The sequence below is a fragment of the Hemiscyllium ocellatum genome, chromosome 6 (genome assembly GCF_020745735.1).
Source record: "Hemiscyllium ocellatum isolate sHemOce1 chromosome 6, sHemOce1.pat.X.cur, whole genome shotgun sequence".
Taxonomy (NCBI): Eukaryota; Metazoa; Chordata; class Chondrichthyes; order Orectolobiformes; family Hemiscylliidae; genus Hemiscyllium; species Hemiscyllium ocellatum.
The window spans coordinates 32,916,886-33,061,064 of NC_083406.1; the positions used below are offsets into that span (position 1 = coordinate 32,916,886).

Below are 144,179 nucleotides of genomic sequence, written 5' to 3' on the forward strand. Positions count from 1 at the left end.
CTGGGAATTGAAACGAGGATTGATTAGGGATAGTCAACATGACTTTGTGCTTGGGAAATCATGTCTCACAAAATTGATTGAGTTCTTTGAAGAAGTAACAAAGAGGATTGATGAGGGCGGAGAGGTTGAAGTGATCTCTATGGACTTCAGTAAGGCGTTCAACAAGGTTCCCTATAGGACATGGTTAGCAAGGTTAGATCTCATGGAATATAGGGAGAACTAGCCATTTGGATGCAGAACTGGGTCAAAGGTAGAAGACAGAGGGTGGTGCTGGAGGGTTGTTTTTTCAGACTGGAGGCCTGTGACCAGTGTAGTGCCACAAGGATCAGTGCTGGGTTCATACATTTCATCATTTAGATAAATGATTTTAATGTAAGCATAAGAGGTATAATTAGTAAGTTTGCAGATGACCAAATTGGAGGTGTAGTAGACAGCGAAGAAGGTTACCTCAGATTACAATGGGATTTTGAGCAGATAGGCCAATGGGCTGAGAATTGGAAGATGGAGATTAATATAGATAAATGAGGTGCTGCATTTTGGAAAAGCAAATCTTAGCAGGACGTATACACTTAATGGTAAGGTCCTGGGGAGTGTTGCTGAACAAAGAGATCTTGGAGTGCAGGTTCATAGCTCTTTGAAAGTGGAATCGCAGGTAGATAGGATAGTGAAGAAAGTGTTTGGTATGCTTTACAGGTCAGAGTATTGAGTACAGGGGTTAAGAGGTCATGCAAGGTTTGTGAAGGTTTGTAGCTCAGGTTGAGGTTTAGGGTGTAGGTTTGCTCGCTGAGCTGTAGGTTTGATATCCAGACATTTCATTACCTAGCTAGGTAACATCATCAGTGGCACCCTCCAGGTGAAGCGAAGCTGTTGTCTCTTACTTTCTATTTATATATTTGTCCTGGATGGGGTTCCTGGGGTTTGTGGTGATGTAATTTCCTGTTCATTTTCTGAGGGGTTGATAGATGGTATCTAGGTCTATGTGTTTATTTATGGTGTTGTGGTTGGAGTGCCAGGCCTCTAGGAATTCTCTGGCATGTATTTGCTTAGCCTGTTAAGAGGTCATGTTGAAGCTGTACAAGACATTGGTTCCACCACTTTTGGAATATTGCATGCAAATCTGGTCTTCCTATTGGAAGGATGTTGTGAAATTTGAAAGGGTTCAGAAAATATTTACAAGGATGTTGCCAGGGTTGGAGGATTTGAGTTATAGTGAAAGGTTGAATAGGCTGGGGCTGTTTTCCCTGGAGCATTGGAGCGTGAGGGATTACCTTATAGAGGTTTATAAAATTATGAGGGGCATGGATAGGATAAATAGACGAAGTCTTTTCCCTAGGGGTGGGGGAGTCCAGATCTAGAGGGCATAGGTTTAGGGTGAGAGGGAAAACATATACAAGAGACCTGAGGAGCAACGTTTCGTTTTCATGCAGAGGGTGCTATGTGTATGGAATGTGCTGCCAGAGGAAGTGGTGGAGTCAAGTATGATTGCAACATTTAAAAGGCACCTGGATGGGTACATGAATGGGAAGGGTTTGGAGTGATATGGGCCGGGTGCTGGCAGGTGGGATATCTGGTCCGCGTGGACAAGTTGGACCGAAGGATCTGTTTCCATGCTGTACATCTCTATGTTTCTCTGGCTACATGAGGATAGGTAGGAATTGAATGTGGTGACTGCAGTCTCATCAAGGAGGCAATAGAGAGGCCTTGGGGTGAGATGTCATCTGTTAAAAGGCTCTGGACAGATTGAGTAAGTCATGAGTATTTCTTATAGTGTATCTGACTTTGTTAAAAGGCGTTTTGACAATGTGGCGAGGGCAGAAGTCTAATTTAAGGAAGTTGTGGGAAAGATGGAAATCACACAGCAGGTTTAATTTGAAGCACTAACTATTGGAGCACTGCTCCTTCACCACCTGATGAAGGATCAATGCTCCAAAAGATTAGATTACTTACAGTGTGGAAACAGGCCCTTCGACCCAACAAGTTTCACACCGACGCGCAACCCATTCCCTGACATTTACCCCTTCGCCTAACACTCCGGGCAATTTAGCATGGCCAATCCACCTAAGCTGCACATTTTTGGACTGTGGGAGGAAACCCACGCAGTCGCGGGGAGAATGTGCAAATTCCACACAGAGAATCGCCTGAGATGGAAATTGAACCAGGGTCTCTGGCGCTGTGAGGCAGCAGTGCTACCGTGCCGCCCATTGCTAGTGCTTCCAATTAAACCTGTTGGACTATAACCTGGTGTTGTGTGACTTTTAACTTTGCGCACCCCAGTCCAACACCGGCTCCTCCAAATCGTGGGAAAGATGCATGGACATGGATTTGGGACAGTGGAAGACCAAAGAGGAGAACGGGTGAAGCAGAAAATAATCTTTCTAAAGGAGCTGGATCAGGAAGCTGAACCAAGATCATCCTTCGAAGAGAGAAAAAAAGTTTCACCCTTCTTTCGATTCAGAACTAGCAACTAACGTATGGCTTTGGTGTTTGGCTTTGGGTCGAGGGGGAGGGGATTTGGCGCTCTCCGGGGTAAACCCCACCTCAGGGCGCAATGTTTCCAGCAGGGGAAGTCCAAAGGAAACTGCCCGCCGCAGCAACATCTTCGCTTAGTCACGGAACATTTATTTCCTCGTGGGCTGGAGCTGCGCTGACGAGTCCGGGCTGAGGGGGCGTGGCCTGCGGGCGAAAAGGCGTGGCCTGCCAGGGAGTGGGCGGGGACCGTGCGGTCACGCCCCTCCCTGGTTCTGTGGGTGGAGGCGAGACGTCACAAAGGGCTGCGCCGGCTGGGTTCGCGCAGGCGCAGAGCCGCGGGGGATTTTTTTTTGTCCGTGTCTGCGGGTGGTTGATTTTCGAATCGTCCGGCCGTGGGGTGGAATAGAGCGTGTGTGACAGACAGACCGAGAGAGTGAATAGATTAGGAAGAAAAGGAAGCGGGATTAGAAAGCAGGGTTGAAGGAGGACGGAATTCGGGCGGCAGGGAAGGGATCCCGAGACCGAGTTGCGGCTAACGGACGTTTGTGAGAGGCGGGCGCCGAGGCAGCGAGAGACCGCGATGGAGGCCTGCAGCCGCTACCAAGTGGTGAGTTCACCGTCAAATGGACGCCCACGGTATGTGACAGTGCAGACGCACACCGTGGGGGAATGCAGGAACCAGCCCCGGATCCGAGCAGCCGGTTTATCCCGTGCCGCGTATCACCTTTGCTCTTTGGTGCTGTGCCAGCCTGTGTCCCCGTCAAGAGTTTATTTAACGGTCTCTCTCCTCCTGCACGTTTTAATCGGGCTGCCTTCTAATTTTTCTCCTTTTTTTTGGGTGGGTGGGGGCGAGGTCAGCCCAGCCCACTTTCCCCCTAACCCCACCTCCGCCTACCACTGTAACTGCAAGGATTGCGTCTGTGTCCATGGTGGTTTGTTTTAACGGGAGGATGTTTTACCGTTGTCTGTAATTGGTTTTCACCCGGTCGGTGCCAATCCCACTGCCCCGAGCAGTAGTGACTTGGCTGTCAGTGTTATTTGTGAAGAGTAGGCGATCCTACTGTGTGTGTGTGTGTGTGTGTTTTTAATGTGCCTCTTGAAATCCACCTCCAGACGGAGGCAGCTGGAGGTCTGTCAAAGGCAGATGACAGGTGGTGCTTGGGACTGATACCCTGCACTGACGGATCAAATTTTGTTGACCTGTCAGATTTCTGCAGTGAAGACATAATATCACAAGCTGACCTGTCACTAATATGAATTTCCTTTCCGGAGAGAAACTGCTGAAAAAAAAATGTAGATCTGTTTAACTGTGGGCCTTTTAATTTCTTTAAAGTACTGTAAAAATGAATGTGATAAGATTTTACCCTCTTTTAACTTTAGAAGTTTGTCCTAAAGGATTAGTTTTAACTATTAGCTCAGTTTGTTGCTACAATTGGAGGATTAATGAATTTCATGTGGTGATCAATGAACCACAATAATGTCATTATCAGTGATGTTCAGTTAACATTCAAAGTTGATGTAACAGAGGCTGACTGGAATTCAATATTATTTGTATCAGCAAAATTCAACTTTGAGTGTTTTAGTACGTAGTATAGGCTTTTCAGTTTATTCAAAGCTGTGTTAGGAAGCAGCAGTAAATGTCTTATTCATGGAATCTTTTTGCTTGTGTGATTGTTGAGTGCTTTTCCAAAACTGTTCTGATCTATTTCATTTTGGTTCTATTTTCCTTGTACATTTATGCTGGTATGCTATACCATTAGCTTTTGAAAACACAGACACCTCAGTTATGAGGTTGAGTTTCTCCATAGAGTGTATTTAATGGAAATAAATATTCCCAAGTGCTCATCAAATGCACAAGGAAATGGGATGCTGCACCATTGGGGAAATTTTGTCAGAATTAGTGAAACCTTGTTGAAAAGACTCAAGGTTCTGAAGGGATATGTGAGAAGTAAAGTGACAGAGCCTTTGGAGGGTATTTGAGAGAGTAGGACTGAGGTGACACATTCTTTTGCCAATGAGAAAGTACAAAGATTGGTTGAGGTCAAAGGAACATTGTGATTACAAAGTATACAGGGCTCATGAGATTGGCAGAATAGAATGGAAAGAATTAAATTATTTCAGAAGAAAATAGAGTTTAAATTTAATGGCTGGAAACTAATGTTGAGCAAGAAGGTTGAAGATTGTGAATGTGCAGGACTTGGTGCAAGTAAGCTGCAAGTGTGAAAGTATTGTACAAGTTACAATTTTAAGGAGAATCCGTTGGAGGTCAGTTAGGACACTGTTGAATCTGAAAATGTGAAAGAACTGTTGATGTTTTAGTAGTAGAGGGCACGAGATGAAAGTAAGTTTAAGACCTTGTGGAAGTGAAAGTAAGTTACCTTGCAGACTGAGAGAATATGAGGAATCAAACTCAGCTGATGGTTGAAGAAAGCAACAATGATGCAGAAGGTTTGCTCAAGAGAATAGTTCAGATTGAGGTGGAGTTGGTGACAAGCAAGGGCTGTTTTTGGTTTGCAGACATCTTCCTGACCAGCTTCAGCGTGAAACTGGTCTAGTATTGTTATTTATAGATATCTTTCTACTTCAAAGTTCTTAATACTTTATTTAAAAAAATCTGAAAACTAGCATAAAATCTGGACTTAATTTTCTAGCATTTTAATACCACTACTCACTATTTTTAAACTGAAAATTTAAATGTTTTTAGCACTTTGAGTAAACAAGCAAACATGTCATACAAAGCTCCAGCTGTAATTTAAATAAGCGTTCTACCTGCTTGAACTTGCAACAGGTCAAAGAACCAGGGTTCTGTAAACTCTTGTTAAGAGATCTCTTGGTCTTTGCTAACACAATGCATTTACCTTGTAGTGTCTTGTTAAATGCAGTTTTTCCTTCAGTGCTGTCAAACACTGGGTACAACATTGAATCTTTTATTACCTAAATTGTGTGAAGCGCAACCCACCCAGACCCATTCCCCTACATTTACCTCTTCATCTAACACTACGGGCAATTTAACTTGGCCAGTTGACCTAACCTGCACATTTTTGGACTGTGGGAGGAAACTGGAGCACCCAGAGGAAACCCATGCAGACACGGGGAGAATGTGCAAACTCCACACAGAGTCACCTGAGGCGGGAATTGAACCCGGGTCTCTGGCACTGTGAGTTCTGCCGAAGGGCCTGTTTCCACATTGTAAGTAATCTAATCTAATCTAAAGTGTGCTCAAACATGAGAACTTGGCCTATAAATCCAGATAATAGGGAATTTTGTTTAATTATTGAGTATTTCACTGTTGGAAGCTTGTCATGTTTCAAGTTAATTCACAGATTATTCATGTCAGATCTGTGGATCAATTCGAGAATTGAGAAATGTGGCCAGTGTTTTCTCTGAGCTCAGTTGTCCCTATTTTTTTTTTCAATGCCATTTGAGGTTTAGTAACTATTCACAACATTTATATCTTAGTCCAAATATTAGATCTTAGTATTTGCAAGTCATTGTGACTTGTTGGGATGGTTGGCTCATATTTGTTTGCCTCTAAACCCAATGGCCCAGATTTTACAACTGGAGTGACAGTAAAACGGATAGTTAAGGGAAAGCAAATCCGTGATGCTATCTATCTTTATTCATTGACTGTTAATTTCATCCAGGATCATCATTTGTTAAAAATGTTTTTGCCATCAATGTTGAACCGATTAGCCTAAACTTGATGCATTAATCCTTTCACTTCCACTTGAACAAGTGTGTAGTACTTGAAATTCTGTTCTCCAGCACCACATGGGAATTTTGAATATTATGAGTTGTGCTTATGTAATTCCCACACTTTTCTCAGCATATTTGGATGTATTCCGTCCCTCCTAGTGATTTATCAACTTTAAGTGCAGTTAAATTTTCTCGATAGAGGAGTAACCTCACCAACCTCCTCTTTTGCACTGTTAGTTTGACAGTATCTTCTTTGATAAATGCAGGTACAAATCAGCCCTGACCATTGCCTCCCTGCTCCACTTCATCTCTTGTTACCCTTTTATTATTTGTAACACAATAGAAGACTTTAGATTCCCATTCAAATGTGGTCTCCTTGTTATCTCCTTGCTAGTCATTTTTCTCCTCCTTTCTGAGGTTTCTACATGCAGGTTGATTCTCACTTGTATGATCAAGCTGATACCTATGAACCACACATTTTTCCATTTTAATCTTATTCTTTGTTGCTTTAGTCATCCATGGCTTTTGTTGACCTACTTTTCCTGTCCTGAAATATGTCTTGACTGTCGCTGAAGCATCTTCTTTAGGACAGCACATTTGGTCTCTCAGAATTTTGACTGTGGTCTTTGTCTGGATTTGTTTTTACTCCACTGAAATTTGTTCTACAATTAGTATTTTGACTGTGGATTACTTCTCATCATCTTATGTAGCTAAGCAGAAACTTGTGATGCTGTGATTACTGTTTCTTTGTTCTCCTGCTGTCCAACAGATATTTATTTGATTTATTCTTCCACTTGATGGAGATAGAAATACCTGTGCTGAACAAATACAGATTAGACAAAAAAATGAAGCTACTACCTGTAAATTCTTAGATTGATATGGTTTCATAATTCTGTATTGGTTATACATATTTGGTTGTACTGTTCTGCTTAATATATTGGTCAGTAAAATCTTGGCCTGGACAAACTTGTAGGATTTATGCAACACTCAGCTTGTGGGCTCATGTTATGATAGCTACAAGCCTGTCAGTTTACCATCTTCCTAGGTAAGGTTTTAGAAGCAATACTTAAAACAAAAATAAAATCATTAACCTAGGACTTCCAACAGCAACCCAAGTTGCTAAAGGAAGTGGTGATGGAGATAGCAGAGGGCTTTGCCATAATCTTCTTATCTTACCTAGGTGTGGAGCGTTGCCAAAGGATTATAGTTTGGCATTTGTGATGCACTCATTTTATGTGGGATTAGTAGGGGAGGCAATGACCTAGTGATATTGTCACTGAACTATTAAAGCAGCGGTCCAGATAAGGTTCTGCTGAGCCAGGTTCAAATCTCGCTATGGCAGATCTGCAATTTGAATTCATTAAAAATCTGGGCTTCAGAGTCTAATGGTGACCGTGAAACTGCTGCTATTGTTGGTAAAATCCATCTGATTCACTGATGTCTTTCAGGGAAGGAAATCTGCCATTTTTATCCGGTCTGGCCTTCATGTCCTTCCTGACCCACGGCAATGTAGTTTACCCTCAATTTCCAAATTACTGGCTAACAAATACTACCCTGGCCAGCCACGTCCATGTCCTGTGGTTGAATTTTAAAAACGCCTGTAAGGATAGCCCTAACAACTGCAGGCCTTCTGGTTGATTATCATTAGTGAAAGCAGAAATCAGGGAATTGGCAGCAAAAGTCAACAGGCACTTGGAAATATTTGAGTTAGTTAAGGATAGCCATTGTGGATTTGTAAATGTCACATTGTATTTGACTAATGTTTTTGATGAAGGTACACCAAAAAAATTGAAGAAAATGCGTTGGATATTTATATGGGTTTTAAGAAAGCCATTGTCAAAGTCAAGGGCTGGTAAACAAAATTGTGACTTGGAATAGAAAGATGAATGGCGACTTGGATTTAAAGAAAAAGACAGAAAGACCGTAAACAGTACATTGTGACATATGGTTGTTTCTCAGACTGGAAGACAGTATTGTTTTCTGAGGGTAATTGAATTTGAATTTGAATTTGAATTTTTTGAATTTGAATTGAAGTTATTGTCACGTTTACCGAGGCACAGTGAAAAGCTTTGTCTTGTGAGCAAAACAGGCAGATCACTTAGTTAAGGAGTATAGATAGTAAATAATAGGTAAACAGTGGCAGAAACAAAAACACAGGTACAGGCGAATGTTAAGAGTTTGAATCCGTTCAGTATTCTAACAACAGTAGGGTAGAAACTGTTGCTAAGATCATTAGTTCATGATATGACTTCTGGTTTGAATAAAATTTCAGATTTTACAATGAAATGTAAGTGATGGGGAAATATGAGTTGACTGCATCGGGCCGTAGAAAGGTTAGCAGAATAGAAAAGCAAGTGGCAGAAAGAAATTGAGAAAGAAGTGTGAGGTGATGTATTTTGACAAAGGAATAAGGAGAAGCAATATAGATTAAATGGCATAATTTCAGTGTGTACAGGAACATAAAGGTCTGACTAGACCACAGGGTGCTCTCTCATTAGAGAGATGACTAGTAGTCATTTAATCCAACTGTCACTGTGCTTCAAAGCTGTTTGCAGCCAATACACAGATAGGAGGGGTAACAGATAGCATTGAGGGACGGGGAGGCTGCAGAAGGATATAGACACGTTAGGAGAGTGGGCAAAGAAGTGGCAAATGGAGTGCAATGTGGGAATATGAGAGGTTATGCACTTAGTCCATGCCACCATTCTTCCAACTACTTTCTAAATGGGGAGAAGATTCACAAATCTGAAGTGCAAAGAGACTTGGGAATTCTAGTCCAGGATTCTCTCAAGGTAAACGTGCAGGTTGAGTCTGTAGTCAAAAAGGCAAATGCAGTGATAGCATTTATTTTGAGAGGACTTGAATATAAAAGCAGGGATGTACTTGGGAGGCTTGATAAGGCTCTGGTCAGACCACATTGGGAGTATTGTATGCAATTTTGGGCCCCACATTGCTGGAAAGGTGTACTGGACCTGGAGTGTGTTCAGAGGAGGTTCATGAGAATAGTCGCAGGAATGTAAAGCTTAATATGTGAAGAACATTTTGGGGTCTCTGGGTCTATATTCGGTAGGAGTTTAGAAGGATGAGGGGGATCTAATTGAAACTTAGAAATTACTGAATGTCCTGGACAGAATGGATGTTGAGGAGATGTTTCCTTTGATAGGAGAGACTCCGGACCCGAGGGCACAGCCTTTAGAGTAAAGGGAAGACCTTTTAGAACATAGCTAAGGAGAAACGTCTTCAGCCAGAGCATGGTGAATGTATGGAATTCATTGCCACAGTAGGCTGTGGAGGTGAGGTCATTCCGTGTATTTAAGACTGAGATAGCTAGGTACTTGATTGTCAAGGCGATCAAGGATTATGGGGACAAAGTAGGAGAATGGTGTTAAGAAACTTATCTGGGGGAGAAATTGAGCACTTATCAGCCATGATCGAATGTCAGAGCAGACTCAATAAGCTGAATGGCCTAACTTCTGCTCCTATGTCGTAGGGTTTTAGGGGACGAGGTTGAGAAAGTGAGTGCTTCATGGTAACCTCCAGTTGGCAGCCAGTAATGCTGCATCATAAATCATCTGTCCAGCCAGCTGAGCTGATGGACACTTCCTTCTGGAGGTACACGTGCAAAAGTCTGTGAAACTGGCAGGACATGTTGAGTAAGCTGTGTTGAAAGCAGATTAGATGTTGGGCTTATAAGTTGTAGTATTGAATACAAAAACAGGGAGGTTATGCTGAACATGTATAAATCTCTGGTTGGGCCACAGCTAGAGTATAGTGTCCACATCTGGACACTATGCAGGTACATAAAAAGGTGCAGAACAGATGTATCTGAATTGATCTCCCAGACAAAGGAGTTTAGCTCAAAAGATAGGTTGGTGAAGCAGGATTTGTTTTCATTAGAGTTCAGTAGATTGAAAGAGACATTTGATAGACATGTACAAGATAATGGGATTTGGTTAAATCAGTTGATTGAATGGTTGGTTTGCAATGCAGACTGACAACTGTACAAGTTCATTTTCCACACCAGTTGAAGATCAACCTGCCAGCCTTTGAGATAAAGACCTGACCTGCTTCCTTGGGTATATGTATAAGATCCCATTGTACTGTTTTGAAGATCAAGGGCATTAACCCCAATATCCTGCTAAGATGTATTCCTTGATCAATATGAGAAAAAAATAGATTAACTGATGATTATCATGTTGCTGTTTTTGTGGCAGCTTGCCATGCGAAAATGGGATGCTACGTCTGCTGTATTAAAGTGCTTTGTGAAATTGAGGTCATAAGTGCCAATCTTAACATCAAAAAGTAGGATTTGAAAGCAAAGTATCATCTATAAACAACCCCAAGCTTGAAGTTCCTCTTTCAGACTAATTTTAAGGCCAATTACAAAATGTGGGCATATCTCTGATATTTATTTCCCAATTGACGTGTTCAAGGTGGGTATGAGTGAATTGGAAGTGATGTACTTGCTTAGAGCGACCGAGTCACATTTCTGTGGTATAGACATAGGATTCCCATGCACCTCCGATTCTAGCTGAGAAATAGCTGTATCCTCTCAACTTTGAGGAAGAGTGAATAAGCAGTGTCATATGGAGTATAGTAAGCCAGAAGCCGGATAACATTAAGTACAGAAATTAGAGACTTGAAAATGTTTGCTTTGAAAATTTGCAACATTATGTGAATTGCTGAAACAGTAGTGACCACACTGTGGATGTTTTTTTTTAAATGAAACCTAGATGACAATCACACTTTTCAAACACAAGTTTTTTTTTAATTGTAAGCAGCAAAATCTTTTCCAAATTAATGTGACTCCATGACATGTGAAAATCTGTCGTGTTGTGCTTGATGGTAAATGTCTATCTGTATAATATTAGATTAAAAATCTGTTGTCCATGTCTATTTCCTGTTAAGAGAAAAGTACCTACTTTCATTGTAAAGCTTTTCTCCAACCAGGTTTCTTATTTCCACATTAATACTGTTAACTGTATTTGTAAATTTGTCATGCTTTAATTATGCTCTTCAATTGGCATTTGTATCAACACTTTGCGATTTCTTATAAGAACCACAGGAAGCACACACACTGAAATAATGGCTGAATTATGTCTTTGTATTCTGTTCCGCTCTTCTGCATTCTCCCATCCCATTTCACCTGGAGACTATATTCAGGAATTGATCCAGTGTTTTCCTCCTTCTGATGTTGTGAATATTAGCAAATTTGTGTATTTTTGCATATCTGGACAAATGAGAGATGATCAACTTTGAAAGATGAAATTCAGGTGCAAATTGTACAATCAATGGCAGAAGTCTTCGAAGCATTGATATCCAGAGGGATCCGGGTGTACAGGTTAACAAATCCCCGTGGATCCCAGCTTGGAAACAGACCCATTGATCCAACTTGTCCATGTCAATCAAATATCCTAAATTAATCTAGTCCCATTTGCTAGCATATGGCTAGCAAACCCTTGCTATTCATATACTCATCCACCTGCCTTTTTAAATGTTGTAATTGTACCAGCATCCTACACTTTCTCTAGCAGCTCATTCCATACATGCACTACCCTCTGCATGAAAAGGTTGCCCATTAGGTCCCATTTAAACCTTTTCACTCTCATCTTAATCCTATCCCCTCTAGTTTTGGACTCCCCTATCCGCTGCTCCTTGGGAAAATAGTGTCAGCCTATTCAGCCTCACCCTGTAGCTCAAACTCTTCTACCCTGGCAACATCCTGGTAAATCTTTTCTGAAGCCTTTCAAGTTTAACGACAACATCCCTATCAGAGGCAGATCAGAATTGAATGCAGTATTTCAAAAGTGGCTTAACCAATGTCTTGAACACCTGCAACATGACCTCCCAACTCCTGTAATGAATGACCCCTGGTTAATCATGCCGACAGTTATCTCTCCCGAGAGAGCAGCCCTGTGATTCTTTGGGACTGTGTTGACTTTTCCTTTTCAAAATATCATTACATTCTGTACTTTTGGGCAAGTCCATGTTATGTTAGAAACTGTATAATGTACAACTCTAGGTTTAATGCTATTTTCTTTCTTTCAAACTTGTATTTTCGATTAAATCCATGTTAAAAATTGTAAATCCAAATCATGTAAACTCTTGAGTGCATTTCATGCTGGACATCACTAATAAAGCACAGAGGGGTACCTATGAATTGTCTTCCAGAAGGAGTACAATAAGGTTCCACAATGAGTGAGCAAAATTGGGAGCACATGAAATTTTTGACAGCCTCTAACATGGAATTGAGCGTATATGCACTTTGGTGTGTTGTCTCTGCCCAGTGGGGCTTGCCGGAAGTGTCTGGAGTCTCAAACTTTTATTAAATTGACAATAATCTCCAAGGATAAATAGGAAACTGCGTATCCAAATCTGGAGATGCCACTAAGTTAGGAGTAACAATGGATAGTGCATGTGGGAGCAGGCAGTTGCAGAGGGCATTTGCAAATTGAGAATGGGGAAAACATGACAGATGGAGTTAAATCTTGGCAAATGTGAGGTTTGTTCACTTTGGATTAAAAAAAATCACCAAGTATTTTATCAATTGCAAGAACTTAGATACTGCAGAGCAGCAAAGACATTTGGAATTTTAATTACGGAAGCGATATGATGCTAGTGGTCATGTATGATAAAGGAGACGGTTGACCATTATCTGAAATAGTCTGAAGACAATGGTGAGGCAGTTGTTGAGTGTCTGACCAAGTCAGACTCTCGATTTAATTTCTATCCCTTGTGAAGAATGGAACATGAAAATAGCTGAACATATTGATCATTGGAGAAGTGCAGTGCAGATTTACCAAGACTATACTAGGTAGAAGTTAAATTCTGGGTATAGGTACATAAGTTCGTAACCTTGAGTGCAGAGGATCGAATGAACATCTGTTCAAGATGTTAAATGTACTTGATAGATTAAATGCAGAGAAACCATAACAATGGAATCAAGATGAACTGGGCATAATTTAAAAAAAATATAGCTGGGCCATTTGGGAATGAAATCAGGAAGCCTTTTTTTTCCACACTATGCATTACAAAAGGGAAATTATCTCCTAAAATGTAGGCGATGCCAGACATTTTCCAAACTAAGGGAATTATTTTGGGAGGTGTGCCATACCATGAGTAAATAGAGTTAGGGTTCAAATCGGTCATGATCTAATTGCTTGGCAGAGCAAGCTTGATGGGAACAAGCTTGATTTAACTGCAAATGAAAAGACACCGAAATGTTGAAATTGGCTATGTGTTTAATAGATCCAGTTCCCAAATAAATTATTTGAAGTGCAAATGAAGGAGCAATTCTTAATTTAACACAACAGAAATGTGTGACCCCCTTGGTTTATTTTCACACATTCGATTTAAAAATAGCAAGACACTACCCTTGAGATTAAGGTTCAGTTAAGTGTCAGTTGCACTTGTACTCTGTTTAACTGTCATCACTTGGTTTGCTGTTCTGATTAGTCATCTTACTTGGCATTTCATCACGCTTACATTGGAACTGATGAAGCCAGTACACTAAAGCCGCAGTAGTTCAATGAGTTTGCTCATGGGCTTACCGAAAACGGAAAGACAAAATGTTTCTCTGTTTTCAGAATTTAGTTGTTTAGAAACAACATCATCATTATGCTTTATGGCAAAGATTTTGGACAAAAAGTTTCGGCAAACCTTTTTCCTATCATTACGAAAGTTTTAACTTTTTTATTCAATTGTAAATGATTAAATAAGCACCAGAGTTTGGTGCTGCTCAAACTTGCTTATCGAAATACATCATTCTTTTGAAATGTTATAACATTTCCACTCAAAATGTTTTCTGGGTTGGCAGTTTCTCCTCCTTTGTAGTTCTATCCATGGCCACCAATTTAATCTTTTTTTATACTCGTGGTAAAATGTACTTTTTAAATATATTGTTCACTAAATTGTGTTGCTGCATTCTTTATATTTGGAATAATTTACATAGGAGTTCCTTGTAAATTTTGTGAATTTATCATCTGTAGCTGGGAGATTAAATGGTCCAGTATATTGCATATTTTAGAGTAGCAGAATATGTTGAAGATGGAAATAGCTGTTATGTTTAAATTCATAGCTCAACATTGTTCCATTGAACTGGAAGAAGTTCTTTTAAAATGACACTATTGCAAAGGCTTTGTCCACTGGCATTATTGGAAATATCATCGTTTACAGTTTACTCTGCAAAACAAGCCATCTTAGTTTATCTTCAGCCTCACAGGAAGTGGTTTTTGCAGCTCTTGCTCAACAAGTCCAGAATATTCTAGAACAAGCCCTATTGTACTTAAGATCTATTTCGGTGAGTCCTCATCAGTAGTGTTTAGACGCTACCATACCATTTCTCACATGTAATTTGTACATTGTGACTGAACTGTGATATAGTCTAAAAAAAATCCATTTATTAAAATGATAATTTGAATCTTCTCCGGGTGAGGGCAAGAGCAACTAATTTGAATCCGTGTCAGCCAAGAAGTAGCATTGTACTCTTTGAAGTTTTTGCTAGATTAAGTATATTAATTGCATTATCTTGATGCTCAGTTTTTATTTGTTAAAAAGCATTCTCTGTTGAGGTGTATAAGTATTGTCAACATTGTTGCTTGATTAAGAACCACATCAACCACATTCATATGTTTAATTTTTGGTAAAGCTGTGTTCCCAGGCTATAATATGTAAATGAGAATGAGCTGTATTAAACTGCATTGCTACCTTTGATAAGATCTGATTATCTTTATGCATATGAATCATTGTTTCCATTACGCAGCACTTTGTTGGACTTGCCCTCTCTTTCACTGTGATGAGGAGTTATTAGTTTTAAACTTTCCGAAAAGTATTATTGGGCCTTTAATAAAGCTAGTTTTTAGTGCTTACACCACTTACTTTATCTGCTGTGGATTTTTCAGCTTTTTGGATCAGCTCCCAAACTGCTCAAAATTCCAAAAGATAAAGTTAAGGCAGCTTCCAGCTTCACTCAGTAACTTAAAGGGTTTCCAGACAGCACCTAGAAGGACAAGGGCCAATTATTGATGGTCACTGGGTCAAAATCCTGTTACTTCCTTAGAATTGTTTTTGTTGTTTTGTATCTGTTCTCATCAATTTGTTATAATCCCTTGACACTTGCCCTCTTCCTGATATCCATATTATTGCTAATTTTAGTTGGTAGTTCCATTTCTTGGCTGTGAAATCTTAGAAATTTAAAGTGGACAACAGGAAATCAACTCTGAATTTTGAAATTTCCCGTTTTAAATGTAAGCTTTATTTTAGCCTCAGTTCCTTTCATAGACTATCTGTATAAGCCTTTGTTACTTCATTAATTCTTGTGTGCAATATTTAGTTTCTCCATGAAGCATTTGTCCACAGTGTGAATAAAACATTTAAATCAATAAATTTTAAACTTACTAAAAAACAAAACATGCTTTTGAAAATAGTTATCTTGCACCCATCAGGAACAATGTAAGAAAACACATTAAAAAGAGAAGAATAATTTTACATTGCATGAAAAACGGGATGCTGATTTGTTGATTGGTAGACTTTGGATGGAGCATTGTCATGGCAATGTTCCAGAGAACAGTGATAATAGTACTTTGGTGAATTGAAAGAGTTCAATGAATGGCCAAAATACCATTTGTCTGTTGACTGGACCCTGTGTTTGAATACATGTAGCTTCAAGCGTGTGAACCATACCGGAAACCTACCAGCTCATCTTAAATGAGTTGTTTTTATCACTGTTGGCACTCTATGGGTTCTTCATTAAATGAGATAATTGCAGAATAATTATTAACCCTAGATGCTGTTTTTTCTTAAAAATGTTGAGGCTGCTTTCATATGGCTCATTCTGACCAAAAGGTTGTCCTTTCTAATACAGTCCACTAGATATGCTCACATATAGTATCACCGAAGTAGAAATTCATGAACCTAATTTGTGTGGTAGCTCAAAATTTGTTTGACTTGACAACAGTATCTTGTTCATGGAAAGTACATAGTAGCAGCATGAAAGATTCACCTTCCCTTGTTCTCAAATGTTTGTTAATTCATGCTTACTGGAGTAATTTAAGTTAGATTGATCATCTTTCAAGGCCAAAAGTGCAGATGGTTATGCAGCCTGGTCTTCTCTAAGAATATTCGGACACTAACTTTAGTTTTGGAGACCTGGACCTGATATTCTATAACTAACTAGATAGCTACCCTATTCTTGTAGTATTTTTGGGCAGGTTATCCCTTCCTCCATCCCTGACAGTGTCCAGCCTTCTCACTCCCACCCCACCACCACAAACTCTCAGAAGCAAATAGAAATCTTTAAATATTTGAAATAGATTAGAATGCAAGTCACAACAAACTTAAAAATTCTGCTTGTAAGCTGCAATCATGGTGGTCTTGAGTGGAGTTACTTGAGCTAGTAACATTCAAAGCAGGCATGTACTTATACCTTCTCCTCAACAGCCTTGCTTCAAGACAGGAAGTTCTGATTGGAAAGTAAAACGAGATGCACATTTTCCTTTGAGGTCAGAGGCAACTGCCATGTCATTTGCTGACTGAATGATCCAAATCAACATTATCTAATGTAGGGTGGGATACGGCCATCTCCATGAGAAAGCTGTCGATTAAGTTCTCTTCACTGAGCTTTTAAGTGGATTATGTATTGATTTTGTATTGCACTTTTTGGTGTATCGTGTCCAAATTATTTGTCTACTTTGTAGTTTTGGTACAAGCAGACATGCAAGGTACACGAGTCAGCAGGTTAGCCCTGCGCCACCATTTGATTTAAGATCATGGCTCATTATGGCCTCACCTTGACTTTTCTTTCTGCATTTGTCAATCAACAATTCAGCATTAAAAACACTCGGTCACTCTACCTCAACTGCCCTTGGGCGAAGAGACTTTCAAAGATTTGTAACCCTCTGAGAAAAAAATAAATCTTCCTCCTCCTCCTCTGCCTTAAATGGAAGACACCTTATTGCGAGCCCTGGTTCTAGACTCCTCCATAAGGAGAAATTTCCTTTCACTATCTACCGGCTGCAAGATCTTATGTTTAAATGAGATCATGAGTCTTTCTTCTATAATCCAATGGGTGCAGACTCAAGCTGTCCAACCTCTCCTCCCAAGATAAATGTTTTATTCCAGTAATTAGTTGAGTGAACTTTTTAATAAGATTATACTCTTAAGAAGACTCAAACTGTACACAGTGTTGTCAACATTCTCTCACCAATGCTTCATCCAACTCTAGCCAAACTTCACTTTTTGTGTTCCATTTCCTTCTCAATAAACACCTTTCTATTTGTTTTTTCTGATAATTTCCTGTGTCAGCATGCTACCTTGTTTGATTCATGTATAAATAAATCTGTCTCCTTCTGCATCACATACTTCAGAAATCTCATCATTGATGTTTTCACAAATTGTACTCCATCTTGCAAACGTTTGCCCACTCGCTTCACCCATCTATATCCCTTTGCTGACTCCTTATGTACTCTTTGTAACTTAATTTTCTACCTATTTTGGTATCATCAACAAATTTAGCACAATTCATTTCATTTGGTCCATTAATTCAAATAATTGCTATCAACTGTCATTGGTTAAGGCCGCAGTCCTGATCCCTGTGACGCAGAGTGCTTGTTACAGCTTGCCAATCCAAAAATAGCACATTAATCTCAACTCTCAGCTTCCAGTTATTGAGCCAATCCTCTATCCTAAATGTCCATGTCACCCCTACACCATGGGCATTTAGTTTGTGTACTTTAGGGATTGCCCCTTATTAAATGCTTTGTTGGAAATCCATGCAAGTTTTCCTTTTATCCACGTTGCTTGTTGCTTTCTCAAACAATGTTAATGAATTACTTGAACATAATTTCTCATACACTGGATAAATTCCCATGTTGACTCAGCCTGATGGCCTTTAGAAAATCTTTATGCACATCTGTAGCCTCCTCAGTGATAGATTTCTAGCATTTAATAATGGCAATTGTTAGCCAATTGACCTGTAATTTCCTGTTTTCTATCTACCTCTTTCCTTGAACAAAGCAGGTGCATTCACTAACTTCTAACATCATGGAAGCTTTCTAGAATCTTGGAAAATTAAAGCCAGTGCATCCATTATCTCAGCAGCCGTTTCTTGTTAGGTCTTAGAATGAAGTACATAGATCCTGAGAACTTGTCAGCCTTTAAGTTTTAATAATTTTCTCTGTACTCTTTACCTGATGATTATTGTTTATATTACTTCTGACCTTTCCCCTCTTGATTTTAGAAGTATTTGTAATATTTTAGTTTTATCTTCTACAGTGAAGGCAGATATACAATCTGTCAATATTTATTTTATTTCCTTATTTTCCATTGTGAAGTTCTCAAACTCATTCTAGAACACCAACATTCAGTTTAGTTACTCATTGTTTTTGAAAAGTGACAGAAAGTTTTGCTATCTGTTCTTGTACGTTTTCAGCTAGATTCTTCTCGAACTCTAATTCTTTCCTCATTATATTTTAATGATCCTTTGCTGGTTTTTAAATTCTGTCTATTTGGTACTGTTCTTAACTTCCCCAGTTAGTGCATCATTCTGAAAGAGTCTTTATTTGCTCACTGGAATGTTTGAATATTAGTTATTAAATGCATTTTCAAATAAATAGATGTTCAATATCATAGGTGACCCTCTAGTCAGAGGCAGAGACTGATGTTTCTGCGGTTGACACAACAAGAAATCAAAGTGGTGTGTTACCTCCCTGGTGCCAGGATCAAGGTTATGTTGGAGAGCGTGCAGAATATTCTCAAAGGGTAGTTGGACCATCAGGTGGTCTTCGTGCACTTTGGATCTAATGACCAAGGAAAATTAATGAAAGTCTGAAGGGCAAATACAGGAAGTTAGGCAGGAATTTAAAAAGGAAGTCCTTGAGGGTAGTGATATCTGGAATTCTTCTGCGCCATGAGCTAGTGAGTGTAGAAATAAGAGGATAGAGCAGATGAATGTGTGGCTAAGGAGCTGGTGTAGGGGAGAAGGGTTCAGATTTTTGTAGCATTGGAATCTCTTGGGTAGAAGTGACCTATATAAGAAGGATAGATTGTACCTGAATTGGAAGGGGACTAATATAATGACGGGGAGATTTGCTCGAGCTGCTCGGGAAAATTTAAACAAGTAATCTGGGGGTTAGGATGCAGGGAGATAGTGAGAAAAGAGATCAGTATGAGACTGGTACAGTTGGGAAAAGAAGCAGTCAAACAGTCATGGCAGGCAGGAACACAGCAGAGAATGAGGCAGGACTGATAAATTAAACTGCACTTAAGGATTGAAGGGTAACTAGGGAGAGAATAGTACTTAAAGATCAGCAAGGCAACCTATGTGCAGAACCACAAGAGACAGGGTGAGATACTAAATGAGTATTTTGTATTAGTATTTACTGTGGAAAGAAATGGGGAAGATATAGAATGTAGGAAAATAGGTGGTGACATCCTGAAAAATGTCCATATTGTAGAGGAGGTGGTGCTGGATGCCTTTATATATATATAATGTGCTGACCATCCCTAATCAGCCCTTGCCTATTCAAATACATGTAAATGCTGTCCCTCAAGATTCCCTTCAATAACATGTCCATCACTGACGTTTTATATATATATATAAAATATGTGTGTGTACACACACACACACATACATACATACATACATACATATACACACACACACACATATACACATATATATACACACACACACACATACACATATATATACACACACACACATATACACATATATATACACACATATATAGGTGTATATATAGGTGTGTGTATGTATATGTATATATAGGTGTGTGTGTATAGATAGATATAGATATATATATATAGATGTGTGTGTGTGTATATATGTGTATATATAGGTGTGTGTGTATATAGGTATATATAGATAGATAGCTAAATCTCCAGGACCTGATAGCTGGACCCCTTGCTGAGATATTTATATCATCAATAGTCACAGGTGAGGTGCCAGAAGACTGGAGGTTGGCTAATGTGCCACTATTTAAGAAAGGTGGTAAAGAAAAGCCAGGGAACTGTAGACTGGTAAGCCTGACGTCAGTGATGGACATGTTATTGAAGGGAATCTTGAGGGACAGCATTTACATGTATTTGAATAGGCAAGGGCTGATTAGGGATGGTCAGCATGGCTTTGTGTGTGGGAAATCATGTCTTATGAACTGAGTTTTTTTTTGAATAAGTAACAGAGGATTGATGAGGGCAGAATGGCGGACGTCACCTACGTGGACTTCAGTGAGGCATTCAACAAGATTCCTCATCGTAGACTGGTCAGTAAGATCTCATCGAATACAGGGAGAGCTAGTCACTTGGATACAGAACTGGCTCAAAGGTAGAAGACAGAGGGTGGTAGTGGAGACATGTGACCAGTGGGATGCCACAAGGATTGGTGCTGGGTCCACAGCTTTTTTGTCATTTATATTAATGATTTGGATGTGAAGAAATGAGTTATAGTTAATTTGCAGATGATACCAAAATTGGAGGTGTAGTGGACAGTGAAGGAGGTTATTTCAGAGTACAACAGGATTATGATCAAATGAACCAATGGGCGGAGCAGTGGCAGATGGAGTTTAATTTAGATAAGTTTGAGATTCTGCATTATTGGAAAGGTAAATCAGATAATACACTTAATGGTAAGGTCCTGGGTATTGTTGCTGAACAAAGAGACCTTGGAATGCAGATTCAAAGTTCCTTGAAAGTGGCAAGTGGACGCAATATTGAAGCAAGTGTGTGATCTGCTTTCCTCTATTGGTCAGAGCATTGACTATACGAGTTGAGATGTCATGTTGCGGCTGTACAGGGCATTGGTTAGGCTACTTTTGGAAAATTGTGTGCAATTCTGGTCTCCCTCCTATCAGAACCATGTTGTGAAACTTCAACAGGTTCAGAAAAGATTTACAAGGATGTTGCCAGGGTTGGAGAGTTTGAGATATAGGGAGAGGCTGAACAGGCTGGGCCTGTTTTCTCTGGAATGTCGGAGGCTGAGGGGTGACCTTATAGAGTTTAATAAAATCATGAGGGGCATGGATAGGAGAAATAGACAAGGTCTTTTCCCTGGGGTGGGGGGAGTCTAGAACTAGAGGGCATTGGTATAGGGTGAGAGGAGAAAGATATAGAAGAGACCTATTGGGCAACTTTTTCATGCGAAGGGTGGTGTGTGTATGGAATGAGCTGCGAGAAGTAATGCTGGTATAATTACAGCATTTAAAAGGCATGTGGATGGGTATATGAATAGGAAGGTTTAAAGGGTTATGGTCAAATGCTGGCAAATAGGACTAGATTAATTTAGGATATTTGGTTGACATGGACGGGTTGGACTAAAGGATCTGTTTCCATGCTGTACGTCACTATGACTCTATCTCACAATTAAATACCTTTAAATTTTTGCTACTATGTCTCTGCTGTCCTATGTTTAACTTTATCTCTCGGTTCATTTTAGTTGCCTCGTTTCTCCACAATCTTGTAATTGCCTTTATTTACCTGTAAAACTACCGATCTTAAATCCATACTACTTACCCTTAATTGCACAATTGACTTTTGCATTCAAACTTCAATCTGCACCCTCTTCCCTTGTTTCTAGAAATAATTATTGCCTTTGTAAGTTTGGTTTCTTGTATTTTTAATCCTAATGGATGCAAGATAGCAAGCTTTGACTTTGTCTCTTTGTAGCAATGTATTAAGTTCCATACTGTCAAGCAATTATTTGCTTACCTGAGGCCAAGATTCTACAAATGCCAGACTGCAACATAGTTAGACTCTCTAAAAAGTTAAGATCTAGAAAACCATCCATTTAAATGTCTCTGAAGGTGTACTAAAACCCAAGGTCTTGCCAGTGATAATTTCTCAACACATTTACAAAGTTAAAGTGAGGCCCTGTCATAGCATGCTTTAATGCAAGATGAGAGAGAACACGTTTGTGGCAGGGTTACCAATACATGTCACGGTCTAAATTATGGTTGGTGAGAAAAATATAGATTTCTTTCGTTGATCATTTTGATCCGTTTGCGTTGCCATCTTGTCCCGGTAAGTGGTATGGCATAAACAATATCCACTTGAAACATGCCTACCCTATAAACTTTGTTAAAAGCAGCAATTTGCAGCACAAATAATGATTGCAGCATATATGTGATAAGTCACTCTGAGCATGTGTTCTTGTGTAAACAAAGAGTTTATTTTCAATCATGGTTTCAACTTTGTGCCTTCATTCCACCTTCATGAAGGAGAGATAATTGCTCAATTTGAATACCTTTGTAACCATTTCATTCTTCAAAAACTAGCAGTCAGCAAGTCTGGTGAGGCACTGAAAGTGCTTTGAGCAGTCATGGAACATGTCTGTTGTGGAACATGTAATGACTTGGCAAATTTTCATGTGAATTGCAAATGTCTGGTAACTTTGTATAAACTCAAACCTAACTTTAACATTCATACGGAAAGGGACTCGAGTAATTCTACCTAACAGCAAAATGTAGATTATGCTTAATAGTTGCAAATTCATATCTATAAGACTTGTTTGTACATATGACTGCACAGCCTCTCTCTAGGGCATTGTGCTGAGGCATTTATTGGAGTTCCTCTGGAGCGTCAACCTGATGAAATATGATAGGAGTTAGCCTCATGACTCATGTATGTAGGAGCTGCTCAAGATTTACAAAGGGTATACCCCTTTACAGACTGTTTTATCGATGGTCCGACACAATTGGACAAAGCTTCTCCAAGAATATAAGGTATTGGTGAGGTTGCACCTGGAGTATTGTGTGCAGTTCTGGTCTCCTTAGTTGAGGAAAGATATACTGGCTTTGGAGGCGGTGCAGAGTAGGCTCACCAGGTTGATTCTAGACAAGAAGGGGTTACTCTGTGAGGAGAGGTTGAGCCGCCTGGGACTGTACTCATTAGAATTTAGTGAGAGGGGATCTTAGAGAAACATAAAATTATGAAAAGGACTTATAAAATCCTCCAGTTTCTATTACTATGAAATGGCGATATTAAAATTAGTTTTCCACATATGCTGACAGATCCCTACACTTTGAAGACCATACCAGACTTGCGTGTCTCTGCACAGCTTCGCTATCGCTATCCTGTTTACCAATGTACTAGTCAAGAAAGCCATTCATATTTGCAGTAGGTAAAGGAAGCTAAATAGTGCTGTTGTCACTGCATGAGCAATCCAGACACCCAGATATTGTTCTGGTGACGTCCGTTTGAACCCAATCATGGCAGATAATGGAATTTGAATTTGGTAAAAATCTGGTTTAAAAGTCTAGTGATGAGTAGCTGGACCATTAAGTCTTTTAGGGAAGAAAAAGTGTCATTCTACTTAGCTGTAAAACCAGACCCACAGCAATATACTTGACTCTTAACTGCCATCTGAAATGGCCAGCAAAACTTTCAATTGTTTAGGCACAAAAATGCACAATGAATTCAAATGAACCACTTTGCATTGACTAAAGCACAAGAAATGAGAACACCATATTCAGCCCTATCAACCTTGTGGAGTCCACTTTACTAGCATCTGGGCCAAGTGCACAATTTGAGAGAGCTGTCTCAAAGCCTAGTTGAGCAATAGCCTGAGTAGCCAACCTCTCAACATCATACTTTAAACACACAGCATCACCATGCCTGGGTATGCTTTGTTTGAGCAACAGGATAGACCCCACAGAAGTGGTTGCAGTGGTATACAGTTGACCTGGGAATCCTCACTATTGACTTCTGACTCCGTGCAGTCTCACGGCATCAGGTGAACTATGAGATTAGTATCTGTGGGAGAAAGCACTCTGAGGGTGGCAAGGCTGCAGAATATGCACTGGGTAGGAGATTTCAATGCCTGTCACAGTGGTTTGGCAGCACTGCTATTGATTTGAGCTGGTTAAGTCTAAAAGCACAGCTGTGTTAGGCTGAATCTGTAGCAGGTGGTGAGGGAACCAGCAAGAAGGAAAAGTGTACTTAACCTCACTGTCACCAATCTACCTTCTGCAAATGTATTGGTCCATACATTATTAGTAAGAGTGACCACGATACAGTCCTTGTGAAGACAAGTCCTATCTTCACGTTGCAAATACCCACCTTTATGCATTCTATGGCATTATCACAATACTAAATGACTGAGCACTGAGCAAGTGCTGTGAACCGTCAGCAGCTCAGATTTGTCCATTAACATAATCTTCAATCTCATGTCCTGCCACACTCTACCTTTACCAACAATCCAGGGGATCAATCTTAGTTTAACAAAGAGTCAGGAGAGCATACCTCAAAATGAGGTATCCATCTATTGAAGCAATGAAAAAGTTTATTTTTTCCCTGTGTTAAACAGCATGAGCAAGAAATGACAGGGCTACACAACTCCACAACCAAGTGATCAGATCTGAGCTGTGCTCATCTAGTTGTGAATGGTGGTAAACACCTTGCTGAAGGAGGAGGGTCCACAAATATCACATCCTCAATGATAGTGGAGCCAAACACATCAAGGCAGTAGACAAAGCTGAAGCATTCACAGCAATCTTCAGCTAGAAATGCTGAGTGACTGATTCATCCTGCAAAGGTCCCAAGCATCATAGATGCCAGTCTTCAGCCAATTCCACTCATTCTATGTGATCCCAAAAAAAATGACTGGAAGCATTGGATACTGCAAAGCCCTTGAAGCCTGACAATATTCCAGCAACAATACACAAGTCCGGACTGTCTTGCACAGCAGATACATGGGGACATCATCACCATCTGTAACTTCCCTTCCAAACCACACTCTGTGCTGATATTGCCATGCCTTCAGTGTCACTTAGTCAAAATCATGAAACTCCATGTCTAATGATATTGTGGCAAATGAATTGCAGCAGTTCAAGAACGCAGCTCACCACAACAGTCTCAAATCCAACTAGAGATGGGCAATAAATGCTATGCCAGTGACACCAATAACCCTTGAATGAATTTGTTTTTTAAGAAGTCACTGAGGCAATCTAGATGTACCACCTAGTATTTGAATCTGCTTTCATAAAATTCATAAACTTAGCAAATCGTACAATTGATTTCAGGTTCTACTGCTCCTGTATGCCCACAGTAATTTTATTGCATACCATAAGACCATGCAGTATAGGAACAGAATTTGGTCCATCAAATCTGCTTCACAGGGCCCAAAACTGCTCACAGTACTCTAAACGCAGTCTGACCAGAGCCTGTACAACCCCAGCAGCACATCCTTGCTCTTGTACTCTTGACCTCTTGAAATGCATGCTAACGTTGCATTTCAACTACTAACGGAACGTGCACATTAACCTGAAGAGATCCTGAACTAAAACTCCCAAGTCCCTTTGTGCTCCAGATTTTGAAGTCTTTCACCATTTAGACAGTAGTTTGTGCCTGATCTTCCTATCAAAATGCATAACCTCACACTTTCCCCACATTGTATTCCATCTGCTACTTCTTTGCCTACTCTCCTAGCCTCTCCAGGAATTGTGTGATCTCCCTGCTTCTTCAAGCTACCTGCCCTACCTCCTATCTTTGCGTCATTTGTACACCTAGTGATAATGCCCTAATTTCCTTCGTCTAGATTGTTATAATCTGAATAGTTGTGGTCCCAACACTGACCCCTGTGGAACTCCACTGCCATCCTGAAAAAGACCCCTTAACTCTCACTCACTGCCTTCTGCTTGTCAGTCAATCCTCTATCCATGCTAGTATCTTACCCCTTACGCCATGGACACATATCTTATTTAGGAGCCTCCTGTGTGACACCTTGTTGAAGGCCAAATAGATCATATTCATTGGCTGTTTGGAACAAGGACCAGATGGACCTCATCGTTCATGAGATCCTTGATGGGAGTTGTTAACCTGGGCCTGTCAAGGTACTCTGGTGGATAGATATAAACAGAAGAGAATCTTCATTCTAGGCACTGGCTCTGAGCTGGCTGGTCAGAACCTATGAACTATGCAGATGTAAATAAAGGGGTGACTTGGTGACTGGATACCACCTGTTTGTGCAGTTATTTTAGCACTCCTTTGACTTGCTCGCTATCTCCTCAAAGAATTCTAACAGATTTGTCAGACATGACCTCCCCTGGACAAAGCTGTGCTGACTCAATCATACTTTACCATGCACATCCAAGTGCTCTGAAATCTCATCCTAAATAATGGATTCTGAACATCTTACTAATAACGGAGGTCAGGCTAGCCAGTCTATAACTTCCTTTCTTTTGCCTCTTTCCATTCCTAAACAGGGGAATGATGTGATCCCAAAAAGTCCAGCCCTTGTTAACATCTTTACCAGTTATCCTCATTGATGCAATGACCAGTAACTTCCTCCTCTTTGCGTACTTCTGATACATATGTTTGCACTATTTGAACCCACAATTGTAACACAGAATTTCCTGATACTGTGAAGTAAACTCACCCTGCACTCATATTTACCAGTAAAATAGAGCAACTAAATGAGTTTCCTTTCTTTGGTGTTTTAGTTGAGAAACATGATGCAATAAACTGCAAGCCTGCATTCATCGGCCAAGGTGTGTCGGGATTTCTTTAGTTCCACACCTGCTACAAGATCATTGGCAAGCTTACACATAGGGCCTGAGCTGTCTGCTTACCAAGCAAACTTCATGTGAAGATAGAACATGTTGGGTAATACTATCCTGTGTGATGATGCTGATCCTGATCAAATAATCAGTTACTGTTTTGGTTGGAACTTATTGAACTGCCTCTGGCCACGCATTTGTCTCTGAATGTGCCCAGTTTACCGCTGAAAGTATCTTAAAAATTGGAGCAACAGGTGAAGTTAGCTGTAATAAGTGTTTGCAGCTTGATGAACTTCAGATCCAATTTGAGGAATTGGAGTCTGAGTTGCAGCTATTGTGACACATCATGGAAGGGGGAAGTTACCTGGATGCTTTGCTTCAGAGAGCAATCATATTCCTCAAATTACATAATTAAAAATTGGTCTTTGATCAGCAACAGGAAGGTGTGATTGCATGTGAGGCATGTATGGGAACCTAGGAAGTTACCGTCGAAGATCTTTGGCCCCTAAATTGCCCAGTGAGGCTCTTGCAAACTGAGTGGAGATATCAGACGGATGAGCAAACTGACCAAGTCACTTGGGCACAGGAAAGCACTCAAGTCATTCATGGCTCCCGAGGGAGCAAATAAGAACATCGTGGTGATTGGGGACAAGCTCATTACGGGGGTGGGTACTGTTCTCAGCAGCAGTGAGCAGGAGTTGTGAAGGTTACGCTGGTTGCCTGTTATCTGGGGCAAGGACAGCTTCTTATGACTGGAGAAGAACTTAGAATGGAAAGGATAGGATCTTGCTGATGTATTTGATGTTGTTGCTAACAACAATGGTAGGAATAAAAAGTAGATTCTGCTCAAAGATTTAGAACGTTTACAAGCTAAATTGAAAAAAAGAATCTTGAAGTTAATTATTTCTGGATTACAACCTGAGACATTGGTAAACTGGCATAAACTAAATTCAGTCAATGAGTTAAATGATCAGCCTAAAGATTAGTGTGGGGGTGGCGAGGGGTGCGGGAGGAAATGGGTTTCAGTTGGTGGGGCACTGGTATTGGAGGTGCTCCATGGGACAGGCTTCACTTGAACTATGCTGAAGAATCAAAATGACAAAGGCTGCTTCAAACTAATTAATAGAGGCGCAGAGTTTAGGAAATGGGCAATGTAGGCTCACAAAGCATGAGATGTGGTTGAATTACAGGGCAGCTATTTTGGAAAATAATACTCAGTGTGTGACAGGAAGAGGAGAAAGTGAGGACTGCAGATGCTGGAGATCAGAGCTGAAAATGGGCTCATGCCCGAAACGTCGACACTCCTGCTCCTTGGATGCTGCCTGACCTGCTGTGCTTTTCCAGCAACACATTTTCAGCTGTGACAGGAAGAGACCATGAACAAACATAGAAAAACAGCAGTAAGCTGCGTCAAAGAAAAAAAGAAATGGCAAAAAGGCAAAAGTAATGACTTTTTACTTGTGCGTAATATTTGGAACAAAATAAATAAATGTTGCAAATAGAAGTTAATGGGTATGATTAGTCATTACTGGGACATCTTGTAAAAAGATCAAAGCTAGGAACTAATATTTAGGGATATGAAACTTTTCAAAATGACTGGCATGAAGATAAAGTTAGCATTCTTAGTATGAAATGGAATATGTATCATAGTAAGAAATGATCTTGGATTGGAAGATGCAGAGTCCAGATCAGTGGAGGTAAGAAGTAAAAAGGGGAAGAAAAGATTGGTAGGAATAGTTATGGCAGCTATAGTATAGGACAGAGAATCAATCAAGAGATAATTGGATGTAATATATCTGAATTTTCAGAAGGCACTTGATAATGTAGCACACATTGAAGCAGAATAAGATCCCATGGTGTTGAAACTAGTATGTCAGCATGGGTAGAGGGTTGAGTAATTGATAGAAGACAGACTTGGGAGAGATGAACATTTGCAGGATGTCAACGTGTATCTCTTGGAGTGCCACAGGGATTAATGTTGGGGATTATTGTTCATTAAATATGTATAAATGACTTGGATGAGGAAAATGAATATTCTATAGTTACGTTTTGTGGATGACTCAAAAATGGTTGGGAAGGCAGGTGCTGAAGAGGGTATGTTCTGCAGAAGGATATAAACCGGTTAAGAGAGTGGGCATAAACTTGACAGATGGAATTTAATGTGGGAAAATATGCTTTTGGCAGGAAGAATAGAGGAGCTCAATTTTATTTAAATGGAGAAAGATGACAGAAAGCTTCAGTACAGAGGGATTTTGGAAATTCTTTTATGTATAAACTACAAATAAGCTAGCATACATGTTCTGCAGATAATAAGGAAACAAAGGGATTGTTGGGCCTTTATTTCAAAAAGAATGGAATATAAAATTTGCTAAAATCGTGCAATGCACTAGTAAGACCACAGCTGGAATGATGTAAACAGTTTTGAGTATCCCCTTATCCAGGCAAAGATATACTGACATTGATGGTAGTCCAGGCGAAAGTGAGGACTGCAGATGCTAGAGATCAGAGCTGAAAAATGTGTTGCTGGAAAAGCGCAGCAGGTCAGGCAGCATCCAAGGAGCAGGAGAATCGACATTTTGGGCATAAGGAATGAGGAAGGTATGCCAAGAGGGCTAAGATAAAAGGTAGGGAGGAGGGACTGGGGGAGGGGCGTTGGGAATGCGATAGGTGGAAGGAGGTTAAGGTGAGTGTGATAGGCCGGAAAGTGGGTGGGGGCGGAGAGGTCGGGAAGAAGATTGCAGGTCAAGAAGGCGGTGCTGAGTCAGAGGGTTGGGACTGGATAAGGTGGGGGGAGGGGAAATGAGGAAGCTGGAGAAATCTGCATTCATCCCTTGTGGTTGGAGGCGCTCTTCCTCCAGGCGATGTGTTGCCATGGTCTGGCAATGGCGGACTGGAAGGGGGAGTTAAAGTGTTGAGCCACGGGGCGGTTGGGTTGGTTGGTACGGGTGTCCCAGAGGTGGTCTTTGAAACTTTCCGCAAGTAGACGGCCTGTCTCCCCAATGTAGAGGAGGCCACATCAGGTGCAGTGGATGCAGTAAATGATGTGTGTGGAGGTGCAGGTGAATTTATGACGGATATGGAAGGATCCCTTGGGGCCTTGGGGGGAGGTGTGGGCGCAAGTTATGCATTTCTTGCAGATGCAGGGGAAGGTGCCGGGAGTGGAGGTTGGGTTGGTGGGGGGTGTGGACCTGACGGAGTCACGGAGGGAGTGGTCTTTCCGGAATGCTGACAGGGGAGGGGAGGGAAATATATCCTTGGTGGTGGGGCCTACTTGGAGGTGGCGCAAATGATGAAGGATGATACGATGTATCTGGAGGTTGGTGGGGTGGTAGGTGAGGATCAGTGGGGTTCTGTCCTGGTGGCGATTGGAGGGGCGGAGTTCAACAGTGGAGGAGCGGAAAGTGTAGGAGATGTGGTGGAGAGCCTCGTCGATCATGTCTGGGGGGAAATTGCGGTCTTTGAAGAAGGAGGCCATGTGGGTTGTTTGGTATTGGAATTGGTCCTCCTGGGAGCAGATGCGGCGGAGGCGAAGGAGTTGAGAGTATGGGATGGCGTTTTTACAGGGGGCAGGGTCGGAGGTGTAATCTAGGTAGCTGTGGGAATTGGTCGGTTTGTAGTAAATGTCCGTGTTGAGTCGGTCACCCGAGATAGAAATGGTGCCAGTGTAGCTGTGGAAGATGGACTGTTCCACATATCCAACGAAGAGGCAGGCATAGCTGGGGCCCATGTGCGTGCACATGGTTACTCCTTTGGTTTGGAGGAAGTGGAAGGATTGGAAAGAGAGAAGTTGTTCAGAGTGAGGGCCAGTTCAGTCAGTCAAAGGAGGGTGTCAATGGAAGGGTACTGGCTGGGTCGGCGGGAAAGAAAGAAGCGGAGGACTTTGAGGCCTTCGTGATGGGGGATGGAGGTGTATAGGAACTGGATGTCCATGATGAAGATAAGGCGTTGGGGGCTGGGGAAGCGAAAATCATGAGGAGGTGGAGGGCATGGATGGTGTCCCGAACGTAGGTGGGGAGTTCTTGGACTAAGGGGGACAGTACCATGTCGCGGCATGCAGAGATGTGTTCGATGGGGCAGGAGCAGGCTGAGACAATGGATCGGCCGGGGCAGTCAGGTTTGAGGATTTTGGGCAGGAGGTAGAACCGGGCAGCAGTGCGGGGTTGTGGGACTTTGAGGCTGGAGGCAGTGGATGGGGCATCCCCTGAGGTGATGAGGTATGGATGGTCTTGGGAGATGATGGGTTGGTGGTGGGAGGTGGGGGGTCATGGTCAAGGGGGCAGTAAGAGGAGGTGTCCGCGAGCTGGCGTTTAGCGTCAACAATGTAAAGATCGGTGCACCAAACTACCACCGCGCCTCCCTTGTCTGCCAGTTTGATAGTGAGGTTGAGGTTGGGTTTGGAGTGGAGGGCTGCACGTTCTGAGGGTAAGAGGTTGGAGTGGGTAAGAGGGATGGACAGGTTGAGGCAGTTAATGTTGTGGTGGCAGTTGGCTATGAATAGATCAAGGGTGGGTAAGGGGCCAGCATGGGGTGTCCAGGTGGATGGGGTGTGTTGGAGGTGGGAGAGGGTGGGCGAGAATCTTGGTTGGAGAAGTGGGAGCAGAGCCGAAGGCAGCAGAAGAATTGTTCGATGTCTTGCTGAGTGTTGAACTCGTTAATCTGGGAGCATCGGGGGATGAAGGTGAGGCATCTGCTGAGGACTGATCTTTCATCCTCAGAGAGGGGGAGGTCTGGAGGGATGGTGAAAATACGGCAGGGCTGGGAGCTAGGACCTAGTGTGGGGTTGGAGCTGGGCGTGGGGGTGGAGACACATGCGGCGTGGTCATTGTGCAGGTGAGTGACGTCACTGGGGGCGGAAGTAGATGCGGCGATGGCAACTCCTGGGGCGGAAGTGGTTGCAGCGACGGCAGAAACGATGTTGTTCCCAGTGGCTGTGGGCCCCACGGAGGCCGCGAATCTGTCGGCAATGGTCATCCTGAACGATCGTCGAGGCGGTTGTAGTCCAGAGTAGTAAGGTTCACTCAGTTGATCCCAGTTATGGAGAGACTATCTTATGAGGAATCAGTGAATAGGTCAGGCCTGTTCCTCGTGAGAGATCACCTTATCTATATAGACAAACATTTTAGGGGGTTTTATAGGATAGATGTGGAAAGATGGTTTTCTCCTGTGAGTCGAGTGGGTATAATCTAAGTAAAGGGGCAGTATTTCAGACGGATGAAGAATTTCCTTTCTCGGGGTAGTGAATCTGTGCAATTCTTTGCTGTAGAAAGCTGTGTCATTGAGTCATAGCTGCTTTGATAAGTATAGTCAAGACTGAGTTAGATTTTTCTGAAGGACTAAGGGAAAAGGTATTCTAATGGAGTTGGTGGTTATCAGATCAGCCAAGATCTCATTAAATGGCAGAGAAGACTCGATAGGTTTTGATTCCTGTGTCTTTCACCTTGCCACTTTGCAGCAGATACAGAAATGATTTTGTGCACTATTAAGATGTTGCTTCAAGCCAAGATTTCGAGATGCCGGTGTTGGACTGGGATGTACAAAGTTAAAAATCACACAACACCAGTTTCTAGTCCAGCAGGTTTAGTTGGAAGCACTAGCTTTTGGAGCATCGCTCCTTCTGGTGGTTGTCATGAAAGAGCAACGCTCCAAAAGCTAGTGCTTCCAATTAAACCTGTTGGACTATAACCTGGTGTTGTGTGATTTTTAGCTTCGAGCCAAGAAGTGCTTGTTCCTTACCACACTATGATTAATATAGAATGAGTTTCAGTACCAATGTCATGGCTGGTGTCGGAAAGATGCCCCAATGATGATTGGACTCTATCAAATTACATAGTGCTTTGATCATTTGCAGCAGGCAGCATACCAAGAATGCCCTACCAACCTTTGCTTAAAAATGTCAGATCACCATGTTCAAGATTACATGTTATTCTACTATTGGACAGCATTTACTAAATCCAGACTATGCTAAAAATTAGACCAGAAACCAAATTAAGATTATCAGTTGGGTTGCAGAGTGATTCATCTGCACGTGCTAGAGGCTGTTTATGTTCATACCTCAGGCCCTTGTTCTTTGTCAGCAAAAATAACTTGTCCAAACATTGCAATTTGTCTTGAGGAAAGGTTTATGGAGAGTAACAATCCTCACTGATAGCTACATGGCAATGTCCTGATCACTCAGGGCCTACCGTCTGGTCAGTGTTTAATCAGTTAGCTAAGATTAACAGTGAACAGTTCTTGCTGCATCTCAATGCCGGTCAATTAGCACCATCTTTTTATGCTGTATAAATTGTTGCCTTTCTAATTTTGATTTCTTGCATTCTAGTTCTGATGAGTGAAAAATGAAAAACATTGACTTTGTGTCTTTCTAGCAATGCTTTTTTTTGCCGAGTACAAACATGGGATGAACGAAAACAATAGTAAACTGCGATGAATAACACATTCAGTTACTTAGTACTAATCATTCATCCATTAATATGGTCTGTAATATGTTGTGAACTGAGAGTAAACAATGAAACAATTTTCTTGCTTCATTTGACAACAAGCAGCTCCTTTTTTTATTGTTTACATAAACAATGAGGCTCGAATGTTTTCTCTAAACAAATTTTGACATTTTTGTTTATTGTTTCTGCAGAATATTTACAAAAATAAATTCTTGATGTATATGCATATCTAACAAAGCTGACATTTTGATGATGGGCTTATGCCCGAAACGTCGTATTTCCTGTTCCTTGGATGCTGCCTGACCTGCTGTGCTTTAACCAGCAACACATGTTCAACTGACATTTTTTTATCCATTCTTAGTTGCCCTTGAGAAGGTAGTTCATGTGATGAACCTTTTCCTTGAGCTGCTTCAGCCCTTATGGTGAAGGTACTCTTACAATCCTGTCCAATTGAAAGTTCCAGGATTTTCATGAAGAGATTATTACAGCGCAGTAATATCTGGCCAGTGTGGGGTGTCATGTGAGACCTCCTAGAACAACAAGGTGATTTGAATTTCCATGCACCTGTTGTTGTCCTTTTTGAAATGATAGAAATTAGGAGATGATGCTGAAAAAGAAAGTGCACCTTCTTGACTGGTAAAATCCATAGCTATAATGCTGGAGGAAGTGAATGCTTCAGCTGGTGCATAGTGTCAGTTAAGAGGCTTGTTTTTTGTTTTCTTGGATATCACCCACCATCTGGAATGCTCTTGTTCTGTACCCATTCCATTGGCAAGTGGAGAATAATCTATCTTGCTATTTCATGTTTTTGACTTGTTTATTATTGATTGTGGAAATGCTTTTGGATTTAGTGTTAAGGCACTTATGCAATATTCAGTTTTTAACCTGCTCTAAAGGTCGCAGCATTTATGCAGCTAGTCTCGCTGAGTTTCTGCCCAAGGGCAAATCTTAGGATGTTGATGGTAAAAGAATTTACTATAGTAATGTTGTTAAATGTCAAATTGTTGAGGTTGTCTCTTGTAGAAAATCATTGTTGAACACTTGACTGACATGAATAATACTTGCCATTTATCTGTTCATGTGAGAGTGTGGTATAGGTCTTGTTTGATGGACCTCTTCATTATTTAACAAATCGAGGTGTACGCTCTGACTTTTCATTGAATGCTCCAGCAACTGACCTTATGATACATCAAAGTAATTGGTTTTACTGTGAGAAGATCATGCAGTGATGTCTTGGGCTTGGACTACAATCATACCTCTTTATGCAAGGTATGATTGCAAATCTAATGGCACAGTGATAGTGTCCCTACCTCTGGATCAAGAGGTTCAAGTTCCGGAGATGTGTAATTGCATCCCAGAACAGGCTGTTTAGAAAATACTTATCGATGATTAAGAACCAAAAACAGAAATTGCAGGAGAAGCTCTGCAGGTCAGGCAATATCTGTGAGAGAGAAGCAAAGTGAATGTTTCTGGCTCAGTGATATTTTATTCGAACTTCTTTGTTTTTTTGATGAATAAGGGATGTTTGCTTTAATTTTTGACAATTACTTGCACCGGTTTGCTAGTTATTAGTTTGAGTAGCAGTTTGTTATGTTAAATTTTCTGATTTTTAACGTGCTGGATGTAGCTGAGTAAAAACAAAGGGCTTTATAATGTAGTGGTGGTGCTCAAACCTCTGTGCCAGACAGGTTGAGCTCAAGTTCCAGCTGCTCCAAATATTTGTCATGACACATCTCAACAGGTTGATTGAAAAACATCTATGTCTGAGAATCAAGAAAAAAGGCCTTGTGATGCCATGGTCATGTTACCGGGCGGCACAGTGTCTCAGTGGTTAGCATTGCTGCCTCACAGCACCAGGGCCCCAGGTTCGATCCTAGCCTCAGGTGACTGTCTGTCTGTGTGGAGTTTGCACATTCTCCCCGTGCCTGTGTGGGTTTCCTCCAAGTTTCCTCTCTCAGCCCAAAGATGTGCAGGGGCCATACTAAATTGCCCCTAGTGTTAGGTGCATTAGTCAGAGGAGAATGGGTTGCTCTTCGGAGGGTCGGTGTGGATTTGTTGGGCCAAAGGGCCTGTTCCACACTGTAGGGAGTCTAATCTGATCTAATCCAACCTTTGGACCAGAAGCTGTCTGATCTGCTCATAGCAAATGTTCACGTTATCTTTCAGATGTACTATTACAGTTGCGCTGGAGCAGTTTTGTGTTATTTCTGGGGAGCAAGCCTTCAGCACTCAGGGCAGGATGTTGACAGGCCATAAATTCTTTGCTGTACTTAATACACAGAGCCATTTCTTGAAATCGTGTTGAGTAAATTTAACTAGTTGAAGATTGGTTTGTAATTGCAGGCAGTTGAGAAGGATCATCTGCGTGGTATTTCTGGCTAAAGATTGGGGGTCCTCTGATGGCACAAGGATAATGTCCCTGCCTTGGTACCAGGAGGTCTGGGTTCAAGTTCCATTTGTTTCAGAGGTGTGTAATAACATCTCTGAACAGGTTGATCAGAAAATATCTTCTGACTAAACATACTTTTAAATGCTGTATTATTGTTAATTTGTGTTATGCTGGCCTCAGTATCATCCAGAATGGGAATGTTTATGACACCACTTCCTTTTTTAATTAAATAATTACATATCATCATTTATGATTGGATGGAACAAAACAGATTTGTGGCCAGATGCATTGGTTGTGAGTTAACCTTAGCTCTGTCCGTGGCATGCTGTTTAACACGCACACAATTCTGTTTATTTGCTTCTCCAGGCTGGCACCTCCATAATTCTACTTTTGGTAATGGTGTGAGCATGTTAGAACATAGAACAGTACAGCACAGAACAGGCTCTTCAGCCCACAATGTTATGCTGACCATTGATCCTCATGTATGCACCCTCAAATTTCTGTGACTATATGCATGTCCAGCAGTCTCTTAAATGTCCCCAATGACCTTGCTTCCGCAACTGCTGCTGGCAAGGCATTCCATGCTCTCTCAACTCTGTGTAAAGAACCCGCTTCTGACATCCCGTCTATACTTTCCTCCAACCAGCTTAAAACTATGACCCCTCATGTTAGCCATTTCTGCCCTGCGAAATAGAGTTGATAGCCAGAGATTTTCTATGCCTCTCAATATCTTGTATACCTCAATTAGGTCCCCTCTCCTCCTCCTCCTTTTCTCCAATGCAAAATGTCTGAGCTCCGTCAACCTCTCCTCATAAGATAAGCCCTCAAGTCCAGGCAGCTTCCTGGTAAACCTCCTCTGAACCCTCTCCAAAGCATCCACATCTTTCCTATAATAGGGTGACCAGACGCAGTATTCCAAGTGCGGTCTAACCAAAGTTTTTTATCGAGCTGCAACAAGATCTCATGACTCTTCAACTCAATCCCCCTGTTAATGAAAGCCAAAACACCATTTGCTTTCTTAACAACCCTGTCCACTTGGGTGGTCATTTTAAGGGATCTATGTACTGCACACCAAGATCCCTCTGTTCATCCACACTGTCAAGAATCCTATCCTTTCTCCTGTGCTCAGCTTTCAAATTCGATCTTCCAAAATGCATCACCTCACATTTATCCAGGTTGAACTATATCTGCCATCTCTCAGCCTATTTCTGCATCCTGTCAATGTCACGCTGCAGCCTACAACAGTTCTCTATACTGTCAGCGACACCTCCAACCTTGGTGTCATCTGCAAACTTGCTTACCCATCCTTCAATCCCCTCATTGTTGCGTAACAGACAGCAGATAGTTACTGTGACTCCAGTAACGTTTTGTAAATTGGAATTGCTTGTGTAATTTTATATGAAGCCATTTTATATTGTGCAGGAAGCCAACCATGAAAAAAGAACAAATTGTCCAGCGCATTATTAGTTTCTGCTTAATGTAAGGCTTATAAAAAGAGTAGTCATGATTTAGAGATGCTGGTGTTGGACTGGGGTGTACAAAGTTAAAAATCACACAACACCAGGTTATAGTCCAACAGGTTTAATTGGAAGGACACTAGCTATCACCTGATGAAGGAGCATCGCTCTGAAAGCAAGTGTGCTTCCAATTAAACCTGTTGGACTACAACCTGGTGTTGTGTGATTTTTAACTTTATAAAAGTGTAGTGTGACAAAATGCAGACCAAAGTGCTTCGTTTTAAATGAGGCAACTGAAGTGATGTTTCTAGTGATTTTTTTCCCCCCACCCCCACCTCCAGTAAACCTTACAAGTATTTGTCTCCCCTTCATGTTGCAATACTATGTCATTAGTCTACTTACTTGACAGAATTTAATCCATGATTTTTAAAAAAAACAACCACCTTGCATTGCAGTTCTGAGATGAAAAGAGTGCAACTCAAAATTAGTAATAATCTTTGTTTTTCTTTTGCACTCGAAATCAAATTAACACCTAGTGTGAATGTGACCCTTTAAGATCAAGAGACACATTTTACTTCCAGGTGAATGTGGCCTACTTTTGGTCCAGTCTAGATGATTAGATTACTTACAATGTAGAAATAGGTCCTTCAGCCCAACGAGTCCAAACTGACCCTCCGAAGAGCAACCCACCCATACCCATTCCCCTACATTTACCCCTTCACCTAACACTACGGGCAATTTAGCATGGCCAATTCACCTAACCTGCACATTTTCCGATTGTGGGAGGAAACCCATGCAGACACGGGAGAATGTGCAAACTCCACACACTGTTGCCTGAGGTGGGAATTGAACACGGGTCTCTGGCGCTGTGAGGCAGCAGTGCTTGCCACTGTGCCGTGGCGGAGGTTTGGTGGCTATGCTATTGCTCGTGCATCTACATCTAAATAGTAACACCAAGACTCAATGAAATACAAACAAAGAAAATAGGAGTCGGAGTAGTCCTTTTCATTCTGGAGTGGTGCTGCTTCTCCCACTCCAAGTTAAGATATAATTAATTACTTCTTTACAACAGATGCTAAAATTCTGCTCAACCATTCATTGTGATACTGGCTGATGATCTAACTTTATAACATGTTCCTGCTTTTCCCTAATCTCCTTTGATCAATGTTTTGATATCGATTGCATTCTATGTCCAAGAATTCCACAAAGTTACCACGTTCAGAGTCAAGAAATATTTCCTGATCTTCATGCTAAATAGTCTAGCTTGTATCCTTAGCTGTGATCCCTGGTTCTGGACTCTTTCATCATCAGGAGCACCCTTTCTACCTTGATCCTGCCTTGTCTTGTTTGAGTTTTTTGGTTTCTATGAGATCTTGCCTTATTCTTCTGAACGCCCCAAGCAAATCTAATCCTAACTGATTCAATCTCTCTTCGTAAATCAGTCGTGCTATCCCAGGAATCAGTCTGGTTAATCTTTGCTGCACTCCCTTTATTAGCAAGAACATTCTTCCTCAGCTAAGGAGGTCAAATCTGTGCATTCCAAGTGTGGTTTTATCAAAGCCTTGTAAATTTGCAACAAAATATTCCTGCTCTGTGTTCAATTCTCTTGCTATGAGGGCCAACATACCATTTGCCGCCTTCACCGCCTGCTGGGAAGACGTGAGGACTGCAGATGCTGGAGATCAGAGTCAAAAACTGTGGTGCTGGAAAAGCACAGCCAGTAAGGCACATCTGAGGAGCAGGAGAGTTGATTGTCGACTCTTCGTCAGGAATCTCAGTTGGTTGGACGGGCAGGGCAAAGGGGCTGGGGTGTGGGGGAAGGTAGTTGGAAATGCAATAGGTGAATGGAGGTGGGGAGTGAAGGTGATAGTTCAGAATGGAGGGTGAAGTGGATAGATGGACAAATAGGACAGTTCAGAAGGGTGGTGCTGAGTTGGGGAATTGGATCTGGCATAATTTGGTGAGGGGGGAGGGGGAGATGGGAGATGAGTGAAATGGTGAAATTGACATAGATTCCGTGTGGCTAGAGGCTGTCAAGACAGAAGATGAGATGTTCTTTTTCCACTTGTCGGATGGCTAGGATTTGGCAGTGGTGGAGGCCCAGGACTTCCTTGACGGGATGGGGGGAGTTGAAGTGCTCGGCCACAGAGTGGTGTCTCCCCTTCCCTTTATTTATCTCTCAGCCCCCTTGGGGCCCCTCCAAATTTCTGATGAAGAGCTAATGCTCAATGTCTAGTGTCCTCCTCCTTGGTTGTTGCTTGACCGGCTATGCTTTTCCAGCACCACACTTTTTATCAAGTGAACCTATATAAGAGTATAAGGGCAATAAGAGTATCTTAAGAGCGAATTCAGGAGAGCTAAAAGGGGACACAAGATAGCTTTGGCAAATAGAGTTAAGGAGAATGCAAAGAGATTCTGTAAAAAACATGAAGGGCAAAAGAATAACTTGGGAGGGAATAGGGCCCCTTAAAGATCAGTGTTTGTGTGGAACCACAGTAGATGGGTGAGATACTAAATGAATATTTTACATCAATATTTACTGTGCAGAAGGACATGGAAGCCAGGGAACTTGGGGAAATAAATAGTGATGTCTTGAAAAGAGTTCATATTACTGAATAGGAAGTGCTGGAGCTCTTAAAACACATCAAGGTAGATAAATCCTGATCAGGTGTTTTTCAGAACTTTGTTAAAGCTAGGGAAGAGATAGCTGGCCCGTTGCTGAAATACCAAGGTAACATCGATAACCTTGGCTGAGGTGCTGGAAGTCTAGAGGTTGGTTAATGTGGTGCCATTATTTCGGAAAGGATGGAAGGAAAAGCCAGGGAACTGTAGACCAGTGAGCCTTAGGTCAGGAATGGATAAGTTGTTGGAGGGGATTTGGAGGGACAAGGTTTACTTGTAAATGGCAAGGAAAGCACTGACTGAGTTAGTCAGCATGGCTTTGTGTATTGGAAATTGTGTCTCACAAGCTTGTTTGCATTTTTATGAAGAGGTGGCGAAGACGATTGATGAAGACAAAGCACTTAGACGTTGTCTATCTTGGCTTCAGAAAATAGTTTGATAAAGTATCACGTGGTCAACTGGTTAGTAAGGTTAGGTCACGAGGGTCCTAGCCAATTGAATACAAAATTAGCTTGAAGGTAGGAGGCAGTGGATGGTGTGGGAGGCTTGTTTTTCAGACTGGAGGCCTGCAACAAGTGGTCTGCCACAACGTTCAGTGCTGGACCCACTGTTTTTTATCATTTATATGAATGATTTGGATGTGAATATAAGAGGTATGGTTAGTAAGTTTGCAGATGACACCAAAGCAGCTCGTGTAGTGGACAGTGAAGCTTAACTCAGAATACAACAGGACCTTGATCGGATGGGCCAATGGGCCGAGGACTGACAGATGGAGTTTAATTTAGATAAGTATGAGGTGTTGCACTTTGCCCAAGGCCTGACAATTGGTTGTTCAAGTCCTGCCTTGATTTGCCTAAGCAATGTTGTCAAACAAAGAAACTTAGGAGTGCAAGTGCATAGTTCCTTGAAAGTGGAGTTGCAGGCAGACCGGGTGGTGAAGAAGGCATTCGGCACGCTTGCCTTCATTGTTCAGAACATTGAGTATAGGAGTTGGGATATCATGTTTCAGCTGTACAGGACACTGATAAGGCCACTTTTGGAATATTGAGTACAATTCCAGTGACCCTTCTGTAGGAACGAAGCTATTAAAATTGAATGGGTGCAGAAAAGGTTTACAATGATGTTGCTGGGACTGGAGAAGCTGAAGCTTTTTTTCCCCTGGATTGTTGCAGACTGAAGGGTGACTTATTGAGATTTATAAAATCATGAGGGGCATGGGTAGGGTGGATAGCCAAGGCCTTTTTCCTAAGGTGGAGCAGTCCAAAGATAGATGACTTATGTTTAAGGTGAGAGGAGGAGATTTACCCCTCTGCTCCTTTATTAGTTTTTCTTGCAGAGGGCGGTGCGTGTATGGAACGAGCTGCCATAGGAAGTGGTGGAGTTGGGTAAAATCACCAATTTAAAAGGCACTTGGATGGGTATATGAATAGGAAGGATTTAGTGGGATATGGGTCAAATTCTAGCATTTGAGGTTCAGTCAGATTGGGATGGCTAGTTGATGCTGATGAGTTAGACCGAAGGGTCTGTTTTTATGCTATTCCTGCTTGTCACAGTGGGCTTTAGTGACTTAATGCATAAACTTATTCCTCAGCCAACTTAGTTTTTTCTGCTGTTTTCTTGAGTTAATTTAGAAAGTTCATGGTTTCTTACTTTGGCAGACATGCATTGCTATAAAGTTTTTAAAAAATTCCTATATTATGCTTTCATAAAATAGGAAGTGCTTATCTGTCATGATGTTACTGATGCATTTAAAGGAACGAGATGTGTTTTGCTATTATCAAAGTGTCTGTTAATGGGACAAAAAAACACTCTAACCCTATCGCAGGGTGTTAATCCAGTTGAAAACAATCTTGGCTTTTACCAATCATATTTGTGACCTTTAGTATTTACAATGGAGAAAAGTGATCCATTAGACTATAGTTTCTATCAGTGATGAAGTTGCAGCAATCACAGCTGACCTCGACGAAAGCCGCACTGAAATATCTAGTGATTTCTGAAGTGAAATTTGTTCTCTAATCCCAGTTCCAATTTGCAGTGATGTTATCAAGCTATATAAGGAATGAATCATAGTGAAGAATTTTCAGACAGCCAAGTAGAAAATGAAAAGTATTCATAACAAATCCACTTTATAATATGTTATAAAATAAAGATTGAGACATAGGCTTGATGTCAAAGTTGAGGTTGAAATACTGTGAACCAACTTTATTTTTTTAAAACAAAATCTAGTTAACTAGTTATGATGGAGAAAGCTAAATGACATAGCAGTTTTTATCAGTATGAGATTGGTTGTTGACTTGAAGTTATTGCTTGTATAGTTGTTAATTTTTAGTTCTACCTCATTTGAAGAAGACAACCTCTCATTGTCTTCATTAAATTATTTCACTAGCTACTGATTTGAGAACAATGTTGGTTAGTTGTTTTGAAGATTCACAGCTCAGCTTATGGAGCAGGATTTCTGTGACAGCATGCACTTGGAATAAAATCCGAAAGTTGTTGTTTAATTCGGAACAGTGATAAGTGTGACAGTTTGTCATCAAACACCATACAAATTCTGGACTAGCGTCCTTCTGTTCCTGAATATTTTTCCAAATGTAATAACTTAGTTGCCTTCATAATGATTTTCTCTAAAAGTTATGCATGTGAGCCTTTCATTCAAGTACAATGAACCTGTGTAGAGGGTCATATGGCCCTCTTACTTCTCCCCTGCAATCAATCCATGTGACCTAGTTTGCTGTAGAAAAAAGAAACCAGATCAAAACTTATCGAAAGCTTTAGCACCTGGACATGGAGGAGCAGGCAACTGACCTAACTGTTGCCCAGAGTTGGGAAAAGTGTGGCATTGTGGTGTGAAGCAGTAGAAAATGACTGCCTTTTGATTAGTCACCAAGTGAAGAGCTGGTGAGGACAAGGCCCATGTTTGGGGAAACTAGGCTTGTGAAAGTTTAGAGACCACAAAATCACCAGATGAATTCTTACATCAAGGAGTTAATTTGAATATGCTTAAAAGGTGAAATAAAGAAATTTGTGGGACACTGGAAAACTCATCTTAGTGTGGTAGGGAAAAAGGATCATGTTAATACAGGCGAAGTTGGTCTTAAAACTCGAGTCTGCATGTCTACCAAGATAGCAAAATAATGTGAAAACAATGGGAGGGGTTTTCCATTGCGTTAGTAGTTAAACACAAAATACTTTTCTGTGGTCTACTTACACTGTATGTTGCCTAGTATGTTGATTTTAGGATGTTTGTTACAGTGAAAGTCTTGGAATGCAAAGTTTTATTGCGTGGTCTGTGAAATTAAGCAGATTGGAGAGATCGTTGCAGCCTAAAAGTTGATTTAGATCAGTGTATTCACAATCTATCATCGAGCAATGCTTTGATTATGTATTGGGAGTGATGGTCATGACTGAACACGACGTGTCAGACTTTTTATGATCTCTTCACTGATCAATGTTTTTGATTTACTAATGAAACCTGGTCCTGCTCCTGTGTAGTGGATAATGTACATTTTACTGTATTATTATTTATTATTGAAATTTATTGACTGTTGTAATTACTCTGTTTTTAACTCTTGTTTTTCTGTTACAACAGCTGCATAATGAAGATGATTCTCCACAAACATCTGATGCATCACAGCCAACTGTTCCCTCAGAGTCTCCTCAAACATCAACTGAAACTGACATAGCCCCTCCACCTTACAGCAGTGTCACAATGGGAGCAACTGCATCAGCCACAGGTCAGGGTTTGAGAAAGACCTTCACTTTTTATTTTTAATTTAGGGGATGTGATCATTTCAGGCATGGGCACCATTTATGTCCCCTCTGTGGTTAATTTTACCTTCTTGAATCACTGCAGTCTGTCTGGTAAGCAGTTCACAGTGCTGTTAGGTTGACTGTCCAGATTTCTGACTCTGTGACTAAGAATGAATGGTGATATGTACTCAGGTCAAGAAAAAGGTGAGCTTCTTGAGTGTTGTTGAAGTATCACTTGTGTATGCTGGCAAGTTGACAGCACTCCTGGCTTTTGCCTTTTGGATAATGAAAGGACTTTAGGACGTCAGTTTTGAGTTGCTCACTGCAGATTTTCCAACCTCTAACCTGCTTTTGTGACCAGTCCAGTGAAGCTCCTGGTCAGTTGTAACCTCCAGGATGTGATGAGTGGGCAATTCAGAAATAATACCGCGATTGAATTAAGAGATATGATTGGTTTTATTGTTTTTTTTTGTTCCTGGGATGTGGGCATGCTGGCTTGGCCAGCATTTATTGGCTACTTCAACCAGAGGACAATTACATGGCAATTGTGTTGCTGTGGGTTTGGAATTGCATGGAGGCCAGAACAGGTGAAGAAGTCATATTTCCTTCCCTAAAAGTCATTAGTGAACCAAATAGATTTTTACAGCAGTGAACAGTGGCTGTGTAATTGCCATTAGGCCAGCTAATTATTCCAGATTTTTACTGAATTCAAGTTTCACCATCTACCATGGTGATGTTCAAATTCATGTCCCGCGAACATTAGATTCTGGATTTCAATTCTAATGATATTACTACTACATCTCACCTCCACGTTAGATTCTGGCATTGTTGTAATGCTTATTATCTAGCACTTGTATGGCAAAGTGTTATTTCCTACGAATTACTTCAAACGTATTGTCCAAATCTTGTTACATGCACCACATCCATCTTCATTATCTGAGGAGTTGAAAATGGAATTGAATACTTTGCATTCATCAGTGAATTTCCCCACTTTCGGCATTGCTGATGTAGCAGCCGAAGATGGTTGGTCTTAGGAACTGCATTGAGATAGTCCCACAGCGATATCCTGATTTTTATGGGACATATCCTTCCCCATTCCATTTGTCAGAGTGGGTAAGATAGAAGCCTGAAGTAAGACATGAAATGGTCCAGAGAAAACAACTGTTTTGGAACAACTGCAAGGTTAGAAACTGAACTAAAAAGGGGAAGTCATCAGAAGTATTAGGAGATACTAACTGTGTAATGTGCAGAGAAGGTATGTTGGGAATCTGAATGGAACAGTTGAATTTAATTGAGTCAAGAGATTTCATTGATTCTATCTGTACATTAAATTGTTTTAATTCAGGATAGATTATTATATTACCTTTTTTTCTACTTCAACTTAGTAACAAGGGAAATTTGAATTTTAATACATGCAAATTATGAACATCATGCAGCCAGACTATTTTTCTAGATAGCAAATTGTCAGGTTGTAAGAAAGCATCTTGCATTTCACTGGATAGAAAGGTTGTTGCTGATTCAAGGGTTCCTGTAGGAGCAATATGTTGTCCTTTGTCTTTATGCCTTTATGACTCCAGCTGCTTGAGCTTCAATATTTGAGAAGGGTGGAATCATCTTCATGATAGCTCTTGATTATATATCTGCTTGCTAGAATTGATTCCTTTTCTTGCGACAACCAAATTATCTAGCAGAGTTAATTTTTATGTTTAATCTTTTGAACAGATGGTCCCATTAGGTACTGTTATCTATTAGTATTGTTCTGTGAAGTATTATAAAATATTGAATAAGGCACTTAAAATATTGAGTGATATGTACATATGTTTGGCATAAGAGTTGGGGTTGAGTTGGGTGCAGAGAGCCAAGTGGTGACAGGGTTTAAGAGGAAAAACTATTTTTGTCCAAAAATCGGTACATTATATTGTTATCTACTTGTTAATATTTTACTTACAAATTTCTACAGTTGGCATAGTTTTCAAAATTGAATCTGAGTTTTGGACTTCATAGTTTCGGTTTTGCATGATGTGGAGGTGCCGGTGGACTGGAGTAGACAAAGTTTAAAAATCTCACAACACCAGGTTACAGTCCAACAGGTTTATTTGAAAGTACAAGCTTTCGGAGTGCTGCTCCTTTGTCAGGTAGCTAGTGGGACAGGATTGTAAGACACAGAAATTATAGACTCTGAAAGCTTGCATTTTCAAATAAACCTGTTTGACTATAACCTGATGTTATGTGATTTTTAACTCGGTTGTACATGGCATTGGTAAGACCACATTTGGAGAAAAGTGTACAGTTTTGGCTATCCTGATTCAAGGAAGAATGTACATGCTTAGACTGTTCGGACCAGATTAACCATATTGATACCTGGAATAAGCAAGTTGTTTTGAGGAAAGGTTGTGCAGATTGGGCTTGTTTGCACCGGAATTTAGAAGCGAGAAGGATAATTTAATTGAAGTATATAAGATCCTGAATGGTCTTGATAGAGTGGACATGGAAAGGATATTTTCTCTTGTAGATGCGTCCATAACCTTTTGGAGGAGGAGGCAGCATGTTGGGAAATTGGGGCCCTCCCTTTATGATAGAGAGGAGAAGTCTTTCTCTCAGATGATTGTACGATCGTGGATTTCTGTGTCTCATGAGATAGGGATACTGCATGTTGTTAAGGCGGAGGTAAACAGATTATTGTTCGGGGTAGGTGGTAATATAGAATTTGGAACATTAACAAATCAGCTATACTCTTATGGAATGGTGGATCGGCTTCTGACCCTAGTTCATATGTACTTGAAGCATTATTTCCATGACCCAATTAATTTTCATCATTTATGTAGGCTATTTTATTGTGTACAACAAAGAGAAACCAATCTTAATACTATTTAAGATTGTACTTTGCACTGGCAACTTCATTTAATTTAATTTAGTTGTTTGGAAATCTTTTTATTTCTTCTGTGTCAATATTCTTGACGCGTAAGAAAAATATTAGTGTTCCATTTACTAATATTAGGACAAAAAGGGACTGAAGATGCTGGAGCAAATTTTTTAACTTGTTAATGTTGACTGTTTTAAACAAAAGAGAATGACTCGATTCTTTTAAAAGAATGACTTTACCTTTCTTCTCAATGCTGACATTTCCTGAACCCCCTAACAATAGCAATAGCACCCTCCTGTCCTAAATGTTGGGTCTCAAAAAGATTACTTGAAGGAATGTTGTCGGCGTCCTTCCATATACTGAGGATCCCTGTTCTTCCTATCTACCACTTATTGATGTATAACCACTTGCATGTTTTTGGATTTCTGACTAAAAAGGGGAAGTGGCCGGAAGTGTGAAAACAGTAAGTTTCAACACTTATTAGGAAAGGAAAAGGATAATTAAAGAGAGTATGGGAATTCTAGAGAGAGTGAGACTGAGGAAATAGCTTATGCATTGAACAGGTTTTTTTTGTCTGTCTTTTGTATGTACCTTTGGTGAGACTGCACCTGTCATATGGTATATCGTTTTGGTCTCCTTAGTTGAGAGAGAGAATATCATAACATGAGAAACAGTTCAGAGAAGATTCGCTCAACTGATTTTTGGCATTGGTGTGTTATGTGGGGAAATATCAGACAGGGCTGAATCTGTATCTGTTGAGAGTTTAGAGCTATATAAGATCCTGAGATGACTTAATAGGATGGATGCTGACAGGATGTTTAACCTTAGGTGAGAGATTAGAACTGTAGGGCACGTTTTGTTTAAAAAAGATCTCCCACATGAGAAAGGGTTGAGTTTTTTTTTTGAGGGTCATTATTCTGTGGATTTCTGTTCCCTAGAGTGCAGTTTAGTTACAATCATTGAACATATAGTCGTTGAACTCAAGGCTGAGTTAGATTCTTGATTAACAGAATGGTTACAAAACAGAAAGAAGCCATTCATCTCTACTTCAGTGTACACTGTTTTTTCTCTCGCCAGCTTTCCTTCCCCATGCCACCAAAACACCTGCCCATGCATTTGTCACATCCTGACTTGAAAGCTGCTCTTACTGACTTCTCACTATCCTTTTTTCAGAAACTCCAACTGGTCCAAAGCACATTTGCTTGCATGCTGTTCTGCATTGTTTCTTTGTTCATTCATTACTTCTGTCCTCATTGACCATAAAGATACTATTCTGCAACAAGTGGTATTTAAAATCTTTATCTTTGCCTTCAAATAGTATGCATAAAAGCCTGTAGAACTTATCATGTAAACCTCCTCTTCCATGCTTTCTTCCTGTTTCATTACCGGTAAATCTGTGTATCCATTTACCACCTCAATTCTCCCTTAAATTTTCAAACTTCATCTCTGCCTTAGCATTCACTGCTACTAATATATCTGTCAGCAATAGCAGCTTCTATTTATATCATACCTTCAACATGGTAAAGTTGTCACATGTGCAGTTCTAAAACACATTTGACACTGAGTCACATAAGGGGATATTTAGACTAAAAGTGAAGTTTATAGAGTGCTGAAATTGGGAAAAGGATATGAAGAAGTTTACAGATGTATTTCCTAAGCTTATTACCTTGGTAGCTGAAAGTCTGGTTATCATTGATTATGATTATAATTAGGAGTGCACAAGAGACCTGTATTGGAGCAATGCAGATATGTGATAATTGTGGTAAAGTGAGGTTATGGAGAGTGGGAAGGACAAGGCCATGGTGGCTTTTAAAGTGACAATGAGAATTTTAACACTGATATTGCTTAATCTGAATACCAGTGTAGGTCAGCATTGACAGGAGTGATGGATGAATGGGACATGATGTGAGTTAGGACAGCAGCAGCAGCAGAGTTTTGGTTTATCTCAGGTTTGTGGAGCTTTGAACTCCAGAGGCTGGCCAAGAATGGATTGGAATAGTTAAGCCTAGAGGTAACAAAGGCACAGATGGGGATTTCAGCAGTTAATGAGCTGAGACAGGAATGGAGATGAACAAACTTTCCAGTCATGTTGATAGGTCAACTCCATGATTGCACAGATATGTGGTTAAAACTCACCTCCGTGTCAACTATCATACCAACATTGCAGTCTGGCTTAGCCTCATAAAGTTTGGGGGAGAGATATGGAATTGTTCGCTAGGATTTGAAGCTTGTAATGGGGACCAAAAACAATTTCTTCTCTTTCTCTCCATGGTTTACTTTGAGGAAATTTCTGCTCTTCTATTAATGTCTGATCAGTAGTCTGACGATGGAGGGGTTAAGAGAGTTGGTGAAGTAAACATCTAGACATTGTTGGTGTTCTTCCACTTTGTTGCCAATGAGCAGTATATAAATGAGAAATACAAGAGAGCTAGTGATAGACCTTCATGGGCACCAGAGGTAATGTTGGAACCAGTAAGAGCAGGCACTGCAGATAACTTTTTGAAGATGATTAACTAGTTAAAGTAGAAGCAGGTGAGATCAGTTAAATCCAGCTAATGGCCCTAAAATAATTTTTAGATGGATGAGTTCTGGGAAATAAGCTCAGGACTTGGGAATGGAAGTGGGGGTGGAGATGGGAAAGTAGACTGCAAGGTCAGAGGGGGATGATCAATGTTTGACTTTTGAGGAAAGTAGTGATGACAGACTTGAAAAAAAATTAGGACATTATCTGAGGAGAGAGAACATTTAAGTATTTTGACTAACATGGGAGCCAGGAAAGGAAGTTGGGTGGTCAGCAGTTTAATAAAGCATAGAATTGAATTGAATTAGCTCTTGTATTCAAATGAGTATCGTGAAAAGTTAGTAAGTCAAAACGTCAGTGCCATCTTAGATACAAAGGTTCCTAGGTACATCTGCTTCATTTACAGATTAGTTACAGTGTAACAATGTCACCAAGGCATGACACCATCTCAGATACAGAGTATCTAGATACAATCCTGAGTTTCAGAATAGCGAATTGTAAAGGTGTGTGTCATGGATAAAATTAGTTTAAAGCAAACGAGAATAGAGACAGGAGTGGAACCCTTACTTGATTACCTGCTGTCATTGAATTATTTTGGTATGTTGAAGGTGATACATAAATTAAAATTATCATCTCTGTTTTTCCTTCAATTTTATCCTCTTGATTTGTCCCTCCTCTCCTTTGGTCACCTGCTTTTTCTCACGGTCTACCTCCTCTTCTACTGCACTGTCATTTACATTTTTTTAAAATTGTGCCTCGTTTGCCTCCTTCCCTTTACATTTCTCTTTCCAACTCTACTGTATATTCTCTTTGATTGTCCCTCTGACACAAATATTCCCCCTTTTCTTTATTTCTTTCTTTGATCTTGTCTATTCTGTTTCGATATCCTGTCTTTTTTGTCATTTCCCTGCTTTTGATTCCTTCTCCTCCACTCATGGGTACATGTTGTTTAACCCAAATTGATAATTTTGTTTAGGGCACAATATTTGGGTACTTTATGAAGTGTGATTGTGACTCATTGTTGAAACAATGGCTGGAAATTTGTTCTGAAATTGAATGTGGCACAAATTTAGGAGTTCAACATGAGCGGGAGGTGAAAAAATATACATTTCTGAACCTTCAAATACTTTGTACTGCTGCTTTGTAGGTTTAGGTAAGAAAATAATGCTGTTTTCTAAGCCACAAATAATGCCTGAACAAGATGGTTATGTCTTGTTCTTTCAACAAGACAGGATAAAATCAGTTGATTGTGCATTAAATATCAACTCTTCTTCATAAAAGACTTCAATGATATTCTCGGTACAGTGTTATAAATTTGACCATGGACATGAGAGTAAGAGTCCTCTCTAACTCTCACAAGAGAGTAAGGAATGCGTTTATAATGCTCTATTCTCATAGTGACTATCACTATTGGAATAATCACATTTTGATATAACTAATATAATCCATTGGATTTTTTTAAGCTCCTTACTTTGAAATATTTTTGTTTTCCCTGAAGCTTCAAGTAATTGTTGTTATCTTCTCTTTCAACAGAAACTGATCTCCCCAATGATCTTATGCCAGTGCCACCCCCTTACAGTGTTGCCACCTCCCTGCCAACATATGATGAAGCAGAAAAAGCTAAAGCTGCTGCAATGGCAGCTGGAGCAGCAGAACCTGGACAGAGAGTGAGAATTATTTTTTAAATGTGAAATATCAAGTTGAGACCATAGTTCTTTTGCTGACAATATGGATTGACAAAATGATCTGATGATTGCAGGTTAGGTGTTTTCAGTGGGGATTCATGAGTAGCAGAAAACATTAGTGAGTTTTGCTCTTGTAATGATCTTACTCATTAAGAAATGGTTCACCACTTATTCCATGAAGCAAGTGCTCCATATCCTGTGAACAGGTACCCAGTATGGTATGAATAGAATTTTTAATCAGTTTGGTCGTCTGATTTATTCAAGCATTTTTTTAATACACTCTGGTTAGTAAATCTGGTGGTATTTCTTTCAGTTGTTATTTAAGTCTTTGAAGGCATTAGTTTTTCTTGAAAATAGCCACACTTGCAAAAAACATTGATCTGTCAAAAGGTATTTGTTCATCTCCAGAAAGCTTGAATGGTAGTACATTGTTTGACATTTTATATTTAGTCTCTACTCATTTGTGTCACTGTATGTTATCTTGTGTTTTTCTGCTTGGACACCTGGACAGTTTAGGGAGCCTAGGAATCTGTTTGATGAAATTCTACAAGGTACATCTCAGGTACAGTTCTATCTGCATATATAATTGTGGAGTGCTTGCAGTATATTTTCAAAAATGTAGTTTGCACATTTTTCTAGTTGGGTGCTGTACACTATCTTCGGTTTGTTATGCTGTCTTCAATTATCATCATTATCAAGGGTGTTTTCTGTTGCAGATTAACTCTTTCATACAAAGAATCTGTTTTTGAATAAAATATCATCTGATTGGTGTTGACTTCCTGTTGGAGTTTATACTGTCTTTGTTAAAACGAGCAGAGACATTCCAAGCAACTAACTTTGCTTAACTAGCACCATTATAGCTTTAGGGGAGAACTGGGGACCCTCAAAGATGTCTTTGAGATTTTTGGATGAGTACAATGTATATTATCTTTTCTTCTTGTTCAAACAGAAAACACTTCTCCATACTTTGCTTTTTCTTTATTAACTGAATAGACATTAACATTGAAAAACTGATGTTTGTGAACTGAAATGTTTTTGTTTTGAGAAGTCATTTATAAAGAAAATGATGATACAACCATAATTTCATAGCAAGTAGAAATCTTCCAGCAAATACTGGCAATGGGTTTAAATTACACCATTGATGAAAGTTAGTTTGCTTGTCACAACACGCAATACATTTATTGCGTGACTATGAAGAGGTCTCAAACACAATAATGATATAGTGCAAGATTCTTGCAATGCTTGGCATGCTTAACCAGGTATTAAAGTAAAGAAGAAACCAATGTTGGATTATTTATATTCAATTTGAATTTTTATGTTTTAGATCAATAATCTATTTCCTAACCGATGAGTTTTAGGAATTAAGAGAGGATTAGACAAACGATGGAGGAGGAAAATGGTGACTATAGGTAAATCTGGCAGAGATACAGTAATAAGAATGGAAATTTGATTTGGGGTTGGTGGGGGGGGGGGCAGTGGTGGCATCTGCTTGCTTACTGATTAGGTCTGTCCAATACACTTCAGCTTATTTTTTTTCTCTCTGCTGAACTTGCTGGAAGGGTGAGTTTACAACAACTTGTTGAGGACACTTAGTCAGCTGGGAACCTAAATGAATGATAGCATCAGCATTCTTTCTACTTGTCCAATGAGGTTTAAGGATTGAAGAAGAAACAAGAATAAATGAGAAAAGGTGAATTCAAACATCAAATCAAGCACAGGGAACCAAAGAAAGTTAGAGTTTTATCCTAAGAGACAAAAGGGAAAACAATGAGGCCAAGTAAGAGGAAGAGTTAGAAATGTTCGACCAAATTTTACATTTTAATTCAACCCTTTGTGGATCTGAGAGGTTGTTTAGCAGTTAATTAGAATAACATATATTTAGAAAGCTATATTCATTGATAAGTTCCAACTTGTCTTTCTGAAATGATTCAGCATTAATTATGTAAGAATTTTTATCCCACGTCAACAGCATACAAAGGTTTTTACAAACTTGATGAGGAGAAAGTCTCCCAGATATTTTGATTTTTTTATTTAGGTAGTGGGGTTTGTGACAGTTGCTTGGTAATAGTGAGAGTTAGACCCAGTGCTCCCAGTATACGTTTTGAAGCTGATCCAAAGATTGTTCGTTGCACAAATGGTCTTTTGACATCACCACAAACGCCAGAAACCCCATCCAGGAGAAAGATATCAATAGAAAGCAGGAGACAACAGCTTAGCTTCGCTTCACTTGGAGGTCGCCACTGATGATGTTACCTAGCCAGGTAATGAAACATCTGGATATCAAACCTACAGCTCAGCGAGCAAACCTACACCCGAAAGGTCTTTTACAAAGGCTGGCCATAATGCTCCAGCACTTGGTTGTCTCTGTGCCAAATAGAATAAATCAAAAAACAGTGCTAGAACTCTTTCACTCCCCTCTCCTACTGCTTGTACAGTTCTCATGTCCCATTTATACCAACTCCTCTAATTAGTCCACTCATGGCTCCTCTTACTGCCCATGCAAACCATTGCTACACTACCCATCTCCTTTGCCCTTTATAGCACCTGTGTAACTTAGTACCTGTGCCTCACCCAACACCCATTGCACTTGAACCCATCACACAAGTATCCATCTTGCACAGACCTTGTGATAAATGCTGAGTAAATAAAGCTCTTCAGTACCTATTGATGAACTCATTATTTAAATAAAACGTTTTGATAAAATGTATTCACTACATTTAACTTCATCCCTTATTAAAAACAAGCATTTATATTCATAGTTCAACTTCAAATGATCAACAGTCCATTTGATTTGACTGCAACTTCATTTCAATATCTGAAGTTAATGTGAACCATGGATGTGCAAGTTCACCCCTTCTCCTTTTCTTTCCCCCTTTTCCTGTGCAATTACCACAAGTTCCAAAAAAAAAACAGGAAAGCAAAGGGTGTGATGCTGTTTGAGAAGCAAACAACAGACTAATATAAATCATCCAGCAAGTTTGCAGATTCCTGGCATCTTTCTTAATCCCCTGAGCTTGTTGATTGAGTTGTGACAACAAGATTTTGCCTATTATAATTTTAAATGTCTGTGATTTTTCACAGCTATTTGAATATTGTTTATTTGATGTATACGTGATGAGTGTATGTGATGAATTGCTAAAGTAATATTTCATTTAGTAAAGAAAAATGATCTCTAAGCAGCAGTTCATAATTTTTGCTTTGAGTTTTTCTCAGGATTGTAAAATAATACAGTGCAATTTTGAAAGAAAGTGTGAAGGTTTGACGTATCATTTGCATTATTGATTTGGGTGTTGAGGTTTACTAAATTATGATCATAGACCAAACTGCCAAATTTAGTATCTGGCTAGGCTCATTAGCCTTTATGTTTTGAAGTAGACCAACTCTGAGATCCAGGTACTTCCCAAGAGAATCCAGTCACAAGATTTCATGGATTTGAGCAAACAATAAACAGTATAATAACAAGATACTTGTAATAGATTGTATAACATTCACAAATAACCTGAGTAAATGTGGATAAAACACACATCATGCTCAAACTCTCACAAAGCACATCACAGAGCAAATGTGGTCAAAACAGGTCCCAGGATTCCACAGGAATCCTGCTGCTGTAAAAACATACATAGATGTTCTTCCTTAAAATGGTGATGGAAGCAGTGATCCAAAGCACCATATTGCTGTGAGGAAACATAAAGTCACCTTTTCCATCTTAAATAGGTGATTCATTATTTTTAAACATTCATGCCTGATTCTAGATTCTTCCATAAGAGTAAACATCCTCACCCTATCCACCCTATCAAGAACCTTCACAATGTTGTGTTCCAATCAAGTCACTTCTTATCCACTGGATACAAGGGTGGATACAATCTGTCCATCCCAGGTAATAGATTAGTAAATTTCTCTGAATTCAATACATGTCCATCCTTCCTCTGTTCTGTCCTCTTTATAACTTACCTTCCTCCCAATCTTTGTGTCATCAATAAATTTAGCAATCATACCTTTGCGATTTGTGAGAAGATTTGTAGCTCAGGTTGAGGTTTAAATTCTAAGTTTGCTTGCTGAGCTGGCAGGTTTGTTTTCAGATGTTTCATCACCATGCTAGGTAACCTCATCAGTGAGGCTCTGGTGACGCGCTAGTGTTTTGTCCTGCTTTCTATTTGTGTGTCTTGATCTGTTAGGTGGGTGATATTATTTCTGGCTGTTTTTCTCAGAGGTTGGTAAATGGGGTCCAAATCGGCGTGTTTATTGGTGGAGTTTGGGTTTGAATGCCAGGCCTCGAGGAATTCCCGTACATGTCACTGTTTAGTCTGTCCTTGGATGTACGTGTTGTCCCAGTCGAAGTGGGGTCCTTCTTTGTCTGTATGTAAGGATACTGGTGATAGTGCGTCGTGTCTTTTGGTGGTGTGTTGGTATTTGTGTATCCTAGTGGCAAGTTTTCTACCTTTCTGTCTGATGTAGTGTGTGTTACAGTCCTTGCATGGTATTTTGTAAATAACATTCATTTTGCTGGTTGTTGGTATAGCGTCCTTTAGATTCATCAGTAGCTGTTTGTGTGTTGGTAGGTTTGTTGGGTACCATGATGCCAAGGAATCTGAATAGTCTGGTAGTCATCTCGGAGATGTTTTTGAGTATGGTAGTGTGGCTAGAGTTTCTGGGCATGTTGTGTCTACTTGTTTGGGTTTGTTGTTTAAGAATTGGCTGACTTCTTGAATACGCTGTATCCGTATTTTTGTTCTGCTGCTTGTAGTTCCTGGGTGCTGCAGTGTGTTGTGGCCCACTTAAATAATGTCCTGCTGCAGCTCCATTTGTGGGTGTTGAGATGATTGCTCCTGTAGTTGAGTATCTGGTCTGTGGGTGTGTTGCTTTCCTGTAGATGCTAGTCTGCAGTTCTCTAACTGTTCGTTCCACTGTGACATTTAGGAAGGGGAGTCTGTTGTTGTTCCCCTCCTCTTGTGTGAAATTTATACCAGTAAGGATATTGTTGATGTTATTGTAGGTTTCCTCTCAGTTGGTCTGTTTTGTGATGACAAAGATGTCATCCACGTAGCGGACTGATAGTTTTGGTTGGATCGTGAGGAGGGCTGTTCATTCCAGTCTCCGCATTACTGCTCCTGCTAAGAGGCCTGATATTGGTGATCCCATGGGTGTTCCGTTGATTTGTTAGTTGGTCTTGTCATTGAAGTTGAAGTGGGTAGTGTTTCTTTGGCCAGGCTGATGTTAATTGCTGTTCGTCTGTAAACTTTGGCCATGACCTTGATGATGGCGTTGGTGTTGCATCCTGCGCACAGGCTGAACTGGACCGGTTCATCGACTTGGCCAACAACTTCTACCCTGCCCTGAAATTCATTTGGTCTAGCTTGGACACCTCCCTCCCCTTTCTTGATCTCTCCATTTCCATATCCGGCAACAGTTTACGGACTGACATTTACTGTAAACCCAGAGTTCTCACAACTAACTGGACTACACCTCCCCACACCCAGTATCCTGAAAAACCTATGTGCCATTTTCTCAATTCCTTCATCTCTGTCGCATCTGTTCTGACAAGGAGACATTCCACTCACAAGCATCCCAGATGTCCACCTATTATAAACAATGTTCTTTCCTCCCTCTGTCATCAGCCCTCCACTGCAACTTTGTCAATTCCCTGCTCCACTGCTCTAAACCTCACCCCCTCGCCCCTGACTGCCCCCCCCCCCCAACTTAATCAAGACAGGGTTCCCCTTGTCTTTACTTTCCACCCCACTTGCTTCCGCATCCAACTTATCATCCTCAAACATTTCCGCCGACTCCAATTAGACCCCACCAATTAGACATCTTCCGCTCCCCACCCATCTTCTTTCCACAAGGACTGTGGCCTTTGTCATTCTTTGATTTGTAACAAACATCCCAACAACTACCCTGGTACCTTCCCCTGCAACCGTAAAAGATGAAAAATCTGCCGGTACACCACCTCCCTCACTAGGTGAAACGGAGGTTCACCTGCATCTCCTCCAACCTAGTTTACTGCATCTGGTGGTCTCTATGTGGTCTTCTCTATGGTAAGCAAAGGGAGCATTTTGCCGAACATCTCAGCCAGGCCCGTAAGGGCTAGCCTGACCTCCCGGTCACTGCCCATTTTAATTCCCCTTCCTTCTCCCTCTCCGATATGTCCATACTCATTCCTCCCATCAATTAACCAGGTTGTACCTACCAGCTGTGTTCACATATCATGACCTCACCATTCTGCTCCTCTCCCTACCCAAACTGCTCCCCCAACCCTTCTTTATCTGCAGCCCCTACTACCTCCACCTCCAATCTTTAATCTTGGCAATATATTGCTTCCTGCATCTGGCACTACATGGAGACACCATTCAGCTTTTTTACCCACTGCTAATACTGCTGCTGATTTTTTTCAGAGCTCCAAACACTGCTCAGTTGCACCAAACACTGAGGACTTTATCTCGCGCTCTCTCTCTCGCGCTCTCTCTCTCGCGCTCTCTCTCTCGCTCTCCTGCACTGAACTACCCATAACACCCAGCTTATTCTGAGTACAGGTATTCATTGCATTAACATATGCAACATCCTTTGACTTCTACCTGAGCTCCAACAGCATAGAACACGTTGCCTTCTCAGCAGTTCAGTGAAATAGTACTTCTCTGCATGGAGTCGACATCTGTCTTTCAGTTCCAAATAATACTTTGATCTGCTCTTCAGTGATCCTTTAACAGTTGTGGGTGACCTTTTGGAAACATTGCACAGAGTCACACTCCTACTCCAAGGCAGGACTGAATGCAACTAGTCTATTTTGGAACACCAAGTTCTCTGAATGTATGCCAGCAAATATGAACATTTGGATCCATTTTGCAATGTATTACAAAAATTTCAAAATCTAGAATCCTTAAAGCATTAAGCAAAAATTAGTCCCCTGTCATAATACAATAGGAAAGGACAACTAAAATACATGAATAGGTTGAAACTGTAATATCATTTTTAAGTTTGAGTGTAGTTCTTACAAATAGCTTTAAAAGTCTATGTTACTGCTCTATAGGTTGTGTATTGAAAAGCTGCTGCTGCGGATCCAACTAATGCTGAATTGTCTCAAATGACAGAAGCATCTACATTGGACAAGCAAGTTTATTAAAAATGGTGGTGACACGGCTGATGGGATCTTTGGAGTACAGAAAATTTGAATCAACTCGAGGTCAGGCAGCATCTGTAGAGAGGAGAGCTAAGTTGATGTTTCACCAACTGAGTCTTCAGTGCTGGAATGTATTAATTATAAAAGTATTCAAAAAGAAACAGGAAATGGCAAAGACTTACTTCTATGTTGAAATGTTGTAGAACTTTAAAACAGAGGGATTGGAGAAGAAAAGGGATGGAGAATTGACTTAAGTGACTGGGAATTAGTGGTAACGCTTGAGGATAATTGGTTCTAAACAACAAAGCATTCATGCAATGTGTGTTTGATATGATGATGACGGCCTATAATATGGACAGTTTAAGAGTCCCAGTTCTTCCAAAAGAAATACCCATTGTGTTTAAATGGAAATCACCCCTATTTTGACTAACATTTAAGCACGCTCAATCTAGACTGACTTGGATACAACAGGTACTCAAGCTGATACTAATTGGAATAATGCCAGTTTTAATGCGAATTCTATGCTATTTTTTTGCTTTTGACTGAAGTTTGCAAGCAGACTGAAAATTGGCAACTGTCTTCGAAAGGCAACTATGACAAGAAGGCATGTACATGCACGCACATATTGAGGAAGAGATTTTCTTTGTCTGTGAAAACAAAGCATCAAATCTGCTATAACTTGCACCATAAAATTAAAACCATAAATCCTAAGTTGAAAAAACTTAACTTTACAAAGAGCACTGCAACTCTCAAAAGTCTTGAAGAAGGTGTCCATCGGTTGGTTAGCCAGAGAAGGATATTAAGCTGGGGTTTTGTGCAATGGCTTAAAAATCAACCTATTCTTTAGGCACCAAAAGATTCAAACTTAGATGGGCTACTTTAAATAGCTTGATTTGAAATTTGAGAGTGTTGTTGACATAAGGGTTGGTTTTAAACTGAGGTGTCAACTTTATAGTCTGTGGATATTTGTGCTGAACTACAATTCAGGAGATATTTATAGCACCAACAAAACAGGAGTTTACATGATGAGGCAAAACTTTGAACTGGCCAAATAAAAGAAAATTGCAGATGCTGGAAATCTAAGATAAAAATAAATTTCTGCAGAAACTCATCAGGTCTGGCAGTATCTATGCAGAGAAAGCAGAGTTAACATTTTGGGTGAATGACCTTTCTTCAGAACTAATTGTGACTAGGAAAAGATTGGTATAGATACTGAGAGTGGGGAGGGGAGGGGAGTGAGAAGTAAGCGATAAGTGGACATGGAGCCCAGCAACTCTGAGCTCCATCTCCACCTATTGTTTATTCTTCCCCCACACCATCTTTAGCACACATATCAATCTCTTCCTAGCCACAATCAGTTCTGAAGAAGGGTCACTGCTTTCTCTCCACAAATGTTGTTAGACCTACTGAGTTGCTCCAGCAATTTCTGTTTTTCTTGTCCTGGAACAGTCAATACCTGGAACTGAGGATTTTTCTGACCATTTAACTAGATGATAATCATGAGCACCGAGGAAAATAGAAGTATGACACAGTGTACAAAAAAGCTATTTTAAAATCAAATTAGCATTAAGTTTGTATTGATTGTTTAATTTTCTAGTGAAGCAAATTGCCAAAGCTGACTATAATGGGAACCTTGTTTAAAATGTTTTTAATAAACATAGGCATCACTGAATAGGTAGCATTTATTGCCCATCCCAAAGCCCAACAGAGGTTACAGTAAACTGCCTTCTTGAAATGCTGCCATCAGTGTATCATAGGTATACCCAAAGTGCTTTTAGAAAGGGAGTTCCAGGGCCCAGCTGCAGGGAGGGAACAATATAGTTTCCAAATGCACATTACAGTTAAATAAAGAATTAAATTGAGTTTAAAAATTAAACAATGTATCCTGTGCTTAAGATCAACATACTCTTTTTAAAAAAAAAGACCCTTGCCTCCAGCTTGACTTGGTAAACCTTGGTCAGTCGTCCGTCGTCTTGACTCAGTTGCTGTGTTCTGTCCAACTTGAGGCAAAAAGGGCAATGTGATAGAGACTTGGCAGAACAGCAACAGTCTTCCGAAAAGGAAAATGAGGGCATTGAGCAGGAGGAGCATCACCTGTTGCATATTACAGTGCTGTAACTTTGGGTGTAATAAGCTAAATAGGACTTAATTGACACCTGGTTTCAGTAGATGTGAGCTGGGTGCAGTGATTATTCGTTTACTGTTAATCTCTTGTTGCTCAAAAGACAAGCAGTCCCTGTTCTCAATTTGTTGTTTCTTTCCCTTGCTTTTGTCGCATAAAAGTTCCAGCTGTCTGAAGGCATTCCAGAGTGTTTTGCTCCCATATTAATGAGAAAATGTTATACTCTGCTGGGCATTGGACAAAGAATAGCCCTTGCCACTTTCTTAGATATGGCTCTACCAAGTTGTGCGAAGGTGATTTAACCTTTGGAGCTGTGGTTACTGTGACTGCTGATCATGGCAGGTGATTAAGTAGAATAGCAATACATTTAAAAATGTGGACTTGTATTTGCAATGGAGTGTCACCTGTGCCACTTATGTGCTCTTGAAAGAGTTTCTTTTTCATTTTCCTCCTAGTATGTGCACTATGAAGGGCAGCTTTTTCTGGTAATGCTTGACCTAGAACATGACTGGTCCATATATGGTGCCCATACTAGAATCCCAGCAGTGATGAGTAATTAGTGAGTGAGTGAGAGGATGGGTCAGTTTATGTGAATTGGAGCCATAAGTGCGTGGATCAAGGATGTCTCAGAGGGTGCAGAATGTACTCAAGGGGGAAAGAGGCCAGGAAGAGGTCATTGTCCACATTGGAACCAACGACATAGGAAGGGACAAGGTTGAGATTCTAAAGGGTGATTACAGAGAGTCAGGCATGAATTTAAAAAGGAGGTCCTCAAGCGTAGTAATATCTGGAATACTCCTGGTGCTATGAGCCAGTGAGGGTAGGAGTAGGAGGATAGAGCAGATGAATGCATGGCTGAGGAGCTGGTGTATGGGAGAAGGATACCCTTTTTTTGGATCATTGGAAACTCTTTTGGGGTAGAAGTGACGTGTACAAGAAGGACAAATTACACCTAAATTGGAAGGGGACTAATATACTGTCAGGGAAATTTGCTAGAGCTGCTCGGGAGGATTTAAACTAGTAGGTGGTTGGGGGTGGGGGGGGGTGGTGGGAGCACAGGGAGATAGTGAGGAAAGACATCAATCTGAGATTGGTACAGTTGAGAACAGAAGCGAGTCAAACAGGGCAGGCAGGGACAAGATAGAACTAATGAATTAAACTGCATTTATTTCAAAGCAAGGGGCCTAACAGGGAAGGCAGATGAATGCAGGGCATGGTTAGGAACATCGGACTGGGGTGTCATAGCAATTACAGAAACATGACTCGGGGATGGGCAGGACTGGCAGCCGAATGTTCCAGGATACAAATGCTACAGGAAGGATAGAAAGAGAGGGAAGGAGGGGTGGGGTGGCATTTTTGACAAGGGATAGCATTACAACGATGCTGAGGGAGGATATTCCTGGAAATACATCCAGGGAAGTTATTTGGGTGGAACTGAAAAATAAGAAAGGAATGATCACCTTATTGGGATTAGAGTATAGACGTCCTAATAGTCAGAGTGAAATTGAAAGGAGATCTCCGCTATCTGTAAGAATAGGATGGTTTTGGTAGGGGATTTTAACTTTTCAAATATAGAGACTGGGACTGCCATAGTGTTCAGGGTTTCAATGGAGAGGAATTTAAGTGTGTACAAGGAGATTTTCTGATTCAGTATATGGATGTACCTACTGGAGAAGGTGCAAAATTTGACCTACTCTTGGGAAGTAAGGCAGGGCAGGTGACTGAGGTGTCATTCGGAGAGCACTATGGGACCAGTGACCATATTCTATTAGATTTATAATAGTATGGACAAGGATACACCGGATCTAAAAGTTGAAGTTCTAAATTGGAGAAAAGCCAATTTTGACGGTATTAGGCAAGAACATTCGTAAGCTGATTTGGGGCAGATGTTCGCAGGTAAAGGGACGGCTGGAAAATGGGAAACCTTCAGGAATGAGATAACGAGAATCTAGAAAAAGTATATTCCTGTTAGGCTGGTAGGTATAGGGAATGCTGGATGACTAAAAAAAATTGAGGGTTTGGTTAAGAAAAAAGGAAGCATAAGTAAGGTACAGATGGGATAGGTCAAATGAACCCTTGGAAGAGTATAAAGGCAATAGGAGTATACTAAAGAGGGAAATCAAGAGGGCGAAAAGGGGACATGAGATAGCTTTGGCAAATAGAATTAAGGGAAATCCAAAGGGTTTTTACAAATACATTAAGAACAAAAGGGTAAGTAGGGAGAGAATAGGGCCCATCAAAGATCAGCAAGGCAGCCTTTCTGTGAAGCCACAGAAAATGGGGGAGATATTAAGTGAGTATTTTGCATCAGTACTTACTGTGGAAAAGGATGTGGAAGATATAGAATGTCGGGAAATAGATGCAAAACATCTTGCAAAATATCCATATTACAGAGGAGGAAGGTTGGATGTTTTGAAGCACATATAGGTGGATAACTCCCCAGGATGTGATCAGGTGTACCCTAGAACTTTGTGGGAAGCTAGAGAAGTGATTTCTGGGCCTCCTGCTGAGATATTTGTATAATTGTTAGTCACAAGTGAGGTGCTGGAAGACTGGAGGTTGGCTAATGTGCTACTGTTTAAGAAGGGGGGTAAGAACAAGCCAGGGAACCATATATCGACCAGTGAGCCTGACGTTCGTGGTGGGCAAGTTGTTGGAGGGAATCATGAGGGACAGGATGTACATGGATTTGGAAAGGCAAGGACTTATTAGGGATAGTCAACACGATTTTGGGTGTGGGAAATCATGTCTTACAGACTTGATTGAGTTTTGTGAAGAAGTAACAAAGAGGCTTGATGAGGGCAGAGCGGCAGATGTGATCTATATTAACTTTAGTAAGGTGATCGACAAGGTTCCCCATGGGAGACTGATTAGCAAGGTTAGATCTCACGGAATACAGGGAGAACTAGCCATTTGGATACAGAACTGGCTCAAAGGTAGATGACAAAGGGTGGTGGTGGAGGGTTGTTTTTCAGACTGGATGCCTTTGACCAGTGGAATGCTACAAGGATTGGCGCTGGGTCCACTACTTTTTGTAATTTACATAAATGATTTGGATGTGAGCATAAGAGGTACAGTGAGTAACTTTTCAGAGGACACCAAAATTGGAGGTGTAGAGGGCAGTTGAAGAAGGTTACCTCAGATTACAACAGGATCTTGATTGGATTGGCCAGTGGGCTGAAAAGTGGCAGATGGAGTTTAATTCCGATAAATGCGAGGTGCTGCATTTTGGGAAGGCAAATCTTAGCAGGACTTTTAATGGTAAGGTCCTAGGAAGTGTTGCTGAACAAAGAGACCTTGGAGTGCAGGTTCATAGTTCCTTGAAAGTGGAGTTGCAGATAGCTAGGATAGTGAAAAAGGCATTTGGTATGCTTTCCTTTATTGGTCAGAGTACTGAGTACAGGAGTTGGGAGGTCATGTTGCAGCTGTCCAGGACATCGGTTAGGCCACTGTTGGTATATTGCGTGCAATTCTGGTCTCCTTCCTATTGGAAAGATGTGGTGAAACTTGAAAGGGTTCAGAAAAGATTTACAAGGATGTTGCCAGGGTTGGAGGATTTGAGCTAATGGGAGAGGCTGAACAGGCTGGGGCTGTTTTCCCTGGAGCGTCGGAGGTTGAGGGGTGACCTTACAGAGGTTTACAAAATTGAGGGGCATGGATAGAATAAATAGACAAAGTGTTTTCCCTGGGGTCGGAGAGTCCAGAACTAGAGGGCATAGGTTTAGGGTGAGATGGGAAAGATATAAAAGAGACTTATGGAGCAACTTTTTCACTCAGAGAGTGGTACATGTATGGAATGAGCTGCCAGAAGAAGTGGTGGAGGTTGGTACAATTGCAACATTTAAGAGGCATTTGGATGGGTATATGAATAGGAAGGGTTTGGAGGGCTATGGGTGGGTGCTGGCAGGTGGGACTAGATTGGGTTGAGATATCTGGTCGGCGTGGAACGGTTGGACCGCAGGGTCCGTTTCCATGCTGTACATCTCTATGACTCTATTCTGAGCATGACCAGGAAAAATTGCAGGAAGATGTTAACAACTTGCAGATTAAATATTTAAATATTAAATGGAGTTTTGACATGGGATAAATTTTGGCAAGAAGAATAGAGTTTGCTTTAAAAATAAGAATCTAAATGGTGCAGAAGAACTGAGGAATTTGGGAGTTCTAATATGAAAATCACTAAAAGTAGTGACAGGTTATCAAGGCCATAAGGATGCAAACAGAGCACTTGGGTTTATGTTCATTTGAATTTAAAAGCAAAGACATTATACTACACATTTATTTAACCTTAGTTAAACCATAACTGAAGTGCTGCTTAGAATTCTAGTCACCTGTATAAACGATGGACGCACTGAAGGTGGAGTAAAGACTTGCAAGGATGATAGAAGAAATCAAGAGTGATTTATATAGCAAATGATAATGAACAAGCTGCGTTTCATAATTAAGTAAATGTGAGGGAGAAGTAAAAGAGGCCTTTAAAATTGTGAAGATTTTCTGAGCAGACAGTCAGTCTGTTCCCACTTGGCAGGAAGAGCAACACTGGAGGCCATCATTATAAGGTTATCATTAAAAATTCAGTTAAAGAATTTGGCCGAAGCATCTTAATCCATTGAGCAGCATGCAGGCAAAGCATGCTACCACAGCAGATTGTTGAGGTGAGTACAATAGATACATTCAGAGAGAAGCTAGATACGATGGAAATATAAAGGAATTATGATGCTGGGGTTAGTTGAAGAAGGAGAGGAGATTGCTAAAGTGGACAATAAATGTTGGTATTGTCTGGTTAGATTGAATGGTCTGTTTGTGTGCTGTCAATCCTCTGTAACTTCTAAAAGTGGTTTTATCACAAAGAACTCAGCATTTTACATCTGTCAATTCGACATGAATTGCAAATGGTCGTTATTCATATACTTATACCCACTAAGCAAAAATTGTTGTGTAGATGTCTTCTGCCTATGTTAACAAGAGCCTAATTAATCATTCTCTTAGCTCCAAATTATTGCAGGTGAACCCAGGCGTGTAAACACTCAAGGCCAAAATGAGGGAAGGGATTAGAGTAAAAAGGAGCACAAGACTTGAGTTAAGAAAGAAACCACAGTAATACTGTAACTGTGCAGTAGCTGATTGTCTCATCAAATATGTCATAAATAGAGTTTCAATTATAACTTTAATTACATGGAAGATTATATTTCCAAATAATTCAGCTTACATTCCTACATGTGTGTTGTTATGTTAGAATTAATTGAGTTTTTTGCATCAGCTTTGACTCACTGAATGATACACTGTTGACTCTTAAATCAGAAGATTGTGTTCACTTCCCATTCCTTTGCAAATCATCTTGAGTTTGCAGTTCAGTGCATTATTGAGTGAGTCCTGCCTGTCGGAGATACAATCATTCAGCTAGTGTGTTAAATTGAGATTCAATCTGTTCTGTTAAATGGGCATAAAAGATCCCAGGGTACTATTATATGAACCATGGCATTCTCCTCATTGAATGAATTGAATTGAATTGAATTTATTGTCACGTGGCACAGTGAAAAGCTTTGTCTTGCAAGCAATACAGGCAGATCACTAATTTATTTTTCTATCCTAGTTAACTAATAGCTAAACAGCAGCAAAAACAAAAACACAGATACAAGTGAATGTTAAGCGTTCGTGAGCCCATTCAGTATTCTAACAACAGTAGAGTAGAAACTATTATGAAACCTGTTCTGGCCAATATCTATTTCTTGGTCAGCATCTGGTCATGTTTGCTGGTTGTGTGGACCTTGCTGCAGGTTAATCCATGTCTCCCTATATTACAATTATAGTTGCAGGTGCTCAGTTTCTGTTCTAAGTCTCTTTATAGGAATAGAAATTATTTTGTGCCAAAGGGAGGGAGGGGGCAAGTCAGAGCAACTGTATTTTTTTTTGGAAGTTTTAAAGTAGCATTGGTAAATGATCTTCTTCAGGTAATATATGGCTGAGATATCTCCAAGTAGAGGGTTAAACTTAAATTTAGATTTTTCAAATTTAAGCTTACCCTGTTGTATGTACTGGAGTAGATTTGGTACAGTTGGAAATAAGATTGGAGATTATTAGCTTAAAGGAGAAGGAGGTGACAAAATAAGGGTATTTCAGAGTACTAGAGGTAAAAGGCCCTTGGGCTCGTTGTTTTTGCCCAGCGCATACTCCATCATCTAACTGTTACAATCCCATTTTTGAGATCTTGATCCACAGCCTTGTATGTCTTGGTATTAAAAGTGTACATCTAAATATTTCTTAAATGTTATGAGGGCTTCTGCTTTTAACACTTCCAGACTGAGTTCCAGATTCCCACCACCTATGAGTGAATTCTTTTTCCTCATATCACCTCTAAACCTCCTGCCCCTTGCCTTAAATCTGTGCCACCTAATCATTGATCTCTCCACCAAGGGAATAAGTTCCATTCTGTCTACCTTGTCTATGCCCTTCATAATTTTAAACATCTCAATCATGTCCCCACTCTGTCTCCTCTGCTTCAAGAAAAACTACCCTACTCTAGCCAATATCGTCATAACTGAAACTCTCCAGATTAGGCATTCTCTCCAGTGCAAACACCTCCCTCCTTAAAATGGATTCCAGAGCTGCATACTATAGTCTATCTGTGACATAATCATCTTTTTATGCCATTCTAGCATACCTCCCCGCTCTGAAATTCTAATAAAGACAGGGATCCCAGATGCCTCTTAACTCCTTTATCTACTTGTCCCTTTACCTTTTAAGGGACCAGTGGACATTAACATCAAGGTCCCTTTGATCCTCAGTGTTTCCCAGTGTCCTACCATTCATATTTCCTTGCTTTGTTTGTCCTACCTAAGTGCCTCGTCTCACACTTATCTTGAGTGAATTCCTTTTACCACTGATCAGCCCATTATATCCACCTGTAATCTAGGTCTATCCTCATCATTATTTTCCATCCATCAATGTTTGTCTCAGCTGCAAGCTCAGTGATTAATTGTTCTGTGTATGTATACCACAAACAGCAAGGATCCCAACACTGTTCCCTGCAAAATGGACATGGACACATGAACACTCCTCGACCATCTTCCTCTGCCTCCTGCCACTCAGTCCTTTCTGGATGCAATTAGCCAAATTTCATGGAATAATTTCTATTCCTATAAAGAGACTTAGAACAGAAACTGAGCACCTTCAACTATAATTGTAATATAGGGAGACATGGATTAACCTGCAGCAAGGTCCACACAACCAGCAAACATGACCAGATGCTGACCAAGAAATAGATATTGGCCAGGACAGGTTTCATAACAGTTTCACGTGTCCATGGACTCCTACCTTTGCTATCAATTTCCCATGAGGGATCTTATCAACAGCCTTCTGTAGTCCAAATAGACTACATCAAAAGCATTGCCCTCATCTAAACACCTAGTTATAGAGTCATAGAGATTTTCAGAACAGAAACAGACCATTCGGTCCACTTTGTCCATGCCAACCAGATATCCTAACCCAATCTAGTCTCATTTGCTAGCACTTGGCCCATATTCCTCTTAACCCTTCCTATTCATATACCCATCCAGATGCCTTTTAAATGCTGTAATTGTACCAGCCTCCACCACTTCCTCTGGCAGCTCATTCCATTCATGCATACCCTGTGCGTGAAAAAGTTGCTCCCAAGGTTCCTTTTATACCTTTCCCCTCTCACCTTGAACCTATGCCCTCCAGTTCTGTCTTTCTGTCTCTCTTCTCTCCCCCCCCCCCCCCCACCCCCCGCCACCTTACCTCAGCCCACCCCACCCCAGTCACATCTTGGAAAAATCTAATCAGGTTGGGGGTTAAAATGGCCTCCTCATGAAAACCACAGTGATTGTTCTTGCTTAATCCTTGCATCTGCAAGTACAAATTAATTCTGTCCCTCAAATTTGCTTCCAAATGTTTCTCCCACCAGAGTTTGTTGTCCCACCTATTATATCCATTATGTTATAAACATAATTACGTGAACTTTATCTTAACTGCTGAAGTCCACATTTGGTGACTATTGTCGCAGGGTTTACAGCCTTAAGCAGATTAGCTTAAATTTTATTTGAGACAATGAATTTGCAATATCAACAAAATGCGAAGTGAAGTGCTCTGTGAGCTTTGTGTATAGATCTTACAGGAAGAAATATTGTTAACAGTTAGATAGTAAATGGTCACACTCATTTTAAGACATGTGTTTTAAAAAGTTGCACTGTACTGCCCAAAATACATCACTTTCACAATTTTTCCACACCGTTATACAATTTTAAGTTGTTCAATTCCATTTAATCACTTTTTTAAAAAAAATGATTTTCTTTGAAACAGGACGTTGCCAGGGTTGGAGGCTTTGAGCTATAGGGAGAGGTTGAACAGGCTGGAGCTGTTTTCCCTGGAGCATCGTAGGCTGAGGGATGACCTTTATAGAGGTTTATAAAATCATGAGGGGCATGGATAGGAGAAATAGACAAGGTCTTTTCCTTGGAGTGGGCAAGTCCAGAACAAGAGGGCATAGGTTTAAGGTGAGAGGGGAAAAATATAAAATAAACCTAAGGGGCAACGTTTTCATGCAGAAGGTGGTGCATGTATGGAATGAGCTGCCAGAGGAAGTGTGGAGGCCAATACAATTGCAACATATAAAGGCATCTGGATGGGTATATGAATAGGAAAGGTTTGGAGAGATATGGGCCACATGCTGGCAGGTGGGTCTAGATTGGTTTGGGATATCTGGTCAGTGTGGACAAGTTGAACAGGAGGGTCTGTTTCCGTGCTGTATATCTCTATGATTCTAAACAAGTATTAAACATTGCAACTGTTGTTTTGTTAATACCTTTGGGGAAGATTTTCCTGAGTCATTATATCCTGGTGACATCGTAAACAAGTGGAAAATTGCCTCAATTACTAAATGAAAACAGAATTTATTAGAATGTCTGTATAATTTTATTAGAAATAAGAACTGGTGAAAATGTTGTCACTATGTTTGCAACATTGCAAACATAATCTCTGTTTCCCAAGATTATTACAAAAAAATTGTACATTCTTCAAATAATTTCTCTTTTTAAACTACTTCTTCTGAAGTTTAAGGTGATATTTTACTGGATATCATTTAAGAAAGATACAATGTGGAGATATGGTGGTGCAGAAATGTTAGTAATATATATTTAAACTTTTTCTGATTATAATTCAAAATTGCATGCTTTCACATAAAGCATTGTGTCACCTTACAAATATAGGAGGAAGACTTTCCACCAAGAGATGACTTCAATGATGCTGACCAGCTGAGAGTAGGCAATGATGGCATCTTCATGTTAGCATTTTTCAGTAAGTCTACATCAATTTCTTGTGGTTTGGATTTTATTCAATTAAAACGTTAGAATAATGTCATTTATTCAGCAGCTTGAACCCTCTAGAACACATATAAATTGTAATAATGATTTCTCGTTCCAAGTTTTGCATTACATATGAATAGATTTAGTCGGTGAAAGGATTTCATAGAACTCTGCAATAAAGTAAATGAACACTAGTTTATAATTTAGAATAATACTTACAGCACTGTTCGTAGGCTTTGCTTGCCATGTTTACTTATAGCATAGAGATTTTTATTCTCTCATGGGGTGTAGGCATTGCTGCCTAGTGAGCTGCAATCTTAAACCGCTACCATCTGTCTACTGTAGGCAGATCCATCATGCCATTAGGTAGTGTTTCCAAGATTTTGGCCCATCAATGAAAGAACAGCGATGTACTTCCAAATCTTGATGATGAGTGGCTTAGAAGGGAACTTGCAGGTGGTGGTGTTCCCAAGAATCTGCTGCCGTTGTCCTTCTCGATGGAAGTGATTGTGGGTTTTGAAGGTGCTATCCAAGGACCTAACACTATCATTGGATGATGGGTTGACATGGTTTGTGACAAAGTTAAGCGGTGTAGGATTTCTATCAGTTTTCTATCATTATCACTGATAATGGATTGAATCGCTCCTTTTTAATACCTTTTCCTTCAATGTACATTTTGGGATTTGTGTTTATAACATTGTGCGGTTTGATTATCTAAAGTAAAGAGCTTGATTTGGCCCATCAATAACATCTGAATGATTGGCTTTTTCTTCTTTTGCCTTTTGCTTTTAATTAACCATCTCTATTTAAATAGCTTTGTTAAATAAATGCACTAATTTTAGAATTATTACGTCTAAATCTTTTGTTCTTTTTGAATATTTCCATTGAGAATAAAACATGGTTACGTCTTGGATACGACAATTTTTGTGTCCAACTTAAACAATAAACCTCCCCTCATGTCGATTGCTGTGACTCTAGAACAACTAATATTGCATTATCGTAAATAGAAAAAGTTAATTCTGTTTGTTTGAAGAAATATTTGTTTGGTAATCTATTATAAATTTATTTTTTTCTTGTTCGAAGTGTTTCTTAGCCCTTGAATACTGTACATCATAGAACTTTCTTGACTCCAAGTTCTCCACTATTGTGAACTTTCCTGAATCTGCATTGGCCAAATCTTAAAGAATTTGATGAAGTCCCCTTTATTTTTATTCCTCGAGTCAAGTCTCAAAGCAGGTCATCTCTTCCGATATCTCTAAATTTTATAACATTTCTAAATTTAGAAATCAGATCCATTGTTTCTCCTGATTGCTTCTGATAAAGGTGTATTAATCTTTGTAACACACCCAAAACTGAGCACAGTACACCAAATGCACTCCACAAGGCCTAGTACACATTCAAGTTAACCCTTAGTAGTATAATTATGTGCCCTTAGTTTAAATCTCCTGTTGAATTGGTAATTTTAACACTCTGTACATCAACCACTCAGCATGCAGTTGTGGTTTGCAAACTAGAATCTGTGGCTCGTAGATGAAGGAAAGATAGCAAAGCAAGCATCGGCATGGTAATGTTGAAAGATGGCAATGGTATGGATGGGGGGCTGAGGTAGAAGGGAAATGGACCATGATGCACTAACGCAAATAAGATGAGTTTTGTTTAATCTTCTGACTCTACACTTGTCTGAGCTAAATTCCATGTGGCATTTGTCTGTTCCATTTAGATAACTTGTTAATCCTTTATTGCAAATTGGTGACCTGCCCAGTTTATTGTCATGTGCAAACTGGGCCTTTTGATAGTAACTTCTCTTTGTAAAGCACCTTTCATGTAAAGAAACATATGGGTGTCTTATACTAGGTGTAATGTGATTCACAACCAACTCAGGAAAAGAAATATCAGAAGTGCAGATTCAAATTTTGAGGCAGACTTTTACAGCTGGAGACAGCAGAAGTGGAGACATTTTAAAAGTTGTTGCAGAGAAGAGGATTAAATCAGAAGGAGGAACACAGAGGACTGTATTTGGAGGGAAAGTACGTCTATAAAGACTACAGAAACTGGGTTTTGCAATGTAGTTGAATCTATAGACGAGGTAAACATTTTAAACTGGAATGTGTTGCCAGACAATGGATTTCTAGCATGGGTAGGTTGTTCTGAGATACTGTGAAGAATGGGCCTCAGAAGCATGAGAAGTGAACTGATATGGAACATGTAAAATTTGGAGAGGACTTGTGGATTGGTGCCAACAGGCTATTTTCCTCATTTTGAGAGTCTAGAATTAGAAGCATAGTTCCCCAGCATTTGGAAGGCAGTGTCGTGGTGGTAATGTCACTGAAATAGTAATCCAGAAACCCATGCTGGAGATATTGGTTCAAATCCTATCATGGCAGGTGATGAAATTCAAATTCAACAAAAACTTCTGGAATAAAAAGCTATTCAGTTGATGACTATAGAATGTTTGTGTTCTGTGTTCCAGATGGAACTTGAGTATATTCAAGGCTGAGAGCGACAGATTTTTGAACCCTGAAAATATTGAAACAATATTGGAGACAAGGTTCAAGATCAGTCACATGTCTATACATCTATAGGCTTCACGAGTATAAGAGCTGGAGTCAAATATAGGACAACAGTTATCCTTCCCTAATTAGAATCGGTTTTAGAAATTGACTCTGATATATAAGAGTTTAAACATGCAAATTTGTACAGTCAAGTTTTGCAGTTATGTTCCATCCCCTTTTGGTAATGTAACTTGAAGCACTTTGTATTCATGGACTATTCATGCCATCTTGTGGAATTTTGTGGAATTGCTGTGATGGTCTTGGAATGCATTTACATAGAACATAGAAAAATACAGCGCAGTACAGGCCCTTTGGCCCTCAATGTTGCGCCGACCGAAGCCTACCTAAACTACACTAGCCCACTATCCTCCATATGCTTATCCAATGCCCGCTTGAATGACCATAAAGAGGGAGAGTCCACCACTGATACTGGCAGGGCATTCCATGAACTCTCATACCGCTGAGTAAAGAATCTACCCCTAACATCTGTCCTATACCAACCTCCCGTTAATTTAAAGCTGTGTCCCCTAGTAACAGCTGACTCCATGCGCGGAAAAAGGTTCTCACTGTCAACCCTATCTAAACCCCTAATCATCATGTACACCTCGATCAAATCTCCCCTAAACCTTCTTTTCTCCAATGAGAACAGCCCCAAGTGCCTCAGCCTTTCCTCATACGATCTTCCTACCATGCCAGGCAACATCCTGGTAAACCTCCAGTGCCTCCACATCCTTCCTATAGTATGGCGACCAAAACTGCACACAATACTCCAGATGAGGCCGCACCAGAGTCTTATACAACTGCAACATGACCTCAGGACTCCGGAACTCAATTCCTCTACCAATAAAGCCCAGTACGCCATATGCCTTCTTCACAGCACTATTTACCTGGGTGGCAACTTTCAGAGATCTGTGTACATGGACACCAAGATCCCTCTGCTCATCCACACTACCAAGTAGCCTACCATTAGCCCAGTAATCCATCTTCTTGTTACTTCTACCAAAATGAATGACTTCACACATAGCTACATTGAACTCCATTTGCCACATTTCTGGCCAGCTCTGCAACTTATCTATACTTAACCCAGCAAATACTTGAAATGCTGTTTTCTGAGCAATATTCCATTAAGTACAACTTGTACAGTTGTTCTTTTTTATTCTACATTCAGATAGTCTTCAAACATTGTCGGAACTTGTATAAATTTTATATTGTGTTGGGTGTTATGTACAGAGGAACCTTGGTTATCTGAAGGACAGAGGCAGGGATTATTTTGCTTGGTTAATTGGTGCAAGATAACATAGTTAGCTGCGCATTGGGACCTTGCAATCTTGTTCAGATCATCCGAAATTCTATTATCGAATGTCGGATAATCGAGATTCCTCTGTATTAGGCACACTCTTACCCTAAGCTTCAGCTGCTCTGCTGGCTAGTGATACACAATCTCCTATCCTGCCTGTATGAAGCTGAAGAAACTACATAGCTGGAACAATAATTTCTTCAACATTTTAGAAAGGTCTCTGATTTGAGCATTACAATTTCTTGACTAATATGACTATGCCTAACGAGAGTTGTTTTTAAGGAAAGCGAAGCGAAATCCTTAAGCGAGGCTTTTAGCTTTGCATTTGAAAAGACAGCATTGTTCTGTGATGTTAATAAGCAAGGGGGAATTCTTTGATGCGATCAGAACATCTGCACACCTGGTAGCTGACACATTTTTGCCCATGTCAGAGGATAGCACTCTTACTTTCTTGACTCCAAGTTCTCCACTATTGTGAACTTTCCTGAATCTGCATTGGCCAAATCTTAAAGAATTTGATGAAGTCCCCTTTATTTTTTTCCCTCGAGTCAAGTCTCAAAGCAGGTCATCTCTTCCGATATCTCTAAATTTTATAAAATTTCTAAATTTAACAGCATCAGCATCCACTGCGAATGTTCACTTCAAAGTTTACTATATACAGCCAAGTACACAATACGTCACCCTTGAATTTTTTTTTGTGTGGCCAGAAACATACAGATTATCATGGGATAAGGCTTGCTTGACACCCTCAGTGCCTCGTGAGATCATTCCCCATTATTGATCTGCTAAGTTGGTTTACTATCTTGTTGCTTGCCTTGGCCTTAATGCTCCCTTTATAGTATTTATTATTTTTCAGATTTACAAGTCTCAGTCCATGTTGGACACGGCACTATGTATATTGTTCAGTGGGTTGCCTTGAATCCTGCAGCACATATTTGTAGAAAATATTCATGCACAATGTGATGAGCAGTTTGATCTGGATGACCATAGTCACATGCTTGGCTGTCCTCCTGAGATGCATTTGTGAAGGAGATGTAATGTCTTTTAGTGAAGAGTTGATTTCTTTTTTGTGTCCACTTTTTGATGGAGGTTATAGCTTGGAGGTACTAATACCTGATCATGCAACAGATCTTTGGCATTTTTATGCTAACCCAGAACTGCACTATTTGTCATTTTCTGTTAAAATCTCTATCATACAAAGTATTCTCAGAACTTAAAAAACGTGCATGATTTGAGTTTTACTTTCAGTATATTTATTTTATTCTTTCTTAGGATGTGCATATCACTGGCTGGGTCAGCATTTATTGTCCAATCCTGATTTGCCCTTGAGAAGTTGTTAGTGAGCTCCCTGTTGAGCTCCTGTGGTAAATTGGGTTTAGTACGCTCCTGATGCTGGTAGGAAGAGAATTCCAGGATTTTTAACCAGTGACAGTGATTCGAGATATAGTTCCAAATCAGAATGGTATGTGGCTTGAGGGGAGCTTCCTGGTGATGGTGTTGCTATCTATTGCCTGTTCTTCTGGATGGTAGAGATTGTGGGTTGAGAAGCTGCTGTTGAAGGATCCTTGGTGAGATGCTGCAGTGCATCTTGTATGTGATACACACCGCTGCCACTGTCAGTTGTTGGTGGGAGGAGTGAATGTTTAAAGTTTCATTATGTTGTAAGGCAGTATTTCCCAAACCTTTTCCAACAATGTCTACAATTTAAGGCTTGAAAATTGTTATGACTCCTCAGTGTGAACTGCAGGATGTGGATAGAGGAGGACTATGTAAACAAGGGCCAGTGGAATACTTGGCCAGAGTTCCATGGGTGGCCATTGCTGCCTCAGAACACACAACCCCAGAACTCCAGTTTGCAACCCTATTTGGAGTTCTTGGAAGCCCTGTTCCAAGGTTTGTGTTCCAAGGTTCAAATTAATTAAAAAGTGACATCACAAGAAAACACTTAACTGTTTAGTTATTATTTTGCTCATTTATCTTTTGAAACTCAGAATTTATCAGTTATTTTAAGGGCTTATTAGTATTAGTAAAGTTCACTGCTTGTAATACAGCTCAGTGGGAATAGTGAGGTTTATTGGTTAAATAAAAACAAAATTAATTATCTCTTAATAAAGGTAGCAGGACAGGTGATTTGTTGTAACTGCAGGATATGAGGGTTCCTAGATACCAGTGTGATCCAGGGCACGCACATCTGCAGTTCTGAGAGTTCCAAGTTTGAGCTGGAGACCAAGTTATTTACACTGACATATCAGGGAATGGAAAGTTAGCTGGACACGTTGGTTGCAATAGTGTGACTGTCTCATGGTATGATCAGATGAATTTAGTGTATGGTTAGGGACAGGAGTGTGTGACTGGAGGTGAGGCATGTAACATGACCGCAAATGTAGAATTGGAGGAGCCTCTGTCTTGTTAATTGTTCTTGGTTCTTGCAGCCTTGATGGATGAATTGATCATGGCACCACAGTACCGGAAGTCATTGGAGAAGAGCGAGTTCTTCAATCAGACAGCTATGGTAAAAGGGAATAGCATAGTCAAGGAAATGGTCACAGTTCTTTGCAACTGAAGAATTCAGGGCTGGATAACTGTGTGGTCTACCCATACCAAGGTTTGCGATATCTGTTCCAGGCTGGAGAGAAAGTTTTGTGGAAAAGGAGAATCCAATGGTCAGATGTAGCTGTAAGCGACAAAGTGTATGAACCTTAAAGTGCATCAACAGATAAAATCAGAGGTTCCAAAAGTTAAAAGATAGAACTAAAGACCCTGTATCTGAATGTACATGGCATTCATAATGAAACAGATTATTTGCACAGTCAATCAGTATTAACTGCATATGATCTGATTGCCATTACAAAGATATAGCTTCAAGGTAACAAAATCTGGGTTCTGAATATTTAAGGGTTTCAGAAGGAAAGCTAGGGGGATAGGTCTGTTGATTGAGGATGACATTAGTGTAATAGAGAGAGAGGAAGATGAGAAATAGTGAAGGTAAGAAATTGCTGGTGGGAGCGCTTTAAAAAATCTCTAACCACACTATAGGATAGTTATACATAATGGGGTCCCCATGAGAAAGGTACAGCAATAATCCTGGGTGATTTTAACCTGCATATATATATTGGACTAGTCAGATTTCCAAAGGTATCCTGGATGATAAGTCAATCTGTTTTCACGACAGTTTTTTTTTCAATAGCACATTCTGGAACAAATAAGAATGTAAACTATACTGGATCCAGCAATGAGACCGGACTAATTCATGACCACATTATAAATGGTATCCCTGAATAGCAGTGATCTTAAATGATGAAAATTCACATTCATTTTTGGAGGTTTAGAGGGATAGGAAAGGTGAATTTGAAGCTAGCGTTTTAACCTTAAGTGGGTTAATAATGTGGACAACAAGGCAGGGCTGGCTAAAGTAAGCTGGGAAAATAGTTTTGGTATTTGGGGCCCTAACGTTTACATCATATATCAGACAAAGTCTTTTCCCTGGGGTTGAGGAGTCCAGACCTAGAGGGCATAGATTTAGGGCGAGAGGAGAAAGATATAAAAGAGACCTAAGGGGCAACTTTTTCATGCAGAGGGTGGTACGTGTATGGAATGAACTGCCAGAGGATGTGGTGGAGGCTGGTACAATTGCAACATTTAAGAGGCATTTAGATGGATATAGGACCAAATGTAATTTTCCAAATTTGCAGATAATACAAAGCAAAGCAGTAATGTGTGTTGTGAGGAAGATTAAGTGTTTTCAGGAGAATTTGGACAGATGTATGGCAGATGGAATTGACTTTGAAAAAATGTGAGGTGAGCTACTTGCTTCGAAATACAGACGTGCAGAGTAATAAATCCTGGGAGATTGGAAAGTGTAGATGTGCAAAAGGACTTTGGTATCTTTGTTAATAAGGCTAACATGCAAGCGCAGTCAGCTTTTAGACAGCCTAATTGAATGTTGACATTTATTTAAAGATCATCTGAGTACAGGAATACTGAAGACTTACTTCAATTGTATAGAAACATGGTTAAAATATGCTAGTAGTAATGTTTGCCACTTTGGTCTCCTTATCTCAGGAAGTATATTATTGCCACAGACGGGGTACAACAATTGTTTACCAGACTTGTTCCTGGAGTGGCAGGACTGTCCTATGAAGAGAGTTTGGGCAAAGTGGGCCTGTACTAGATGAAATATCGTAGATTCCCTACAGTGTGGAAACAGGCCATTTGACCCAACAAGTCCACACCGACCCTCCAAACAGGAACCCACCTCCCATTCCCCTGCCCTATTATTCCACATTCACCCAGACTAATGCACCTAACCCTACACATCTCTGAACATTATGGCAATTTAGCATAGCTGAAAATGTGTTGTTGGAAAAGCGCAGCAGGTCAGGTAGCATCCAAGGAGCAGGAGAGTCGATGTTTCGGGCATGAGTCCTTCTTCAGGAATGAGGAAGGTGTGTCCCGCAGGCTAAGATAAAAGATAGGGAGGAGAGACTTGGGGGAGGGGCGTTGGAAATGCGATAGGTGGGAAGGAGGTCAAGGTGAGGGTGATAGGCTGGAGTGGGAGTGGGGGTGGGGGCGGAGAGGTCAGGAAAAAGATTGCAGGTTAGGAAGGCGGTGCTGAGTTCGAGGGATTTGACTGAGACAAGGTGGGGGGAGGGGAAATGAGGAAACTAGAGAAATCGGAGTTCATCCCTTGTGGTTGGAGGGTTCCTAGGCGGAAGATGAGGCGCTCTTCCTCCAACCGTTGTGTTGCTATGGTCTGGCGGCGATAGAGGAGTCCAAGGACCTGCATGTCCTTGGTGGAGTGGGAGGGGGAGTTGAAGTGTTGAGCCACGGGGTGGTTGGGTTGGTTGGTCCGGGTGTCCCAGAGGTGTTCTCTGAAACGTTCAGCAAGTAGGCGGCCTGTCTTCTTCCTGACCTCTCTGCCCCCACCCCCACTCTGGCTTATCCCCCTCACCTTGTCCTCCTTCCACCTATTGCATTTCCAACGCCCCTCCCCCAAGTCCCTCCTCCCTATCTTTTATCTTAGCCTGCTGGACACACCTTCCTCATTCCTGAAGAAGGACTCATGCCCGAAACATCGACTCTCCTGCTCCTTGGATGCTGCCTGACCTGCTGTGCTTTTCCAGCAACACCTTTTCAGCTCTGATCTCCAGCATCTGCAGTTTTCACTTTCTCCTAGGCAATTTAGCATAGCCAATTCACCTGATCTGCACATCTTTGGATTGTGGGAGGAAATTGGAGCACTTGGAGGAAACCTACGCAGACACTTGGAGAGTGTGCAAACTCCACACACACAGTCGACCGAGCTGGAATCAAACTGCTGTGAGGCAGCAATGCTAACCACTGAGCCACCATGTCTCCCTCTATGCAGTTTTGAAGAATGACAGGCAACCTACACAAATTTAAAAGTATAGACAAGTTTGATGCACATACAATGTTTCTCCTGGTTTGGTAGTATAGAACCAGAGGGCACAAATTGAAAATAAAGGGGATACCGGTTAAGGACTAGATGAGAATTATTTGACTCAAATGTTATGGCTTTGAAAATCTCATCCCCAGTTGGCTGTGGAATCTCAGTCTTTGTAGAGGTTGATAAATATTTTAAATACTTCAGAGGGTTGTAGGTCTTTAGAACTCTTCTGAAAAGATGGTGGAAGCAGAGTACTTGAATATTTTTAGATTCTTGTTAAGCAGAGGATGCAAACATACCAGAAACCCACGGGAGCTTGGAGTTGTGAGTCACACTCAGCCATGATCCTACTGAGTGGCAGGCAAGGCTCAAAGGGCCAAATGGCCTGCTTCTGCTCCTAATTCAGTTGTTGAAATATTTGTATGTTCAGAATTGTAAAAACTACATTCCAGTAAGAAAGAAAGATTTAAAGGGAACAATGATCCATCTCTGGTTGTCTAATAAAGTTGAAGATAGTTCAGATTGTAAGAAAAGTTATATCTTTCCTCAGTAACAAAGGACAAGTCAAAATTTGACAGAATACAAGGAGCAGCAAAGAATGACTAAAAGATTACTCAGGAGGGTGAAATTAGAGTAGGAGAGAAAACCAGCTCGAAATATAACAAAAGTAGTATGAGTTTCTGCAGGTATTTTAGAAAGAAAAACAGTGGGCAAATTGAGCATTGGTATTGATATTGGTGGAGTTTTACATTATTAATATCATTGAAAGTTAAGGAGAGATGATTAAATCTTCTTTTTTGGGCATAGTCATTGCCTGGCACTTTTTTGCTGAAAATATTATTTCTCACTTATCAGTCCAAACCTGAGGTCTTAAAGGTCTTCATGGATTGGCAATGCAGTGAAATGTTTTCACCATTTTTATCTTCAGGAGCACACCAAGAGGCCAACCATTAGACAAAGACTAAGAGCTATCAGACAGTGTTAGTTTTATTGTACTACTAATTATCTGAAGTAATGTGTTGAGGACATTGTCTAACGATTCTGTGGAGTTGTGTGCAGCTGGTGCCTGCGAGATCCCTCTGTATTGTGTACTCTCACTTTGGTCTTTCTGCCACCCTTTTCAAATTTAGCAGTTTGCGAGGCTGCAGTGTTTGGTGGAGTCCAAGTTACTCAAAGTATGGCTCATTCCTGATTGGTTTTCTGCAAAATGACCTAGATATTGCTGTAAATGGAAAGTAATGACTGTTGTCTCATTTCTGTTTAAGCAGACCTATTAGTAATTGAAATATTGCTTTCTCATTTTTAAGTTATTGGGCAAGATGCTACTGAGATCCACACCTTCCCAGTGAGAGGCAAATTGTCTGCAAAGGTGTCATATAAGTAGTACGAGGCATGCCATTCACTTGGATGTATGAAAGATTGTATTTAAAACAATACGTTGGGGAAATCAATCACTGATGACCTTTTTTATGTCTTCAAATACTAAGCATTGAAGAAAGCATTGTAGCCTGGCACTGGTAGCTTTCAGCAAAAGACCATGTTGTCTCTCAGTTTCATTTATTGAGGAAAAGTTGATAAGTGCAGCAGCTATCTAAGTATTTGTTAGTAACAAGTATCAGTGTGACTGGTAACTGGTCAACTTGGTCAACACAGATCCTACCAAGTTTGAAACCGGTTTGATTCTTAAAGGTTGGGCTCAACCTCAGAAATGTGGTCAGTCACTAGCCATGTCGACTGCAGGTTTGCCTGGCCTGAGGATGGCAATAACTTTACCCTCTCTCCAGATTGATGGAATGGTGCCTGTTTCTTGGATGTTAACAAAGAAATAACCAGTCACACCTATTCGGTCCCAAGTTCATCAGAACTTTAAGATAGATGCCAATGATTCCTGGTGCTTTTCTTGCTAAGGTAGAAACTGTAAAACAGTGAAAAAAAACTGTGAAAGAAGTCCAGAGGAAATGGAAACAAATTTAAATATGGAATGACAGACAATAGATTCAGAAAAAACTTTGGCTAAGAATTGTAACAGACAATTGCAAACAGAATAATGAAAGAGAAATGGGTGTAGAAAAATTGGGATGCAGTGGAAAAGGAATCAAAAATCGAAATGAATAGATTTGTAAATTGAGAGAAAACACAGCGTTACTGGAGGAGAGAGATGCTATTATTCTATAAAGATTACACTGTGCAACATGGTCGCAGGTGAAATAAATCCTACAAAAAATCTTTGCGTTTAACTGTAATGAGTATCCTTTAAAATTACTATGGTGCAATGTATTTACTGTGAAAACTAATGTGGCATGCATTTTTAGGTTCATTGCAGAATGGCAAAGGCAGTTTGTTAAAGTAAAAGTAAATTAATTGGCAATAAATGCTAATTCTTGCAATTTTCAACATAGTTACCTCTTAAGCCTGTATTTTGCTGATTTCAATCAAGTAGCAGTACTACATGAGTTCTATTTTGAAAGTAGATATTTCCTAATTAACTTATCCAGGGATGTTATTATACACCTATGGAACAGGTGTGGTGTGATCTTAGGCCTTCAGGATGAGAGGGAGGAATGCTAATCACTGCAGCACAAGAAGCCTTCTACTTTTTCAAAATAAATTATCAAGCATGGTAATTATCAGTTGTCACTTTACTTCATGGAATAGTGTTGCTGAATTAGATCCGTGACTTATCAGTGTGGACAATGTGAGAGATCTAGAAACATTCCTGATGTAGTTGAAGTTCTAAATTGGTGAAAAGCCAATTTTGACGGTATTAGGCAAGGACTTTCAAAAGCTGATTGGGGGCAGATGCTCACAGGTAAAGGGATGGCTGGAAAATAGGAAGCCTTCAGAAATGAGATAACGAGAATCCAGAGAAAGTATATTCCTGTCAGGGTGATAGGGAATGCTGGATGACTAAAGAAATTGAGGGTTTGGTTAAGAAAAAGAAGGAAGCATATATCAGGTATAGACAGGATAGATCGAATGAATTCTTAGAGTATAAAGAAAGTAGGAGTATACTTAAGAGAGAAATCGTGAGGGCAAAAAGGGGACATGAGATAGCTTTGGCAAATAGAATTGAGGAGAATCCAAAGGGTTTTTACAAATACATTAAGGACAAAAGGGTAACTAGGGAGAGAATAAGGCCCCTCAAAGATCTGCAAGGCGGCCTTTGTGTGGAGCCACAGAAAATGGGGGAGGTACCAAATGAGTATTTTGCATCAGTATTTACCATGGAAAAGGATATGGAAGATACAGACTGTAGGGAAAAAGATGGTGACATCTTGCAAAATCTCCATATTACAGAGGAGGAAGTGCTGGATGCTTTAAAACGCATAAAAGTGGATAAATTACCAGGACGTGATCAGGTGTACCCTAGAACTCTGTGGGAAGCTAGAGAAGTGATTGCTGGGCCTCTTGCTGAGATGTGTATCATCAGTAGTCACAGGTGAGATGCCGGAAGACTGGAGGTTGGCAAACGTGGTGTCACTGTTTACGAAGGGTGGTAAGGACAAGCCAGGGAACTATAGACCAGTGAGCCTGACCTCAGTGGTGGGCAAGTTGTTGGAGGGAATTCTGAGGGACAGGATGTACATGGATTTGGTAAGGCAAGGACTGATTAGGGATAGTCAACATGGTTTTGTGCATGGGGAATCATGTCTCACAAACTTGATTGAGTTTTTTTGAGGAAGTAACAAAGAGGCTTGATGAGGGCAGAGCGGTAGATGTGATCTATATTGACTTCAGTAAGGCGTTCGACAAAGTTCCGCATGGGACACTGAATAGCAAGGTTAGATCTCACAGAATGCAGGGAGAACTAGCCATTTGGATACAGAACTGGCTCAAAGGTAGAGTACAGAGGGTGGTGGTGGAGGGTTGTTTTTCAGACTGGACGCCTTTGACAAGTGGAGTGCTTCAAGGATCAGTGCTGGGTCCTCTACTTTTTGAAATTTACATAAATGATTTGGATGTGAGCATAAGAGGTACAGTTGGTAAGTTTGCAGATGAGACCAAAATTGGAGATGTAGTAGACAGTGAGGAGGGTTACCTCCGATTACAACTGGATCTTGACCAGCTGGGCCAATGGGCTGAGAAGTGGCAGATGGAGTTTAATTTGGATAAATGTGGGGTGCTGCATTTTGGGAAAGCAAATCTTAGCAGGACTTACACTTAATGCTAAGATCCTAGGGAGTGTTGCTGAACAAAGAGACCTTGGAGTGCAGGTTCATAGCTCTTTGAAAGTGGAGTTGCAGGTAAATAGGATAGTGAAGGCAGCGTTTGGTCTGCTTTCCTTTATTGGTCAGAGTATTGAGTACAGAAGTTGGGAGGTCATGTTGCAGCTGTACAGGACATTGGAATATTGCATCAATTCTGGTCTCCTTCCTATTGGAAAGACGTTGTGAAACTTGAAAGCGTTCAAGAAAGATTCACAAGGATGTTGCCAAGGTTGGAGGATTTGAGCTTTCGGGAGAGGTTATACAGGTTGGGGCTGTTTTCCCTGGAGCGTCGGAGGTTGAGGGGTGACCTTACAGAGGTTTACAAAATTGAGGGGCATGGATAAGATAAATATACAAAGTGTTTTCCCTGGGGTAGGGAAGTCCAGAACTGGAGGGCATAGGTTTAGGGTGAGAGGGGAAAGATATATAAAAGGGACCGAAGAGGCAACGTTTTCACACAGTGGATGGTACGTGTATAGAATGAGCTGCCAGAGGAAGTGGTGGAGGCTGGTACAGTTGCAACATTTAAAAGGCATTTGGATGGGTATATGAATAGGAAGGATTTGGAGGGATATGAGCCGAGTGCTGGCAGGTGGGACTAGATTGGGTTGGGATACCTGGTCGGCATGGACGTGTTGGACCGAAGGGTCTATCTATGCTGTACATCTCTCTGACTCTATGAGCACAAGCATAGATCCTTGTAAAATGAAAGAGTTTGAGATGTGTGTCTACTTTTGAAGAACAGATTTCCTCAATTTAAAAAAAAGTAAGTAAATCATGTAACATGGAAAAAATGTTAATCTTCAGTTATTTGGGCAAGATTTGTACTTGAATCAAATTGTTGAAAGTTTACAAGTATTTATTTTGTTTCTCCAGTGGCATTCCTGTTTAATTGGATTGGCTTTTGTTTGTCATTCTGCCTCACTAATACCATAGCAGGCCGTTATGGTGCAATCTGTGGGTTTGGATTGTCTCTGATAAAATGGATCCTGATTGTACGGGTAAGTAGAATTCGATTTTTTTTTTCACATGTTTTTTTAAAACATTTAATACTGGTGATACAAAATTTTGGTCTTGTAAAACAAAAGTTGCCTCTGCGTATTTCATTTGAAGCAGCTTGCCTTGCTGTTCATCTGCCTGTTTCTTGAACGTTTCAGTTGTGTATTTTTATTTCCTATCGTGTGTTCTCTTTAGTTTAATGCTGATCACTCAGCTCTTCCCTTTATAATCTGCTTTGAAACGTTGTTTAATGTAAGTATTTCTCTCCAACTGTGGGTTAAGCTCTTTTTTTTTGGTCAGCACTCGAGATTATGAAAGTGAGACTTAAATTTTAGGATAAGGTGAGAGTGATTGCTTGGCACGAAGACAGTATTTGACCAAGTGCGCTTTGGAGCTCTAATAAAATTGAGGTCAACATGAGTCAAGTGGGAGGTGGGGTCATACTAGCCAGAAAAGAAGATGCTTGTGATTTCTGGAGGCCAATCATCTGAACTCAAAACATTTAATGCACAGGTTCGTTATGGTGGAGTTCTAGGTGCAAACATCATCTAATATATTTAGTCATGGTCTGTTGCTGAAATAGTACATGTTTTATCTTACTAGGTGAAAACAATGACTGCAGATGCTGGAAACCAGATTCTGGATTAGTGGTGCTGGAAAAGCATAGCAGTTGAGGCAGCATCTGAGAAGCAGTAAAATCAACGTTTCGGGCAAAAGCCCTTCATCAGGAATACAGGCAGAGTGCCTGAAGGGTGGAGCGATAAATGAGAGGAGGATGGGGGTGGAGAGAAAGTAGCATAGAATATAATAGGTGAGTGGGGAAGGGGATGAAGGTGATAGGTCAGGGAGGAGGGTGGAGTGGATAGGTGGAAAAGAAGATAGGCAGGTAGGACAAGTCATGGGGACAGTGCTGAGCTGGAAGTTTGGAACTGGGGTGAGGTGGGGGGAAGGGGAAATGAGGAAACTGTTGAAGTCCACATTGATGCTCTGGGGTTGAAGTGTTCCGAGGCGGAAGATGAGGTGTTTTTCCTCCAGGTGTCGGGTGGTTTATCTTATGTTCATCAGGACAATTCATTACAAGTACCAACATTAACAGACAAGCAACATTTATTCAGATTTGAAAGGAAGGTGCTGATGCAGCAAGTAATGTAGTGCTTAATACACAAAGCCCTATTCTTTGTAGGCAGAAAGAAGATGTGCACACATGGCACCTGTTTCAGCTCAACAGAGTAGGTGGCAATCATTCTCTACTTCATTTTTCAAAGCATAGTCAAACTGCCTTGTTTAGAATTTAATCAAAATATGGTCAGTCATCATGGAATCATTCATAGCAATCCACCAATCAGAGACCGTTGCCAACCAATTATCATTATGCCCTCATACAGTATAACTGTTGTTTTTCACTTTAATTTGGCGTTTCTTATGATTTGTCCTCATGAGTACTTCAATAAAAGCTTCAATTTTATTTTTGGCACCTTCAGCTACTTCAACAAATGACCTTCCCTCCATTACAACGTTAGGTTGTTTGCTGATTGCACAGTGTTTTATATCATTTGATCACCTCAGATACTGAAGCGGTCCCTGTCTGTGTGGAACAGTACATAGATATGGGCTGACGAGTGACAAGTAATACTCGTGCCATTCAAGTGATGGACAATTCTTCAACAAAAGAGAACCTAATTTTCTTTCTTTGACATTCTAGATTAGATTACTTTTTTAGATTAGATTACTTACAGTGTGGAAACAGGCCCTTCGGCCCAACAAGTCCACACCGACCCGCCAAAGCGCAACCTACCCATACCCCTACATTTACCCCTTACCTAACACTACGGGCAATTTAGCATGGCCAATTCACCTAACCTGCACATCTTTGGACTGTGGGAGGAAACCCACGCAGACACGGGGAGAACGTGCAAACTCCACACAGTCAGTCGCCTGAGTCAGGAAATGAACCTGGGTCTCAGGCGCTGTGAGGCAGCAGTGCTAACCACTGCGCCACCGTGCCGCCCATTCTGTGACACCATTGCTGAATGCCTGACCACTAACATCTCTAGGGTTACTACGGAGTAGAAATTGACTGCACCAACCATATACATTGGCTTCATGAGTGAAACAGAAGTTGTGAAGTCTGCCGTGAATAATTCATTTCCTGACTCTCAAAGTCTAACCTCCACCTACCTGGCACAGCTCAGGAGCATCGTGGATTACTTTCCACTTACCTGGATGATTATAGCTCCCACATAACCACCCACATCAAAGAAAAAGCCTATTTGATGGCACTCATCCATCACTAGGAAACAGTGGCTACAGTGCATATCATTTATGAAATTAACTGCAACAGCTTGCCAGTGCTCAATCACCACCACCTTCCATACCCACAACTTATGCTAACAGGAGGAACAAGGGCAGCAGACATGCAGGAACACCACTGGCTGCAGGATCCCTTCCAAGATAAACAAAATCCTGGAATCTCTTCTCTAACAACTGTGGGTGCACCTCCACCACAGGGATTGTGACAAGTCAAAAAGGCAACTCACCACCACTTGCTCAGATAATTAGGGATGGGCAATATGTCTAAGACGGTAATATCATATTTCCATAAATGTATTTTTAAAAATCTCACAATTTCTATTCTTGGAACTATTATTTCTGTCCGTTTGCTATCATTAGGCCAGTGTCTTGAAATGGCCTGCTGAACAGAACTGGTGGAGTGCCTGTGCCTAGTAGACTGTTAGTTCGACAGTGTGACCACCACCTTCCCAGTGGCAGTTTGAGATGGGCAATAAATGCTGACCTCACTAGCAGTGCCATGATCAAACAAAAAAAGGTCAGGGTTTGTATGAAAAATAAGAAAACTTATAGTTATAATTTCCATTTAATGTCAGATTGTGGAAAGAATGATGAGAGGTTGTTCGTTTGACGAAAACTGATGAAATCAAACTTATTTGTGGATCACTGTAGATGGCTGCCAAAGGAATAGGACCATGTATTCATGGTCACCAGTGTACAGAAGTGATGTTACTGCAATATAAGCAGCTATCGAATTCTGGCAGTAAATGTCATCATTTTCAGAAGGCCAATTTCAGCAGTTACAGAATTCCAGCAATGGAGGGCAGTGTTGTGGAAGGTACAAAAACTATTGCTGTTAAATGGTGAGGGTGTTATTAATGACTATGGCGACTGAAATTTCTGAATGTAATATTAGTTATAGTTAATAAATTTACTTACTTTTTACAAAGTATTGCCGTAATTAGAAAAAATGAACCCTGAAGTTCAGGGAAGCACTGAGATTTACAGTTAAGAACATCTATGATCAGGATTAGAATTTATGATAATGTGAGTACACAATAATAAAGTGGATTATTCACTCATCTTACTGAAGTAAGTGCTAGCAATAAAATTAGCATTTCAAAAGCAGTAATAGGGTTTTTTTTACAATTACTTTTTTTTACAAATTTCATTGCAGCAACATTTTAGAAAGAACTAAAGAACGTCATCAGGTTTTCTTGATTTGTTGAAGACTTATTCTAAATTTCAGTTATCATCTACTGAAATAACAGGGCGACAGAACTGAATATTTTACTGCTCCATCAAAAATCTATACAGTTGTTTTGATTATGTTGCAGCATTTTATTTAGACTAGTCTTTTTCATTTGGTGTTGTGGTATGGATGAAACCTCTGTCGCAGTTTGGTACAACTGAATGTCTTGCTAGCATATTTCACAGGGTTAAGTCTCAACTGTGTTGCTGCAATTCTGGCTAGCTAAGTAAAGATTTCCTTACACAAGTTATTTTATTGATTAATCTTTCTTTTGATACAAATGTGACAACTTTGTCATGATTACTGATACCAGACTTTTACTTACAGGTTTTTTTTTCAATATTATATTCAGTGCACAGTCTGATGTGGTGAGATTTAAACATGGGACTGGGATATCATAGCAATTACAGAGACATGGCTCAGGGATGGACTGCATTGGCACTTATCATTCCAGGGTACAGATGCTATTGGAAGGATCGAAAGAGGGCAAGAGAGGAAGGGGGAGTGGCATTTTTGATTAGGGGTAACATTCCAGCTGTATTTAGGGAGGTTATTCCTGGGAATACGTCCAGGGAAGTTATTTGGGTAGAAGTGAGAAATAAGAAAGGGATTGTAGTATCGACTCCCCTGTAGTCAGTGGGAAATCGAGAAACAAATGTAAGGAGATCTCAGTTATCTGTAAGAATAATAGGGTGGTAATGGTAGGGATTTTAACTTTCCAGAGAGACTGGGACTGCCGTACTGTTAAGGGTTTAAATGGAGAGGAATTTGTTAAGTGTGTACAAGACAACTTTCTGATTCAGTATGTGGATGTACCTCTTTTAACGAATGTGCAAAACTTGATCTACTCTTGGGGAAATAAGGCAGGACAGGTGACTGAGGTGTCAGTGGGGGAACACTTTGGGGCCAGCAACCATTATTCTGTTAGTTTTAAAATAGTGATGGAAAAGGATAGACTGGATCTAAAAGTTGAAGTTCACAATTGGAGGAAGGCCCATTTTGACCAAATTAGGCATGAACTTTCAAAAGTTGACCGGGGGTAGATGTTAGCAGGTAAAGGGACAGCTGGAAAGTGGGAAGTGTTCAAAAGTGAGATAACGAGAGTCCAGGTCAGCATCTTTCTGTTGGAGTGAAAGGCAAAGCTGGTAGGTGTAGAGAATGCTGGGTGGATGACAAGAGAAATTGAGGTATTGGTCAAGAATAAGAAGGAATCATATGTAAGGTATACACAGCAGAAATTGAGTGATTCCCTCGAAGAGTATAAAGGCAATAGGAATATACTTAAGAGGCAAATCAGGAGCGCAAAAAGGGGACATAGCTTTGGCCAATAGAGTTAAGGAGAAACCAAATGGATTCTACAAATACATTAAGGTCAAAAGGGTAACTCGGGAGAGAATAGGACTAAAAGATCAGCAAGACCGCCTAAATGTGGAACTGCAAGAGATGGAGGAGATACTAGACAAGTATTTTTCATCAGTGTTTCCTGTGGAGAAGAATGCGCAAGATACTGAATGTGGGGAAATAGATAGTGATGCCTTGAAAATGTCCATATTACAGAGGAGATGGTGTTGGATGTCTTAAAACGTATAAAGGTGAATAAATCTCCAGGACCTGATCAGATGTACCCTAGAACTGTGGGGGAAGCGAGGGACATGATTGCAGGGTCCTTTGCTGAGATACTTGGATCATCGATAGTCACAGGTGAGGTCCCGGAAGACAAGAGGTTGGCTAACATGGTGCCGCTATTTAAGAAACAAGTAAAGAAAAAGATAAAGAGCTATAGACTGGTGGACCCGACATCAGTGGTGGGCAGGTTTATGGAGGGAATCCTGAGGGACAGGATTTACATGTGTTTGGAAAGGTAAGGACTGATTAGGGGTAGTCAACATAGCTTTGTATGTGGGAAATTATGTCTCACTAGGCTGATGAGTTTCTTTGAAGAAGTAACAAAGAAGATTGATGAGGGCAGAGTGGTGGATGTGATTTATATGGATTATAAGACATTCAACATGGTTCCTCAAGGTAGACTGGTTAACATGGTTAGATCACATGGAATAGAGGGAGAACTAGCTTTTTGGATACAGTACTGGCTCGAAGGTAGAAGACAGTGGGTGGTGGTGGAGAATTGCTTTTCAGACTGGAGGCCTGTGGCCAGTGCTGTGCTACGAGGATCAGTGCTAGGTCCACTACTTTTTGTCAATTATATAAATGATTTGAATGTGAACATGTGCAAATGACACCAAAGTTGAAGGTGTAGTGGACAATGAAGAAGGTTACCTTAGAGTACACCAGGATCTTGATCAGAAGGACCAATGGGTTGAGGAGTGGCAGATGGCATTTAATTTAGATAAATGTGAGGTGCTACATTTTGGAAAGGCGAATCAGGGCAGGACTTGTACACTTAATGCTAAGGTCCTGGGGAGTGTTGCTAAACAGAGACCTTGGAGTGCAGATTCACTGGCAAAAGGTTCCCCAGCAATTCCCTGACCACCATCACCACTTACTTTTTCCTTCAATCACTCCTGAACCGTTCAGCAGCAGCAACAACTATATAAGGAACAGTCTGCTATTAGAGGAGCAGCTCCCATATTTTCAGTTCATTCTGTTAATGGGAGATTTTCTCTGACTGATACCTGGAATTTTCTGAAGTATTTTGGGGGATCCCCTCAAGGACATATTCACCTACTATCCGCTTTTAAGTCCTGTGTGTTTCTCCCCCAAATTAGAATAGTATGCAGTGATCTTTCAAATGCTTTTGTTGTGAAGGAAAATTCCATGGTTTCAATCAAATTCCCCTTTCCACTGCCCATCATGCCTACTATTTCTTGTTGATTAAAAGGTTAGTGGACATTCATTCAGGTCGTGACATTTGAGGTGTAATGACATGACTCTCTGCTGTTTAGACCAAGAGACCATCTAGCATATCAAAGTGTAGATTAAGTAAAAAGATACATTGCAATATTGTGTTCTCAATTCCTTCTGGGGAAACAACTTAAAGTATATATCAAGTATTACTAAAAAGAAACTTACTCAATTGTTTCATGAGATCAATGAAATATCAAGATACTTGCTCGTATTAAAATACATGCCAGAACAGAAAATTTCCAATGTTTTCAGTAAAATGTTGGACTAGAGCTTGTGGATCGCATTCAGTTTGTCTGTTGGTCCTACCAGCGGCTACAGTTGCCTTGCTTCTATATTCATTTTAATCATTCAATTTAATGATATTTTAATGTTATAGTACTCCAGTAGCAGCTTCTGATCCATTATAAAATGTAGTCTTACTATAAGGAGCCACTCCTGTGGTTGCATTTAAATACAGTGATTGCATAGGAAAGTTAGAGGTAAAATAATTCGAACAGTATACTTAAGAGGGGAATCAGGAGGGCGAAAAGGGGACATGAGATAGCTTTGGCAAATAGAATTAAGGGGAATCCAAAGGGTTTTTACAAATACGTTAAGGCCAAAAGGGTAACTAGGGAGAGAATAGGCCCCCTAAATGAGTCCCCTAAAAGCCCCCAAGGCGGCTTTTGTGTGGAGCTACAGGAGATGGGGCGGATACTAAACTAGTATTTTGCATCAGTATTTACTGCAGAAAAGGACATGGAAGATATAGATTGCAGGGAAAAAGATGGTGACATATTGAAAAATGTCCACATTACAGAGGAGGAAGTGCTGGATGTCTTAAAACACAGAAGAGTGGATAAATCCCCAGGACGTGATCAGGTGTACTCAAGAAATCTGTGGGAAGTGATTGCTGGGTCTCTTACTGAGATATTTGTATCATCAATAGTCACAGGTGAGGTGCCGGAAGACTGGAGGTTGGCTAACTTGGTGCCACTGTTTAAGAAGGGTGGTAAGGACAAGCCAGGGAACTATGGATCAGTGAGCCTGATATTGGTGGTGGGCAAGTTGTTAGAGGGAATCCTGAGGCATAGGATGTACATGTATTTGGAAAGGCAAGGACGACTAGGGATAGTCTACATAGCTTTGTGTGTGGGAAATCATGTCTCACAGACTTGATTGAGTTTTTTGAAGAAGTAACAAAGAGGATTGATGAGGGCAGACTGGTAGGTATGATCTATATGGACTTCAGTAAGGCATTCAACAAGGTTCCTCATGGGAGACTGGTTAGCAAGGTTAGGTCTCAGAATACAGGGAGAGCTAGCCATTTGGGTACAGAACTGGCTCAAAGATAGAAGACAGAGGGTGGTGGTGGAAGGTTGTTTTTCCGATTTGGAGGCCTGTGACCAGTTGAGTGCCTTGAGGATCGGTGCTGGGTCCACTATTTTTCGCCATTTATAAAAATTTGGATATGAGCATAAGTGGGAAGTTAGTAAGTTTTCAGATGACACCAAAATTGGAGGTGTATTGAATAGCAAAGAAGGTTACCTCCGATTACAACAGGATCTTGATCACATGGGCCAATGGACTGAGAAGTTTAATTCACATAAATGTGAGGTGTTGCATTTTGGGAAAGCAAATCGTAGCAGGACCTATACACTTAATGTTTCGGGCAAAAGCCTTTCATCAGAACTCGCTTTTGCACAAAACGTCGATTTTCCTGCTCCTCGGATGCTGCCTGACCAGCTATGCTTTTCCAGCACCACTCTAATCTAGACTGATTTCCAGCATCTGCAGTCCTCACTTTTGCCTTATACACTTAATAGTAAGGTCCCTAGAGACCTTGGAGTACAGGTTCATAGCTCCTTGAAAGTGAAGTTGCAGGTAGATAAGATAGTGAAGAAGTCATTTGGTATGCTTTCCTTTACTGGTTAGAGTATTAAGCACAGGAGTTGGGAGGTCATGTTGAGGCTGTGCAGGACGTTAGTTAGGCCACTGTTGGAATATTGCGTGCAGTTCTGGTTTCCTTCCTATCGGAAGGATGTTGTGAAACTTGAAAGGGTTTAGAAAAGATTTTCAAGGATATTGCCAGGGTTGGAGGATTTGAGCTATAGAGAGAGGCTAAACAGGCTGGGGCTGTTTTCCCTGGAGCGTAAGAGGCTGAGGGGTGACCTTATGGAGGATTATTAAATCATGAGGGTCATGGATAGGGTAACTAGACAAAGTCTTTTCCCTGGGGTGGGGGAATCCAGGACTAGAGGTTTGGGATGAAAGGGGAAAGATATAAAAGAGACCTAAGGGGCAACTGCTTTCACACAAAGGGTGGTATGTGTGTGGAATGTACTGTCAGAGGAAGTGGTGGAGTCTAGTATAATTGCAGCATTTAAAAGGCATCTGGATGAGTACATGAACAGGAAGGGTTTGGAAGGATATGGGCCAGTTGCTAGCAGGTGAGACTCAATTGGATTGGGATATCTGGTCACCATGGACAGGTTGGACCGAAGGGTCTGTTTCCGTGCTGTGCATCACTATGACTCTATCCTTAGCAGAAAATGTAAACAAATGCATAATTAAAACCTGACATTAACATTTGAGTCAAAATTTTGGATTGTTTGGGGAATATGGATACTGATCAGAAAGCAAAATGATATTTGATTCACAGGCATACATTGTATCTTAAATCTTGCTCAACACCATTTAGTAAAGGCTGAACAAGAAGCTTCTTTGACCTACGCTTGAATAGGCATCTCTCATTTGAAAATAAGAGCTTTAAGTATATTTTCTTTATTTTTCTCTTTCAGTTTTCTGATTACTTCAATGGTTATTTCAATGGTCAATATTGGCTCTGGTGGATATTCCTTGTTCTTGGTAAGCTACTTTTTTAAAAAAATCAATTTGCTTATAACTGAGGAAATTTCTTTTTTGAAAGAACATATGCATTTTCCATAATGCATGTGATATAATTTTATAATTAGCTTCCTTTCTTTTCAAGTAATATTTCATTTGGCAGAAATGCATAAGTTGAAAATATGTTACATGGGTTTTATTGCTTATTTAGATCTGAATTTTTACAAGAGTTGGAACTGTTTTTTTTTGAGGGCAAAGTCTAATATTGCTGGAAGTATTTTTGCTTGAGTAATGATCGAAGTTTTGTTTAGTATCTCCCTGTCATGTACAAAAAAGAATTGATTGAGCTTTGTTATGCATGTAAACACAGTATTTTTGCCTATGTACTTCAGAATGGTTTGATACAAATAATATATTAAAACAGAGTGTTTGAATACATATTAAAAGTGTCCGTTTCAAGAGCCTGAATTCTAGAATGGTAGTTTTCCATCTAAAATCATAAGTTCTAATTCCAGCTACTACTGATAGTTCAAACGTCTTTGTGTTCACTGATGATTATCTGACCTTGTTTGAAAGTCTAGAAAAAAACCCCGACATGTCAGAAGGCTATAGTTTTTTTTAGTAAGGTTGGGAGGAGAAGTGGTATCTTTTTAAACATGCTAACTGCATGTCTGCTGATAGATGGCAGTTGATGCAGTTTCCCATAGATCTTACTCAAGCAGTACATTACAAAAGTACACTAATTGTAGCATGTTTATCTTTTGGATTTTAATGCTATTTACAAAGTTGGAAATTGATCAAGTATTGCTCTAAGATTGATTTGGAGATGCCGGTGTTGGACTGGGGTGTACAAAGTTAAAAATCGCAAAACACCAGGTTATAGTCCAACAGGTTTATTTGGGAGTGCTGCTCCTTCATCAGGTGGTTGTGGAGTATAAGATTGTAAGATGCAGAATTCATTGCAAAAGTTTACAGTATGATGTATTTGAAATTATTTTTCTTTTTCAATATATAATTTTTAGGTCTTTTCCAATCTATAATTTCAGTTACATCACATTGTAAACTTTTGCTATAAATTCTGTGTCTTACAATCTTATACTCCACAACCACCTGATGAAGGAGCAGCTCTAGTGCTTCCAAATGAAACCTGTTGGACTATAACCTGGTGTTGAGAGATTTTTTTAACTTTGCTCTAAGATTGTTTGGGAATAGATGAAAATAGAACAAATATACTTTTTGAATAAGGGAACACAAGTTATAGCTCAAACAATAGTTTAGTGTGACGATAGATTCCGATTAATACTATTTATATTTGTATAATGTTTGAAAATTATTTTGTGCTTTATTGATTGGCGACAGAACTGAGGCAGAATATAGCTTCAGTGCGTTTGTGCTTTTGAGGAGGAATTGTACAGTTGTTACATGTAACCTGCTGAATGCCTATCCTGTTAGTCTCCAAACAGTAAAGGAACCACTATTCTCTAGCATACTTAGATTGTGGTTCCTATTTTACAAACATGGTTTGTTTTTATTTTCTGTCATGGGGGTTCAATGTGATTTAACAGAAAATTTCAAATCCCAGGCAAAACAAGATACGTTCCTTTGAGCTTTTCCCAGTATAGTGTTCATCTAAATTTTATATTGCAATTCCAATTCAACATTTATGTTTTTCTGAATGAAAGTAATTTTTTGGGTGATTTATATTAATGTTAAATTTGGATTATAGAACAGAGAAAAATAATAATTTTGCAAAGCAACGACATTGTTTCTAAGTTAAGAAACTATTATATGGCTTCCCAAATAGTTGAGATATATTTTAAAAAAATGTTTTTTTGTACACTTAATCTTCTGTTGATGTGTAGAAAGTTCAAAAAACTTTTTTAGTTTAAAAAAATACTCTGCTAATTCAGTGGTAAGCCTCCAATGGAGGCCTGAACATTATGTTGGATGCAAAGCGCTGAGGAAATGGAAAATTAAAAGAAACTTGAGTGTTTATAATGCAGCTGTTGCACTTTATGTTGTCTTTTGTTAGAGTTATTATGAGAAATAAATGAAGGAAAACTTGTCAGTGCCAGAAATCTGAATGAAATAAAGGTGGTTCTGTGGACATGGGCGAGACTCTCGGATGGTTTGTTGCCTCCCGGGTACCAGGGTCCGAGACGTCTCGGACCGTGTCTTCAGAATCCTTAAGGGGGAGGGTGTGCAGCCAGAAGTCGTGGTACACATTGACACCAACGACATAGGCAGGAAGAGGGGTGGGGAGGTCATTCAAGAGCTCAGGGAGTTAGGCTGGAAGCTAAAAGCTAGGACAGACAGAGTCGTCATCTCTGGGTTGTTGCCGGTGCCACGTGACAGTGAGGCAAGGAATAGGGAGAGAGTGCAGTTGAACACGTGGCTGCAAGGATGATGTAGGAGGGAGGGCTTCAGGTATTTGGACAATTGGACTGCATTCTGGGGAAGGTGGGACCTGTACAAACAGGACGGGTTGCACCTGAACCAGAAGGGCACCGATATCCTGGGGGGTAGGTTTGCTAGCACTCTTCGGGGGGGTTTAAACTAATTTGGCAGGGGGATGGGATCCGGACTTGTAGTCCAGCAAGTAAGCTAGCTGTTTGTCAGGATGTCCAAGAATGTAGGGAGGCTGTGGAGAAGGTAGCACTGACAGGGAATACTTGCGGACACAGAGATGGGCTCAAGTGCGTATACTTCAACGCAAGGAGTATCAGAAATAAGGTGGGTGAACTTAAGGCGTGGCTCGGTACCTGGGACTACGATGTTGTGGCCATCACGGAAACGTGGATACGTACGAGAACGAGGGTAGGTCCGATCAAGGGCAGTAGTGGGAGATTGTGTATTGAGTCGGAAGAGATAGGAGAGGTCTTGAATGAGTACTTTTCTTCAGTATTTATGAACGAGAGGGACCGTATTGTTGAAGAGGAGAGTGTGAAACGGACTGGTAAGCTAGAAGAGATACTTGTTAGGAAGGAAGATGTGTTGGACATTTTGAACAACTTGAGGATAGACAAGTCTCCCGGGCCTGACGGGATATATCCTCGGATAATGTGGGAAGCAAGAGAGGAAATTGCAGTACCGTTGGCAATGATCTTTTCATCTTCACTGTCAACGGGGGTGGTACCAGGGGACTGGAGAGTGGCGAATGTTGTGCCCCTGTTCAAAAAAGGGAATAGGGATAACCCCGGGAATTACAGGCCAGTTAGTCTTACTTCAGTGGTAGGCAAAGTAATGGAAAGGGTACTGAGGGATAGGATTTATAAATATCTGGAAAGACACTGCTTGATTAGGGACAGCCAGCACGGATTTGTGAAGGGTAGGTCTTGCCTTACAAGTCTTATTGAATTCTTTGAGGAGGTGACCAAGCATGTGGATGAGGGTAGAGCAGTGGATGTAGTGTACATGGATTTTAGTAAGGCATTTGATAAGGTTCCCCATGGTAGGCTTATGTGGAAAGTCAGGAGGCATGGGATAGAGGGAAATTTGGCCAATTGGATAGAAAACTGGCTAACCGGTCGAAGTCAGAGAGTGGTGGTAGATGGTAAATATTCAGCCTGGAGCCCAGTTACAAGTGGAGTTCCGCAGGGATCAGTTCTGGGTCCTCTGCTGTTTGTAATTTTTATTAATGACTTGGATGAGGGAGTCGAAGGGTGGGTCAGTAAATTTGCAGATGATATGAAGATTGGTGGAGTTGTGGACAGTGAGGAGGGCTGTTGTCGGCTGCAAAGGGACTTCGATATGATGCAGAGCTGGGCTGAGGAGTGGCAGATGGAGTTCAACCCTGCCAAGTGTGAGGTTGTCCATTTTGGAAGAACAAATAAGAATGCGGAATACAGGGTTAACGGTAGGGTTCTTAGTCAGGTGGAGGAACAAAGGGATCTTGGGGTCTATGTACATAGATCTTTGAAAGTTGCCACTCAGGTGGATAGAGCTTGTAAGAAGGCCTATGGTGTATTAGCGTTCATTAGCAGAGGGATTGAATTCAAGAGTCGTGAAGTGATGTTGCAGCTGTACAGGACTTTGGTTAGGCCACATTTGGAGTACTGTGTGCAGTTCTGGTCGCCTCACTTTAGGAAAGATGTGGAAGCTTTGGAGAGGGTGCAGAGAAGATTTACCAGGATGTTGCCTGGAATGGAGAATAGGTCGTACGAGGATAGGTTGAGAGTTCTCGGCCTTTTCTCGTTGGAACGGCGAAGGATATGGGGTGACTTGATAGAGGTTTATAAGATAATCAGAGGAATATATAGAGTAGACAGTCAGAAACTTTTTCCCCGGGTACAACAGAGTATTACAAGGGGACATAAATTTAAGGTGAAAGGTGGAAGGTATAGGGGAGATGTCAGGGGTGGGTTCTTTACCCAGAGAGTGGTGGGGGCATGGAATGCGCTGCCCGTGGGAGTGGTAGAGTCAGAATCATTGACGACCTTTAAGCGGCAATTGGATAGGTACATGGATGGGTGCTTAATCTAGGATAGATGTTCGGCACAACATCGTGGGCTGAAGGGCCTGTTCTGTGCTGTATTGTTCTATGTTCTAATTTCATGAAAGCAAATGCTTTGAGGTTTCTTTATTTTCCTCCGACTCCTGCTACCTTGTTCTTAATTGGAAACAGTAAAATGAAGGAGTTAGTTGCAACAGAACGCATGTGTATGTAAATTCTCAACATGTAATTGAGATTACTTGAGCATGTAATTGCAATCAATGAGCCAGCAAAATCAGTGCTTTGAATAAGTGATATGGTGGACAATACCACTGCTCATGAACTTTGATGACACTAATCCAATTGGCATTCTTTTCCCATTGTATGAAAAGGTCAGAACATGTGTTAGTACAGATTTGTTTTTCTTCAACCTCACCCCGTGGCAACATTCTCCATTACTATATAGCTCAGTCTCTGTGTTTGAGCCTTGCATTCGTATTGCCACTTATTCACTAGTCCTCTTTGACAAACATTTGTGACAAATTGATATCTGGCGTATCCACTTACATCATTAGCAAGGCAATTTATATGAGAGCCAAAATTAAAACATGCTGGAAATACATAGCGCTTACATTAATGAGTACGTTTTTAAGAAAAGATTGTGACAATGCATTATATTGACATGTAGAGATGATTTTCATTTGAAGTAAAACTACTTTGTCCATTTATTTCATGCAGTACTTTGGATAATCTGAGGGATTGTATGATTTCAAAGCAAATTTGTTTTCTGTTTAATCAGTTGTCTGTGAACACCTTTTATTTACGTAATGATCAGGTTTTCAACAAGTACGTTCATGAACTGGCATCTTTAAATTCCCTGCTGATAGCACCATTTTGGCATTTCTGCAATTTATTGGCTGTACAGTATTTTAGCAAGGACTGAGACCATGGAAGGTGCCATATACATGTATACTTTTTGTCTTTTAACTTCCTAAGTCAATTGTTGAATTGTTTCACTTCAGGTACATTAAAAATATTAAAACAAATGAGGCAGAAAAATTGCTTAGAAGCATAAAAATGTTGATGTTGGGCTATGAAAAGCAGTTGTCTGCTCGCCTGAAATTGCTTTACTTTTCAATTAGAGACCCATGGAGTCTTAAAACAGGCATATCGATACCTTTTAGAACAGTCAGCAAGATATTTTGTCATGTAACTAATGAATCATCTAACCCTGATTACAGAGGGAGAGCATATTAAATCCTGCGGATCATATATCTGCATGCTACTCCTTCTGTTACAGTTGTGCACTGATGAGGTTGCATCAGGTGGACTGCCCATCATCAGGCCATTCGAGGCTCTTAAGTGGTCACTGGAGGACAAGATGAAGGGTGCAAGCATGCTCCTTTAGCTGGGAGAAAAGTTAATTAAGTCTTTAAGTGTTGGACTGCAAAGAAGAAAGAGGTAATGCGTTGAAGACGTTACCAGATTGATACCTGGACTGAATGGTTTGTTGAACAAATAAATTTTTGGTAGATTGGGAGTGTTTCCACTAGAGTTTAGAAGAGTGAGGACTGACCTTATTAAAATGTATAGGATCCTGAACTGTCTTGACAAGGTGGATGCAGAAAGGATGTTTCCTGTTGAGCGTGTCCAGAACCACGGAACACTTTTTAAAAATTGCTCTTTCGGGAAGAGATAAGGAGAAACGATTTCTCTCCAGATTTGTGTGATGTTTGAAATCCTTGCAGGTGAGGTCATTGAATATTTTTAAGGTGGATGGAGATTAATTACAATCAAGAATCTAAGGTTTTTGGGGATAAGTGGGAAGGCGGAATTCAAAACTCAAACAAATCAACCATGATCTTTGCCATGAATGAATAGTGGAGCAGATTCAAGGGGCCAAATAGACCAACTGCTGCTCAGTGTTCAAATGTTCACTAACAAGCAAGAAAGTCCTTTTGAACTGCATCATTTGGACACCTGGTTAGATTAGGATAGGGTGAAGGATAGGCTTTTCCTAGGAGCTTTCATTCTCCTTTGGATGTGGGAGTATTGCATTAGGATGCATGTTCAAAAAGGAGAGACTGATAAATCAGCCTTGATGGTGGTAGGGAAATTTTCAGAAAGCAAAATACAGGATAAAATTCATTGTCACTTGGATAAATGTGGGCTATTAAGAATTGCTCAAAAGTAAATAATTTGACAACTTTGATATAAGTTCCCTTAATCAAATAACAAGAGGGTTACTGAGGATTGCATGGTTGTTTGTGGGGAGCCAGTCAGCTGGTCAGCTAGTTTACAATGCAGAGTGATACTAACTGTGTGTGTTCAATTCCTGCATTGGCTGAGGTTACTGTGAAGGGCTTTCCTTCTCAACCTCTCCCCTCGCCTGAGGCATGGTGACCCTTAGGTTAAACCACCACCAATTGTGTCTCTCCAGTAAGATAGGAGCTCTGAGGTCTGGTAAGATTATGGCGATTTTACCATTATGATTAGTTGTATATGTGGACTATCACAAGGTTTTAATAAAGTATACATTATAGACTTTCAGCAAATTTAATGCTCATGAAATTAAAAGGTCACTGGTAGCTTAGATTACTACTGGCTTTTAAAAAAAAAGCAGATTCATGGTGAACTATTGTTGCTTTTCTGATCAGAGGACTGTGTATATTGGTGTCACCCATTTTGCTGTCTCTGGTTCTTATTAATGTCCTCAATTTGTCTGTGTATGTGCAGTATGATGATTCCTGAAGATAAAAATGTAGAAAGTGAATATAAACTGAACGGTATAATTTAAAAAAGTTTAAGAACACAGAAATCAGGAATTTTATGTGCACAAACTTTTGAAGGTAACAAGATGATTTGAGGCATTTTCAAAACAAAAAGCACCCTTTGCTTGACAAAGAGTACTATAAAGCAAAGATGTTAATACTAAACCTTTAAGTCACTGCTTGATTTCATCTGAAGCCACGTACCAAAGGTCTTAATATGTTACTTAAAGAGAATGCAGGGAAGAGTTATCCGAACAATGCCTGGGACAATTTTGTGGATAGTTGATAGGGGCAGGAAATGTTCTTCTTACAACAGAGAGAAGGTTAAGGGAAGATTTATTAGAGAAGTTTGAAGTTATTTTGAGGTTTTGACTGAATAAATAATGAGGAACTGTTTCCACTGGCAGAGATTCAGTAACCAGAGGCCACAAGATATAAAGTACTTGACAAGAAAAAAGCAGAGATGAGAATGCTTTATGCAGTGAACTGCAATCTGAAATAGACTGTGAGAGTGTGATGGAAGCAATTGCAGTGGTAATTTTAGAAAGGAAAATTGATGTGTATTTGAAAAGAAAAAATGATTTAGTTGTAGAAAAATTGGGGATTGGTTGGCTTCATCAGCTACATGACTAAATTATGATGCAGAACAATGCCAGCAGTGTCAATACAATCCCCTTGTGAACTGCCTCCTTGCCTTGATCCACAATCATGTTGTGTCATAAGTGATAATAAATAACATTCATGATTGCAGAGGAAGCTACGTAAAGAAAGAGGTATAGAAGAAAAGCAGGAAAACAGTATTAATTGTACATTATTCCAAGATCCAGCATATATGCAATGTACTGTATGAATACTGTTCACGAAATATTGTCCACTCAAATGATATTTGATCTGACAATGGGTTTATTGAATATCAAAACAAACTTTTGAGGCACGTTACAGACATTGTCAAAAATCAGTACACTGGATTTGTCATGTAGTTTCTACTCCCAACAGCACTGTTTACCTTCCTACATTTCTGTCTGTGGTATTCATAATGGCGCAAGTCCTAACTAGAGGAGAAGAGCAAAATTTTGGAATCGGGGAATTTAATTCCACTCAGGAGTTACTGCTGATGGAGCCTATTATAAACCCATTTTTGATCAGATTGGTGGAAGCCAAAAGCTAGAACTGCTTGAACTAAGAAAGATCAGGTGATGTGCTGAATTTGACTTACACTTTGCATTCAGTTTCCTTAAGCGTATGTGTATTGGGAAGGAAGATAAACAAAAATAGATTAGGATTTGATCGGAAAAATCAAGCCCATTAAATGCAGAAGCAAAATCAGATACTTTACCATTGTGGCATTATTCCCAATACAGTACAAATTTCTAGATTCAAGGGAAAATTTTCAAAGCCATTGGAAAGATTTCTATGTCACTATATATTACAAAATGATTATTTTTCTTTTATAAATGTATTTACAATTTAATTGCACACTCACTGTCAAAAAAGTGCACTTTCTACAAGCTAACTTTTGTGGAAACATGCAATGAATCATGGTACAATTTTATTATCTTACCAATCACAACATTACTGAACTAAGTTTACAAACTTTGTGCAAAGTCAAACCAGTAAAGTGAGGAAACGAATGTTGCGAACATTTAACAAAATTTAACAAAATAGTCAATATTGACTACTTATGTAATGGCCATTATAAATAATTATTGATGTTGTGTAGCATCTATTCTGTACAATTTTATTTTAAAACTTTTTTGCCATTACACTTATTGGTAAGGTCTTTGGGAGTATTGCTGAACAGAGACCTTGAGTGGAGGTTCATAGTTCATTGAAAGTGGAGTTGCAGCTGGATAGGATAGTGAAAAATGCATTTGTTGATTGCCTTTATTGATCAGTGCACTGAGTATAGGAGTTGGAAGGTCATATTGCGGCTGAACGGGACATTGGTTCAGCCAGTTTTGGAGTACTGTGTGCAGTTCTGGTCTCCCTGCTGTAGGAAAGATGTTCTTAAACTTGAAAGATTTCAGAAGAGATTTATAAGCATGTTGCCAGGTTTGGAGGTTTTGAGATATAGGGAGAAGGTGATTAGGCTTGGGCTATTTTACCTGGAGTGTTGGAGGCTGAGGGGTAATCCACAGAGGTTTATAAAATCATGAGGGGCATAGGAAGGGAGAATAGACAAGGTCTTTTCCCCAGGGTGGGGCAGTCCAAAACTAGAAGGCATGGGTTTAAGGTGAGAGGGGAAAAGATTTAAAAGAGACCTAAGGTGCAACGTTTTCACACAGGTGGTGCATGTATGGAATGAACTGCCTGAGGAGATGGTGAATGGTGTAATAATTACAGCATTTAAAAGGCACCTGGATGGGTATATGATTAGAAAGGGTTTAGATGGGTGAGAGTCGAGAGTGTGGTGCTAGAAAAGCATAGTAGGTCAAGCAGCATGCGAGGAGCAGGAGAATTGATGTTTCGGGCAAGAATTCCTGATGTACAGCTCTTGCCCGAAACATAGAGTCTCCTGCTCGGATGCTGCCTGAACTGCTGTGCTTTTCCAGCACCACACTCTCAACTGTGATCTCCAGCATGTGCAATCCTTACTTTCTCTTTGGATATGAGCCATATGGGACTAGATTTACTAAGGATGTCTGGTCAGCATAGATGTGTTGGAATGAAGGGTCTGTTTCCTTGCTGAACAGCTCTGTGAATCTACAATTGAAAACAGGAAACTAATCATTTTTGTCAAATTGAAGTATGTCCTTAATTGTTGAGTCACAGAGCTATTCAGCAAGGAAACCGACCCTTACTTAAGTCAAAACTTCAATTTTGGTCATGGTAAAGTCTGGCCAATTTAGGTTACAGTCCATAAAGTAAATATAGAAGATCGAGGGTTTATTCAGCATATTAATACCTGCAACCCTGGTCAGCTAAGGTCAGTGCTTCTCTTCAGCATGAGCTGGATCTTATGAGCATTCAAAACAGATGAAGGAACTGGGGGCAAAAACTTGTACTGTGAATCCTTTTAAAGTAGAGAAGAATGAAGTATGGTTAGAGAACCTGATTGCCAACTAAATATTCCTGCATATTTCAGAAGACGGCAGAGGGAAGATGAGGAAAATAATGTACTTGTATTAATAAAAGATTGTGTAGTGTTGGAAAACAAAGTGTAACTGGCATTAAGATAAATACTGGATCCAAAATGATTGAATTCAAAGATTAAATGGGACTAATTGCTCAGATAGATTCCCAATTAATGGGAAGAGGATTACAAGAAGAAATATATGTGCGCAGATGCATGAATAAGTACAGAATAATAACCATGGGCAATTTTAACTAACTCCCATGTAAACTGACAGAAATAAATAGCCAAGGGGAAAAGGCACTCAGGTTTTTACAATGCTTACACAACTCCATCTCGTACATGTAAATTACAGGAGAATACTGCAAGTGCTGGAGATTGGAAATAAAAGGAAAGTTCTGGAAAAACTCAATAGTTCTGGCAGCATTTGTGAAGCAAAAAGCAATTAACATTTTGAATTTAATGACTCTTCTTTAGAACATCCACAGAAGATACCAAACCAGCTGAGCTTCTCCAGCTCTTTGTTTTTATTTAAGGGAAGAATCACTGGATCTTGTAATGGATAAAGAAAAAGATCAGACATGATTTGGATAAAGAATGGCATAGTATTCTTAAACTAGGGTTATTGTTGGGAAAGAGCAAATTATGGAGAAACTAAGGTCGAGCTAATAAAGATAACTCTGGATAAAAAATTTGAAAATCAAAGAGGCCAGTAAAGAACAAGGATTCCACTAAAATACCTGGAATCAATTAACAGGTAATTGTGGCATTGTGGATGTATAGAGAACAAATTAAAAAATTGTATCAATAGAGAAAAAAAAATTAAATGGCTTGGATACCAAAGGACAAGAGGGCAGAGAGGCAAAAAAGCAATTTGGGGAAGGGAAGTAGGGATAGGCCCACTTAAGAATGGTAAAAACAATGACTGCAGATGCTGGAAACCAGTTTCTGGATTAGTGATGCTGGAAGAGCACAGCAGTTCAGGCAGCATCTGAGGAGCAGTAAAATCAACGTTTCGGGCAAAAGCCCTTCATCAGGGCTAAAGGCAAAGAGCCTGAAGGGTGAAGAGAAAAGAAGATAGGCAGGTAGGACAAGTCATGGGGTCAGTGCTGAGCTGGAAGTTTGGAACTAGGGTGAAGTGGGGGAAGAGGAAATGAGGAAACTGTTGAAGTCCACATTGATGCCCTAGGGTTGAAGTGTTCCGAGGCGGAAGATGAGGTGTTCTTCCTCAGTCAGGTGGTGGAATGGCGGTGAAGGAGGTCCAGGACCTCCATGTCCTCGGCAGAGTGGGAGGGGGAGTTGAAATGTTGGGCCACAGGTCGGTGTGGTTGATTGGGCAAAGTGAACTCATAGACAGTAGCAGATAAATGGCAGTACTTCTTGTAAGTGAGTCATAATACATCCACACAGGTTGATTTTAAAATATTTCACTGTAGAAAATAACAATGAAAGGATTTGCTTAAAAAGAATGATATTACATTTAGGAGAATGAGAAGAGATAATTGACAAACCTAATTTTCCTTCCCCTCATATATTAGTCTTCCTTCTCCTTCACAAAGCATGGTGCAAATAGTTTGCTGAATTTTAGAGACTACTGACATATTGTTTCAGATTAAACAATGTTTGTGGCATAAATTAGTTTGGTTTTCAGTATAACCATGAGCAGGCCCAAATAAGGTTTTATTTCAATGTATTTGAAACTTTGAGTCTTTGTGCAGTTGGTCTATGGTAATTTCAGCTGTGATATAGAAACCCTGTATTGCCCTAAGCAAGAAAACAGCTGAGAAATTGCCACACTGAAGGGAAGGTATACCATTGGGTGATTTATGTTTGTGATGTTATACTTCAACATGGCCAGAAAAGGAGGAAAAAAAATTTGAAAGAAGAATTTTAATTAATGTAGATAGAATTAATGTTGTGATAATCTTTTAGTATTGATTTACATAGTGGATGAGTGTTAATCTCTGAAAACAAGAACATTGAATAAATGTGCACAGCAAAACTTTAATATAAACTTCATAGTGCAGCCAATAGAATATGTATATAGTAAATCTAATCATAATTCATAGGATCCCAAGAACTACTAGATACTCTAGGAAACCTGCAGAAGTGCTTTATTATTTTAGCAATAAATCAGTATCAGTTAGTTTGAACCAGTGAGATACACTGACAAGAACAAATTAAAACTGTATGACAGGCTGTAATCTTAGTTGCTGGAATGCACTAAATTTCATTATTTTAAATTTTAAGAAATTCTGAATGGTTTTATACAAAATATATAGCATACATGAAACTACTCAAATCTGAAGCATTTTTATTAATACTCAATTCATAAAACTGATTTGTTTTATCTTGGTGAAAGGTTTAAAATTAGTTCACTTAAAATTTGCCTTGCTATTAGCTACATAGATGATAGTGAGAGAATTCAGTTTCAATTCAGTGAGAAGATTCAGGTTCAATTCATTGGTGCCAGTGAGAAAGTTCAGTCATTTTGATAATAATGGAAGGGTTTAGCTGACAAGTAAAGATTACTAGTGGAAATGGGAATTCTGTTTTTTATTCAGCCACATCTGTTTTAACCTTGTGAAAATTTAAATGAGATAATTAGTCAATTTCATTGCTACTGTTAATTTACATTCTAGTAGTCGGAGTGTTATATACATAAAATCCAAATACATTCAAATATAACAGAAGGAGCCAATTTAGTTTATTGAGTTGGTGAGAGAGAGGTAAAAAGTGATGCTTTTAGGAGGGGCTAAGTATGGTAATAGAACCATATTTTCATGGTGTTGTTTTAGTTCTGATTTCTGTGTTTGAATGACTGACTGACTACATGACAATGTGTACTTTACTCTTTGACTTCTGAATCAAAATCATTGAGTTTTATTTTTTAAATGCATTATGTTATAGTGTTAAAAATTGATTTGAAGTAAATTTGTAAAACTTATCTCTCAATATAACATTTTTCATACTGAAGAATATGTGATATCCTACTATTCAATATACAAGGGTGTGTTTCGGTTCATTTAATTTTATCTCTAAAATAGTGCATTACATTTTTTTTTCCTTTTAGGACTACTGCTGTTTTTCAGAGGCTTTATCAACTACCTGAAAATCAGAAATATGTCTGAGAACATGGCTGCAACACACCGGACCAGACTTTTCTTCTTGTACTAGAGGTAATGATCATTTCAATGGGTATGCCAATAACAATTGACCATTGCCTTATTTCCATATCATTTACCCATTTCTTAAGTGTTCTTCAGATCAGTTTGCTCCGTGTGGTTGAAATGCATTTCCTCTGAATTCCATTGCCTGCCTCCTGATTATCCTTAAGCCTGGTGCATCAAGGACATTAAATGTCCCACGTTTTCTCTATTTGCCTCTCCACTTGGATATTGACCCTGGGCTTTAACTGCAGTCTGTCACAGTCTAAAATTCACACCTATGTGAAACAAGATTGTCATCAACTCAGTGTAAGCAAAATTGAAGTTTGCTCTTCTGTCCTGTCTGGCCATGACTCAGAAACAGAAGAACATGAGCATGCCACTTAGCCTGTTGAGCTTACCCTGCCTTTCAACATGCTAATAGTTGATTAAGCACTTTTGTGCCTTTATCTACATCACTCCCAAAACTCAATATATCATTGATAATCAGAAATCTACAGTCCCTACTTTAAACATACTCAAAGGTTGAGCTTCCACAGTCCTCTGTGAAAGATAATTCCAAAGGTTCACAATCTTCTGTGTTTAAAAAAAATCTGATCTTAGACCTAAGTGATACTTCCTTTATTTTTCAATTGTACCCACTGGTTCTAGATTCCCCAACCAGGAGAAACATCTTATCTGCATCGACTCTGTCTGTCCCTTTAAGTATATTATCAATTTATATGAGATCACCTCTCATTCTTTGAAGCTCCAGAGAATATAGTCCCAGTTTTTCCACTCCTGTCTTTACAGGACAGTCTTGTCATCCCAGGAACAACTCGATGGGCTCTTGTTGCGCACTCTCTATTCCCATAATATTTTTCCTGAGATAGGAGATCAAAACAGCACACGTTACACCAGACGTAGCATAACCAAGCTCCTATACAATTGAAGAAAGACTTCACTGCTTCTGTACTCAAATCTTTTTGCAATAAAGGCTAACATTTCATCAGTTTTCCTAATAGCTTGCTGCATCTGCATATTAGCCTTCAGTGACTTAACCATAAGGATACGTAGGTCTCTTTATACAGTTATTCTTTTAAGATCTCTGCATATCTGTTTCTGCTACCAAAGTGGTTAACTTCACAGTTTTCCACATTATATTTCACCTGCCATGTTCTTGCCCAACCACTAAGCCTGCCTGAGTCCTCCTGAAGCTACTTTACATCTTCCATTGAACACACACTAGCTTTATCTCTTTATAAATTTGTAAAGATTACATATGGAGTCCATCTCCAAATTATTGATATAAATAGTAAACAGCTGGGGCCAAAGTACCGATTCTTATAGTACCCCATTAGGCATAACCTGCTAATGCAAGAGTGACCTGTGAATTCCAGCTCTGTTTTCTGTCTGCTGTTGGGGGCTTCTGAAAATCTGTGTATTACGTCCAGTTTTAGCAGTTTTGTTAGTACTATCTTTGAAGACTCCAAGTTTGTCAACCACATTTCCCCATTTTTAAATTCATGCTATCTCTGTTATCAGATCATTATTATCCAAATGTCCATTTTTAATTTATTATCCTACATAATAGATGCTAGCAATTTCCCTACTATCAATGAAGTAATGACTCACATAAACATATGCAGCTGAGTACATTTCTCATGTCTGTTCTGTTACCAGAATTGCTTTCTTGTATCCCTAAGACGTTACTGACTTCATTACTCACTATCTAAATAACTTAGTGAATAAATGAATACTAGCTGCACCTACTGTCTTCACACTGAGTATTAATCATGGATTGACTACTCGTTTTCTGAAATATCACTCTTGCAGATTAGTTTTTGAGTTATTCTCTTGGCATGTAGGATAAACTCTCTGGTTCTGCTGTTCTGAACAAGGTTTAATATATTGTTGTAGCTTATGTTGTCTCCTCTTCAGAATCATAAATGAAGCTGACACATTACCACTTGAACTTCTCTTTTCCATTGGGAACATACTGTGGTGACCAGAATTGAGCACTTCATTCAATGAGATTTTGGTCAAGTCATACCTCACGTTAACACTAAAAGACAATCAATACAGTCGTCCCACCTTTTTCCCCAACCATTTTCAATCCGATCCAAGTTGAAAGTTTTCTTTGCTGTTCTTAAAACTCATTTGAAGAATGGAAAAGACACTTGTTAGGCTTCACCTGGATTATTATGTAAGATTTGAGGTCTGAGGAAGTATTGACCAGACTAAGAGAGCTACCTGATGAAGGAGCAGTGCTCTGAAAGTTAGTACTTTCAGATAAACCTGCTGGAATATAACCTGGTGTTGTTTTTTTTTAACAAAGTTCTGAAGTGTTTTTTGCATGCTTTGGAGAAGTGACGTCACAATGAAGTCTTCAATTCCCTAAGACTCAATTGCAGCCCCAGTAAAGTGGCTCACTTACAATATCAATCCTCCATTTGCCCAGACCCAAAGTTTTATTCTGATCATGTTCTGTCATCACCTTCCCTCCTGATGGCAGCACTGATTTTCTTGGCCACATAGATCCAATTGCAGTTTGCAGCCTTCATCTTCCACTAACCTCCCACCACTGCAAACGATTGCTTGAATGAGGCCTGTCATTAAGATTGGCAGAAGTTCCACATGTCCTGCCTTCCTCTCAGAAGCCCTTTCTTATTCCCAATCAATATCAAGGCTATGGGCTTATAGAAAATACTTGATATTTATCAGCAATTATTTTTAATTAGAAGTCCAATCCGATTATTGGTCTGCTTTAATGACGTCGGTTATTTTAAAATTTAATCTGTATATTTTAGTTTTTGAATAGTTTAACTCTCTCTCTTTGTATGCACATAGCAAAAATTAATTTTCAACAATCCAAAAGCACCTATTTAAGTTCAGTAACACCTAGAGACAAATGTAAACATTTTTTAGAAAATAAATTTGGGATCGCTAATCTTTAAATGACTGAAAATATTTCAAGCTGTTCATGTAATAACAACCTCTCATATTTATACAGAACCTTTAAAGTAATAAGAGATTCTATGTTTATAAGCCTCAAGGTGTTTCATTGATGGCATTGTAAAAACAAAGTAAACTGAGACATGAATGGAGATATGAGGGCAGACTTCCATTGTTGTCAAAAATCTCCTTCTGTAAGTTGAAGTTTCTTGTTTTATGATGTCTGGATGGCCCACCTTGAGATATATTATTACATTAAAAATGCTTTGTAAGTACAGATGATATAAAAACAGAAAATGCTGTGAAAACTTAGGTCAGTCAGTACCTGTGGAGAGAGAAACAAACTTAAACCATTAACCCTGTTCTTCTAAATTGATATACTTGGATGATAGGTTGTGGCTATGGTATGATCAGTGTGCAGTATTCATAGTCCAGGCTTACATAGAATTCATAATCCTTTCAGTAAGCATCAAAAGATTGATTTATATAGACTGAATAATTTTTGCCTGTCATAATTTTTTTGCCTTCAAAACAGTAGTGTTGAAGATTAGGAGGAAAATTGGGAAAAAGGAAACAATTCTAAAATGATTAATTTTATATCTTTATATATTTCTTCCAGTATGTGGCTAATGAGGAACTCGAACATTCCTTCCTAATGTGAATTGTCCAGATGTTGCGCTTCAAGCTGCCAAGTTATTTGAATGTAAAACTACTGAAGAATAAATAATTTAAGGTGTGACAACAAAATGTAAGCAGAATAATGAATCTCAAGACACTTCATAAAATGGGCCGAGTTCCTGAGTTGCTAGATGCTGGAACCTTCCCTTCAAATTTTAAGACCAGTGATCTTTACAATGTAAAAAGGTTCTAATCTACAAATTGCTACAGAAGAAATATAATGGAGCTGTTCTTTTGAACCCGGAATCATCAATCAAACATTGACATCGAAATATATTTGTGACTGAATATCCAAAATGTTTCACAATCCCACCTAACCAGTTGATAGATTTGATTTAAAGCAAACTGATATATTTCTCAAACTATTTAAAATAATTGAGCTTTAAAAGCAGTCTTTTTTGTCTCATTAAATTGGAAATATCTGAAGAACAAAAATGTAATTTACTGGAATTAGGATGAGAGTTGTATTAGATATCTTGATATGCCTTTTAAAAATTGCAGAACGAGTAGTTATTCCCTTATTTGTATGGTTTTCTGCTTTTGAAATTGTTTTGATTGCTTATTCTCAGTGTCCAGTTCTACAGTGACTATTGCATGACATTAAACTGGTAACAACAATTTCTTTATTGGCTTTACTATTGCTTCAGATTGCTTGTGAAATATAACTGGAATTTAATTTTAACATTGTGGTTGTAAATTACTTTTTACACCAATTATTTCTTTGTTCTCTTTTTAAAGTAATCTAACAAATCAAATGATGGAGTTAAAAAGGATTGTTCATTTGATTCTGTGCTGATTTTCTTTTCTTTCAAAAATTATTTGGAAGCTAGTTTAACAGAAACAAAGTATAAATAATGAAGAAAGTCAAAGTCCCATTTGAGGTCAGTGATGTTGACTTCAGTTATGACTTTGCAAAGATGTATAAAACAGTATCCGGCACTTGTAAAAGTTTGAGGATGAAGAATAAATGCTGATTTAATAATTTGATTTTTTTTGTTGTTTTGTTTTCACCAACTTGGTGTAGGAAATGAGGTGCCACTTGGTTTCTGAATTTAAATAAAAAGATATTTAAAAACTTTTGTAAAAGTATAGTACTTTGTATTTATCATCTGGAAAACATTAAGTGAAGGAGAATTAATTAATCTCGAAGCATATTTAGGTTTCTACATCCAAAATGTGGAAAATGTAAGGACATAATAAATAGATGTGGAGTAGACCACGCACTTAGATTATTGTTGTTCTACTTCAATGACACTTTCCTGCACTATCCACTCATCCCTTGATATTTTAATATGTAGAGGTCTATTGATTTCAGTCTTGAACATACTCAACAACCGAGGCACAACAGCTCTCTGGAACAATGAGTTCTAAAGAATGACCATCCTCTGAGTGAAGGAATTCCTCCTCATCTCAGTTGCAACTGGCCTTGTATGTCTGAATGCAATATTCTCTCATTTTTCTGGACTCCAGAGAATAGGTTATTTTAATTTAATCTTTCCTCGTTGAATGAACCCTCTATCCCAGGAATTAATTTGGTGAACCAGCATTGGACTCTTTCTATGGCAAGTGTACCTTTCCACAGCTAAGCAGACCAAAACTGCAGACAGTGCTCCAATTATGGCCTCACAATGGTTTTAGATGGAAAGGTTGAAAGTATTAAAACATCTTTACTCCTATACTCAAAAATACTAAAAGGATGACTGATCATTTGCCATCTTAATTGTTTCACCTGAATTTAGCTTTCAGTGACTCCTGAATGAGAACACCCAAATCCTTTTGATGTTCAACACTTCCCAGCCTCTCACAATTCAAGAAATACATTATGGGCAGAATCTTCCCAAACCCTGAATGACATTGATAATGGTGAGTCAATTTACCTAAAATTTGGAACACACAAATTTCCACATGAGTTTAAAAAAAAAATCAGATTTGCAACTAAGATTTGAACAGTGAAATGAGAATTTTACTAGTGAAAGTTATTTTTGCATGAATTTGTGTGCCTTGATCTAATCACATATCAATGATATGCAGTTTCCTATTCTCCCACTGACCATATAGAAACTAGATGGTGACAAATTCCTGACATAAAAGAGCAAGTACTTGGTCACTGCTTGTTCATCTCGTCTGGACCTTTACCTTGGACAGCAGTCATCAATGTCTCAGGTTACTCTGTATGGTAGCGACTGTCCATAGATTCTACCTATGGAGGTAATCATTGGACACAGGCTGGCCTCACCACATCATGGCACATCTCCAACTCCGTTTCAGTACAGTTCTCCTTAATGCTGCACTTTGGAGCACAAAAGAGTTGGCATGGAGGCATAAGCACCCATTTCATGGATTGGACCTTGATCCAGCTCAGGGCTTCTTGCTTTCTTGGTTGGCACTCAGACACTGCACTGCCCTGGAGGCTCACAGCATTTCTATGTTGGAAAGGAATGCTGAAGGGAAGTAATGTTCGGTCAGTCAAGAAAGACCCCCTTCAATGAGGGGGGGGGGTTACTGGCATTGCAAGTCAACAGCATTGTTTAACGTCATTCCAGGAGCTTGGACATGATCAGTCACTTTAGGGGTTCAGGGTCAGGGATCCATAGTCCTGCAGGTTCAACTAGTCAATCAGGGAGCTGCACAAATATCACTTAAGGGTCTGCTCACTCATTAGTCACAGCTGTCTCCAGGTTAGGGGTATGGGCCGTGGTCGGTCCAGAGGGTTTGTCTGCCAAAAGATGAGGGGTTATTAGGCCAGTAGTGAGTTGCGAATTTTGGGGAAGTTAATTTTGGAGATTGGAGGCAGCCTGTTTGGATGCAGTAGGAATAAATGTGAAGATGGGGGAATCTCTACGTGTAAGAGTGGGAGACAAAAGAACATAGGGAAAGGTGCATTGCAGAAGAGCTGTCATCAATGGTCACCACTCCAGTATTGATAACGGTCAGTAATGATACTGACTGCTGTATGACTGGAATTCAAGGTAAAGTGGGAGCTGAGCTATAAGATAGATAAGTCGGGTGTTAATTTTGGAAGATCAAAGCCAATGGATTTGACATTGGGGTTGGGAGTGTCTTCCAACCTTTGTATTAGTTTGCTCTGTGTCTCCTACAAACCTGCCTACTGTTGCTATTACTGATGGAAAGTATCCATTTTGATACTGCCAGGATGACTTAGAATGCATTTCAGCATGACAAAGAGTGAATTATTGCAGTGAACTGAGTGATCTGTATCAACATGGCATTAGAAGCCTACTAAAGCTGGTATCATTAAGAATTGAGAGAGAACATCCATTGATTGGAATTATACATGGTATAAAAAGCAGATAATGGCTTTTGGAAGCCAGTCACTTCAGCTCCTTATAGCTACATGAGTTCTGCAGACCAACCATTTTCAGATACCCCTAAACTTTCAGCATTGTAAAATCAGAAATGAGAATAGTTGCATGATATTCAGTTCCATTCAATCCTCCAAGTCCCAGGTAGCTCATATCTGCGAGCCCTGGACAGCATTCAAGTCTGGGTTGAGGAATGGCAAATATCAAGTGCCAGCCTATAACCATCTCCAACAATGATATGGAGTGGTGGACTGGGGAAGACAAAGTTAAAAATCACATAACACCAAGTCATAGTCCAATAAGTTACCTGATGAAGGAGCAATGCTCTGAAAGCCAGTCCTTCCAAATAAATGTGTTGGACTATTAACCTGATGTTGTGTGATTTTTAACCTCCTTCAACAAGAGACAGTATAATTAAAATCCCTTGACATTCAATGGCATGGTCATCCTGCAAATCCCTCCCCATCAATGTCTTGCAGTCATATGATCTGCATTGGCTATGAACGAAATTCAACAAGCTATTCAAATGCTTTAGCCACCAGAGGTTAGGTATTCTGCAGTGGGTGACCAACCTCTTGGGTCTCTTTAACAAGTCATGAGCCCAGAATGTGATAAAATAATCCCCATTTAGTTGGATGACTATTGTTAATGTACTGTGGCTGTGTTGTGTCCCATCTGCAAGATGCATTGCATTAACTCATTAAGAATTTTTTTTCCCATGACACCCCCTCAACTTCATGAACACTACTGCCAAGAATAGGTTTGTCCAAATGTTTTGCATGGGATAGAAAGCTGTCAATATTTCTCTGATTATGGGGAATGGTGGGGGTGGGGGAGGTTAGCAGTGACAACATTTCAGCAACAATAAATGCAAATTTCTAAAAACCAACAAAGCAATAAACTTGCAATTTAAATGAGTAGCAATAAAAATGAACATTATAATTTCCAAATAACAAAGCCAATTAAAAGTTTTTTTTTAAAAAAACTGGATGCTAGAAATCTGAAATAAAAACAGAAATTGCTGAAAAATCTGTGTTCGGCAGCATCTGTGGAGAGAATTTAAAGCTAACATTTTGGGTCCGTTCCTTAATTGCCACTAATTAAAATCATGGTCTCCTTACCAAATAAGGCCAAGGATCACAAACACTGCAATGGTACTGAAGATGGCTCACTACAACAATCATGAGACAACTAAGTACAGGCAATAAGTGCTGCCTAGTCAGTGATAACTGAAATAATTCCATCGAGATTGGTATCTCTTCACCAAGTCACCCTTTTACATACGCGTATTACTTGACACTGGTCTGCCTTCTTCAGAGCCAGCTCTGAGTGAACAGATATAAACTCTTAACATTCCTGTTAAGAGTTTATTTTTATTTTTGTTTTTTTTCCTTCACTTAACCCCCACACTACCGCCTAACTGCGGTAGTGCTTATTTTTTTTCCCCAGCACCCATGGTGTGTGCATGCAGATGTGAGGCATAGTGAGGTTGAGTTTTTTTTGTATTTTTTTTTCTTTTTTTATATTGTTACATACAAAAGTGTAGACAATACAGACCCAGCAAGCCCCCGCCCCTCCCACCTTCCAACCACTCTAAGGCAGCCCGCCCCTACCCACCTTCCGGCTAACACTCCCTTTTTTTTCTTTTTCTTTTTTTTTAAAAGCCCCCACATTCTCACCTAACTGCAGTTAGTGCTTATTTGTCCCCAAGGTGTGTGCGTGCAGGTGTGAGACACAGTGAGATTAAGAGTTTATATCTGTCAGTCAACAGATTAACAGCCCCAAACAGGGAACTTCTATTCTATGCGGTCTACCTGGGTGACCTCATACAATTGCTACAATAACTACATTCCCTAAATTAATATTATAAACATTGTAACACTAACACTGGAAAAATGCTATGGTATGAAAATTTTGTTTTTGCTAAAGCATCATTTAGTAATTTAGTAAATGCAATCACTGCTATCATGAAATAAGTAACGCCACAGCAGCAGGCGATAGAAATTCCCATTATGATAACACTAATGACTAAGTGACTTCACCACAAAGTACATCTTCCACCAAATCTTCCTGTTGTGTATTGAAACAGATCCCAACTATTACTATAGATAAACTTGAAGTGTCACAAACTGCATGTGGTCATCTACAAGGCATTATTTCATCATTGCTGCTTGTGATTTAATGTACCAGGGATGATATATACATCCTAAGTTATCTGAACGCAAGGCTTGTGTCAGCAAAGTATGATTGTGTGCTGCCTTTAACATGATAAAAGATCCAAGGAATTTTACAGGAGTATTGTCGAACAAAATCTGACACTGAGCCACATAAAAAGACATTAGAATCGATGACCAAAAGCTTGGTTAAAGATGTAGATTTTAAAGTGTGCCTTAATGAAAAGGAAAGAAGGACTATTTTCAGAGCTTACAGCTTAAACAGCTGAAGGCACAGCTGAAAATGGTGCGACAACGTGAGTAGGTGTAAAAAATGTTTGTTATTAGAGGACAGCAGTAATCATGGAGGGACTGGAGGCCACAGTGTTAGAATCACAAAGAAAAAGTATTTAGATTTTAGGAATTCATGAACTAGACTCAAAGTTCTACCATTATAATGGTGAATGTATGAGGCTTGCTGTGAGTACATTTAGCATGTCAAGTATTGAAGACCAATTCTTCACCCTATTTCGTGAGTGAAGGAAAATTACTCCATTTGATTCTGCTGTGGCTATTTGAGCTTGGTTGTCTTTACATTCGTTCTCTCATAGCTGTTCATATTCCAACTTTACTATTCTAACTCATCTGTGTATGATTTAATTGTCATTGTCATTATGATGGTCAGAGCCTGAAAGACAATGGAAGTTTTTACCTTTTAATTCCAAAGTTGTTTTTGAAGAGGACTGCTACAGACAGGGAAAAAGAAAAGACTACAGATTATAAATTGAGCTGCTTTCTGTCAATGACCTGTGTGGGACCCATGGAATGTTGCACCTGTAGTGTGTCAGGGGAATTTCAAACTGAGAGAGCCCTAAAAGAAGAGATAAAGCTGCTTTCCCTTTCTCAACAGAAATCCAGCCCTCGCAGACAGGTTTTTTTGTGTTTTGCCAATCAAGGAATATGTAAGAAAAGGGTTTATGAGTGATTTTAGTCGACTTAAGTGTGCTAATAGAAGGAGAGTATGCCAGTGAAAGAATATAGGCTAATGAAGTTAGGATCATATGTACTAGCATGGATTTGAATGCTCGTATGCTGCAACGGTCACAGTTTGAAAAGTCAGTTGCTTGTCACCACAGCACTGCAGGCAAAAACAATGTCTCAATTTGATTGCTAGAAGCCAAAATGCCAACAAACCAGTCAAACTGAAAGAGGACATTAGAAGGACTGTTTCACTATATTCACAACCAAAGGAACTAAAAAGTTTAGCTCCATTATAAGCTAAAACAAGAGATATGACTTCTAAGTCAAAATTCCTGAAAATAGAAGAACAGTTTGGTAAGGTGATAAAGAAAGTAAATGGAATATATGCAATTATTCACGGAGGCATGGAGCAGAGTAGTTATGCTAGATCTGTAAGAAATGTAAGCTGTATGGGCGGCATGGTGGCACAGTGGTTAGCACTGCTGCCTCACAGCGCCAGAGACCCGGGTTCAATTCCTGCCTCAGGCGACTGACTGTGTGGAGTTTGCACATTCTCCCCGTGTCTGCGTGGGTTTCCTCCGGGTGCTCCGGTTTCCTCCCACAGTCCAAAGATGTGCAGGTCAGGTGAATTGGCCATGCTAAATTGCCTGTAGTGTTAGATAAGGGGTAAATGTAGGGGTCTGGGTGGGTTGCGCTTCGGCAGATTGGTGTGGACTTGGGCCGAAGGGTCTGTTTCCACACTGTAAGTAATCTAATCTACTCTGACATTTGAATTGCATTTATTTCACCAGAGTGGAGGGGAAATCTCTGATTTATTTTGTTTGTACTGTATAAAATTGAAGCTATGAGAAAAGATTGAAAAGGCTGGAGGAATTTAGGAGGCAGCGAATATTGTTTCGTAAGGTTCAGGGTATTGGTGGCAAATGTCAGGCATCAATCCAGAGTAAGAAAAATAAATTGGTGGAGAACTGACTTCAATGGAACAAGGATGAAGCTGAGCAAGATTGACTGGAATGAGAGATTGGTGGGAAAAGTTGTTAGCTGCACAATGGTCCATCTTCAAAAAGAGATGGTTTAGATGCAGTCAAGGAATATTGTCTCAGTTGAGAAAGCAAATCTAGAGCTCCCTGGATAATGGGAAAGGTAGGGCAAGTAAATTCAGAGCTCCCTGGATGACAAAGGAGATAAAAATTAGATAAAGAAGTAAAAGTCTGCTCGTTCCAGATACCAGGTAGAAAATAAAATTGAGTACCAAAAAGATTTCAGAAGGAACATGAAAAAGCAAATAGGAAAGAGGAATGACAAGAAAGACTGACAGATAAAGAGAGAGAGTAGTTTTTATTGTTATTTCTACCATATACAGCTAATACAGTAAAAACAAGACCGCCTTCCTCCAGGACCGAGGATACTACATTGACAGCAGAAACTACACAATCGTGCATGGCATAAGTGCATAAGAAGTGCAAAACATGCAAGTTACCATGCAACAAAAGAATGATGAATAATAGACATTTTTCTAGCAGCAATACGAAAGATTTTCAGATGGGAAAGAGTCTGACTACACTGTGTTAAAGAGCCTTATGGCTTAGGGGAAGAAACTTGCACAGTCTGGCCATGAGAAACCGAATGCTCCAGTATCCTCTGCCAGACAGCAGGAGGGAGAAGAGTTTGAGTGAGGGGTGTATAGAGTCTTCCACAATGCTTTTAGTCTTTTAAATGCAGTGTGTGGTGCAAATGTCTGTAATGGAGGGAAGAGGAACCCCTATAATCTTCTCAGCTGTCCTCACTATCCGTTTTATAGTCTTATGACAGCCAACATAAAGAGGTATCATAAAGTTTTCTCTCGGCATATAAATAGTAAGAGAGTGGTTAAAGGAGGACAATCAGAGACAAGAATTGGATTTACATGTGAAAGCACATATTAACTGAATAGGTAGCATCTGTTTTTACCAAAGAGAGAGAGATGCCAGCCAGCTGTCTGTGACTGAGGATGAAATTCTATAGCTTGAAGAGTTCACCCTTAAGTCTCCGATGCACCAAGGAAAAAAGTCCTAGCCTATCCAGCCTCCTCTTATAGCTCAAACCCTCCACTCTCAACAATATCCTTGTAAATTCTTTCTATACCTTTCCTATTTATAGAATCATAGAGATGTATAGCATGGAAACAGACCCTTCAGTCCAATCCATCCATGCTGACCAGATAATCCAACCCAATCTAGCCCCACCTGCCTGCACCCGGCCCATATCCCTCCAAACCTTTCCTATTCATATACCCATCCAAATGCCTCTTAAATGTTGTAATTGTACCAGCCTCCACCACTTCCTCTGGCAGCTCATTCCATACACGCACCACCCTCTGCATGAAAAAGTTGTTTCTTAGGTCTCTTTTATATCTTTCCCCTCTCACTCTAAACCTATGCCCTCGAGCTCTGGACTCCCTGATCCCAAGGAAAAGACTTTGCCTATTTACCCTATCCATGCCCCTGATAATTTTGGAAACCTCTATAAGGTCACCCCTCAGCCTCCGACGCACCAGGGAAAACAGCACCAGCCTGTTTAACCTCTCCCTATAGCTCAAATCCTCCAGCCCTGGCAACATCCTTGTAAATCTTTTCTGAACCCTTTTAAGTTTCACAACATCTTTCCGATAGGAAGGAGACCAGAATTGCACACAATATTCCAACAGTGTCCTAACCAATGTCCTGTACTCAATACCCTGACCAATAAAAGAAAGCATACCAAATGCCGCCTTCACTATCCTATCTACCTGCGACTCCACTTTCAAGGAGCTATGAACCTGCACTCCAAGGTCTCTTTGTTCAGCAACACTCCCTAGGACCTTACCTTTAAGTGTATACGTCCTGCTAAGATTTGCTTTCCCTAAATGCAGCACCTCACATTTATCAGAATTAAACACAATCTGCCACTTCTCAGCCTATTGGCCCATCTGGTCAAGATCCTGTTGTAATCTGAGGTAACCTTCTTCGCTGTCCACTACACCTGTAACAACATCTTTCCTATCGATGCAACCAGAATTGTGCACAGTTTTCCAAAATTGGCCTCACCAATGTTTGGTACAGCCGCAACATGATGCCCTAACTCCTATATGTCAATTCCCTGACCAATGAATGCAAGTGTGCCAAAAGGCCTCTTTTTACCACTCTGTTTACCTGTGATGCCACTTTCAAGGAACTATACGCATGTGACAAAGCAGTTGGACTGTTGAGGTGTGTACAAGGATTTTGAAGGAAATGAATGGCCACTAGTGATAATCTTTCCATCTTCCCAAGCTTCTGGGACATGCCAGAAGACTGAGAAATTGCCATGATTGCAGTCTTGCTCAAGAAAGGTTGGAAGTTTTTCTTATCCTGAGACATATTAATGAGTTGAAGTTTGGTGTGGAGGAGGCAGTTTCAAAGTTTACAAATAACATGAAGTTTAGACAAATTGGAGACTGAGAGAAGAACAATGTGGAATTCCAAAACAACATTGATAGGTTGGTGGAGTGGGTGAGTAGGTGGTTTATGACGTTCAATGCAGAGAAGTGTATTTTGATGCACTTTGCTTGAAGAACGGCTGGTTTTGGCATAGTAGGTCTAGATAGAGGCATATGGCACTGGGTGACATAGGATCGAGGAGGAAAGTTAGAAGGAGAGCAGGATGGGGTGACGTACATGGGAGATAGTGGTTGGGTTGAGATAGGGATCATTTGGGAGGAATCTAAGGAATGAGATAAATATGCACAAGAGGGACGCCGTAGCGAAGGGAGATTGGTGTGACTGGGGATTTAAAATAAGGTAAAGTGAAGTAGTACAGTTATAATAACAAAATTTCACTGCAGATATTTTTCTGGTCTCTGCTCATATTATGCTACTTAAATAATGAAGTATAATATTAGACTTCTAATTGGTCAAATCTAATTCCAGTTCAAGTAAATGGTTTGAGTACATAAGGACAAGGATAGGGTTAATGCAGTTTCTTATCTAATTATAAGCAGTTTTGTTGGCTATGCTGTGGAAGTCTGAAATTTCATCACTGGGAACAAGGGAATTGGGCATTATTTTCAAAGACAAGCAATCTTTTCCAGATGTGTCAAGCGCTGAGTTCCTTCCATGCTATTTCCTGTTAGCCTAGATTGGACCAGCTGCTGCCATGGTTTGGGGACACCTAGCCAACATTTTCCTCTTCCTTAAGCATGGAAAAACTTGCAGTGTCAGAGTGATTTATTGTCTCGAGTTCCCAGAACTTCTTGATCTTCAGGGATCTTAGTCTGACTTAGAGCATAATGGCTCTACACGCTGCACACTAGGATTTGGTTATTCATTCATCATGTGCGTGTCACTGGATGATCTTGTGCTGTTTGATATAAAGATGATAGAAATTTGATGGCAAATAAAAGTCATTACGGTTAGGATTTTCTCTTGTCACTAGTATAAAAGGATGGCAGAAAACAGTTTGAAAGAATTGATTGCCATTTTCAAGCATTTTGCCACCTTAAATAACACAGCACTTCTTTAAATCCTTATTGTGTAATATTCCATTCCTACAAAATGCATCTGTCCACCAGGTGATTGTATGATGGGTAGGATCTGAGAAAACATTCTGCAAAATGTACCTGCAGTGTTAGATGCTTTCAAGATTTCAATCTGTCATTCCTGACAGCTCCTAGCCAGAACTATCGACTGTCTGAAAGAATATTGTTCCAGAACTGTACCATATTTCATTCTTTACATTAGACACATTATTAAAAAAAGGTGGTTTCTTCTTTCCTAACTTAAAGGACTTTAGACTATTGTTTTACTGGACATTGTTGTGATAAACAGGCGCTATCTACTCTTCATCATAGTGCATGAAGAGAACTTTAACTTACACAAAGAAGAGTTTAACTTACACAAAGCAGTTCTTAAGATTGACAAAAGCACAGCTGTGGTTCAATTGCATGTCAACATACTTCTGCACACGAATTTGAGGAGACAAATAGGAAAATATTTATGCCACATGTCTGCACTAAAAATGTGGAATTATTTACATCCATGTTAGGTGATAATTATTAAACTTCGTAAATTGAAACAAGTTGTGTTTAGGACTAAGAATGTTATTGAAAGTAATATTTAAACTTCAGTTAGGGGATTTTCAAGATGGCTGCCATTCACTTCTGGAAAACAAATAACAGGGTTGCTTTTAAAAATTTGCACTCTTGGCGTAGAGCTTTGCACACTGGAAAAGCATATTGAGAATTCAGGCAATGGAATAGATATTAATTTCCATATAGGTAAAAACAATGACTGCAGATGCTGGAAACCAGAGTCCAGATTAGAGTCGTGCTGGAAAAACACAGCAGTATCCGAGGAGCAGTAAAATCGACGTTTCGGGCAAAAGCCCTTCATCAGGAATACAGGCAGAGAGCCTGAAGAGTGGAGAGATAAGTGAGAGGAGGGTGGGGTGGGGAGAAAGTAGCATAGAGTACAATAGGTGAATGGGGGAGGGGATGAAGGTTTTTGGTCAGGGAGGGAGGGTGGAGTGGATAGGTGAAAAGGAAATAGGCAGGTAGGACAAGTCCGGACAAGTCATGGGGACAGTGCTGAGCTGGCAGTTTGGAACTAGGGTGAGGTGGGGGAAGGGGAAATGAGGAAACTGTTGAAATCCAAATTGATGCCCTGGGGTTGAAGTCTTCCGAGGCGGAAGATGAGGCATTCTTCCTCCAGGTGTCTGATGGTGAGGGAGCAGCGGTGAAGGAGGCCCAGGACTTCCATGTCCTCGGCAGAGTGGGAGGGGGAGTTGAAATGTTGGACCAAAGGGCAGTGTGGTTGATTGGTGTGGGTGTCCCAGAGATGTTCCCTAAACGTTCTGCTAGGAGATGTCCAGTCTCCCCAATGTAGAGGAGACCGCATCGGGAGCAACGGATACAATTCATGATATTGGTGGATGTGCAGGTAAAATTTTGATGGATGTGGAAGGGTCCTTTAGGGCCTTGGATGGAGGTGAGGGAGGAGGTGTGGGCACAGGTTTTGCGTTTCCTGCGGTGGCAGGGGAAGGTGCCAGGATGGGAGGGTGGGTTGTAGGGGGGCGTGGATCTGACCAGGTAGGTAAGGAGGGAACGGTCTTTGCGGAAGGAGGAAAGGGGTGGGGAGGGAAATATATCCCTGGTGGTGGGGTCTGTTTGGAGGTGGCAGAAATGTTGGCGGATGATTTGGTTTGTGCGAAGGTTGGTAGGGTGGAAGGTGAGCACCAGGGGCGTTCTGTCCTTGTTACGGTTGGAGGGGTGGGGTCTGAGGGCGGAGGTGCGGGATGTGGCCAAGATGCGTGACATCACTTCCGCCCCTCACATCAGTGCTGATGTCACACGCGCAGTGACCTCATGTTTGCCACCACTTCCGCCCCCACCAACGCCACTCATCTGCATTCTGCTGGCACGCCCCCCACAGATCCCACTGTCACCATCCCCGCCCCCCAGAACCCTGAGGGGAACACCACCCCTGCTCATGACTCCACCCCCATTCCCCCCACCACCACACCCACTCCAGTTACCGGCTCCACCCCCACTCCCAGCTCCACATCCACACCGGGTCCCAGCTCCCAGCCCTGCCGAGTTTTCACCATCCCTCCGGACCTCCCCCTCACTGAGGATGAACGATCAGTCCTCAGCAAAGAACTCACCTTCATCCCCCTCTGTCAATGCATCAATGAATTTAATACACGCCATGATGTCGAACACTTCTTCCGCTGCCTCCGGCTTCGAGCTTACTTGCACAATCAGGGCTCCCGCCCACCTTACGAGGACCCCTTGGCCCACCTCCAATACTGCATCCATCTGGAGACCCCGTGTTGGCCTATTACCTGCCCTCGACTTCTTCATTTCCAACTGCCGCCGGGACATTAACCGCCTCAACCTGTCTACCCCCTCCCCCACTCCAACCTCTCACCCTCAGAATGTGCAGCCTTCCAATCCCTCTGCTCCAATCCCTACCTCACCATCAAGCCAGCAGATAAAGGGGGCGCAGTGGTAGTCTGGCGCACTGACCTCTACACCGCTGAAGCCAAACGCCAACTCGAGGACACCTCTTCCTACCTCGACCATGACCCCAACCCCCCATCACCAAACCATCATCTCCCAGACCATACAGAACCTCATCACCTCAGGAGATCTCCCATCCACAGCTTCCAACCTCATAGTCCGTGCATCCCACACTGCCCGGTTCTACCTCCTTCCCAAGATCCACAAGTCTGACCACCCTGGCCGACCCGTTGTCTCAGCATGCACCTGCCCCACTGAACTATTTCTACCTACCTCGACACTGTTCTATCCCCCCTGGTCCAGGAACCCCCCAAATATGTTCGAGACACCACTCACGCCCTCCACCTCCTCCAAGACGTCTGTTTCCCTGGCCCCCAATGCCTCATCTTCACCATGGATATCCAATCCCTCTACACCTCCATTCGCCATGACCAGGGCCTCCAAGCCTTCCGTTTCTTCCTCTCCCGACGTCCCTAACAGTACCCTTCCACCGACACTCTCATTCATCTGACCGAACTGGTCCTCACCCTTAACAATTTCTCCTTCGAAACCTCCCACTTCCTCCAGACCAAAGGGGTAGCCATGGGCACCTGTATGGGCCCCAGCTATGCCTGTTTCTTTGTTGGCTACATAGAACAGTCCATCTTCCTTAGTTACACCTGCACCACTCCCCACCTCTTCCTCCGCTACATTGATGACTGCATTGGCGCCACCTCGTGCTCCCACGAGGAGGTTGAGCAATTCATCAACTTCACCAACACATTCCACCCTGACCTTAAATTTATCTGGACCATCTTTGACACCTCTATGCTACTTTCTCCCCACCCTCCTCTCACTTATCTCTCCACCCTTCAGGCTCTCTGCCTGTATTTCTGATGAAGGGCTTTTGCCCAAAATGTCGATTTTTCTGCTCCTTGGATGCTGACTGAACTGCATTAATTTCCATATATCCTTGTAACCTTTTGTGCCTGAATTCCTAATTTCCATTCTTGATACACAAAGCTCCAGAAGAAAGCTGGTTTAAGAAATTCTGATGCCTCTCTAACTAACTGTGTAACCCACTCTATGTGAATACATAAAAAGAAAGTATGAAGAAATAGGCTCTTAGTATATTTTCACATCACATTAACAACGTAACACCATATATTAGGCTTGGTCTGTGGTATCCCCAATGACTGGAGCCTATAACTGCAGTGCACAGTGGTCCATGCATTAATCTGTTGCTGCTCTGGAATGGCAGAACAAATTGGAAAATCCACCCAAACATATGTGCCACTTTCTTTCTCAGTATTCTACTACTACCTCAAGTTATAAAGTCCTTATTCAAGGTTCATATGTGGAGTGCAAGTACACTGGAAGATCCCAATGCAGTGCAAAGAAATTGCTATGTTGCTGGAGATGCCACCCTCCAGATTAAACAGAGCTGGGTTAATCATTCGTCTAATTTTATACCAAACAGTTCAGTTTTCAGCCAGCGTGGCCTTTGCTTGATCTCATAAGTGATAGTGGCATCTCAGCACTGCTGATCATGTTATAATTTGTATGACCAACATATTTTGGGTAGATTTACTGGGATATCATGCAAGGAAGGATATTCACACAATGCCTTAGGCAGAAAATAGATTCTGACTTAATTAAAAAGTGAAAGGTTTATTGGATATTACTTATTAACTAACTATATTACATCTAAGATATATGATAGTCCCCTGTGAGATCATCGGGTCTATTTTAAGAGAAAAGTGATTGGTACGTAGAGAAGAGGTACAGCATTCTGAAGGGCGCTAGTTAGTTCCTCCAAAGAACAGTGCTTTATATCCTGATGGGCAGAACATTCTCTTGATGTTAGTTAACCCTTTCAGGTCCTAACTGCTTACTCAACATACCTTTATAATCCAGTACTTTGAGGGTCTACCTCCATGAAGGACCAGCAGGGCCTGTTCTCATTCCTTTCCCTGACTGCTGAGACACAAAAAGCAGAAGCTGGTTATCATACTTTTTCACTTTTGGAAAAGAAATTGGATAAATACTTGGAGAAAATATTACAGGGAGATGGAGGAGAAATATGTGAGTGGAACCATTTTGAATTGCTCATCAAATGAGTCAATGTAATGGGTCAAATGGCCTTTCCACACCTCTACTGTACTATTCTAATGTTTCCACCAAAATAGATTAATAGCCATTCAGTCACATAATTGCGGTTAGTGGGAACTTGCTATATACAAAAATATTTATAGAAATAACATTTGTTGTGCTCAAATTGTGTGAAACATTTGTTGCAAGATGTGGTGTGGTGTCCTGTAAATGCAAATCTTTTAATTAACCTGATCACAAGCTTTCTGAATATTATTTCATGTAAATTTGAGTTACTTAGTTATAAATAATTTTGTGCACATACTGGGTAATTGATAATACCATGCAACTCACTCATAGAAGTACTTATTTCAAGTCTATTCATTCGTAGCGTAGATGTGGAATTAATTATGTTTGATTTTCTGAAGTCACCACAGGATTTTTTTAGTGAATAACAGAATGGAAAATGAAGCATTTATTTCAATGAGATTAACTTTTGCTAACCCGGAATGATTAACACTGAAGTATTCTTCAAAACTAGTATAATAATGTTGGTTATGTGTAGTGGCCTATTTTTGCAGTCAGCGGTGGACAAATGCAGACCTTCCATAGGCTTTCACAGTCAAACTTCCCTCAGCCAACAATCTAAAAACTGCAGCACTATCGACAGAGCAGCTGAGACCTGTGTAAACTGAACAAGCAGCAATATATCTCCTTTTAAAATATATTTTTATTAAAAATATAGATTTTTTAATATTACAAACACAAAACAATACAATTCAAAACAATACAAAGTACACCAAAAAATGTCAAGAAACCCAAACTGCCCTCATGTACAAATATATAAATATGTATAAAACTATATATATATAAACCCAATTAATTACTTAACTAAATAAATAATAACTAACAACAAACTATTAAATAGATTAGATTAGATTACTTACAGTGTGGAAACAGGCCCTTCGGCCCAACAAGTCCACACCGACCCGCCGAAGCGCAACCCACCCATACATATACACCTTACCTAACACTACGGGCAATTTAACATGGCCAATTCACCTGACCCGCACATCTTTGGACTGTTGGGAGGAAACCGGAGCACCCGGAGGAAACCCACGCAGACACGGGGAGAACGTGCAAACTCCACACAGTCAGTCGCCTGAGGCGGGAATTGAACCCAGGTCCCTGGCGCTGTGAGGCAGCAGTGCTAACCACTATGCCACCGTGCCGCCCCCGAAATAGTAATAATACAGCTCAGCAAAACAAAACACTAACTCTAATATCGAGAGCATTACTTTTCACCTATTCATACACACTCAGTTTGCCTTCTCTGGATATTGGACTCATACAGCACAATCTTTACGGCTAAATAAAAGCCCTTATTAGTGTGGCAGACAAATCTGTGTCCAGGTACGCCAAAAAGGGCCACCAAGTCTTATAGAAATTCTCAGTTTTGTGGTGTACCATATTTGTAAAAGAAAACCCAAGGGGATATGCTCGAAAACAATCTTCCGCCAATCTGACAAACCTGGGGATTTTCGGATATCCAACCTAACAACATATTCTTTCTTGCGCAGAAAGTGAGGATGTTAAAAAGATTTTTCTTATATGCATCGACAGGGAGCACACTGGGCAGGCCAAGAAGAAAAACTATTGGGTGAATCTTCACCCTTACACTCAAAATCCCCTCCATTGCACTTGCCACAGTGCTCCAGTATGTTTGAAGCATGCCACAGGAGCAGAGACAATGGGTAAGAGTGCCTGTACCAACTTTGAAGGTCTTGTTTGGTTTTTGAATAATTGAACAAAATTAGCTTTAAACAAAAGCTAATGATCAAGAACTGGAGTGATGAATATGCCTAAACACATAAAACCCCCCTGTGACCACTTAAATGGGAATCAAGATTCGCCCTCAAGATGTAACACCGTTGTAAGACCACCCATAGACACAACCTTTGATTTTGCCTCTCTCAAAGATGGCAGCAGAGGATCACGACTGTACAAGTCACTGAACATGTTGAGCATCGGGCCTGACAACATGTTTATAAATTCCTAATAGAATTTGCTAGGAAGTCCATCAGGACCAGGTGCCTTTCCACTCTGAAGCTGCTTCACAGCCTCCTGCACCCCTTGCTCTGATAAGGGGGCATCGAGAAAAGACTCTTGTTCAGGTGTCACATGTGGGAGCTCCAGATCTTTAAAAAAGGACTCCATCTTGGCCCGCCCGCTGCTCACAACCCTCAGATTGGTATAATTCATAGTAAAATCACTGGAATTTCTGCATTAGTCATTTTGTAATCATATGTTAGGTTCCCAGACCCTTCCCTAATCAACGTAACGGCTTGAGGGGAGCTCCTTTACCTGGCGAGATATGCTAGGCACTTGCCTGGCTTCTCACCATGCTCGTATAACCTTTGTTTTGCAAAAGTAAGCACCTTCTTTGCTGTCTGCATGAACACAGATTTAAAGAAAACCGAAGCGCCGCAATCCTCTGTAGCTTGGCCAATGAGGGTCTGTCAAAGTAAGCCTTCTCACCTGTCTCCAACCGTCTCCAATCAAGGAGACGTTGCTGCTCACCCTTCTGCTGCTTCCTCCTGGTAGAGTAGGAGATAATTAACATCTGGCATAGGCTTTGGCATTTTCCCAAAGAATGGACGGACTACTAACCAAGCCCGAATTAATGTCTATGAATATCTGAAATTCCGTAGAGAAATACTCCACAAACTTATTATTCTTAAGGATAAAATGATCCAATCGCCAATGCCTCGGGCCCACTATAGCATCCTTAATCTTAACCAATAGGTACACAGGGGTGCGATCGGCGATGGGAATATTACCAATTGTACAAGATGCCACCAAGTTCATGGTCGCCACAGGGGTCAGAAAAAAAATCAATCCTGGTATGACATCTGTGTGGATCAAGGAGACACCTCCAGATATCCACCAATCCGAACTCCACATATAGATTTTTTGGGTGGCACGGTGGCACAGTAGTTAGCACTGCTGCCTCACAGCGCCAGAGACCCAGGTTCAATTCCCACCTCAGGCGACTGACTGTGTGGAGTTTGCACATTCTCCCCGTGTCTGCGTGGGTTTCCTCCTGGTGCTCCGGTTTCCTCCCACAGTCCAAAGATGTGCGGGTCAGGTGAATTGGCCATGCTAAATTGCCCGTAATGTTAGGTAAGGGGCAAATGTAGGGGTATGGGTGGGTTGCACTTCAGCGGGTCAGTGTGGACTTGTTGGGCCAAAGGGCCTGTTTCCACACTGTAAGTAATCTAATCTAATTGTTTACTTTGTACAGAGGGCATCGGGAGACCTTTGGGCAACTCTCTACCATGGGATCCATGAGACAATTAAAATCTGCCCCTATAATGGTATGCTGGGACCTGTGACTGATCAATTTAGAGAATGCATCTCCCAGAAATTAGAGTGGACAGGCTGGAGGGCAAAAAACATTTAAAATACCATATTCTTCCCCGTTTATAAGGACTTTGATGGTTACAAATCTCTTGTGTGTGTCTTTAACACAATCTAGTAATTTAAATGGGAGATTCCTCCTAACCAATATAGCCACTCCCATATCTCTGGTGTTAAAAGATGAAGGTTAAATCCGATCAAAACCATTCTGTTGTAGTTTTAAATGCTATCATCCAAGTTCGTCTCTGTAATAAAACAATATCCACCTTTTCCTTTCTAAGACTCGAGGACCTTTTTCCTCTTAATTAGTGAGTGACTCCCCTTGATGTTCCATGTACACCATTTAATTAATTCATTAGCTGTAACCTTCTGCAGTAACATTTAGATTCCAGAGAGGAGGAACTCAAATTACAAATCGACGAACCTAAGTGTTGCAAGATCCATTGAACATAAAAACTACATAAACTAAAACCACTACAGTCAGCAAACCTACAGATTGTATACAACAAAACCGAAAAAGCAAACCAACATATAAAGCGCCAATGGTACTGAACAGGGGATCTCACCCCCTATCCAAAGGGGGCATCTACACATGCCAAAGCCTTATTTCCCTTCCCGCTGCCAATACAGCACCCAGGGCATTTAACTGAACAGGGCATAAACTGCCTGTAAGTAGGAATCCAGCCAACTTAACTATTTTCCTTCCTCCTAGCTAGAGCCGTAAACACAAGCAAAAAATAAAGAAAATACACGATGGAATGATAATTTGAACACAGAAATTTTGGGAAAAAAAGGTATGTACCCCATCCTTTGGTATAACTTAACTTAGAAATAGAGAGTACACATCCCAATGGTCTCCCAGCATAGTTTAGACCAGATTATTACCAATTTTTTTAAAAAACAAAAAGAAAGCCCTGACCAGACTTCCTCTCTTTCTTAAAAAAAAAGTAGAGACATATCCAAACAACACTATTATTTGTACATACTAAATTGTTCAGATTAAGTTAATTTGTCCACATCATATCTTGCCTTCTCTGACATGTCAAAGGTATGTACAGATCCATTTGAGGTGATCTAAAGCACCATAGGATTTTCATTTCTGGATTACTCCCGCTGAGGAGTCCTGGAAGAACTTGATCTAGGGCATTTGGATCCTTCCCTTGGATTCTGGAAGCTTCCTCAATTCTCTCCTTACCTCTATAATGATGAAACCGCACCAATAGGATGAGGATGTTGGTCCAGACCTGACCTCCGCACTATGACCCCGGTGAGCCCTCTCGATCTTCTCATTCCGGCCTCCAAGTTAAGGTATTTCGGCAACCAGTCCTCATTAAAGTCGACCGGCCGCTCACCTTCCTTACCCTCCGGCAGACCAACAGTCTGAATATGTTTTCTCTTGCCCCTGTTCTCGAGGTCATCAATCTGGTCAAGCAAATTACGGACCTGTGTCTCCAGGGTCTGGATCCTATCCTTGGAGGAATCAGTAACAGCTTCCACCACTGCGACTCTGTTCTACTTCATCCATCCTTTTGTCCAGGTCTCCCAGATGCTGTATGTTAGAAATCGGGGCCATCTTCTCCTCTATCTGCTTGCCCAACATTTCACGAGATTTCTTGAGTTCCTTCACCAGGACCTGGTAAGAAATCAAGTCCGATGGCCCTGCAGGCTGGCCTGTGGGCCTGGCCTTAGACATACCTCCTCTGTTCTCTGGCATCCCTGGATGACGAAAACCAAGGTAAGTTGCTCTTTGACAGTTTCCTCGGACTCCACGACCTTTCCAGTGTCCCAGGATATTGCAGTGGTCCAGGTAGGGCGGGTTAGGACTTCGTCCCGCTTGCGCCATGGTGCAGAGCTCTGCAATGCGATCCTCCAAATATGCTGCCATCTTGGATCCCACCGAGTAGTGTATCTCCCCCCGAGTAGTGTATCTCCTTAATTATTCAGGTTGAAGGATCATTAATGACCACTTGAAATGTTAGTTATTTAAATCCAACAATATATCATAAGTAGGAAAGAAATTAAAGATAAAAAAACTTCAACGTTTTATGCAAATTGTTTCATTTCTTCAACTTCCAACAACAGTTCAACAAATGAGATTCTGCATTTATCTTCATACATTTTCTCTGCCAGAGAGGCTGCTTTGTAATAATTGAAACCTATCACAACATTAACTGAGTTCTTCACAGGAATGGACAAATTTTCATTTTTATTGCTGTGTTCAGTGCACATTGCTGAGGTAAGTTCAAGAAACTTAAGCTTTTCAGTGTACTTCAATGTATTTCAATGAGAACACTCTGGACAAAGTTATTATCGTGTAGTTTTTACAGGAATAAGCCATCTTAAACAACAACTTCCAACTCTCTGCACTTAACTGTAGAGTGACTATGGGTAAGGGGTGGTGGGACTTGTGGGTAAGAGTGTAGAGAGGCAGGTGACTGACTGAGCGAGTAGGGTAGCAGCTATGGGGATGGGTGGGATGGCAGGTTCAAAATGGAGTAGGAATTTGACAGGTAAGTAAATGGTTAGGATGACAACTATGTGGATGAGCAGGTAGGGTGGCAGATAGGTGATAATTTAGCATTCTAGGTGCATACATTGGGGTAGTTGCATTAGATTAGGGATTTGGGGTCTCAGAGGGGTGGGCAGGTCTAGTGGGGTTGATTTTAAAAAGGAAAGTTTGGTTGGACCAGAAGTGTGGTTGCATTGAGGGGCTCTTCGTGTTGGGAGTGTGTGTCAGATTGGATAATTTGCGTAGTCAGATTGAGGATAGGTTACTGCTGGGAAGATAAAGGTTCCAGTCCTAGAGACTGATGCCCTCCACCATTGTTATGGATTGAGCCTCCCTCCCTTCCTCCATGCCCGCATCCATACCTCAGGCATCCTGAGATTCCCATCTGCCCTCAGTGTTCTGGGGGTCAGTGAAGTTACAGGATTTCATTAGGATGCTGTGAGGTTTGGGGTAATGCTGGTTCACTGAGAGAGAAACTCCACTGAGCATGGTTCTCCAGCCACTACATTCATGATTAATACATTGTCCCTTCAGTTGGCCAAATACTCTCAGTAATAATTCCACCCATCCAAACAAAAAGCCTGCTCTCACTTTGGATGTTACCATTGCATTATGGTCTGCCAGGCTTCCTTGGGGGAACATGATTCACTTCACTTTTACATGAGAAGCCATGCGGTTACCCATCGACATCTCCCCACGTCCTTCACTCATACCACCTTGTGATCCCCATTGCCTCTGTTTCCTTAGCTTCGATTAATCTCATCCTTATGTCTGCTCGTTTTCCCACTCTCCAACCAAAATGCTCAACATTCCAAAGTCCCTTCTGGTTCTGATCCCTTCCATTCTCAAGCCAACCTACACCTCACTTTTCAAATCCACCCGACAAGATCATATGTTCCCTCCTGAGTTGTCTTTGATTCATCCTCCTGTGGAGACCCAGCCAGTCAGCCTCCTGCTCTGTGTTAGCTTCGGGCCACAGGGAGTAAATGCTGATAACTCCGTCATTCATATTGGTTTGAAACTGTTCCACTGTAAGGATGCCCCATACCTGCAGCCAGCCTCCCTTTTGAGGTTGCAGAACTTACTTGTAAACATTCATCCCAATATCAAGATTACGTTCTTGCACAATTAGATTCCCCTGCATGCCAATTCTTCTGGGAAAGGAAGATTCCGCCTTTTTAAAAAAAACTTTTGGAGGTGAATAAAGTTTAGGCAATTGATCAACAAAATTCATGAAAGAAAAACATGGTCAGCTAAGGGTTAACTGTTCCTGGAGTAAGTAATGATATGACATGGAACTTAATGGGGCCAACATTTGCCATATGACTCAATGATGTCCTGAAGATAAATTGTTTTTTTTCCAATTCAGACTGATATCAGTGACCACCCAGAAGGTACACCCACCATCCCATTGCTCTACTCTCTCAGTTTATTTCCAGTATCCTGCAATAGAAGCTTTCAATTAATGACTTATTTGCATAACTCCTTGCTTGTTTTTTTTTGATGTGGAACTCCAAATAGTTGCAGTGAGAAATGTCATCTCTCTGTGCATGTACAACGTCAATGCTTGCAGCTAATCTGTAAAGCAAAACTCAGAGGGGAGTAATGCTGACGATAGTTATCCTGTGCTGTAGAAACATTGTGGGTTTGCTGCTTGATGCCCTGCTTTTAGCAGCTTAAATGAACAGTCATGCAATGTTTAAAAATAATGACGAGAAAAAGTATCCAGCATTACAAGGGACTGAATTTGTAGAGTCAGGACATTTCCCAGCTCCACAAATCTGTTCCAGGTGAAAGTGTTTTGGGATTTGAAACTTTTGTTCCACGTCGCTGGGGATCCCTGGGAGCTGGGCAACCTTGGAATGAGTTTAGAGATTGCCAAATGCATTCGCATGTTGATTTAGGGCTTCAGGCACTCCCACCTGCACCCTGCCCCCAAATCGTCCCGTCCATGTCAGCCCATTCTATCTCATGTCCTGAACTCATCCCAATGACCCCTTATGCCCACCGTGTCAACCTATGTCCTTGTACTCATTCCCAAAACCCTTCAAACACTGCATGATAGTCTGTTTCTCCCTACCCACCCCATGATCCCTCAAAGCTTTTGCGTCAACTTTGTCTTAACTCATGCCAAATAATGACATCCTTCCTGCAGATCTTTGCCGATAAACTTACAATTCTAACTCATCCAGTATCTCTGGCAGACCTCAGTATCTACACTGAGATGAAATAATGTAAAGTTTTGAGTGCCTATACCAAATCTCACTATATTGAAAAACTCTCATTCATAAAAAAATATATTTTCATTCCTTCAACTACATAATACATTACTACAACAAATATTTCATTCAAGTGCATAATTCCATGTAAAAATCATTGAAATTCATAGTCCCACTTCACAGATTCCAGCAAATTGTAGCTGTCATCTAACCGGGAAATGGCAGGTACTCTGCTATGATGATAAATGGTTGTGAAATAAGCATAAATCCAATAATGGTATCCCTCAGGATAGTATCGACAGACAGTGTGAAATGGAAGACAATTTCTTTTAATACTCCAGGTACTATTTTCAAAGATTTATAGGTCTTTCAATGTCTTGATGACACCTTTTGATCTTAGTTTCTCTTCCTAGCTACTCTTGACAGATATTTTTGACAGATCTATTGACAGTTCTGATGAGCTTGATGGTTAATGAATGAATGCACTTTTCATATACATTCATGCCTCCTTAACACTCCCTAAAGGGCACCTGACCTCCTTACCTGTCCTAGGACCATGAAAAAAATGAGTACCTTACTCCTCCAAAAGTGGGACATGGCGATCCAAATGAATAAAAAGTTCTGATTTGTAATCTAGCAGATCTAGTCTTTTCAACTACATATTTTGGACAACAAAGTCACCAAAAGTAGACAAGAATGGGGGAGAATTGCTGAATTGCATGGGCAGCAGGCACCACTAACATAGAGTCATAGAGATGTACAGCATGGAAACAGACCCTTTGATCCACCTCGTCCATGCCGACTAGATATCCTAAACTAATCTAGTCCCATTTGCCAGCATTTGACCCATACCCTTCCAAACATTTCCTATTCATGTACCCATCCAGACACCTCTTACGTGCTGTAATTATACCGGCCTCCACCACTTTCTCTGGCGGTTCATTCCATGCATGCACCACCCACTACGTGAAATTATTGCCCCTTTAATCCCTTTTAAATCTTCCTTCTCTCACCTTAAACCTATGGCCTCTAGTTCTGGATTCCCCTACCCTGAGAAAAAGGCCTTGGCTATTTACCCTATCCATGCAACTCATCAAATGGTAGATGGGAGACAATCGGGGCTGCTCCATATTTCGAGGTATTTTCAGTACTGGAGCTGATTACTTCAATTTCATGGAGCAATAATGACTATTTGTATACGTTTTTGGAACTTTAAAAAAAATCCCCAACCCACGTTCCTATCTTTGCACAACAATAGATGTGATTTACAAAGCAGGACTTCCAATTTTTATCTACATATGTCATTTATGTCATGGCTCTCAATAGAAATGGTGTGTGTGAGAGATAAAGAGAGAGAGAGAATATTATATTATTGGGTGCATTTCCCAAACAAAATGATGTTTGGTATTAAACGACAAGTTTTTTTCCTGAAAACAGTCAAAGCCTGTGACTTGGCAGTCAAAGCAAATTTATGTTTTCAATCATATTCTGAAGTAAAGAGTTTTTTTAGACATTTGAAGAGAAATGTGATTATTTGTGAATCTGTAAATTATAATTGTTCTTTTAAAAGGGCAACGTAAGAAACATGTAGATGACATGCATATGTTTGGGTGCTGCAAATTGCCATCGGGAGGAAAGTGCTTTTCTGAATCAATTCCACTGCATTCTTTTGTCGGTTGTATCATCACAATTAAATCATGTGACCTTCTCATTTCAAATCAAAATTATTTAATGCAATTAATGCTAATTAAATGGTAATATAAAAGTACAATATTAACTCTGGAGAAGTATTAGAATGATAGTGGCAAACTCTCCTAATGGTGTCAGAAGTTCATTCTACACATGAACCACCCTCGATGTAAAAAGGTTGCCCCCTTGTATTTTTAAAATCTTTTTTCTTTCACCTTAAAAATATGCCACCGCTGCCGTGCACACACACCGCCCCCCCCCCCCCCCACCCCCCTCCCCCAGCATAGGGAAATGACACTTGCCATTCACCTTATCGATACTCCTTCATGATTTTACTAACTTCTGTAAGGCCACTGCTCAACCTCCTGTGCTCCGGTGAAAAACGTCCTAGCCTATCCAGCCTCTCTTACTCAAACCCTCCATTTCCACCAACATCTTGGTAAATCTTTTCTAAACCCTCCCCAGCTTAATAATAATCTTCCTACAAAGGATGGCCAGAACTGGACACAATACTGCAGAAGAGATGTCACCAATACCTTATACATATTCAACAAGATGGTCAAACTCCTATCCTCAAAGGTCTGAGCAATGAAGGCACGTGTGCTAAATGCCATCTTAATCACTCTACACGCTATGCAAACTTTAAAGAATTATGTACCTGAACCCTAGGTGTCTTTATTTTACAACTGACACGGCTTTACTTCAATTGTATAAGTCCTGCCCTCATTTGCTTTATCAAAATGCAATACATTACATTTATCCAAATTAAACTACATCTGCCACTCCTCAGCCCATTGACCCAACTGATCAAGATCTCTTTGTAACCTTAGATAACCTTCTTCACTGTCCAGTATACCATCAACTTACTAACCATGCCTTTCATATTCTCACCTAAATCATTTACATAAATGACAAACGAAAGTGGACCCAATGCAGATCCCAGGTCACAGATCTCCTGCCTGAAAAACAACCCTCCACTAACACACTGTCTCGAGCTGTTAAGGTAATTTTGTATCCAGTTGACAACTCACCCTGAATCCCATGATCTAACTTTACTAATTAGTCAACCATGCGGAACTTATCAATGGCTTTACTAAAGTCCAAATAAACAATGTCTACCACTCTGTCCTCATCAATGATTTTGGTTTCTTCCTCAAAAAACTCAATAAAGTTTGTGAGTCATGATTTCCCCTCATATAAAACCATGCTGACTATCCCTAATCATCCCATGTCTCTCCAAGTGCATATAAATCCTATCTTTCATAATCAGCAATAACAGCTTACCGGCCTCTGAGTCAGACTCAACTCTACAGTTCCCAGGCTTCTTAAATGCACAATATTAACCACTCTCCAGTCATCTGGTACTTCACTCTAGTTCTAGATGATACAAGTATTCCTGCAAGAAACCTTACAATTTCCTCCCTAACTTCCCACAACATCCTGGGATACTCCTCTATAATATTGGTACTTATTCTATATTTGTGTCTTTATCTTTTTTCAGGATTTTGTTAATCAACAAGCCGTTGCTATTTCCCATACAAAATGATCTCTTGAATTGACAATAGCCTTAAACGTTTTGCAGATTGCATCTCAGTTAACATTCCAAGCTATGCAGCAATTGCTATTTTGCTTCTCCACTATTATCTGAAATATTTCTCTTGGAAAGCATCCAGTCTACTGTTTGTTTCATGACTTGAAGCTTCTACCTGACTTTACAATTTCAATTGTTTAGTCCAGTAACCAGGTACTCAACAGGTTCCTTTCCGATTGTAGGTGAAATGTTCTCACTGGCTATTGCTTCAATAATTTTTGTTAAATAATGCAGGTTACTTCATCCTTAAGGTTCCCTTGGAAGTGAAGCTATCAAGAGAATTTTGGCTGAGGTAGCATAATTTTCACCTGTACCAAAAACTTCCAAGAGGCAGTACCTCATTCACTAGTCCCATGTCCTCCCAGCTGAATAGGTCAATCTAGCTATTTCTGATTGTCAAATTTAAAAGATTTTAACATTGATAGAGAATACCTTGTGCATCTGCTACAGCACCTGTAGCCTTATTGAAGTTTGGAGAACAACATTCATAATGTTCCATACTGTCTAAGTACCTGAACATAACTTCAGTAGTAATTTTCTTTTCTGGGCATCAGAAAAATATTGGCAGTTGCAGAACATCCACCTATTGTACAACTTGTTTGATTTTGCTTTCAATTGGAATCACGTGTTTAAAAGCTAGCAAACGCACAACACCAAGGTTACTGCCAAGGAGTTTGCTGCCCATATGTAACAGACAATATGAGCTGGATTTTAATGCTCTTTACGGAGTTTACTGAATTAAAACTCGACGGTGTGTTTCTTTCAGACCTGTTGATTCCACTTCTTCAAGAGGTGTGTCTCCCTTCAGGAGAAAGTGAGGACTGCAGATGCTGGAGATCAGAGCTGAAAATGTGTTGCTGGAAAAGCGCAGCAGGTCCGGCAGCATCCAAGGAGCAGGAGAATCGATGTTTTGGGCATGAGCCCTTCTTCAGGAATGAGTAACTTGTGTCCAGCAGGCTAAGAAAAAAGGTAGGGAGGAGGGACTTGGGGGAGGGGCATTGGAAATGCGATAGGTGGAAGGAGGTCAAGGTGAGGGTGATAGGCCGGAGTGGGGGTGGGGGCGGAGAGGTCAGGAAGAAGATTGCAGGTTAGGAAGGTGGTGCTGTGTTTGAGGGTTGGGACTGAGACAAGGTGGGGGGAGGGGAAATGAGGAAACTAGAGAAATCTGAGTTCATCCCTTGTGGTTGGCGGGTTCCTAGGCGGAAGATGAGGCGCTCTTCCTCCAGCCGTCATGTTGCTATGGTCTGGCGATGGAGGAGTCCAAGGACCTGCATGTCCTTGGTGGAGTGGGAGGGGGAGTTGAAGTGTTGAGCCAGCCATGGGGTGGTTGGGTTGGTTGGGCCACGGGGTGGTTCTCACTCCACCAAGGAACTCCCCCTCCCACTCCACCAAGGACATGCAGGTCCTTGGATTCCTCCATCGCCCCAGCTGCCTCATAGCTCAAGGATATCCGGATTCGATTCCCACCTCGGGCTACTGGCTGTGTGGAGTTTGCACATTCTCCCTGTTTCTGCATGGGTTTCCTCTGAGTGTTCTACATTCCCCCTCACAATCCAAAGGTGTGCAGGCCAGATGAATTGGCCAAGCTTAATTGCCCATAGTGATAGGTGCATTAATCAGGGGTAAATATTGGCTAGGGAAATGGGTCTGAGTGGGTTACTCTTCAGAGGATCAGAGTGGACTTGTTGGGTCGAAGGTCCTGTTTCCATACTGAAGGGCATCTAATGTAATCAAAACTCATTGTTGCTGAAATCATATCAGTTATCTTGAGCAGAATTTTATAAACCAACAATACAGGCAATCTACCTCAGAAGTATTCATTTCGTATGCAGATCCAATCAAAGGTTGTGCAAGACAATATAGGCTCTAAGTCACTGCTTTCTAAGTAATATTCCTGGTGTGAACTTGTTTTAATGCCTCAAACTTTACATGACTCTGGTGTGAAAGTTTGGAAATTGTGAAGTGTGGTTGTTACGAAAATGGTTGAGCACAGGGACAATGGGAAAGACTTTGTTGCTGAGAGTTAAGGAAGTTAGGGGAATTGAAGACAAGGCATTCTTTCTCCATCAAAAGTGAACATCTATGTACAAGGATTTTGGATGCTGCAACTGGGCCTCAGAGAGCTGTCCAATGGGCCAAACCAACCACCAACAAAAACAAAAGTGCACATTTATTGTGACCTTGCAACTGTCAGAAATGAGGAGGAACATAATGAGGGGGAATCGAAAGGTGACGTCTCAGGAGGGCTGTGAGTTGATTGGCTAATAAGGGGTCGGCTAAATTTGAATCAGCGAAATTAAATCCTGTTAATTGATTGGTTGCAACTTGCATAAACAGAGATACAAAAACAGTTAAAATTTAAAAAATCAAAATTAATTAAATAAAATAAGGATGGGAAATGGTGGATCCCATTGTGGTTCCCAGTGACCAGGTCTATAGTAAATACTGGTTGCTGGAAAAACTCCAACTCAGAGTCAATGAGCTGGAGTCTGAGCTTCAAACATTGTGACACATCAGGGAGGGAGAGAGTTAAGTGGATGCTGTGTTTCAGAAGACAGTCACACCCCTTAGACTAAATAACTTGAATTTGGCCAGTGGTCAGGGACAGGAGGGTATTGCTGAGAGTGAGACAGGTAGAGGGATCCAGGGGGTAGAGTAGCATGAGCCACAGCCCTGTTCTTGTCCAACAGTTTTGCTCCCTGTGTGGATGGGAATGGGGATTGCAGGGAGGATGAGCAGACTGACTGCAGCACCATGCTGCAGGGAGCTATTCAAGTCGGGGGAGAGAAGAGAAATGTTGTTGTAATTGGGGATAGTATAGTTAGAGGCAGAGACACTGTTCTCTGTGACCTGGATCAAGAGTCCTGAAGATTGTAGTGCTCGGGTTCGGAATATTTCATCTGAGTAGATAAGGAACTTGGAATGGGAGGGAAAAGATCCAATAATCGTGGTCCACTTAGGTACCAATGACATAGAGGTTCTGTTAAGGGAGTATGAACAGTTAGGAGCTAAACTAAAAAGCAGAACCAAAAAGGTAATAATCTCTGGATTATTACCTGAGCCACAAATTAATTGGCACAGGGTCCATCAGATTAAGCAGGTAAACGCGTGGCTCAAAGATTGGCATGGGAGAAATGGGTTTGAATTCATGGGACATTGGTACCAGTCCTGGGGAAGAAGGAGCCTGTTCTAATGGGATAGTGTTCATCTGAACCATGCTGGGACCAGAGTCTGAGTGAATCACATAACAAGGGCTGTAGGTGAGGCTTTAAACTAAATAAGGTGCGGGGTGGAGGGTTCAGATGTAGGGAAAATGAGAAAACCTGAATTAAAGGAGGTGGTAAGAGTGCAGAACTTAGGAGGGGTTATTAAAATCTCCAGCACAGACACAAATAGGGCAGTGTTTGGAAAGGATTAGCAATTAAACTTCAAGCACACTGGACAAATGAATGGCAATGAGAAGAGGGATGGTTAATACAGACCGAAGGCGTTATATCTAAATGCACACAGTATAAAGAATAAGGCATATGAGCTTGTGATTCAGATCGAAACTGGCAGGTATGATGGGTGGGAATCACGGAGACTTGGTTGCAAGGGGATCAGGATTGGGAGTGAATATTCATGGATATACATCCTTTAGAAAAGATAGGCAGGGGCCAGAGGGGATGGAGTTATCTTATTAGTAAGAAACAAAATTAAATCAATAGAAAGAAATGAATTAGAGTCAGATGGTGTAGAGTTAGTGTGGATAGAATTAAGGAACCGCAAAGGTAAAAAAACCATAGTTGGATTATGTATAGCCTTCAAACAGGAATCAGGAACTGGGGTGCAAGGTACACTAGGAGATAGAAAAGATGTGTACGAAAGGCAAACTTACAGTGATCATGGGGCATTTCAATATACAGGTGGACTGGGAAAATCAGGTTGGTAATGGATTGCAAGAAAAATAATTTGTGGAATGTCTATGAAATAGCTTTTTTGGAACAGCTTGTGCTGGAGCCCATTAGGGAACAAACAATACTGGATTTAGTGTTGTGCAATGAGGCAGACTTGATAAGGGAGCTTAAGGAGAAGGAACACTTAGGAGTCAGTAATCATAATATGATTGAATTTACTCTACAGTTTGAGAGGAAGAAGATAAAATCAGAGGTAATGGGTATTACAGTTGAATAAAGGCAAATACAGAGGCATGACGGATGAGCTGGGTAGAATTGACTGGGAGCCTAGCAGGAAAGAACAGCAATGGCAGGAGTTTCTGGGAGTAATTCAGGAGACACAGCAGAGATTCATCCCAAGGAAAAAGAAGCATGACACAGGGAGGATGAGGCAACCATGGCTGACTGGGGAAGTCAGGGAAAGCATAAAAGCAAAAGAGAAAGCATACAATGTGGTCAAGGGCAGTCGGAAACCAGAGGATTGGGAAGCTTATAAACACCAACAGAGGCCAACAAGAAAAAGAAATTAGGTGGAAGAGGAATAAATATGAGCTAGCCAGTAAAATAATGGAAGACAGTAAGAGTTTCTTCAGATATATCAAAAGAGAGACAAAAGTAGACATTGGACTGCTGGAAAATGACACTGGAGAGATAGTAGTGGTGAACAAGGAAATGGCTGAAGAATTGAATAATTACTTCTCATCGGTCTTCACGGTACAAGACTCAAGTAATATCCCAAAAATTCAAGAGAGTGAGGGGGCAGAGCTGAGTTTGGTGGCCATCACCAAGGAGAAGGTGCAAGAAAAACTGAATGGCCTGAAGGTGGATAAATTACCTGGACCAGATGGTCTACACTCCAGAGTTCTAAGGGAGATAGCTGAAGAGATAGTGGAGGCATTAGTGGTGATCTTTCGGGAATCATTAGAATCAGGAAGGGTCCCAAAGGACTGGAAAATTGCAAACATGATACCCCTGTTTAAAAAGGGAATAAGATCATTACCACAACCTATCCTCCCCCACCCTCTCATTTTTGATCTCACAGGCCACGGTGGTCGAGAACTCTGACTGGTCACCCAATCTGGTTTGCTTGGTTTCCAATTGAGGATCTTAGTTCTCCACCATTCTTGGAACTTCTGTACCATTCTGTATAATATTTAATCTTGTAGCGGTATCTCTATCCAGCTTGCTGTGCTTGTCATACACAGTCTTACACCTTGGCTCAAGTAAGAATAATGTCTAAAAGCAAAGAACTACAGATGCTGAAGATCTGAAATGAAAACAGTAATTGGGGTAGAAACTCAGCTGGAGAAACTCAGCAGATATGGCAGCATCTGTGGCGAGAAAGCAGATTTATCATTTTGAATCCAGTGAACAACTTCTGAAGAAGAGTCACTGGACTTGAACGTTAAGTCTGTTTTCTCTCCACTGATGCTGCCAGACCTGCTGAATTTCTCCACCATTTTGTTATTCTTGAAGATCAATACCTTAAATAAACATTCTTTCTGATCATACATGGTTTCAATTGATCCATTACTTGAAAAACTGTTGCCTTAAATCTTCTGTCTCTTAACTAGCCTTCCTGACCTAGTTTAAAACTGACATTGTTTTTACTCTGTTTCTCCATTTCCTTCAATTTCTTGTGGTAGTGAGAGATTATGTTTGGCTTGAGACTGCAATTTATCACTGGGACTGGTATTTCGGTTTTCAATCTTTTTCCCATGAGTAACTGCTGGTGAATATCAATTATTTACTATTGTTGCTCTGTAACTGAGTAATGTTAATTCCCAGCTGCATTCTTGGCAATTAGCACAATTACTGTCATGACAGCTCTCTCTGCTTCTTCATTTGACTGAGGATGAAGTTTAAGAACTTGCCAACTGGTTGATAGCTGTCTCTCGGGTGAACATTCTGAATTCCTCATTCACAAAGTAAATCTTGCTATTCAAAACTACTTGCTTGTGAAACGATGCATTGCAAAGTCTCATTTCAGTTCTCTAATTCTGCATCTGCTATTGTAGAATGAAGTCATGAAGATTTGATCTTCATTCGTGATCCTATAGAGACTAGATAAGTTTTCCCTTTGAAATTTAAATCTGTTGTTAACCTCTCTCATGGTCATTTTGTAAATTTTGAAGATATTAATAGCTCTGATAACACTTGACATGTATGACACAGGATACAATTTTCTATTTCTTTTTAAATGTCATGCCACCATACTGACCACTGAATTCTCGCTCTGCATTTTCTGATTCCTACTTGCCCACCGTAGAATCTTTGGAGAATCTCTTGGCTCATTGAGTCCTGTAAAACCATTCTATGGTCATAACCAATATGCCTTCCCCAACTCTGAAGTATTAGTCTTGTTTGTGATACCTTTTCAGTACTACATTTGCTTGACAGTGTTTTGAAATCATATTGTAATCAGTGTTCAGTAACATTTTTGCATACATTGCTCATTTTATTAGCTGCACAACTTTCTTTCAGTTTCCTCTCAGTTTCTGGTAATGTAATGGCAACTGCAATAGAGTATTTTTCCACTTCTTTGATGAGCTTTGAATCTTCTTTGTCAGTTTGTACAATTGTTGCCCTTGAAAGTGCATCAGCCATTAGTTTTGTTCCAGACACTCACCATCTATTCCACTCCCTCTCCCTCTCCTTTGTCAATAGTGCTTTAAAAATGTTGAATACCATTCTGCTAGTTATCCTTTGTTTCTATTTATTTTGGAGGGTAATGAGGATTGAAGGAAGATATTTGTAATTGTTGACCTGGAGATATTTGAAACCTGATGTAGTCTACACCCTATAAATGGAGAAAGTGAGGACTGCAGATGCTGGAGTTGAAAGGTGTGGCGCTGGAAAAGCTCAGGAATATTACTTTCTTGATGAAGAGTTTAAGCCCAAAACATTGATTTTCCTGCTCCTCGGATGCTGCCTGGCCTGCTGTGCTTTTCCAGAACCATATTTTTCGACTGTACCCTATAACTGTCCATTGACAGAGACAAGAGAATGGCCTGTATCCTAAACAAGGGAGAGCCATGCATCAAACACTTCATATCAATTTGTGAATGTCAACAACAGGTACCATATGTAGGCTGTGTTCTTGGATTTTGTAAGAAAATGGTTCATGGCCCAGCCCAAAGATGGCTTAGTGAAGAAAATGGATTATAAGAAGAAGAGCCAACCATGGTTAACCAGGAAAATTAAACCCAACATCAAACTGAAAGAAGAATAACATACAATATCTCAAAGATTATTGGTAAGCCTGAGGATTGGATAAGTATTAAAAATTAACATGACCACCAAAAAAAATGGAAAAGATAAACTTTGAGTATAACTTGGAAGTAATGTAAAGATATCCAGCAAAAGCTTCTAAAAAAAGGAAGACACAGGCCAACATGAACATAGGCCTCAGAGAGAATCAGGCTGCAGGAGGAACCAGGAAATGGCAACGGAGTTCAATAAATACTTTGTCAGTCTTCACAGTAAAAGGCACAAATAACAAACTTACCAAAAAATCAAGGAGCAAAAAGGGGAGAGGAAATAAATACAATAAATATCACTAGAGAAAATTG

The 144,179-nt window shown here is 40.5% G+C and overlaps 1 protein-coding gene across 1 annotated transcript; it reads left to right on the plus strand.

Moving 5' to 3' along the window:
• Positions 1–2,799: 2,799 nt before the first annotated feature.
• On the plus strand, positions 2,800–110,689 carry ndfip2 (Nedd4 family interacting protein 2). Its single transcript, XM_060826533.1, has 8 exons — positions 2,800–3,076; positions 43,167–43,311; positions 50,245–50,378; positions 68,857–68,944; positions 83,293–83,417; positions 92,602–92,668; positions 105,997–106,102; positions 109,644–110,689. Exons 1-7 carry the CDS (start codon positions 3,050–3,052, stop codon positions 106,098–106,100), a joined length of 690 nt encoding a protein of 229 aa, XP_060682516.1. The 5' UTR covers positions 2,800–3,049; the 3' UTR covers positions 106,101–106,102; positions 109,644–110,689.
• The last annotated feature ends 33,490 nt before the right edge of the window (positions 110,690–144,179 follow it).

What these genes read in the sequence shown, in the direction of transcription:
- ndfip2 (XM_060826533.1), top strand. Translation starts at nt 3,050, where the DNA reads ATGGAGGCCTGCAGCCGCTACCAAGTG. An exon ending in CAGCAGAACCTGGACAGAGA is followed by an intron (nt 50,379 to 68,856) that starts GTGAGAATTATT and finishes TTACAAATATAG; the next exon opens with GAGGAAGACTTTCCACCAAG. An exon ending in AATGGATCCTGATTGTACGG is followed by an intron (nt 83,418 to 92,601) that starts GTAAGTAGAATT and finishes TTTCTCTTTCAG; the next exon opens with TTTTCTGATTACTTCAATGG.